The sequence below is a fragment of the Mus caroli genome, unplaced genomic scaffold (assembly GCF_978045245.1).
Source record: "Mus caroli unplaced genomic scaffold, Mus_caroli_1 scaffold_11, whole genome shotgun sequence".
Taxonomy (NCBI): Eukaryota; Metazoa; Chordata; class Mammalia; order Rodentia; family Muridae; genus Mus; species Mus caroli.
In genome coordinates, this window is record NW_028227266.1 from 120,839,916 (window position 1) to 120,984,094 (window position 144,179).

General features: G+C 47.6%; 2 protein-coding genes across 4 annotated transcripts; one reads left to right on the forward strand and one right to left on the reverse strand.

The window, feature by feature from the left end:
- The first annotated feature begins 8,122 nt into the window (after positions 1-8,122).
- On the forward strand, positions 8,123-50,744 carry Gask1a (golgi associated kinase 1A). 3 transcript variants are annotated; one of them, XM_085828207.1, is made up of 6 exons: positions 8,123-8,152; positions 9,433-9,515; positions 37,064-38,311; positions 47,888-48,010; positions 49,073-49,176; positions 49,756-50,744. In XM_085828207.1, exons 2-6 carry the CDS (start codon positions 9,483-9,485, stop codon positions 49,964-49,966), a joined length of 1,719 nt encoding a protein of 572 aa, XP_085684333.1. In that variant the 5' UTR covers positions 8,123-8,152; positions 9,433-9,482; the 3' UTR covers positions 49,967-50,744. The 3 variants fall into 3 exon arrangements, with proteins under 3 accessions (XP_085684333.1, XP_029337906.1, XP_029337907.1); XM_029482046.2 differs by lacking the exons at positions 8,123-8,152; positions 9,433-9,515 and adding exons at positions 21,817-22,031; positions 48,313-48,390; XM_029482047.2 differs by lacking the exons at positions 8,123-8,152; positions 9,433-9,515 and adding exons at positions 21,827-21,931; positions 48,313-48,390.
- Positions 50,745-53,115: 2,371 nt separating this feature from the next.
- On the reverse strand, positions 53,116-68,139 carry Pomgnt2 (protein O-linked mannose N-acetylglucosaminyltransferase 2 (beta 1,4-)). The gene is made up of 2 exons (XM_021172133.2): positions 67,991-68,139; positions 53,116-55,332 (listed from the first exon to the last, which is right to left on the reverse strand). The coding sequence occupies exon 2, from the start codon at positions 55,220-55,222 to the stop codon at positions 53,480-53,482; it is 1,743 nt and encodes a 580-aa protein (XP_021027792.1). The 5' UTR covers positions 55,223-55,332; positions 67,991-68,139; the 3' UTR covers positions 53,116-53,479.
- Between the last annotated feature and the right edge of the window lie 76,040 nt (positions 68,140-144,179).

Genomic DNA, 144,179 nt, shown 5'->3' on the forward strand with positions numbered 1-144,179 from the left:
ATGCCAGGACACTCCTCGGGGGAGCATTTATGGTTCCAGCCAGAACTGGAAAGCAACGAATGAGCACGATTAGAATATCGGCAAAGGAGCAAGCTGTCTGCCTCTACTCGGCTCAGTCGCTCTGCACTTCAGGTGTGCTTTCTCTTTCCATTTTTCAGGTCCCTAAAAATAAATGGATTTAAGAAAAATAGTAGAAATCACACAGCAAAAGAAGGAGTTCAGGAGCCGAAAAGGGACTGTAAGGGGGAGCGTGCCAGAGGGGTCAAAGGGGGTCTTGGGTCAGCAGGTGAGAGGGGTCAAAGTGGGGTAAGCAGGTAAGGAGCCAGACTGAATGACTGACTCGAACAACTGACAAAGACAAGGGGGGAAGCAAGTGGACAGTATGCAGGAGATTCGGTGGTGTCCACACAGAACAACACATGCATAACAAGACTCCCAGAGGAAACAGAGAAGGGCGGACAAGGACTATTTGAAGAAGCACCATCTGAAAAAAGCACAAATTTGAGAAGTAAAAGATAAGTCCAGTCACTCACATCATAACTAAATGTCAAAAGCCAGGTCCAGGGAGGAAGGCTCCGAAAACCACCAAGGTCAATAATTCCAAGTGGGAGGGAGAGATACATAGGAAGAGGCATTCTCAAATGTATGGAAGCTCCCCCGCACCTCCCTCTACTAGACCACTCTGGCAAGAAGTGTTCCAGGGTGTCCTTTAGATCGAAATGAAGTTAGATAGTAACATAAAGCTGTGTGGATGGCTGGCGAGATGCTTGAGGTAAAGGCAATGAATGCCTAAATCTAATCCCCGAGACCCACACGGTAGAAGGTAAGAACTGACTCCCATGGACTCGACTCCCGCACACCTGCTGTGGCACGCGCGCGCACACACCCACCCACCCACCCACACACACACACACACAAATGAATAAATGTTACAAAGATGCACGAAGAAAGGAAGATTTGTGAAAGCTAAGTGTGTGGCCAACAGTGAAAGCTAGTGTTGTGATTTTCATTTCTAGCTACTTTAAATTTCCTATGATTAAAAGGCATGCCTGCCTCCTCACACCCAGCAGGCGGGCTGCTGTTAAAGAGGAACAGAAAGCAGCTGGAGGCCTGAGGGTGCGGAGGTGAAACTGGAACCCTGGTGTCCTGCTGATGAGAACAGAGAGTGGCATTTGCTCAAAAATTTAAATTAGCACAAGAGCTAGATGTTCCTACTCTAAGTAGAGACTGAAAAGAAATGAGTTAGAACACTGAGTGCTCCTGTGCACTGCGGCATTACTCACCATAGCCACTAGGTGGCAGCACCTCAGGCCAGCAACCAACAGAGGGATTAAAATATATATTTAGCATATATATATATATACATATATATATATATATATATATATGCATACACACACACACACAGAATAATGTAATTTGGCTCACTTGAATTGTCATCTTTCCATCCATTGATGCACCTGTCTGTCTACACTGTGTCTTGCCTCAACCCTGAGGGCCAGCTGGACCTGCAGCTTGGCTCTGTATCTATACAGCTGGGTTCATTTGTTTCTAGCAACTTGTAGCTCTACACCGAGGTACAGACCTCTGAACACACACACACACACACACACACACACGGAAGCTAATATGGATAATTAAAACTGGAATGGAGGAACATATATTTGTTAACTGCTAGAAATTGAGACTACTCGGCAGTTTGAAGTAAAGCAACTGGTGTAGCTTATGAGCTTAATGTTAATGCAGGAAGTTATAATGCTTGGGAAGACAAACATGTCCGCCTGTCTCTGACATAGTGCACTCAGAACAACTTAAGATGGCATCTCAGTTACTGTTACTGCTGTGCAGATACCATGACCAAGGCAATTTATAAAAGGAGAGGTATGTTGGGATTTACAGTTTCGAAGTTGAGAGTCCATGACTGTCAGAGCAGGGAATGTGACGTCAGGCAGGCAGGCATGGCACTGCAGCAGATACAGAGAACTTACATTCTGCTTCACAAGCACAAAGCAGAGGGGGAGAGCTGAACTTGGAAAGGCTTGGGCTTTCGAAACCTCAAAGCCTGCCTCTCGTGATACATCTCCTTAAATCAGGCTACACCCTGTAACCCTTCCCAAACAGCTCTACTACCTGGGGACCAAGCATTCAAATATATGAGGATCCTCTTCATTCACATCACCGCAGATGGTCTTATCTGACATTCCCCCAAAGTGCCTCTCGCCTAAATGCAGTGTGTCCTTGTAAGGGGGGGAGTGGACCAAGAAATGGCTATCATCAGAGACCCGGACACACCCTTCCCTCCATGCCTATCCTTCTGAAGCCAGGCTACTGTAATTTGAGAGTAAGAAAGACAGCCAGAGAGTGGGAGACACATTTGTGATGGCCAACTAGATTGGGACACTTGAAAATCACTCCTAATGATCACAAACTGAGGTGGTAACTGAAGGTGCTACAGTGTGGCCCACCTGTCAGAGTAGGAAGACATTCTAGGAAGTAAAAGGGCTACAGGTGTAGCTCACTCAGTGCGGGACCATGTGTTCAATTCCCTCCAACCAACCTCCATACATGCATGCATACAAATACAGGAAGTACTGACCTAATTGGATGTGTATGGTGCGCATAAGACACGCAGAAGCATAGAGAACAGGAGAAGCACCTGGCAGAGAGAAGCACCTGGCAGGAGAGAAGCACCTGGCAGGAGAAGCACCTGGCCACACTGGTTATGGAGCTGTGGAAGGTGAGGAGCAGCCTTAGTTAGCAGGGAAATACCAGGATCAGCAAGAAAGCTCAGTGTGCAAAAGCAACTCCTGGGCCCCACAATAGAAGGAGAATTCTCAGATTGTCCTCTAACCTTCCCATGCACAGACTCACACGTACATACATGTAACATGCTCAAACACACACGTGCACACACATAACAAGTATATCTCTACACACACGCACACACACATGCACAAATATACATCTACACGCATGCACAAATACACACATACACACATAACTGGCACAAACACATGTATACACATGTACAACATAACTGGCACAAACACATGTATACACACATGTACACACTCAGTTTTTAGAAGGAGAGAACATCTTAGGGCTCAAGGAGTCAGGACAGAGATAGAGGCCATTAATTTCTCTTTACCATTCTCTCTGGCTACAAATCATCTCTCACTTCCCAGAATCCTCTAAATAGCTACTAGTTCTGGAGACGACCAGCCTCAGCAAGAAAGAGCATAGCGGGTTCAGCTCTAAACATGGCCATGTCACTGTTGGCCTCATTGATAATACTGGTTTTTCATAGTGTTAGAAATACCGTCTAGGGTCACAAAGAAAGAGACCACCTAACTAGGGCTTTATCGTTGTGATAGAAAAATGACCAGAAGCGACTTGGGGGAAAAGGGCTTCCTTCATTTTACATTTCCATCTTACAGTCTATCATTGAGGGAAGTTAGATCAGGAGCTTAAGCAGGACACGGCCTGAAGCAGAAACCATGGAGTGGCGCTCCTTGCTGGCTTGTTCTTATGGCTTGCTCATCCTACTTTCTTGTACAATCCAGGAGCACCTGCTAAGGGGGGCACAGTCCACAGTGGGCTGGGTTCACCCACACCCATCATTAATCAAGACAAGGCCAGTCTGATGGAATTATTTTCTCCTGAGGTTCCCCTCTCCAGATGAATGTAGTTTGTATCAAGTTGACCAAAACCAAACCAATTAAACAATAGGACAATAGGACATTTCGTGTTTGTGAGTTTTGACTCTAGTTACGGCTCTTTGTGGACCGATGCTACATTTTTTCTTTGAAATTTATTTACTTTTGACTAGATATAAAGCCTTTATCATAGCAAAAATGAGATTATCAACGGGTATTCAGTAAAGAGCAAATTTCCTTATTACTCCTGTCTCTTGGTTCTTCTCAGTCAATCACGATCACCTACTTTGCATCTTTCTGGAAATGCTCTTTATCATTGTCCCTGCTCATTGAAAACTGTATTTTCTGTAGGAGACACTGAAGAAAGACATCACCCAAGAGAGCTATTTTAGAAGTCTCAACAGTGACTGTTTCTTCTAATCTGTCCAGTGTCCCTTACGAAAACCATTTGTGGATAATCCCCACCGTACACTACCCTGCTTCCTCGAGGTCAGCCTATGGTATCTTCAAGGGCAATACCCCCTTCACAACTAGATCTTTAATCTTTCCCCTCTGCTCATCATCTATCCAGCACTCAGCCATTTATAAAAAAACAATGAGAAGATTCCCAGTCCCTAGTCCTTTAAGAACTCTTTCACCCCTGCCTAACAGACCCCACCCACCACCACACTCCCTCAGCCACTCTCTGCCTGCACTGTCCCCTTCCTCCCTCTGGCACCTGCTATGCCATTGCTGGGCAACTCAACCCAACTCATCACCACATCTGTTGGCTCAATGTTGTTCGAGGTTAAACTCCAGGTATACAAGGGCCCCTAATTTGTTCTTATACAACCTTCAACCCAACTTGAGGCTGTCCTATCTGGAGAATATTTCATCTTAAAAAAAATGAGAGCACTGTCCAAGAAAACTGAGATGTATTCTCTCAGACATTTCTCATGTCTCCATACCCTTTTTTGTACTCTTGTCTCAACTATTCAGGAGATTTCTTCTGTAGAACATCAACTTGTGTTTATCCCCCAGGTCTGGCATCTGTACTTCTGTTTTCCAATGTATGGACACTGAATTCCTCCCCAATGATCAAACCGAAATGATCCCCCCTTTTGCCTCAATTCTCTCCTCAACCCCAAACTCCTCCCACTGACTGCTCTTCTCATCTCAGGCATCTCTTCTGTCCTTGGTGCAGACAGCTGGCATTTCCCCAACTCTCTTACTTCCAAAAACTTTCCATGGCTGTTTCTGAAATCCCAGATGGAATAGCTGCCATTATCACAACCATCTGGAACCAAAGAGACTCACTGCATGTGTCATTCTTAGAAATTACAAAACCGTGAATCTTCTTCTAACAGAGAAAGAGGGTACCCATTTCTTCCTCCAGCAAGAGTGCTACTTCTATATAAACCATCCCAGGGTAGTCTGAGACACGGCAAGAAGATGGTACGCAGAACATCCAAACCCTGCCAGCATCCCACCTCCTAAGGACAATGGTTCAATGGGGGTGATGGCAACCCTGGCTGGCTCCCCTTTTATTTATTCTCCTTATTTCCCTATTATTAACCTTTGTATCCTGTCTTTCAAAAGCATATTTATTTTTATTTATGTGTATGTGTGGGTGTATCTGCATGTGTATGCACATATATGTATGGTGCCCCAGGAGGCTAGAAGACAGCACTGGAGACATAGACACTTGTGAGCCACCTGACATGGGTTCTGGAAACTGAACTCTGTTCCCCTGCAAGAGCAGTGAGTGCTCTTAACTATCAAGTCATCTCTCCAGCACCTGAACCTGTGGTTTAAACTAACCCAGGGGTTGGAGCAGCAGTTAACAGAACTCGGTGCTTTTTCAGAGGACTGAGTTTTGGTTTCCAGTACCCACATGGCCTCTAACAACCACCTGTAACTCCATTCCAAAGGACCTAATATTCTTTTCTGGCCTTTGTGGGCACTGCATGCACACGGTGCACAGACATGCAGGTAAAACACCCGTACACATAAAATAATAAATGAGATATGAGCTATCTAAGCCCTTTGTCCTCTTCAGACTGAACCCCTTGATTCAGGACACCACCAAAAGTCATGGCAATAACATCTGGCTCCTCCAAAATCTCTAATTCCAAAATCTGTTCCATGGCAACATCCCAATTCAGCCCAAAGCAGCCCTCTGAAAACTATGCCTGAAGTCTGGCCCCATTGCTCTCCCAACTCATCACAAAACAAACGGCAGAAAATATCAGCTCTAGTGATACCTAGTCACATTTAGTGACATTTTGTTCCCATGTGCCACACCTTAGCTGATGCCCTGATTCTTACCACCTGCCAGCTGAAATACCCTGTTCCGCAAACAGTGGCCTCACTGCAAGCTCAGCTGTTCTAGAAATGGCTAACCTTGTTTTCTCATCCCTAGAGCCTCACATTACCTCTTTCCTGACCTGTAGACACAGGTCTATAAGTGAGGGGTGGGGGGAGGGCAGGGCTCAGGTGCTCTGTGGAGTTGCTTATCCCTTGTCTCTGCATCTCTACTCTAACAAAGAAAAGTTGAGCATGAGTAAGAGATAGAACAGTATAAAGCTCAACCCCTCTCGGAGACATCAGAGTGGCGGCAGGAGCCAGGCAAGCACGCCCATTGCTGGTGCTTGAGTCTGCATCTGGGAAGCCCAGTCTAAATAAGTCTACAAATTTTTTTGCACCACTTTTTTTTTTAATGTTAAATGTCTTTGTGGTACACAATGAGATCACTTAGTTCAAGCCTGGACTTCTGTTCAACTGGCCCTCAAGGTTTCTTGGAAGGCATCCATACTTTCTAAATGAATCCAGCCACATTCAGATCTTCCACACCTCTGACTCCTCCAATAGGTCCTTGTAAGTGGTTCTGCCCAGATGGCAGGGAAACCTGGGACTTGGAAGCCCAGGAACCACACAGTTCTGAGTGGGAAGGGTCAGGTATCTCAATGGAAGGGAATCCTGAGACACGGGAGCCCAGGAGCCATACAACTCCGAGAGGAAGCCTCCTCAGCAGAGGCATTGTAGCTCACAGGTGAAGGTAGCCCTGCTCCACTTTCTCACTCCGTTCCATCTTTTTATTGCTTCTTGGCTTTTCCAGATGAGAGAGTCACAACAGGTGGAAAGTCTCATGAAAGAGATTTATTCAGGGTAAGGAGGGATGAATCCAGACATGGCTGCCCTCTGTTCCCAGAAGCAGACAGCAGAGAATTGGACAAAGGGCAGGGCTTATGTAGAATTTCTTAGGAGGCAAAGCTTTTCAGAACAGAGATTTCCCGGATGAGGATTGGTGAGATTTCAAGTCCTGAGCTTGGGGAGCTCAGGGATTGGTGGGTTCTCCTGCTCAGGGATTGGTGGCTTTTTTCCCACCACCTTTTCCCTGCATTGGACCTATGGGTTAGGATGAGAGGTCCTTCCTGGCTGCAGGTGGCTTTGGCTGAGGTAGCATCTCTGTGGAACTGCTGGGGAGGTGGAGAGGAGGTGCTGCCACTATGGACAGCTCCTGTGGGATAGATAGTTCCTAAGGCTGTAGGCTGAGGCAAGAAAGGTGTTGCCACCATAGACAGTTCTTGAGGGACAGCTCCTGCTAAGGCGGGAAAGAGGATGAGCCTCCTGTGAAGGCTGCAGACTGAGGAAATGTCCTGGTGCTGCCATTCTTTGGCAGTTCCGGAGGGGCATCTTACTGGCTATAGGTTGGAGCAGGAAGGAGGGGCTGGCTGCCACTTGGACGGATTTGCAGAGTGCTTGCTTCTTCCGGATAGCTCCTGCTGAGGTGAGAAATGAAATGTGCCACCTGTGTCAGTTGCAGGCAGAGGAGGTGTTGCGGTGCCGTCATTTTTTTTTTTTTTTTTTTTTTTTTTTGGTTTTTCGAGACAGGGTTTCTCTGTATAGCCCTGGCTGTCCTGGAACTCACTTTGTAGACCAGGCTGGCCTCGAACTCAGAAATCCACCTGCCTCTGCCTCCCGAGTGCTGGGATTAAAGGCGTGCGCCACCACGCCCGGCTCGTCATTTTTGACAGCTCCTGTGGGCATCTTGTAGGCTGGGACAGGAAGGAGGGGCAGACCACCGCTTTGAGGGGTTTGTAGCGCTGCTTAGGAACTTCAGTTCCAAACGGGGAAAAGCAGCCTTGTATGGGTGAGCCATGGAGGGTGGGAAAATGTTTAGCATCTTCAATAGGAAGTCAGCCCTCCTGCTCCTTAGTTCACTTGGGCAGGTCCACTGCCCACTGCCCAGTGGAATAAACAACCTTTCTTCTTTCTTGCTCTTGCCTCCTCTCTGATGAGGTCGCTTTGTTAAGAAGCCTGACTCTCGCTAGACCACGCACCTGCCTTGGCAGAAGCCGAACAACAAACAGCGCGATCAAGGTTATGGGGTCCTCCAAGATTCCTAGAGAGACTCACAGGGGATTGGCTGGTTGGTGTGATGATGTATTTCCGGGCCAGGGCCCTTTAAAACCTGAGGGCGTGGATGGTGAGAGGCCATTTGAATCCCTCCGTAGGTGAGTGTGAGGAGACATGAGGAAGGCTTGGTTGGCATGGACCTGAGGGAGGGAAGGTGGTCCTCGTGGGCCCCAGACTTGTCTACCGGGGTGCTGGAGAGAGGGGCGCGGTCTGAAATGGAAAGAGGGCGCTGTGGGCGCGACGCCTGGGCGGGAAGAGGGCGCTGAGGGTCAAAGGCTTCTACAGCCTAACTACAGGGAGAGACATGGAGGCCTCAATGAGGCTGGGCAGGGAGGGTGACACCTGGGCCTTCGAGGAAGAGGCTTGGAGCAGAACAGCTTGAGATGCAGGCAGGAAGAGCCGGCTGGGGGCCTTGACACCTGTGCAGGAAAATGGCACAGTGGGCCTTAAGCAGGCGGACCTGAAGTGTAGGACAAGGCCAGCGGAGGACATGGCATTTTTGTCAGGGTGTCTTCCATGACTTAAACCTTAGTGCTGCTGATTAGTGTATTAATGTTAATTCCCAAACAAGTATTTGTAAGAAAGCACCTAACGTGTGTTGGGTCTAACAGTTTTCGATGTTTATATGAAAAATGTCTTGACTTAGCTCTTTGTACTGTCCTTTATACTCTTCATATTTTTATCTGTTAGATATCCATGCCACAGGCAGTTGTTCACATCTCAGGTATTATCTTCAAGCACAAATCTCGCCCATCCACTCCTCTGAACGACAGCAGGCTTACTTTCTAGTTATTAAAGGATGAATTTACTCAGAGCAGAAAATATAACTAAGAAATGAGACTGCTTTGCTTCCCTATACTAGAATATTTGAAATCATGTTGTAAAGTTCATAGATTTCTTTAACAGGATAGTGTTTTCCTTCTCACCGCTACTGTTATAAAATTGAACAAATATACCACAATCTCTATCCAGAAAACATAAAAATATTCCTAATAAACCACCTTTAAATTGTTTGACTTGCTTTACAAAAAAAAGATAGTAATTATTATTAAGTAGCAAGGGGCTAGGCTGGTTCTCAGGTCTGCCAGTATTCAATGGATTTTATGTATACACTTATTCCTCTTGTATCTGTACCTTGCTGTTGACTCTGGATTACTGAAATTATACTTTTAGCAGTACAGGCTATCATTACACATTTCCCAGATGACCCTTTTCTCCATTGTGCATTCTCCATTGTGCCTGCCATCTCACTTTTGTTAAGACTAGAATTGCTACTGATAAGAAGTAACTTCACAGGGCCTTCAAAACAGGATGAATCAGGGATTGTATGCTGAAGAAGACAAGTATTATCACTAGTGGTTTCTCTGTTTACCTCCAGGTCCTGAAAAATCTAAGCCTGTATTTGCTACAGAACTGAAAGATTTGATCATGGAAGATAGCGCCATAAAAGCAGAGCCTCAGGTGCGCTGGATTGTCTTTGTTTCTGTACATATCTGTGTGGGCTTACAATGCTATATATGTACATATATACAAATATGCACACATACATGTATATGTAAATATATACATACAAGCATGTACCTATGAGTGCATTTACATTAATCTATTTATTTTAGAAATTTCTCACTGAGGTTTAAGTGACACACATGTTTCAACTGTATCTCTCACTTTTTTGAAATATATACATTCATATGACTATCACTTATGTTAATACTTTAAGCTGTTCTACTTGGTGCCCTTCCCAAAGCTATGGGGATTGCTCGTCTCTCCACACTGGGGGTGCAGATACCTGCTCCCATCCCCAGCTTCTAGGTGGGTGATAGGGATCTAAATTCGCGTGTTCGTGCTTATGAAACAACTATTTTACTCACTAGACTATTTTTTCCAGCCAATGATATCCTCCCAACACCTCCCCCTGACACTGGACTGGGCACTGAATGCAGGACTTTGGGCATACTATGTGTGTTGCATAATTTTATGTCATCTCGACACAAACTCAAGTCATTTGAGAAGAGGGAGCCTCAAGTAAGAAAACGCCTTCAAAGCCTCCAGGCTGTAGGCAAGCCTGTAAGGCATTTTCTTCATTAGTGATTGATAAGGGCAGGTCCAGCCCATTGTGGGTGGTGCCATCCCTGGGCTGGTGGTCTTGGGTTCTATCATCTATCAGAAAGCAGGCTGAGCAAGCCAGGGGAAGCAAGCCAGCCTCTGCATCAGTTTCCACATTCAGGTTCCTGCCCTCTTTGAGTTCCTGTTCTGGCTTCTTTCAATGACGGACTTCAATGTGGAAATGTAAGCCAAATAAACCCTTTCCTCCACAACTTGGTTTTGTTCATGTTTTTTCATCATAGCAATACTAATTCTAAGACACCAGGCAAGCTCTCTACCACTGGCCCACTGGCCCACTGCAGTCTTGCCTTTTGGTGGATGTAGGCACTCATTCTCCTGGGATTGTATGTGTGCATGTGTGTGTGAATGAAGTTGCTAGATCATGAAGACTGCATTTGGTTAGTCTTACTATCTGCCCTACAAACGTTCTCTAGAACGCTCATCCAGTCTGTACTTGTTACACTTTGGTCAGCAGTATACAGTTGTGTCCCGTGATTGTCTGAGGAGAGCCATTATTTGTCATTTTAGGAATCAGTGATATTTGAAGATGTGGCTATGTACTTCACGGAGCAGGAATTGGCCAGCTTGACACTTGAGCAGAAGGCTCTGTACAAGGAAGTGGTGCTTGAGAACTTTGCACGTGTGGCTTTTCTGGGTAAGGTTTCTGTACTGTAGACCTCTGCTTGGGTTTGCAGACTGAAGGACTTGCTTACAGTTATTTGCCAACTCCAGGGAAATGCTTTGTCTCACTCTGTGACTTATTGCTTCATGTAATAGAAAGCAATAATGGAAAGCACCCTTCTTCAGTTTGTTTTTAAAGGCCTTGCACAGATGTATGTTAGGCAAGTGCTGAGCCACTGAATTACAGCCTTAACTGTGCTCCCATTTAAATTATTATTATTTTTTTTACCTTTTAAGGAAAGTTTTAAATATTTTGATCATACATAATGTTTCATTATGACATTTTCATATGTGAGTGAATGTCCCATTACCCCTCACATGGCCCTACTACCTAATCTCCTTCCATTTCACAGCTTGTCCTTGTCACTTTCATGTCTAAACGTTATGTGTGCCTTAATGAATTTGATGTGAGTTACTTATAAGATCTTCAGTGTTGAGCCGGGTGTGGTGGCACACGCCTTTAATCCCAGCACTTGGGAGGCAGAAGCAGGCAGATTTCTGAGTTCCAGGCCAGCCAGGGCTATACAGAGAAACCCTGTCTCAAAAAACAAAACAAAAGATCTTCAGCGTTTTGTATATTAAAATGCTTTTATTTAGGTGAATATTTAGAATAAAATTTAAATATTTCACTGGTTATGTAGGTATAATCACACATTTGCGCTCTCCCAGCTTGGCAGAGTTACATTTACATGTTCTTTTTTTTTTTTGACTTTCAGGCGTTGCTTTATTTTTTATTTTTTTTTTAATTAGGTAATTTCCTCAATTACATTTCCAATGCTATCCAAAAAGTCCCCAATACACTCCCCCCTCTCAGTCCCCCACCCACCCACCCCCACCCCTTGGCCCTGGCATTCCCCTGTACTGGGGCATATAAAGTTGGCAAGTCCAATGGGCCTCTCTTTCCAGTGATGGCCTACTAGGCCATCTTTTGATACAAATGCAGCTAGAGACAAGAGCTCTGGGGTACTGGTTAGTTCATAATAATGATCCACCTATGGGGATGCAGTTCCCTTTAGCTCCTTGGGTACTTTCTCTAGCTCCTCCATTGGGGGCCCTGTGATCCATCCAATAGCTGACTGTGAGTATCCACTTATGTGTTTGCTAGGCCCTGGCATTGACATTTACATGTTCTGTGCAGTGTTATCTTACATAATAACAAGCTAAAACAAGGAAGTTATTTTTGCTTTTAATGATAACATTAAAATTTAAAAATCACGTTTATATTGAAACATGTTAAGGTGGCTTACAGATTCTGTGATTTTCCTCCCCTTTAGGGTATATTGAAAAACTGAGGAAGTATATTCAGCTGGCCAGAGCAGAAACATCCAGGGTGGCGGCTTTTCTCTAGGTCAGGTGTACCAGGAAAGCAGAGCCATGTTACTGCTGTCAAGTGCAGTCTTTTCTGTAGTCATGCATATTTCTTTAGATGTAATGCTTTTTAGTTCATTAAAGTTGTTCATTATCATGTGCAAAGCAAGTACTTATGTCCTTTTTAAACAGCTTTATGAATGTAGAGTTCACAAACCATACAGTTTATAGTGAAATATAAAAACCTCACTCAGCAGATGAAGAAAGGTTATGGGGAGCTAGAAATGGGCTTTCAGATTTAGGTAGTGATCTACAGAATGTAATGTCTAGCTCATTTGAAGTTTGGACTGGAGTCCAGAGAAAAAGAAATTTCTTTGACCAGATGGTGTAAATATTTGTCTTAGTCAGGGTTTCTATTCCTGCACAAACATCATGACCAAGAAGCAAGTTGGGGAGGAAAGGGTTTATTCAGCTTACTTTTCCACATTGCTGTTCATCACCAAAGGCAGTCAGGACTGGAACTCAAACAGGTCAGGAAGCAGGAGCTGATGCAGAGGCCATGGAGGGATGCTCATTACTGGCCTGCTTAGCCTGCTTTCTTATAGAACCAAGACTACCAGCCCAGAGATGGTCCCACCCACATGGGGACTTTCCTGCTTGATCACTAATTGAGAAAATGCCATATCTCATGGAGGCATTTCCTCAACTGAAGCTCCTTTCTCTGTGATAACTCCAGCTGTGTCAAGTTGACACAAAACTAGCCAGTACAATATTGATTGACACAGAATTCCACATATTGATCTTAAGACTTTGGACTTGAGATTTTGCAGAGGAGCACTCATAGAATTTAAGATAACTCTGGGATGCTGTGGCCTCTGAACAGAGTTAGGCTTAACTGATAAATGAAGGACTGTGCAAAAACTTCTGGGCTAGTGTTCTTTGTAAAGTAATGCTCTGCAGAAATCCCTGTTTGAGTAGGTGCTGGCTGGCTGCCATTCAGAGTGTCATAACTTCAGGTCCAGCTCTACTCCTATCCTCTCCAGTTGTAACCCCGTTGGGAGGTAGGAAAGGCACACCTTTTTTTCCCAGTTTACTTGGTAGGTTGAGGCAGAAAGATCATCCAAACCCACTGGTTCAAGACCAGTTTGCACAACATAACCCAGCCCAAAGAAGAAAACAACCAAAAAAAAAACCCCAACAACAACAACAACAACAACAAAAACCCAACCAAACAAAAGCTATTTGAACTAATTTAAAAGTTAAAAAACCAAAGTCAGGATCTGATAACACTTATACATCTTTGCTCTGAATCCCCAACGTGCTATGTATCTTCATACTTGTTTGACATTTAGGTGTCTACAGTGTTGAGAATAATTTTATTTAGCTTAAAGTATATTGTATTGGAGAAACTACTGTGAATGAGCCTTTATAAATACATTTTGAGATATTTCAGTGTTATAAGTTTCTGGACAAATACACTGTTTCATGAAGTACCAAAGTGGCACTGCCGCACTGAGAAGACTGGAACCAACCATTTCAAAAGTGTAATTCATAAATGTGCAAACCTCAAGACTGCTTTAATTTAAGATATTTGGATTATTAAGACTTGCCCGTTGACTTGTAGATGGTTAATCTTGGTTGTCAGTTTGATGGGATCTAGAGTTAGGATGTACACAAACCTGAGCACATCTGTGAGTTTCTTTCATGAGGTTCATTGAGATGGGAAGACCCACTTTCAATTTGCATGCATTTTCTGGACTGAAGAGGAAAAGGCTGGGCAACCAGCATTCATCTGCTTCCTGACCAGGTACTATGTGACCAGCGGCTGCCTCACGCTGCTGTGAGCACTTCCCTGATGCAGTGGACTAGAACCAAAACAAGCCCTTTTGAAACTTGCTTTTGTTAGTATCATGAGAAAAGTAATGCAGTTGGTACCAAAGGTGAGCTGCTGCTGTGATAGACCTGATCATGTGGTCCTTGAGCCTTTGGAACTGGATTGCATGAGGATGTAGAAGACTGGATGCTTGGGGTAGAGAAGCCCTAGATTACTGTAAGCAAAGGCCAGTGGATCATTCTCATGTGATTTAGAAGGCTATTTCTTCTAAAGAAATAGAAGCTAAAGACAATTTCTATGGCAAACTGACAATTTTCTGCTCAGGTCCCAAGAACTTGAGTGAGAGAATATAGGAATAAGGACTAACTTGGTGGCAGAAATTATGAGGGAAGATAGCATCTCATGTGTGACACGGATATTTCTCTCTTCCAGATCTTCAGTCAGCAAAGAATGGATGCTCAAAAGTGCAATTTAGTGAGGAAAGTGGTTGGTTACAGATAAAGTGAGTTTGAAAACAGCTATACTTATTAAAAAGCAGCTGTCATTGTTAAAAGGAAATTGGCACTGTTAAAGAGGAACCTTGTACCCTGAGGACAGGATCCCACTCACTAAAGTCTAGTGGAAATGTTGATTCACTAAAAAGGAGAAAGCACAATGTAAGAATGCCACTGGTTCATCTTTGTCCCTGCACATCTCAGGCAGAACACATTTTGTGTCAAAGGTTTTGTGGGTGAGTTGATGTCCTTATTCCTACAAGGGGAGTCCTGCCTGCTTGCGGGAAGTGGCCATTTCAGGCTCTATATCCTCCACTGCCAGGAGTCTCAGCTAGAGTCACCCCCATAGACTCCTTGGGGCATCTCTGCACTATCCCAGATCTCTGGCATGCCCTAGAGATGCCCCTAACACCCACCACCGATTTCTGTTCTCTTTCTCCATCCCTAAACCTGATTGTTTCCTACCCCATTCCACTCCCCATCCTCCCTCCCTTTCAGTTTCCTCCCTCCATCCACCTCTGATGTCTATTTTATTTCCCCTTCTGAGTAAGAGTCAAGCATCCTCCCTTGGGACCTCCTTGTTATTTGGCTTCTTTAGGTCTGTGGGTTGTACCATAGGTATCCTGTACTTCATGGCTAATATCCACTTAAAGTGAATGCACACCATGCATGTCGTTTTGGGTCTGGGTTACCTCACTCAGGATGATATTTCCTAATTCCATCCATTTGCCTGCAAACTTCATGGTGCCCTTGTTTTTATAGCTGAGTAGTATTCCACTGTGTAAATGAACCACGTTTTATGTATCCATTTTTCAGTTAAGAGACATCTGGTTGTTTCCAGTTTGGGGCTATTATGAATAGAGCTGTTATGGACATAGTGGAGCAAGTGTCCCTGTGATATGGTGGAGAATCTTTCGATTATATTCCCAGGAGTTGTGTAGCCTGATCTTGAGGTAAAAATATTCAAAATTTTCTGAGAAACTCAAATTGTTTTCCAGAGTGGTTGTACAAGTTTGCACCCCCACTAGCAATGGAGGAGTGTTCTTGCCCCACATCCTCTACTGCATGTGTTGCATTGCTGTTCTTTGAGTTTTTGATTTTAGCCATACTGATGGGTGTAAGGTAGAATCTCAGAGTTGTTTTGATTTGCCTTTCCCTAATGAGTAAGAATATTGAACATTTCTTTAAGTGCTTCTTGGCCATTAGAGATTCCTCTGTTGAGAATTCTGTTTAGATCTGTGCCCCATTTTTTTTTCTGTGCCCCATTTTTAAATTGGGTTATTTGGTTGTTGGTATGTAACTTCTTGAGTTCTTTATAAATTTTGGATATTATCCCTCTGTCAGATGCAGGGTCGGCGAAGATCCTTCCCCAATTTGTAGGCTGACATTTTGTCTTACTGACAGCATCCTTTGCCTTACAGAAGCTTTTCGGTTTCATGAGATCCCAATTATTAATTGTTGATCTTAGTACCTGAGCTATAGGTGTTCTGTTCAGGAAGTTGACTTCTGTACCAGTGCGCTCAAGACTATTCCCCACTTTCTCTTCTATTAGATTTACTGTATCTGGTTCTATGTTGAGGTCTTTTATCCACTTGGACTTGAGTTTTATGCAGGATGATCAGTATGAATCTATTTGCATTCTTTTACACACAGACATCCAAGTTAGACCAGCACCATTTGTTGAAGATATTTCCTTTTTCCCATTGTATGGTTTTGTCTTCTTTGTAAAAAATCAAGTGCCCATAGGTGTGTGGATTTAGTTCCCGGTCTTGATCTGATTCCACTGATCAACCTGTCTGTTTTTATGCCAATACAATAAAGGTTTCTTTACTACTTTTGTTCTGTTTTAACTATCTTGGCTTTTTTGTTTTTCCATCTGAAGTTTATTAGTGTTCTTTCAACACCTGTAAAAAAGTGTGTTGGAATTTTGATGGGAATTATGTTGATTCTGTAGATTTTTTTTATAGATCAAAATCTGCTGCATACTTCAAAGGGCTAATTATAATCATTCATTTTTTTCCTTAGGTTGCTATGACATGTTTGAAGAAATTGGCCTTGGAGCTAGAGAGATAACTTAGCAGTTAAGACAGCTGGCTGTTGTCTTAGTTTAATATTGCTACGAAGAGACACCTTTATAAAAGAGAGCATTTAATTGGGATCTTGCTTTCAGAGGGGGAGTCCATGATCAGCATAGTAAGGAGTGTGGCTGCAGGGGGAGGCACGGTGCTAGAACGGTAGCTATGAGCTTGCATCCTTGTGTGAAAGCATGAGGCAGAGGGAAAGAGAGGAAGAGCAGACAGAGAAATGACCTTGAAGCTTCCAACAAGGCCACACCCTTCCAAAACAGTTCCGATAACTCAGGACCAAGTACCACACTGCTCTTGCACAGAACCCAAGTTTTGGTTTCCAGCACCCATATCTCATAGGTAGCTCATAACTGCCTATAATTCCAATTCCTGGGAATCTGACACCCTTTTGGGGATTTATGCAACATATGTATAAAAATAGACCTTAAGAAATGGGCCTTGTAGAAGGCTGTGTCTTCACCTCATAGGCTGAGAATAGAATCTGGTTATTTTACTTCAGGCACTGACCTGGATCTGTTCTTCAGCTGTGTTCTTTCTCTTCCTCCATTGTCTGCAAAATCTCCTGTTGTAGCAGGGACACTTAGGACAGTTAACCAGATGGGAGCCATATTTTGGTGATTTTAAAAGTGTATCATCAAGAAAAAAATTCCCCTTGTCTTCTGGGGCACCACGAAGTAAAAGTAATTCAATAACTGAGGCCTCTTCCCCCTCCCCTCAGGATTTCTCTCAGTCTCTTGTCTCTGTCACTTGTCTCCTAGTCTGTTTTGAAGAAATCTATCAATATGAAACTGGTGAGCTTCCAAATGCTTCTTCATGCATCTTTAGGCTTGGTTAACTAGCCTACTATGCTGGCTGGTTTTGTGTGTCAACTTGACACAAGCTGGAATTATAACAGAGAAAGGAGCCTCCCTTGAGGAAATGCCTCCATGAGATCCAGCTGTAAGGCATTTTTTCAATTAGTGATCAAGGAGGGAGGGCCCATTGTGGGTGGTGCCATCCCTGGGCTGGTAGTCCTGGGTTCTATAAGAGAGCAGGCTGAGCAAGCCAAGGAAGCAAGCCAGTAAAGAACATCCCTCCATGGCCTCTACATCCACTCTTGCTTCCTGCCCTGCTTGAGTTCCAGTCCGGACTTCCTTTGGTGATGAACAGCAATGTGGAAGTGTAAGCTGAATAAACCCTTTCCTCCCCAGCTTGCTTCTTGTCATGATGTTTGTGCAGGAATAGAAACCCTGACTAAGACACCTAATGTCCTTCCTACCCACTCCCTTTGGGAGGCAGGGTTCACTTTGTAGCCTAGGCTGGCCTCAAACTCACTGTGTTATGTAGACTGGCCCAGGACTCACTGTGTTATCTATGCTGGCCTTGAACTTGCTGTGGTCTTTCTGTTTTAGCCTTAAAAGTGCTGGGAATGCAAGCCTTAAGTATGAGCCATTATGCCTGGATAGCAGCTTCTTTCCCCCTTTTTATTCAGCCTGGGATCTCAGCTCATAGGATGGTACTACCTCCATTCAGGATTCATCTTCCCTCCTCAGCAAACCCTTTCCCTTGCTATAAGAGAATGCTAGGGATAATTCGTTTAGAGAGAGAAGGGGTCTGGAGGTTGCAGCCCATGATCAGTGGCTTTGTAGTGAGGCAGCATGACTTGGTAAGAAGTATGGCTCACAAACTCAGGACCACAGAAAAAGAGGAAAGCACGATGCAGTCCTACATCCCCTTGACGAGCATACCCCAGTATATAGGGATTGCCTCCTAAAGGCTCTACTCACCCCTGACAACACTGTCATGGGACCAAGCCTTAACATACAGGCATTGTGGGGCTTTTTTTGCTGCCACGGATAGCAGCCATGTGCAGGAGATGATAGGGACTATGGAGAACAGACTCCCTCTGAACTGCTGCATGGCAGCAAGTAGGCACTTATTCAGGCAGCACTTATTCAGTTAGTGCCTGTTCGATTTGGAATGGTTGTGGGTGTAGTGTGGTTGTGAACATAAGAGCTGCAAGGACTGGACTAGGTCTTGTTGAAGAGTCTAGAATGGGGTAATTTCTGCTTATTGCCTGGAGCTGAGTTCTTTCTCTCCCTCTGTGAGACCAGGGCATTCTGCAGAAGCTGAGAGAGACTCACAGTTAAGCCAAAGCCCAGAATAATGTCTGTGTGAAATGTCGGCCACAAGAGGGTGCCATTCCCTTCCGAATTTCTTATACTTTTGCTTCTGGGAGCAGCCTGGAAGCTCCATGACTATGTCTAGTGAGAGAAATTCAGAGTCTGAAAGGGGGCATTGGATCTGCTGAAGATGGAATTATAGTCAGCAGAGAGCCAGCAGATGTGGGTGCTGGTACTTGGAAACTACTCAGGTCTTCTGTAAGAGCAGAGAATGCCCTCAATTGTGGAGCAGTCCCTTCAGCTTGTCTGTTCCACTTGTTAGCACAGGTTCTTCAGACTTCATTAGTAGATAACCGTGAAGTCAAGTTAGCTTGAGATCACCATTGAGAATATTAGAATAAAACATAAAAATATCACAGTCAGGTTGGTGAGATGGCTTAGCAGGTGAGCGATTGGTGCTGAGCCAGATGACCTGAGTTGCATGCATGGGATCCACACAGTAGAAGGAGAGAGCAGACTCCAGGAGATTGTTGCACCTCCACATCTACACATATTCACACACACACACACACACACACACACACATACACACACAGTAAAGTGTAAAAGTATATAAGAATATCACATAAAGTAATTGTTTTCATTTTCTCTTCTGTTGCTATGGCAAAACACCCTGACAAAAGCTATTTCAAGAAAAATTGGTTTATTTGGCTCACACTTCCAGGTTACATTTTATCACTGAGAGGAAGCCAAGCCAGCCGGAGCTTGTAGCTAGTCACATCCTATCTGCAGAGTCAAGGGAAGAGCCTTGACAGCGTTCGTGTTAGTGCTCAACTGACTCCATTTTATTCAGTCCACAACTCTAGCCAGTGAAACAGTGCTGCCCACTCCGTGTGGGGCTTCCTAACTTGGTACAATTAAGATGATACTTCACAGGCATGCCCACAGGCCAGCCTGATACAGACAACCCCATCACTGAGAATTCTTCCCAGGTGCTTCTAGATTATATCAAGTTGATTAAAATTAATCATGCTGGGCTGCAGAGATGGCTCAGGATCTAAGAACACTGACGTTTCTTGCAGAGGACCTAGGTTTGATTCCCAGAACCCTCGTGACAGCCCACAACCACCTGTAACTCCGATGTCAGAGATCTGACATCTGCCCTCCATAAGCACTGCAGACACACGGTGCATGGCGTACACAAATGCAGACATGCATAACACAACATACATAAATCCAAAAAATTAACCATCAAAGTCATGTTTCCTTAAATATATCCACATATGTTTATGTAGAGGGTCATGACACACTTGTATATCTAATGTGGAGAGACAAAGAGATTCAAAACCAAATCCAACTCTTAAAAACTTGAGCGAACACTGGGTGGCTGCCCTGTCCTGTGCTTCTTTTGGCATTATTCTTCCAGCTCCTGGGTTGCCAGCCCTTCTAGGATTCTATCTACGTTCAGGCTGCAATTAGCAGCACCCCTGCCCAGCCCTGTTTCCCATTAGCTCCACGTTTTCACGTTCTATCAGGTAGGCTGAGACTTTAAGCTGTAGACTGGCTTCCTGGTTTTGATTTCCCAACAGTGTTTCCTTTTCTGTAAATTTGCTCCAAGGCATTGTTTGTGGTGATTCAATGCTACAATGTACAGAAAGCATTCAGGGCTGACTGCTTTTGGCACAGCATTCTGCAGTGCTCCTGTGTCCCCTATCAGCAATAATCTGATAGTTGTTGATCCATCTGGGGAAGGTGACTCTTGGGAAGCCTGAGGGTGACTCATCTTATCTAGTGGTGACCCTAAAAGTTTAAATCCCGGTAGGTTATTTTCAGTTTGGTTCCAAGCTTCTGTCCTACTGTCCACTCTGCCCTAACCTCCAACCATTGTCTATCTCCCTGTAAGAATTCTAAGTTCCATCCTTTTGTCTTAGCTCCAAACTTGACCATCTAGAGACTGCCGCACTCGGGGATCCATCCCATAAACAGCCTCCAAACGTAGACACCATTGCATACACCAGCAAGATTTTGCTGAAAGGACCCTGATATAGCTGTCTCTTGTGAGGCTATGCCAGTGCCTGGCAAACACAGAAGTGGATGCTCACAGTCAGCTATTGGGTGGGACACAGGGCCCCCAATGGAGGAGCTAGAGAAAGTACCCAAGGAGCTAAAGGGGTCTGCAACCCTATAGGTGGAACAACAATATGAACTAACCAGTACCCCCAGAGCTCATGTCTCTAGCTGCATATGTAGCAGAAGATGGCCTAGTCAGCCATCATTGGGAAGAGAGGTCCCTTGGTCTTGCAAACTTTATATGCCCCAGTACAGGGGAACACCAGGGCCAAGAAGTGGGAGTGGGTGGGTAGGAGAGCGGGGGGGGGGGTATGGGGGACTTTCAGGATAGCATTTGAAATGTAAATGAAGAAAATACCTAATAAAAAATTGGGAAAAAAAAAGAATTCTAAGTTCCAAGTATCAGACTTCTTAGGAGCAGTCTTTTCAGAAGTCTAGGTCCTCCTTGGCAACCACCAGCTGTTAGCAGTGAGGCCAGCAGGATCCTGCACCACAGATAGCAAGCCCAGTGCAGACCCTCTAGTCCAGCCCCACTGTAGCTGGTCCCAGGGACACAAAGAAACTATCTACAGTCAGAACAGTATCCAGTATTGATTCCTTACTCTGGCCCCTGAATGAGGTTCTGCTATTGTTAATGGCCTTCAGTGGTTAATGGATATTTGCCTCCCAAACCGCCCTTGGGCACTGTGCCCAAAGAAACTGGAGAGGTGCCAGTGGCAGACTGGTTCTTCCTGAGGTTTTGCAGAGGAGAGGGCCAGTATAGGGAATCATCGTCCGGGCCCGCCCCATGAGTTGCACCCAAACACCTTAGAGGCACGATTGGGCTCCTCTGAGCCCAGCCCAGGCGCTGAACCCACAGGGGTGGGAGGTGGGGGTGGGGAAGATGGTGTGTGTGTGTGGGGGGGGAGTGAGACTCTTTCCTTCCTAGCACCAGAGACCTTGCTCCAGCCAGCTTCTGTTGGCCAGAAGTGGGTAGGGCTTTTATTATGAAAGGGGCCTCCCCCTTCTGTGCTTTCTGGGGACTGGGGAGGCTGGGCTGCCGCTGCTAGGCTGGGGCTGTGCAAACTCTGGAAAGGACCCCAGCGGCTGGAGGAGGCTTGTGGCCGCAGGACTCTGCAGACTCACATGTAGACTCACATGCGGAGCATCCTGTGTTGTGTCCTGCCCTGCAATCTGGTGGCTGGTGGCGGGAAAGGTGTGGATCTAATTCCAGCCCCGCCTGGAAAGTCTGGGCTCCAGGGATGAGTCTGACAGTAGGCTGAGCCCAGGAACCTGCTGCAGTACGTGGGGACATGGTAGGAGCTGCTGAACAGGGCGGTGGGTACAGGTGGGTGCCGGGCAGGCGGCTTTGAAGCCTTGCATGAGTTGCACAGGTGGCATCCCAAGGCACAGTTATACCTCAAGCTTTTTCATGGGGTCACAGTGACTTTCATTTGTGCCCTGAACTGGAGAGTCTTCCTCAAGGACCCCTCACGTGTAGCTGAAGAGTTATCTAGGCAAAATGCCTGCAGGAGCGTAAAGGACTCCTTTGAGCACCCAAGGCAGACGATGGGCGAGGACCCTAGCCCTAACCCTCTCAAGTCACCTCCTTCCTTCTCAAAGATGTGTAAATTTTATGGTGTTCTTATAGCTAAGTGGTGTATTGATGCTTTTTAAAAAATGCCTTGTATCACCTTTGAGTTAAAGTCTTACTGCCCCACCGCCTCTGCCTGCTGGACAGAGTGGTCGTGGGGATGCCTGTAGGGCTGAGGAGTCACTGGTAAAGTCTAGGACCTGTGGACTTGATTCTTTTCCAACCTCACAGGCACTAAGAGAGGAAAGCAAGAATGTGAAAACCTGCCCTTGTGGCGTTAGCTAAGGTACTGATGTAAACCTTAGGGCACATTGATGTGCTCTCGCCGCTGACAGAGTGTGGAATGGGTTGGAGTGCCATTGCCTGCTCTGTGACTCCCTGAGGGGTCCCTTTCTCTCCAGGTTTCAGGGTGGGGGTTGCAGATGGGAACTCCCCAGAGGTGTTTCATGGGAAGTTGATTCATGGGCCAGGAACTCAGCCGAGGGCCCTGACCAGTGAGAGCTGGGGCTCTGTCCTGCAGCCTGGATTTGCTCCTGGCCTCTCTACAACCTTACAAGTTTCCTGCAAACTCCACATGAGTAGGAACTCTTATGTCTGAGAGGAGGCATGGCTGGAGGTGCAGGGTACGAGCTGAGGTGTTGCTGGAATCCTGGTTTAGGAATAAGTCTCCCATTCAAAAATTATGACCCACAGCCATGTACTCTGAGGGGTGTTAGTGGTCTCTGCTCTCAGGCCATTTTTAGGCGTCTTTTCTTTCCACTACGTGGGTTCTGGGGATCGAGCTCAGCAAGGTGGGTAACTGCCTTTACCCACTCAGCCATCTCCGTGGACAAAATTCTGTAAACTACATTATCCTTCAGCACAAGGCTAAATGATATCTCTCCATTAGATTTCTGAATGGGTCTTTTACAGTTACCTTCGTAATCATAAAAGCAGACTGGAAGCAGTTCCAAGAATAAATGAGTATGCTGCTATTCATGTCCCCATTGCTGTCTTGCTTGGGGTTTTTGATGTTGGCGCAGTCACCTAGCTCCCTACCTCCTGACTTCCAGGCCTAGCTAGTCACCCCTGCTGAAGGATGGTACCACCTGCACCTGGTGACACCTTTTGTCCACTTCTCTGCCACTGGCCATGGACTTGGGTTTCTCTTAAGTGGCCTCTGGAAGGAACTATGTCACACGCTGTTTACTTGTGGGCAGTTTTTGTTTGGTTTGAAAGGTGTTTGCTTGCAATGGGCAAACATCCTCTTCCACCATCCAGAGAATTCCCCGAGTCTTGGCTGGGGCAGCAGGTTTGTGGCTTTGTGCTTAGGAGCCAAGTTGGGGAGTGATTTTTCCAGAAATGCCATCAGCCAAGAGCTGGCTAACAGCTAAGGAGGGGCTGGGACTAGGGAGGAGAGAGATGTATTTGTGGATGGCAACTAGAGAGGGAGGCATGAAGATGCATGGGGCTAGCTCTGTGGACAGCCTTTCCTGTGTCCCGGCAGCCTGAGAGTGTGCCATGAGATGGCTTTCCTCGGCAGTGCAGTGTTTCTTCTCACTGGCATGGCAGCTGAAAGGTGTTAATCATGGTCAGGTGCTCGCCACAGGCACAGGTTGAGCTTTGTGTCCTGGCTAGTGAGACTGTATCAACAAGAGAAGTCTGATTCCTTCCAGCTCCGGCCTTGGCTCTGTCCCACCATGCCCTGAGGTGGTTTCTCACACTCTGGGCTGAAGGAGACTTTCATGTTTTCAGCAAGGAATAAAAAGTTGACTTGGTTCTTAAGAATGCTTGAGGACACATCTGAAGTAGGGCGCATAGTAGGACGTGTAGCCTCTGTAAGATGAGTTCAGGGAGTGATGATTTCAAAACATAAAGGACACACAGCTCTCTTCATCCTTTCTCCAAAGGAAAGGAAGGCTCCAACCTGGAGCTCATAGGAAAACCGGCAGCCACAAGGAAGGAGAGGAGAGAGATGGGGAGGGCAGTGGGGGTGTCGCTCAGAGGTGCTGTGCTGTGTGGCACACCTTGTCAGGGAGGTGGCAGTGTCTGTGATGGTCTGTATGGAGCGGGGCCTGGTCTTAGGCCTGCTGTCCTTTGGTCTTAGGCCTGCTGTCCTCTGGTCTTAGGCCTGCTGTCCTCCGGGCTTAGGCCTGCTGTCCTCCGGTCTTAGGCCTGCTGTCCTCCAGGTTTAGGCCTGCTGTCCTCCGGGCTTAGGCCTGCTGTCCTCCGGGCTTAGGCCTGCTGTCCTCCGGGCTTAGGCCTGCTATCCTCCGGGCTTAGGCCTGCTGTCCTCCGGGCTTAGGCCTGCTGTCCTCCGGGCTTAGGCCTGCTGTCCTCCGGGCTTAGGCCTGCTGTCCTCCGGGCTTAGGCCTGCTGTCCTCCGGGCTTAGGCCTGCTGTCCTCCGGGCTTAGGCCTGCTGTCCTCCGGGTTTAGGCCTGCTCTCCTCTGGGCTTAGGCCTGCTGTCCTCCGGTCAGCACAGTTCTGGATTTCTCCTTCCGTCTGCCTGGGTTTTCCTTGTAAGATTAAAAAAATGCTGTTGATTTTTTCTTTTTCTTTTTCTTAAATGAATGTGGAGTTGAGGCACAGTTCTGACAAACTTGCTCTTTTAAATCTGGTTGCTGCTGCTTCTTCAGATTTGATTATTGAACATTTCCCTCTGGACACCTGCAGCAGTTCTTTTTCTCACTGCTGTGACAGAATACCTGATCAAAAGTAAGTTGAAGAAAGCAGCTTTATTTTGGCTCACAGTCCATCAGGGCAGGGACAGCCTGGTGGTGGGAGCTTCAGGCAGCTGGCTTTGAGATGCAGAGGTGCAAGGTGGGCTGCAGGAGCCAGAGTGGGGCTCAAGCTGTGCAATGCTGTGGTTGAAATTCTTCCATTCTGGGACCAGCAGAGCTGAATCTATGAGCAGTTTGAGAGCTGGAGGCTGGGATGGCTGTGCAGGGGCCATGTGGGGCCTATGCTGGGGGAGGGTAGGTGGGATGCAGGATGCACAGGCTTCTTCCAGGACAGAGTTGCTCTGTTCCCCACACAGAGGCTTGGTGTGTGCTTTCTGGGGACCTGGACCCTGCTCAGGCACTGACCACCACAGGGCTTCTTCGTGGGCATCCCAGGAGCTTCCTTTGGCCTCTGCACAGCAGACTTTCTGCAGGCATTGGTCCAGTTGGGCCTGGTGGTCAGCCATTCCCTTTTCTCCCCAGATCCTACTACAACTACAAAGACGCTATTGTATCCTTTCTTTCAGAAACTGTTAAAATCATTCATCTCTGTTGGGAGCAGGTATGGCAGACAAGTGTAGTGATGCCCTGTCTAGTCACTTTCCTGAGAGTCAGGGGAAGTTCGGGGCTCCTCGGTCACATTCACTGACCTTGGTAGCAATGGACTTAGACTCTTACAATACCTTCCTTGGTATAGTTTTAAATCACAAAGGGCTCAGAATGTAGGTTCTGATTGAGACTGTGTAGTGAGAGTTTTGCTTTCTTTAAAAATTCAGTTATGTTATGTGGATGTTTTTATTTTAATACAAGGTATGGGATATAGGGTTGCTTCAGATTGTCACAGCAGCTAACTACGATTTGTTTCGTGCTCTGGCAGGGGAGTGATTCTGCCAGCTGAAGATAGTTTACACAGGGAATTCTGGGGACTCTTCGGAGGGTATGTAATGCCAGAGCCCCGAGAGAGGAGTTAACTGCTGTCCCCTTTCCCCTCTAACCCTCTTTCTCATCTGGTTTTGAGGGGTTGGAAGGGACACAGTGGGGACCCCAATGCAAAGGGACTGGGGTGGAGAAGGGTGGTAGATATAAGAACCTAATAAAGTAGCTAAAAGTACTGCCACAAAGCTGCATTCGAACTCTGCCCACCTGAGGCTGGTCTCTGAACATTTAACCCCTAGCCTCAGTTTTCTTTGCAGATCATAGTGTCTGCTGTAGGGTTGTGTACATCGACCTAGAAGCTGCTCTGCACTGTGCACTGGCACACAGCCACACCCAGAAATGGGAACAGGAATGCTGTTATCCTTAAGACAGCATAGGGGGCCTGAGTTTGCCCTCTGTGACTGCCGTGTAATGGGTCCAGGGCACCAAGTGGGGTAAGCGTCAGGAGTCCTGCTATCCAAGGTCCCAGGAAGAAAGGGATTGGAGTAGAGACAACTGCTTTGATATCAGCCCTGTTGTCTTTCCCCAAAATGGTAAACTAGAGAGGATGGGTCCAAAGCAATGGAGGAGAGGCACTTAGTTCAAGGATTCTTGACCTTTGGCCCAGGCCTAGAATTCAGAGAGCCCTAAGCTTGGTTGAAACATGTTAACACCGTCATTTCGTCAGAATTCTAACCAAATCTTGAGTTTCTTTGATAATGAATGTGGCCACCTGTGGCTTTGTACTTCCCTGTGGACCTCTGTCAGGTGTGGGCATGGCACCCTCATGGTAGGATAGAGGGAGGCCATGGCCACCAGCCAGCCTTAAGCTTGGAATAAGAAGCAAGATGGCTGCATCAGAGGCTTCCTGTGCTCTTTGTAACTTAGCTTTCTCCCTAACTAGACAGTGCATTCCTGGAAGGCAGCAGCCTAATGTGTATGATTCCTCCCACTGTGCCCAGCACAGTGCAGTGTGAGTACAGAGAACTTGTCAAAATCCATTTCCCTCCTCTCCCCTCTCTTCTTTTTCTTTTTGAGACCCAGGCTGGACCTAGACTCTTTCCCTCTGAACTCAACCTCCTGATTTCTGGGACAGCCAGTGTTTTATCTGTCTGGTTAAGACTCTCACATCTTTTTTTTTTTTTTTTAAAGTTTTAAGTTCTTTTTTTTTTTTTTAAGATTTATTTATTTATTATATGTAAGTACACTGTAGCTGTCTTCAGACACTCCAGAAGAGGGCGCCAGATCTCGTTGCGGATGGTTGTGAGCCACCATGTGGTTGCTGGGAATTGAACTCTGGACCTTCGGAAGAGCAGTCGGGTGCTCTTACCCACTGAGCCATCTCACCAGCCCCCGACTCTCACATCTTATATTAAGTCTCCTGGAGTTGCCTGGTGGGACTTTCTGAGATATGAGAATTGTTGTTTCTGTGACTCTAACACAGTAGCTGCCCATGAGTAGCAAATGAGCTCTTAGGATGTGGCCAGTGTCCCCAGGAACAAACATGCTGTTGTTACTGAACTCAAATGCAGATAGTGGTTCTTGTACTCAGGGTAGCCCTGGACTAATAACTGTGCACTGAATGGCTGGTGGACCAGGCTGCTATCATCAGAAAGGGAGTGGGCCTGGAAGAGAGGGCAGGTCGCTATGTCTTTTGTTTTCTCAAGTTTAAATGGCATCTTCTGATGAAAAGAGTGAGGGAAATGAAATGTCAAAGGCAGGTTAGTGCTGGAAGATAATGGCTTTGTGCATGTGTGTGTGTGTGTGTACACATATATTTGTGCTGTGTATGTGTGCTATGTGTGTGCACATATGTGTGCTGTGTGTGTACATGCATGTGCTGTGTGTGCACATACATTGTGCTGTGTATGTGTGCTATGTGTATTCACATGTATGCTATGTGTATGCACACGTGTGTTATGTGTGGATATGCGTGTGCACATGTGTGCTATGTGTGGACATGCCTGTGCACATGTGTGTGTTCACATGTGTGTGTGTGTGATGTGTGTGTATATTTGTATGGGGTGTGTGTGTATGTGCATGTGCACACTGTGGGGGTGCTGAGGCAAGCCACCCAGTTATGGTCAGGAGGAGCTATGTTCCACTCTAGCTGTGAGGATGTATGCACTTGCCCTGGTAAACTGCAAATGTGATTTTTTTTTTTAAAAAAAAAAATAGGATTTTCAACATTGACTCAGATTTATTTAAAATACTTCAGGCCAAACAAAACACATATTCAGGCCAGAACTGACCTGTAGATCTGTGGATTTGTCCAGTCCTGTAAGTTCTTACCTCCTGCTGTTGACTGGAGGCTGTTAGAGGCGGCACGCTGGATTATCTCAAGAGTTCCTTCAGAAACGGGGAGATTTGTGATGGGAGGATGAAGTCAGGCCCCCTCCATCTCTGTGTCTGGGCCTCTGAGCAGCCAGAGAAGTATTTGAAGGGTGGGGAGAAGCAGCCAGAAAGCAAATGTCTCTGCTTTTTCAGTGGCAGTTCCCACTCTGCTCTACCTCAGCCCCAGTTCCAGGCATTTGAGAACAAAATGTGTGGAAGAGGAAATTTCTAACAAATGACGGGTCTCCAACATTCCATTTTGCCTGCGGTGCCCCACACTGGTGCTCTTGTGAGCTGGGACAAATAACACTTCAGTTGAGTCTCGGGAGGAGGCTTCTAGGGCCAGCGGGTCATCGAGTCTCACTGCACACTCAGGTGGAGACAACCTGGCCTCCAGCAGCTTCCTTCCTCTCATGAGCAGGCAGAGGGGTCACACCCCACCAGGGAGGATGCTGCTGCCATGGAGATTCCTGTGACTGCTGTACAATCACCATCATGGTCAGAGTAACAAGACCAACAACAGCTGGGGCTCTGTCTGCTTAATTTAGGTCTCCTATCCAAACAATAGCCAGGCTTGACCCCTTTGAGGCTGGCAATTCAGAGCATTCAGGGTGAGATGATCACAGGTGGATTTGTTTATTTCTGAGATGACTCTCTAGGCTGCTGTAGTCAATGTTGGTGATCCTTAGGATTCTCCCAGGAGATCAGCCTCATCAGACCTGTAGTGGTGCCTCTAGAACACTGGAGGTGAGTAGGTTATATGAAGGCTGGGGAAGGGGTCTTGTGAAGTCATAGGAAGGGGCTTGTGAAGTCACAGGAAGGGACTGTGTGAAGTCATAGGAAGGGGCTTGTGAAATCACAGGAAGGGACTGTGAAGTCACAGGAAGGGACTGTGAAGTCACAGGAAGGGAGTGTGAAGTCACAGGAAGGGACTGTGTGAAGTCACAGGAAGGGAGTGTGAAGTCACAGGAAGGGAGTGTGAAGTCACAGGAAGGGACTGTGTGAAGTCACAGGAAGGGACTGTGTGAAATCACAGGAAGGGACTGTGAAGTCACAGGAAGGGACTGTGTGAAGCCACAGGAAGGGACTGTGAAGTCACAGGAAGGGACTGTGAAGTCACAGGAAGGGACTGTGAAGTCACAGGAAGGGAGTGTGAAGTCACAGGAAGGGAGTGTGAAGTCACAGGAAGGGACTGTGTGAAGTCACAGGAAGGGAGTGTGAAGTCACAGGAAGGAACTGTGTGAAGTCATAGGAAGGGGCTTGTGAAGTCATAGGAAGGGAGTGTGAAATCACAGGAAGGGACTGTGTGAAGTCACAGGAAGGGACTGTGTGAAGTCACAGGAAGGGACTGTGTGAAGCCACAGGAAGGGACTGTGTGAAGTCATAAGAAGGAGCTGTGTGAAGTCACAGGAAGGGACTGTGTGAAGTCACAGGAAGGGAGTGTGAAGTCACAGGAAGGGACTGTGTGAAGTCATAAGAAGGAGCTGTGTGAAGTCACAGGAAGGGACTGTGTGAAGTCATAAGAAGGAGCTGTGTGAAGTCACAGGAAGGGACTGTGTGAAGTCACAGGAAGGGAGTGTGAAGTCACAGGAAGGGACTGTGTGAAGTCACAGGAAGGGACTGTGTGAAGTCACAGGAAGGGACTGTGAAGTCACAGGAAGGGAGTGTGAAGTCACAGGAAGGGAGTGTGAAGTCACAGGAAGGGAGTGTGAAGTCACAGGAAGGGAGTGTGAAGTCACAGGAAGGGACTGTGTGAAGTCACAGGAAAGGACTGTGTGAAGCCACAGGAAGGGACTGTGTGAAGCCACAGGAAGGGACTGTGTGAAGCCACAGGAAGGGGCTGTGTGAAGCCACAGGAAGGGACTGTGTGAAGTCACAGGAAGGGAGTGTGAAGTCACAGGAAGGGACTGTGTGAAGCCACAGGAAGGGACTGTGTGAAGTCACAGGAAGGGACTGTGTGAAGCCACAGGAAGGGACTGTGTGAAGTCACAGGAAGGGACTGTGTGAAGCCACAGGAAGGGACTGTGTGAAGTCACAGGAAGGGACTGTGTGAAGTCACAGGAAGGGACTGTGTGAAGTCACAGGAAGGGACTGTGTGAAGTCACAGGAAGGGACTGTGTGAAGCCACAGGAAGGGACTGTGTGAAGTCACAGGAAGGGGAAGAGAGCTCTGTGAGGTCGGAATGTGGAGCGGCTTCTGGAGCACCCAGGCAATGTAGCCCCTGCTTGGTTCTCCTGTTTTTGTTTGCCTGTTTGTTTGAGTTCATAGATAATTAGAAGTGACTTCCTGTGTGAAGTCACAGGAAGGGACTGTGTGAAGCCACAGGAAGGGACTGTGTGAAGTCACAGGAAGGGACTGTGTGAAGTCACAGGAAGGGAGTGTGAAATCACAGGAAGGGACTGTGTGAAGTCACAGGAAGGGAGTGTGAAGTCACAGGAAGGGACTGTGTGAAGTCACAGGAAGGGACTGTGTGAAGCCACAGGAAGGGACTGTGTGAAGTCACAGGAAGGGACTGTGTGAAGTCACAGGAAGGGACTGTGTGAAGTCACAGGAAGGGACTGTGTGAAGTCACAGGAAGGGACTGTGTAAAGTCACAGGAGAAGGGGCTGAGAGTAGCAGGAAGGGGCAGCTCCAGGGTTGCATGGAGGCCGGGGAAGAGAGCTCTGTGAGGTCGGAATGTGGAGCGGCTTCTGGAGCACCCAGGCAATGTAGCCCCTGCTTGGTTCTCCTGTTTTTGTTTGCCTGTTTGTTTGAGTACATATTAGAAGTGACTTCCTACGTTGCCTCTCGGATGTGCCCAGGTAGGAAGCAGTCAGATCCTCACATTTCTAATCTGATATTGTGAATCTTCTAATTATAGAAATTAAGGAAAAACACAGACAAGAGACACAGCAGTTTTTGTTTTGGGTGAATATGTAGCTCAAACATTTTCATTTCCCTTCAGTGATTTTTGCCTTTATGCCCAGGGGTGGCCACATGCCTTTGCTTTCTTTTGTGTCTCCCATTGCTGATGAACTGGCCAGTCCTAAACAATTAGTTTCCATTCAGAGTCAGGCCATTCCTAAAACCCAACACAATCTCCAGGAGTTCAAGCTGGCGTGCCTTCGCAGGGTCTAACATCAGCTTAGCCAGCTGGCCTGGGTTTGTGCCTGGTGTGTCCTTGAGGAGCCTCCCTCTCCTCTCCTGTGAATGATAACTGCACTAGTCGCTGGCTCCTAACTCCGGCAGGAGGATCAACAACTTGATATAAGTAAGTCCCCCAAACAGTCCCAGGCTCACAGGGCACAGCAAGTGAACATTCAGTTTCCATTTCTTAGCTTTTCTGCCTTCAAATTGGCTGAGGCAGAAATTACAGGGGTGAAAGCCCTTTCCTGCTTTGGAGTTGTTGGTGTGGAAAGAAAATCATGATTCCCCCAAGGGGCTGAGCATTGGAGCCTGGTCAGCTGGTGGCTTTGGAGACAGACAGCCTGGGACTCTGCCCGCAGCAGAAGGGACAGCTCAGCCCCTTGATACTCCACAGCTCTGATCAGGAGATGGTCTCTGTGTGCCTAGTGGCTTTGTGGCTGGGCCCATCACCTTTGTTCCAGAGGCTAGTGCCAAACCATATTCCTTGTTCTGTCTTAGAAAAACAAGGGCATCAGGGTCCCACAGTCACAGAAACATGTGACGATGGTAACATGTGGCTTTAATCTGTCTCTGGACGTCAGCTCATGCGTTCCTTCTCACCCCAGCCAGATTTTCCTCATGACGGTTATTTAACTGAACCTGCGGAAAATGACACAGGATCTCAACATTCCAGACTCTGCCAGCCCCAGTCTTGGTCAGTGGTGATGACTCAGGGGACGGTGATAGGGGCTGGAAGGGTCAGAAAGGGACAAAGGTCAGAGAACAAGGCTTGGCACATCTTTAGAAATGACCCAGAATCAGAGCCAGAGCAGTCATCTACTGAACACACACACACTCAGCACAGGACTCACAACACTGTCATTGCACACACACACACATACACACTCAGCACAGGACTCACAACACTGTCATTGCACACACACATAGCACACACTCACACTCAGCACAGTACTCACAACATTGTCATTGCACACACACACACAGCATAGGACTCACAACACTGTCATTGCACACACACACATAGAGCACAAACACACACTCAGCACAGGACTCACAACACTGTCATTGCACACACACACACAGAGCACAGGACTCACAACACTGTCATTGCACATACACACAGCACACACACACACACTCAGCACAGGACTCAACACTGTCATTGCACACACACATAGCACACACTCACACTCAGCACAGTACTCACAACATTGTCATTGCACACACACACACACACACACACAGCACACACACACACTCAGCATAGGACTCACAACACTGTCATTGCGCACACACAGCACACATACACTCTCAGCACAGGACTCACAACACTGTCATTGCACACACACACACACAGCACAAACACACACAGAGCACAGGACTCACAACACTGTCATTGCACACACACACACAGCACACACACACACACTCAGCATAGGACTCACAACACTGTCATTGCACACACACACACACAGCACACACACACACACTCAGCATAGGACTCACAACACTGTCATTGCACACACACACACACACAGCACAAACACACACTCAGCACAGGACTCACAACACTGTCATTGCGCACACACACACACAGAGCACAGGACTCACAACACTGTCATTGCACATACACATAGCACACACACACACACTCAGCACAGGACTCAACACTGTCATTGCACATACACACAGCATACACACACACACACACACATTCAGCACAGGACTTACAACACTGTCATTGCACACACTCACACACTCTCTCTCTCTCTCACACACACACACACACAGAGTCCCTCACACACACATAGACAGGACTCATAACACTGTCATTGGACACACACACAGCACACCCACACACTCAGCGCAGGGCTTACAACACTGTCATTGCACACACACACATCACACACACACTCACACTCAGCACAGTACTCACAACACTGTCATTGCACACACACAGCACAAACACACACTCAGCACAGTACTCACAACACTGTCATTGTACACACACACAGAGTCTCTCTCTCTCTCACACACACACACACACACACACAGAGTCTCTCTCTCACACACAGACAGGACTCATAACACTGTCATTGGACACACACACACAGAGCGCACGCACACACACACACACACACACACTCAGCACAGAAATTATAGCACTGTCATTGGACACACACAAAGTCACACACACACTCAGCACAGAGCTTATAACAAATTGGACACACACACACAGACACACACACACAGACACACACACACACAGTCTCTCTCTCACACACAGACAGGACTCATAACACTGTCATTGGACACACACACACAGAGCACACACACACACACACACACACTCAGCACAGAAATTATAGCACTGTCATTGGACACACACAAAGTCACACACACACACTCAGCACAGAGCTTATAACAAATTGGACACACACATAGACACACACACTCATCACAGGACTTACAACACTGTCATTGGACACACACACATACACACGCAGCTACACACACTCAGCACAGGACTTCCATAGACCCACTATCACTTGACTTATACACAAATACATGTACACACACATACTTTATCACAGGACGCACATACACATACAAGACTTACACACTTAAGGCACACTATGCACACTCACTGTTACATGACATTCACACACACTCAGGCACATGCACACACATACAAAATAAACAAAACATTAAGAATTAGGAAACTAAACCAAATCATCTAGCTATGAGGGCACCTCCACCCACCTCCGGGGGCTGCATCTCAATTTTGGCCCCTCTGGCTCACTTTCCCACATGCTATTGCCAAGACTCTCCCTCCTGTCTCCCTTCATCTTCAGACAGAAACTCTGCTGACCCTTCATCCAGGTGGCCTCCTTGTTTCTGACACTCGAGGTTTTAGAATAAGCATGCCTTTCGTGCCCCTGCCTTGAGAATCCCCACTTTTTATTCTGATCTTACAATGTGCCCAGACCCGAGGGGGGTGCTTTTTCTCAGAAAGAGAAGAAGGCATCTGGAAAATGGGGGCATGTGCTAGTCACCTTTCTCTTCTCAAGAAGCAACTTGGGGGTAGGGGTGGGGATGTTTGACTCATGGTTTGAGAAGGGAGGCATTCGCCGTGACAGAGAAGCTCTGCAAGCAGGAGCATGAGGCAGCTGGCCATACTGCATCAACAGTGAGGAAGCTGAGAGAGGGCAGGAAGTAAGGGTCAAGCCTTGAGACCCACTGCACCAGTGACCCTCTTCCTCCATCAAGACTTCCTCAAGGGTCCACAGTTGGTCCTGTTTTCTGAAGCAGGGCCAACTGCTGAGGACCAAGTGTTCAAATACAAGTGTGGAGCCCAGCACCACACAGGAGGGACCAGTGGTGACATCAACACTCATGGGAAGGGCACAGTGGGGACCCCAACACTCATGGGAGGGACACAGTGGGGACCCCAACACTCATGGGAGGGACACAGTGGGGACCCCAATGTTCATGGGAGGGACACAGTGGGGACCCCAACACTCATGGAAGGGCACAATGGGGACCCCAGTGCTCATGGAAGGGGCACAGTGGGGACCCCAATGCTCCTGGGAAGGGTGCAGAAGGCCATTACATAATTCAATCCACTTAGTCGTCACATGATCCCTCTGGGTGAACAGTAATCCCCTATTTATCTTTTGAGTCACAGAAACAGAAGTGTGTGGCTTCCATATTGTTCATAGCTTTGGAAGCTCAGAACCTGGCCGGGATGCCCGGACTGTGAGTTTTCTTCAGCTCAGGGAGGATGTAGCTATTGGTCCATGGCGTCTTCCCCAGGAACGGAAAGGAATCCTGGTGACGGGTAGAGAGTAGGGATTAGAGAGGAGAGAGGTTGCAGAGTCCTTCCTGCGACAGCCCTCTCAGGGCAGGTGATGTAGGCATTTGGATATTGAGACTTGTCAGAACGATTCTGGCAGGCAGGGGAGGTCAGGTCAGACTCTGCCCATAGACTCTAGAATATTCTACATTACGATCCTTCCCTTTTCATTCACACTTTGTTATTTAGCCGCATATTTGTCTTTAGAGATTCTTTTCAGATTGACCAAAGCCACTTTTCTTTTCCTAAAGCTTTCATGTGTGTGGCCCTGCAGAGGGCATCTGCTCACGGCCATTCTGAGCTCTCTCTCTCTCTCTCTCTGCACATTTGCCAACCCCCCTACCCCCACCCCCTACCCCCCACTCCCCACCCAGGTTTCCTGAAGTCAAGTAAGGCTGACAGCAGGATCTACCTCCTTCCTGGCTTGTCTTAGAAAGTGATTTATTTTTCCTAGGGCCACCCAGCCCTTTGAGAACACAGATTATGAATTCAACTTCAAAACCCATCTTTGTTTTTTCATTTTAGAAGAAGAAAAATCCTTGTCTTTCCATTTTAGAAGTAGAAAAATCCAGACGAATGTTTCTACGGACACTTTTGATCTCAGTGTTACCTCTGAGCGTTTCTGTCCCTGCCAGCTCATTGGGCCTGATCTTCCTGCTCTTAACTTTAAAATAAAATTTATATAATTCCAATTTGTCTAGTTGTTCTGATAGCTAAAGGAGTTACCAGGCCATGGAAACGGATAGTGAGAAGTGAGAAGTGGGGCCCAAAGTCTCTGGTGTCATTTGTAGAAATTCTCAGGTGTTTCTGCAGAGATGTGCACACAGAGTTCAGCACACCATTGTGTCATATACCTCAGATTAGGGCCATGGCTGCCCGCAGGGAGAGGGGGTGTTTCCCCTCCAATTTTCTTTCTTTCTTTCTTTCTTTCTTTCTTTCTTTCTTTCTTTCTTTCTTTCTTTCTTTCTTTCTTTCTTTCTCTCCCTCTCTCTCTTTTTCTTTCCTTTTTTAAAAGGATTTATTTATTTATTTTATGTATATGAGCACACCATTGCTCTCTTCAGACACACCAGAAGAGGGCATCAGAAATCATTATAGATGGTTGTGAGCCACCATGTGGTTGCTGGGAACTGAACTCAGGACCTATGGAAGAGCAGTCAGTGCTCTTAACCACTGAGCCATCTCTCCAGCCCCCCTCCAATTTTCTTTACTTTTTATTTTTTTAAAGCGCTGTCTGTCTGTCTGTCTGTCTGTCTCTGTGTGTTTCTATGTGAGTATGAGTCCCCCATGGGAGCTGGAAGAGGTGACCTGACCTCATGCTACTGGAGTTATAAGCATCTGTGAGCTGCCCCATGTGGGTGCTGGGAACTGAGTTCAGGTCCCCTGGAAGAGCAGAATGTGCTTCAACGGCTGGGCCCCTTGCCCTGATTTTCTTAGCACGACTTGGACTTCTTTCTATGAATACTTTATTTGTATTTGAAATGGCAATAAAGTCTACAGAATTGAAAGGAATGGGGTCAGCACGAGATGGTAGATGGAGGGGTCTATTGCGAGGCATGGCAGTCACTGTTGTGTGGTGGCTTATCCAGAGATGTCAGGTATGTCTATAAGCATCAGTGAAGGCTGCCTAAGAAGCAAGCTAAGCTCTGAAGTAGGGGTGGGTGCAGCTGGCTGGGCTGTCATGTTCCCCTGTGGGCAGCAGCTAGGTGTCCTTTTGCTGCTGCTTCCTGTCCCCCATACTCTGTCCACTGCCATTGCTGTTCTGTGTTTTGAAGACGATGGCTTTCCTAGGTCTCACACTATCTTTTTACCCCATCCTCAGGTGTCTTGGATCTGGAAAAGGCTTCGTGGCAAGAAGCGGTCAGTGATGGCATTTTGCCTCTTGATGGTCCTGTCTGCAGTGGCTGTCACTCATTTCCCTCCAGAGCATCCAGCCTCCACCCCAGGACTTAGTCCCATGGAGCCTCGGGGGGAAGTTGGTGCATCTGACCCCAGGATTCAGCAGATTTTGAACTCTAGCCTGAGGCAGCCAGCAAGGAACCTGGGCCGCTGGACAGGCCAGGCTTTGCCCAGAAATCCCATCTTGGTCTGTGCCAAGAAGCAAAGCCGCAGAAGGCAAGTGGACAGAAGCCGACACCCACTGAGTGTCAGGAGAGATGAGATACTCAGTGCCCAGGATCGTGAGCTTCTATTAGAGGGGGAGGTGAGAGATGCAGGGGGCACAGCGCTGGGCCAGCCTGGGCATAATGGTTTAGTCCAAGAGACACAGAGCAAGACAGTCACCATGGTTGTCTCACTCACAGAGAGAAGCCACACATCTTTTCAGGCACAGAGAGATACTGCTGCAGCAAGCTTTAGGCCACGGCCATCAGATGGTAGAGATCCCTTGCCAGGAGCCAAGAATGGAGTCTTGACTGGTGGGAAGGCTGGGAGTGCCACCTCAGGGTCAGAGGCTCCATGGTGGCCTAGCTCTGCTGAGGACCTGCAGAAGTCCCCATGGTGTGGCACTGAGACCCCTGGGCTGGCCGGCACTGCAGCATGGGGTCAGGTTCCACCATGGTTCACGGAACATGATATACAGACTCTCCGGCTACTGGTCCATGGGAAAGTGGTGGGCAAAGCCAGGGTCCCTGCCCATGGGCAGGTGCTGCAGGTTGGACTATCTGCTGGAGATGCCCTCCAGGACATATCTCCTCTCAGGCTCAGCCAGCTCTGCTCCCAGGGTCTCTGTGGCCTGATTAAGAGGCCCAGGGACCTGTATGAAGTCCTATCCTTCCACCTGGACCGTGTGCTGGGACTCCAACGGAGCCTACCTGCTGTAGCCCGGAGCTTCCACAGTCCCCTTCTGCCCTACCGTTACACAGATGGCAGTGTAAGGCCCATCATCTGGTGGGCACCGGATGTGCAGCACCTAAGAGACCCAGATGAGGACCAGAACTCTCTGGCCCTGGGCTGGCTACAGTACCAGGCCTTGCTGGCCCAAGGCTGCAAATGGCCAGGCCAGATCCCATGCCTGGGCATCCACCATGCTGAGTGGGCACGTTTGGCTCTCTTTGACTTTCTGCTTCAGGTAGGTGTGGTTGGGCAGTGGGGTGGAATGCAGTGGAGTTAGGGGGTTCCAGGTGAAGACCAGGATGCCCAGTCAGTATGCCTACTCCCCACAGTGCTAGACTTTTGACCAAGCAACTGTTCTTACAATGTTCCTGCCTGTTTATCCTGTGGTACCCTAGAGCAGGGATGGTCTATCCTTTGGTACCCTAGAGCAGGGATGGTCTATCCTTTGGTACCCTAGAGCAGGGATGGTCTATCCTTTGGTACCCTAGAACAGGAATGGTCTATCCTGTGGTACCCTAGAGCAGGGATTTTCTCTCCTGTGATACCCTAGAACAGAGCTGTCTATCCTGTGGTACCTTAGAGCAGGGCTGTCTATCCTGTCATGTCTTAGAACAGGGCTGTCTTTCCTGTGGTACCCTAGAGCAGGGCTGTCTATCCTGTGAGCAGGGCTTCTTAGACATTTTCCACTCAGAGACAGGATATATGGCCCAATGGTTAAGAATGTTGGCTACTCTTGCTGAGCACCAGGACCTGATGCCCAGGACTGTTATGGAGACTCACAACCATCTGTAACTCCAGTTCAGGGGATCTGATGCCATCTTCTGGCCTCTTCAGGCACCAGAGATGCCCATAGTATGCAGACAAACATGCAGGCAAAACATCCAAACAACAGCAAAAAAACCCAACCATTACCAAAAAAACCAAAATAAAACAAAACCCCTCCATTTGTGACCCCATTTTATCCAAGGAATTTATATGTGCTTCTGAGTAAAATATGGGAGTGTAAAATATGTATATAAATAAAACATTTAAGGATGATAAACTATAACGACATATACTTTAAACCATTCTCAGGTACACATAAAATCTTGTCATTAAGGAAGAAAGCAAATATGTCTATTAATGAGAGGCACATGCTTATTTATTTCTAAATGAAGAGCTAAATGTTGGCTTAGATCTTGATTAGGATTAGGGGATCCTCAACACCTCACTTTTTACAGTTGATTGATACTTTGATTCTGAAGTCATCAATGATGAACGGAACTTTGATAAGTAAGTAGCATAAAATGACACAAGTGGGGGCTGGGTAGAGATGGCTCAGTCACCAGAGCACTTGCCATGCAAGTGTGAGGACTGAGCTTGGATTCCCAGCACAAGCACTAAAAGACCCAGCCAAGCAGTGCATGCCTGTTGTCCCCACTGTATGGGACCAGGCCGCCAGGGGAATCGGTGAGCCCAGGTTCAGTGGGAGTCCATGTCTCAAAGTGTAATTGAGGAAGACACTCAAAGTTGGCCCCTGGCCTCCACACATGTGTGTATCCACACATGCATGCCCACCTTCATGACACATGAAAACCTCTCACATCAACATATACACACACACACATGTATGCCACATGCACATGCATGAACACATGCACACATATGCATGCATACATGCACACACATGAACAGACATATACACACACAGATACACACACATGCATGCACATGTGTGCACAAGTGCTCACGCGCACACACACAAATGCACACAATAAATTAAAATTTTATTTTAATCTCAAGTTACAAAATCAGGACCCCTTACCCAAATCCCATTGTTAAAATACTAGTTCACTACTCTTTACAATTTTGGATGTACTTATTTTATGTGTCTGAGTGTTTTGGCTGTGTGAATGTATGTTTACCACATGTCTGCCTGGTGACCATGGAAAGCAGAAAAGGGAGAGCATCAGATCCCTTGGAACTGTAGTCACAGATGATCGTAAGCTACCATGTTGATGCTGGGGATCAAGGCCAGGTCTCTGTAAGATCGACAAGTGACCTTAACCACTAGGCCATCTCTCCAGTCTCATAACTGTTTATGATTTTGTATCTTTGAACCAACATGGAGACAAGAGGACTGCATAATTTAAAATAAGAGACAGAAGAGAGAAGAGAGAGGGGCAAGGTCAGAAAGCACAGAAGGGAATCGTAAAGGCATGATGCCTGTCAGTCAGTCTGAGTGGTGGGGGTGAGGTGGGATCCTAGGTAGAGATGAATAGCAAGGTGAGGCAGCACACATGTGGCTGCTCTGGGCTTGTATGTGTGGTGATGCCGCTGTAGACTGGGAACTTGAAGCAGCTGGTCACTCACACCCACAACCAAGAAGCAGAGAGCCAGGAGTGCTTTGGAGTGGTTGGCTCGCTTTCTCTGTTTTATACATTCTAGAATCCCCTGCCCACAGTGAAAATGGGACTTCCCCATTATGAAGGACAGTCCCCTGGATCATGAGCCAGAATAAAACTTTGGTCCCTTAAGTTGCTTTTGTAGGGTGTCTTATCACAGCCGTGGGAAAGGAAACCAAGTTATGCCCCATGTGCTCGAGGGGCTGAAGTATCTTGGGGTTAGATAAAGAATTAACTACCAGCACTTGGATTCTTATCCTAATGTCTGTCTCTGGGCCCTGCCTCTATGTCAGATAGTATCCCAGTCTGAGTGGCTCTTACACGCTAGGCCATTTGTGGATGAACTCAACACCTGTACATGTGGTATATACTTGATACCATAGTAGGTACCACACTCAACATTATTCAGGAACAGACCCAGCCCTCTCCATGGCAGCCTTACTGGCAGGATGCCATGTTTATTCACATTCTAACCTTGAGCTGGCTGAGGAGACAGCTCAGTTGGTAATGTGCTTTCTGTGCAAGCATTTCATAAGCCAAGTGTGGCTGTGTGTGCCTGGGGTTCCAGGGCTGGAGACAAGTGTGGCTGTGTGTGTCGGGTTCCCGGGCTGGAGAGGAACATCCTTGGGGTCTTGTCAGAGAGACTGTTGAGGTGGGGGAAAGGTGGGTGAGGAACACATCTGAGGTTGGCTTCTGACTTCTATATGTACAAGCATAGATATGTACAAGCACATGCATGAATATGTGTGCACATACATATGCACACACGCAGTAGTTATTAGTGAAAAATAAAATTTAGCCTTTGCGGTCCTGAGAGATTAAGTTTCTAGTTTAAGGTCACAGTCAGGGGACCGAGAGCCTGGCTGGCCTGGCTCCAGAGCTCTCTCTCCCTTCTCACAGAGTCACTATTGAGCTGGTCAGGAATGGGGCAGAAGGGGACATTTTCAGAAAAGCTGTGAAGCCTTGAGGCCCAGGGAACAGCCCTTTGCAAAGCCCAACTGCACCTAGGTGCTCACAATAGCTTTCCACTCTGCACAGAGCCCCTCTGTTCATCTCTGGGGTTGTAGCATGGGACCCCTCCTCAGTTGCCAAATGCTGCTGTGGAGACAGAAATCTCTGCAGCCAAGGTACACACAGGTCAGCTGTGTGGTCAGACACGACTGGGCTGGGATCATACCTACCTTTCCCTAGTTTGCTGGGCAGCAGTCAAGAAAAGCAGCTGTTTGGCTGACAGCACCTTCCTAGAAACCTCTGGGAGGCTGCAGAATGTGCGTTTCTGCACGGGAATCAGAGGTGCTCTGTGACTCACGGCTGACCACAAACCCCAGATGCAGCTCACTTAGGATGGTCTACTATCAGCCTCCCTCACACCCCTGTTAGCAACCCTTACAACCTGGGGGGCCCAGAAGCCAGGAAGGAAGTGCTGGGGTCTGACAGCTTTCCACATCTCCCCATGCAAGGGCTTTCTCTGACACGTTTCCTAGGGAGTCTGTTTCTATTCATTCCATGGGGGATGGGAGACAGTTCCACTGAAGTCCCCCAAACCTGAGTTTATTGGGGTTGCTCACAGGAACATGGGTGAGGGGTTATCAGAACTTGGACAACTCCTCACAACTGCTAACTGCTTACAGATCTGGGGGCTGGGGCTCATACGCCTTGTATTCCCTACTCCATCTCAGGGGACTGTTAGAGACACACCTTGCAGGGACTCCTGTGGGCAATCATAGCTACTCTTATCTCGAGCTGGCAATGACCATGACACCTCGGGGACAGCTCCACACTGCCGTCTGCCTCCCAGGCACACGTCACTGTCTGAATTATGTAGAAGTCAGATGATCCATGAGTTACGTTGGCATTTGAAGGAGGCTCATGGCCCCCAAAGCTAGGACCCAGAAGGCCTCAGCTGTTAAGACTCTGGTCCGAGCACTGTCTCTTCTTGGGGCCAACACAATGGCTTCCATTGTGTCATTTGCCTCTGTCACAGCCTGCCCAACCCTATCTCCTCAGTCCTCAGCAGCAGAGTCTGACACCAGGATCCCAGCAAGACCGATCTGCCTGTGGGAGAGAAGGCAGCCATCCAAGGGTGTGTGGGACCCGATCCCACCGTGACACTTTCAGGAGTGGTGAGAGATGACTGATGGGTTCTAGGCTGGTCTGGAGAGAGTGAGTAGGCTGGGGTGCTTGCTCTAACACCCACCTAGTCGCAATTGTCAGTACTTTGTGTAAACTTTTTGCTGTGTAGAAGTCTCACTTTTCTCTGTGAAAATGATCAAGCTTTGCTTTGGGACTTGTGTGATTTTTTTTTTCCCAAAAGGTCACCCCTTGCTTCAGTTATTAAAAAAGTTCTCTTCTTTTTTCTTATCCATCTTGGGTCCATCTGGAAGTACTTTGAGCTTAAATGTTCTAGTGCCGTTTGTTGGAGATGCATTTCCTCCGTTTGAAATGCTGCCTTTCCCAGATAGCCAACTTCTTTACGCATGTAGCGCTTGTTTCTGGAGTGTTCTGTTCCAGATACCAGACTCACCATGTTTTCATTACAAGGGTGTGTGTGTCTCTTTCTCACTGCTCATTTTCAGAGTTTGCTGGGATAGTGTTTTCATGGGACTTGACAGTTACTGTGTTGCTTTTATTCTTTCGTCCCCAATCCCTCTGGGACTTTATTGGAATTAAATTTTGTGGACTGACAGCAAAGTTGCACCCTAAAGTGTACCACACGCTGGGCATGGTGGTAGCATACACCTTTAATCCCAGTCCTCAGGAGGCAGAGGCAGGAGGATCTCTGTGAGTTCTGGGCCAGCCTGGTCTACATAGTAAGTTCCAAGACAGCCGGCTACACAGAGAGACCGTGACTCAAAACCAAGCCAACCAACTGCAGGAGCCTGCTTCATACTTGCCAGGAACAGGCCCTAGTGCTCCATCTGCCCACGTTTCTGGGAAGCATCTGTGTTATCTTCAGTGGGACTGTCCAGGGTGGTTTTATGTCAACTTGACATAAGCTAGCATCATCTGAAAGGAGGGAACCTCAACAGAGAAAATGTCTCCATGAGATCTTCTTGTCAAGTGTTTTCTTGATTAGTGGTTGATGGGGGAGAGCCCAGGCCACAGTGAGCTGCAGGGGTACTAGATTCTATGAGAAAGAAGGTGGAGCAAGCCATGAGAAGCAAGCCAGGAAGCAGCATCCTCCATGGCCTCTGCATAAGCTGCTCCTTCCAGGTTCCTGCCCTTGCTCCCCTCAGTGATGGACTGTTAGCTACGAGGGTAAGCTAGATAAACCCTTCCCCACAGTGACCCTAAGACTTGGTCTTCTTTCACTTTTGTCATTAGTTGTTCCTGGACATCTCATCTCCCTGTGGCCATCAAAGACAGGACCTTTCCTTCCAGCATCTGTCCATGGTGGCTTCTCATTGGCTGTGGAGGGGCTGTGATTTCTATGTGATCATCTTGTTACTCCCCTCTACTAACTTCATGTTATCCTCCACCCGTATGCGCATGGGCAGTTGGACAGGGCGCGGACATGCTGAGGTCAGGGGTTGCCAACTTTTGAAGCTGCATTCCTCAGGTGCCTGTTGAATGTATCCGCCTGGAGCCGGCCGCCTAGGCTTTCCTGGCAGGCAGGTGATCCTGGAGATCCAGCCCCTTCCCCGGCATTACACAAAGAAGCACGCGCCAGCGCGCCGAGTGCATTTGTTAGCTTATTGTTTTAAATTTTGTTTGTGTGTGTATTCATGTATGTGTGCATATGTATACACATGTGCATGTGTGTATGCATGCATGTGTGCATATGTAAACACATGTGCATTGTGTATGCATGTATGTGTGCATATGTATACATATGTGCATGTGTGTATGCATGCATGTGTGCATATGTATACATATGTGCATGTGTGTGTGCATGCATGTGTGCATATGTATACACATGTGCATGTGTGTGTGCATGCATGTGTGCATATGTATACACATGTGCGTGTATGTGTGCATGCATATGTGCATATGTATACACATGTGCATGTATATGTGCATATGTATATGTGCATATGTATACGCATGTGCATGTATGTATGCATGTATATGTGCATATGCATACACATGTGCATGTATATGTGCATATGTATACACATGTGCATGTGTGTGCCTATGTATATGTGCATGTGCATGTGGGGGGGGGCCCTGATCCATGAGGAATTTACTCTCTGAGAAAGGTAATGTTCCTATGAAAGAAAGAGTGAATCTTACCCCCCAGCAAATGTTGGGACACTTGGGCTGCCAAGTAGAAAAGAAATCAAGGAGGGTCCCAGCTGAAGGGTGTGGGCCAAAATATTACCAGACATTTCTTCTGGAATCTGTCTGGCTTGGCCCAGAAGCCAGCTGAGTCTAGTCAGACGAATAGGGCCACCCACATCCTGTGCTGCACCCCCACCTGGTCTTCCAACTCTGTCAGATGGGCCTGTGGCCTTCTTTGGCCAACTGCAGTGTCTTGTCCCACCCAGATATTCTGCTTGGGATGTAATAGGGCAAGGCCTTTCCTGAAACCAGGCGGTGGGTATGATGGGCCGGCCAGTGACTACAGGCCTCCTTGGGGACTATGTGACCTCAGGCTTTCTTGGAGACTCTGTGACCTCAGGCCTTCTTGGGGACCCCATGATCCTCAGGCCTTCTTGGTGAACCTGGGTCTTCAGGTCTCCTTGGGGACCCTGTGACCTCAGGTCTTCTTGGGGACCCTGGGTCCTCGGGCCTCCTTGGTGACCCTGGGTCCTCAGGCCTCCTTGGGGACACTGTGGTCCTCAGACCTTCTTCGGGACCCTGTGGTCATTCTTCATGCTTCATTCTTTCATTCTTGTGTTCAGAGACCTCACTACGTCTCAACTTGTGTCAAATGCATTCTGGGTCCTGGGGTCAGATTGTTTAAATTACTTACTTGTTTTATTTCAGTCATCTATTTTCCCATCCAAGAAATTATAGCCCTGAATGCCAGAGAATATATGCCTACCACATGGCCTGTCCTTATGGTCAGAGCCAGTCTTCCTGGCTTCAAATCCAGGGATCGCCATTTGTAGCAATGTGGCCTTCAGCACAGTAGCCAGTCCCCCTCCATGGCTAACTCACTGTCCTCTTCATAATTGGAATGGGGGTCCTTCTTGGCTGCCTTGAGGGACCCAGTGGGCTGTACTGGGTAAAGCTCCCAGCGTGGCACCTACACAGCCTGAGCTTTTAGGGCCTTCGCTAACCAAAAGCTCCAGGTTGAATTACAGTTTGCAGCACAGCCGGGCTGGCTCTGTGTGCTGGAACCACATGGAACCATCATTTCATTTTTTCAAAGAGTGGAGGAAGGGCCAAGTCCTGAAGGAATGTGAGCTGCTGCTGGAGCTGATGGGGAAACAAAGCAGACAGCGTGGCAGAATAATCAACCCGGCACCTCAGCGGGCACGCTCTTTCTGCCAGCGGGCACGCTCTTTCTGCCAGGCATCTAGGTGGGCGTACATTTTAGAAGGCCAGTGTTGCCCGTGTTATGCTGGTTGGCAAATAAATGCTGCATAACGGGAAATCTGGATGGAGCAGCCCGAGACATGGTCAGGGAGGGCTTGGCAGGCGCAGAGGCCTCTGCTGGATCCAACTGTGTGTTGAGGGAGGGCAGTGCATGGGCCAGAGCAGGCAGGGTTTCTGCTACCCTGTCCTAATTTGCTTTCTATTGCTGCAACAAACACCATGACAGAAATCAGCTTGGAAAGGAAAGGGTTTGTTCAGTCTTAGAGCTGACAGTCCATCATGCAGGGCAGTCAGGGCAGGAATTCAAAGCTGAAACCTGAAGCAGAGGACATGGCAGAATGTTGTTTACCAGCTTGCTCCCCATGGCTTCCTCAGCCTAGTTCCTTATACAACAGGACCATCTGCCTGGAGGTGGGACCACCCACAGTGGGCGGGGCCCAACTTACATCTATCATTAATCAAGAAGATTTTGCCATAGACTCACCTACAGGCCAGTCTGATAGAGACATTTTCTCAATTGAGGGTCCCTCTTCCAAAATGACCCTAGTTTGTGTCAGGTTGGCAAAACAACCACCACCACCACCACAACACCCTAACCATACACCATTGCTCTGCAAATGCTAGGCCTGCATGTGGTCATATCACCAAAGTCCTTACTCCACACTGCACTCTGGGCTTTGGGCCTACTGCACTGAGGGAGCTGGGGAAAGCTTGTACCTCCTGAGGGGAACCTCTGGTCAGTCTGTCCCTGGAACTCTTGCCCCGCTTTAAATATACCCTCTGCCTAAGTGATTCTCCTCTAGGATCTGAGGAATCAGGGCAGGAGGGAGAGTGTATGGTCAGGGGGCCCTGGGTCCATCTGCACTCTGTGACTGACAGTCTAAGAAACCTGCTGGTAAGGCTAGCAGACATGATTCAGTGGGAAGGGGGCTCCTGGGCAGGAAGTCTGGGTGCATCTGATCAGTGTGCTAGCCCAAATAGCTCACACCCTCTCTGGGATACTGCCCTGCCTCCTGGAAGAGCGGCAAGGGTGAGTCACTCACAGGGATCAAGGGATCCCCATCATGCTCATCAGGGATCGCTTGCTTTGCTCATCATGCTCATCAGGGATCGCTTGCTTTGGTCTTAGTCTTGTTAGGTAAGGCTGATGGAAAGGGTTCCAGAGAATTGAGGCCCATCACCCTGTGACTGTGGAGGCTGCACCAAGCATGGGTGGTGACCACATGGTCTACATCTGTCATCAGCTGCTGCTCAGCCAGAAGGGCCTATAAACCTGATTCAGCTTTTGTGGACACCACCATCCTCTTTCCCTTTTCCACATGCAGCCCACATTGTCCACAAATGGGGACCCAACATTAGGCTTCAACATCTTCATCAACTTCAAATCCAGCATTCTATGTTCTCCTTTATGACCCCGGATGTGTCCGATCTCAGGGTGGCATAGTTCCTGCCTTGTAGGTCTGCAGTGAGGAGGGAAGAAGGTAGAGGTGGCAGGGCAGTGCTGGCCATCAGGGCGACATTCCTTCATACACCAGCAGGTCTGCAGCACCAACCTGCTGTCCGTCAACTCGGCCAGACACCGCCCGGGGTCCTTGTTGGGTCCTGGAGTCCTGGCTCTGGCAGCCTTCATGGGCTAAGCTTGGCCACCATTCCTACCATGCCAACTTAAGAGATGAGTTGTGGTAGTAAGCAGAGAGGAGCAGATACAGGGGTCCTGTGACCCCAAGTTCATCTTCAGGACACTGGCAGAGCGTCAGGCTTAAACAGGTAAGGGATTAGGCAGATGTCTTCCTTTCAGCTGGAAGCCAGCACAGAGCTTACTGGTACTGACAGCCCCTAAAGACTATTCAGGAGTGGCCCTGGGCTGGAGCAGAGCCCAGCAAGCCAAATGGCCTTGACGTTGGGTCTGGAGAAGACAGGTGCCATCCCAGCTTTCTCCATAGGTCCACGACCGCCTGGATCGCTACTGCTGTGGTTTCGAGCCTGAGCCCTCAGACCCCTGTGTGGAAGAGGGTCTCCGAGAAAAATGTCGGAACCCAGAGGAGCTGCGGCTGGTCCACATCCTGGTATGTCTCCCGTGCATGCACAGTCCCTTGTCACATGAACACTGGGTATACCTCTCTCCTGCAGAGGATGCTCTTGATGCCTAGACACAAGGGTTCCCAATCTCCTCCCCGCTGTGTACATGTATGCACACACACGCACCTTCAGGTGAGTGCCTGCGTGTGGAGCCAGCGGCTCTCATCAGGTGTCTTCCTCTATCCTTCTCACCTTATTTTTGGAGACTGGATCTCTCATTGAGCTCAGAGTTTATCAATTCAGCTAGGCCAGCATTAACCCCAGGGACCCTCTTGTCTCTGTTCCTCAGACTGGGGTTGCAGGCACTCACAACTTCACATGGATTTGCTATGAGGCTTCTGAGTTTTCAGGTCTTCATAAATGCATGGTAAGCCCTTTACCCACTGACCATCTCCCCAGCCCTTTATAGATTTTTTTTAAGTACTGGAGAATTCTGTCTTGCTAGTTTTAGCATGAGAAGGATTTAAGAAATGCTAAAGCTGCTTCCCATTAAGTTTGGTTGTTGATCTATATGGATAAAGGACATAGTTGTGTGGTTTTGGTGACACTTAGGCAGAAGTGGCAAGAGATTGTGTGTGTGTGTGTGTGTGTGTGTCTGTAGCAAACATGCTTGTTTGTGTATGATAAGGCATAAAATTCTTGACCCTAAAGAGTGGGCCCCCCCCCGCCAATCCTGACAGTTCATTTCTCACCCATGCTTCTGACCCCACTGGATCCTATACCAGGAATCAGCCCCCCATGCCCTGCAATTTAGCAGGCACAGTTACATCCAGGTTTGAGTTTGCCCTAGCTGGTTATTAGCTACGTGATCTTGTGTAAATTACTTAACAGTTTTATGCTCCTAAGGCTGCTGGGAGGATCCACAGAGATGGTACACAGTCCTGGTGTACAGTAAGCCCTCAGCCATGGGACCATGTGGATAAGTGGGGTGGGGGTGGCGGGGGTATTGTGGCACCGACAGCTGAGGATGCTCATGAAAACGACTGAGTGGTACCAGTTACACTCAGCCCTAACCAAATAGCCACCCCTGTCCATATCCTTCCTCCAAGGTCCGGAGCAGTGATCCGTCTCGCTTGGTGTATATAGACAATGCTGGCTACCTTCAGCATCCAGAGGACAAGCTCAACTTTCGGCTGCTGGAAGGCATAGATGGGTGAGGACCTGGGGTGTTGGGTAGAGGGTTTGAGGGACGAGGCTTGATGGCCCTGCTGTAGACTTGTGGGACTTTTGGCTACATCTCCTGAGGTGGCTAAAGTCTGTTAGACCAAAGCTGGATCTGAGGTTACAGAGGGCTGGAGGAGGCTGAGGGGGGCTACAGTTGGCAGGCCTGTCCCTCATACCCAGAGGGCCTCCAGGTCCTGCAGAATACCAGCTGCCCTGCTTCAGTGTGTGAAGGCTAGCTCATCCTAGATCTGAGTGAAAGAGCGAGGCGAGGACCTGCCCTTCCTTGCTCACTCCCAGTGGGCAACTCAGCCTTCTCAGGCCCCTTGGAGGCCCCAAGTGTGCCTGGCTGAGCCCAGAGTGGTTGAGTTGGCTCTCCAGGCTTCTCTGTAGGATGGGACCCATCTGAGAGAACTACCTGATAAGGAGCTAGTAAGCACAGGCTTGTACTGCCCTGGCTGACTGTGCTGCATTCCCCAGCTGGGCAAGTTCTGGATTCACACTTTGAGGGGACTCTGAGCTGACTTAATGCCTTTCCCTTCTTGCACGGGCTCTGGGGCTCTGGACCCAGGTTTCCAGAGTCCGCTGTGAAGGTTCTTGCATCAGGGTGTCTACAGAACCTGCTGTTCAAGTCGCTGCAGATGGACCAGGTGTTCTGGGAGAGCCAAGGTGGAGCTGCAGGTCTGAAGCATGTCCTTGAGACACTGGAGAGGCGAGGACAGATCCTGCTGAGACACATTAAGAAGCACAACCTCACACTGTTCAGGGACAAGGACCCGTGAGCCCATGGCTGTCTGGGCCGAGCACACCTTGCTGGAGAACTTCACACAATGTAAACCTCAGCTGGTGAGTGTCCCTCTCAATGACAGCATTTCTGTGACAGTAGTTGGTCATCCTGATGACAAATGGGGAAAGCCAAAGCTGGAGGAGCCTACATCACCATGGGACAGGTCACCTGCTGAGGATGATGGAGGGCCTGCAGTCTCCATGCTCTGGCAGTTTACTCTCACGCACCAATAAATATGTTCAAGAATGTTCATGAACTGTTCCCTGCACATGTACATGCAGTGCTGTGTGCATGTGCGCAGAGATATGTAGGTATGTGCCTGAACAACGTCATGCATCCTAGGCAAGCACTCTACCAACTGAACTATATACCAGAGAAGTCTAGTTTTTAAGATTATTTTAATTTCAAAATTTATGTGCATGGGTGTTTTCCCTGACACGCACACACACATACACACACACACGTACCATGTGTGTGTACCTAGTGTCTGCAGAAGCCAGAGGAGGGTGTCAAACCTCAGGGACTTGAGTTACAGATAATTGTGAGCTGCCATGTGGATTCTAAGAATTGAACCTGGATCCTCTGGAAGAGCAGGCAGTGCTCTTAACCACTGAGCCATTTCTCCAGGCACTAATTTTATTTTTATTTATGTTTATGTCTGTGAGTATATACCACGTGTGTGAAGGTGACTATGGAAGCCAGAAGAGGACAGCAGATTCCTTGGAGCTGGAGTTACTGGAGTGGTTGTGTGCCACCTCGTATAGATGCTGAGACGAACTCTTTGTAGACCCTTCCAAGAGCAACAGATGCCTTAAACCATTGAGCCATCCCTCCAGCAGGGAGAAGCCTATTATAAAACCCAAGTCCCCTTTATTACATAGACATTATCTTCACTTTCATGCTAGCCATTGTGTGTGTTTTAGGCTGACTGTTCTGTTTGTCCTTTCCTTGTTTGTGCACAAGAGAGCTTTGAATCTGAGCTGCACCCAGCCCTGGCTGTTAGACTTGCCCATGGTTCCCCTCAATCTCCTACTTGCGACTTGACCTGTTTGTCTTTTGTGAAATAGGAAGCTGTAATTCTGTGCAGCCCAGTTTATTATCATGTTAGCCTGCGAGCCTCTCAGAACGGCTCTGCTCCTCCGATCACTGAAATGTCATTTGTTTACTTCTTTTACGTGACTGCTCATTTGTATGAACTACATCTGAGAGATCACTTAGGTTTCACTGCCCCAGATTCCATTCAATAGTCTATTCTGTTCCCATCTGAAAGTATACTTTTATCAGATAAAAACCAAGCGCACAGAGGCCCTTTTGTGAACTGTGCTGGGCTGCACTCACAGGGTTTTTTACGAGCCTGCTTCAAAACTGGACACTGTTCTAATCCAAGTTACTGTACTCTGCTTGATGGTGTAAGAATCCACTTAAACATCTCTTTTGTGTATATGAGTGTTTTGTCTGCATGCACATTTGTGCACTGTACACGCACAGTGCCCACAGAAGACAGCAGGGTAACCGAGGCCTCTGGAATTGGAGTTACAATGGTCCTGAGCTGCCTCATGAGTGCCAGCAACTGAAGTTTGGTTCTCCGCATCGCTGCTGAGTTCTCTCTTTAAGCCCTCTAGATAAATATTTATATGCCTCTTAATAGTCTTTCAGTAGAAAACCAAATTTTCAGTTTTATGTTTTAATTTCTCCTTATTTATACTGTTTTAGGGCTTTGGTTGGGTCTTGTTTTGTCTTTTGAGATTAAAAAAGGCTCAGCCACATCTCACTCCTGACTTTAATGAGAGCGCATCTATGGTTTCACTATGATCAGGGACGACCCAGGACAAACATGGGTATTGTGGATATCCCCAATGGACGCTCTCCTCTTCACCACCTGCGTGATGCACCTGGCACATTAAAGGAGCTCTACCCAGCATTCTCCCTATCCTACCATGTCATCTCCTTGACAACCAAAATTAAAAGTACTGACTGCCAACTCTGCTTCTTGCTATCCAATAAGATGTGCCCAAAGACACTCTCTGAGCTGTAGCCTAAGTTGGCTCCTTAGACCACTCCCAAATACAGGCAATCGCCTGTTGCCCACCAGAATATGACAATGAAACCCTTTTGCTGAAAACACCAAACACCTGTTGCAGGACACAGAGAAATCAAGATGGAACTGGAGCTCCCTCCCTGCTCACTAGTCCTCATAGTATAAAGTGTTGTGCGGGCTGCTGGGCGGGGGCATATCAGCTACCTTTTGTGGCTGCAGATAGTAGCCAACAGCTAGGCAAGATGGGCCCACTGATGCTACAGGGACAGGTCTGTTATGGGGAAACCAACTGCCTCCTGGTTGGATTTGAGAACCATTCCACGGGAGGGAATTCAGGTTCGATGCTGGAACCTGTTAAAAGCCTGTGGGTGGGGAAGGAATGGGCTCTCTCTCACAGGGAAGCTACTGCCACTGTGCTTCATGGATAGGACACACCTACGAAATTATCTTCTAAAAAATTTCATGCCTACAGACCAGTGCTGCCACCCGCTGTCAGACCTTCCGTTTGCCGTGCCAGCAGTCCCTGGAGACTCATAACTGGTTATGGGGCTGAGAGTGACTACCAAGTGTTCATCCATGGGCAGCTATGTCAGCCTCGCCCAGGCTCGAGGAATATCTGGACGGGGCAAGAAGAATGGGTGGCTGGGGTGTGGAACACAGACTTCTGGGTCTGACTAGGCTGCTGCACTCTTGAACTCACAGCAGCTGTGATGACCAACCATGATCTGGCCCATCTATATCCCGTCATGGAAATGGGAGGAGCTCATGGGGTCGCACGGCTCCCTGAGGATTTATTTGGTCAGTGTCTGAAAGGAGACATGTTTTTTAGTTGTGTAGTCAACGGTGAGTTGCCCTTGCAGACAAAACCTCACCCATGTGCTTGTCAGCGACCCTAAGAAACTTGTTGACTCATAAATAAAGACACGAAGGGACTTGAAAATAAGAGGGGTGGGTTGGAAAGAGGAAAAGCTCGGTGGGAGGGGGCAGGAAAGGTTAATGTGGTGAACAGTATTGAAGTGCATTATAAACATGCCCTAAAACATTGCATGAAACCTATTATGAGGTATAATTCATGCATGCTAACAAGGCATCAGAAAAGACTTGGGCAAGATGTTCATAATCATTTAATGACTGCTCCAAACACACCTGTCACTCAGCTACAGATGAAATTCGCAAAGATTATCTGCCTAGCCCACCAATCACATGACCACTGTTTCTAGAGGCCAGGACCTACACCAAGGCCAAAGCAGGAAACAGCATGGTTATTAGCAAGAGCAGATCCCCAGGGCCTGGCAGGCACCACCTCTTCAGAGCTAGAGGAATCTGCAAACAGCACACTCGGGAAGCAGGCTTAGTGCAAGCCTACTCAATAAATAGATAATTTATCACCACAGTTGCTAGCAGAACTGTGGACCTGGGAAAGCTGAGCTGCGAGAGGTGCCCTCCAGAGGCCTGGCCATGGTCTGCTGGCTACGTGCTGCATACCAGCACATCTGCAAAAGGTCCCAGGAGGCTCCTGTTAAATATACAGCGGACCCACACCAGGTAGGTGGTAAAAGGTTTGATGTTCTCTGTGAAGGTGTGGTTCTGCAGGGTCAGCATGTAAGGCACATACGTGTTCTCCCCTTGCTCCTGCAGCCACACCTCGTACTTCACCTCCCTCACTTTCAGGTACTTGAGGTTCCACGGGATCTGCCAGGACACAGACAGACGGGCCTCGGTGGCACCCTGCACCGACGCCTGACATCGAGCCTCCCGCACCTTGCCCGGGTATAGGCTGATTGCCCACCTCTGCCTCCGTGGCCCCGGCCGGCCCTTCACCACACGCCGAATGGATTGCATAAGGGATGGGATGTCTACCCTGGTGTCCTGGTAGATTCGGAATAGCCACTCTGGGTTCCGGCAACAAAGATGCCGGGGGACCTCTCGGCTCTGCAGGATGCGGGCCTGCTCAGCCCGGTCCAGGTGGGTGATGCCACCTTGGTCCCAGGGTCGCTCAGGGTGTGTGACTGTGTTCTCCCGGATCATGTTTCGCCAGGCTACATACTGCAGATCCATGCCAGGCAGTGTGGCCAGCGTCTTATAGGGGGTGTAGTGGTCAGGATTGACAGCGTAAGGGAAGAGTTCAACCACGGTAGCCCCGCGGGGCAGGAAGAGGGCGGTAACCAGCTGGGCCCCATGCATGCTGACTAACATGGAGGCGTTGCTGACCAGCCGCACGACATCAGCAAAGGTGTGGTCCTCCAGGGACACTGTCACCGTCTTCATCTGGAACTCTTGTGCCAGCTCCAGCAACAGCTCTGCCTCATTCAGGATGAGTCTGTTCTGGGTGCGACTGAAGACCAGAATGTATTCTTCCCCCAGGGGCGCCCCCGCGTGGCTCACGTTCAGCCTTTCAGTCATGAAGCGCGTGAACTGCCGGATCTCATTGCCAGAGACCAGGATGTTGGCCTTTGGGCCCTGGGGCTGCACAAAGCCGTACTGGTACCAGGTGGTGACCTTGGACAGGCCCACAAAAGCATGGGAAAAGCAGAGCAGTCGGCCCAGTGTCTTGAGCTGCGTACGTAGCAGCGGCTGCTTGGGGCTGAGGAGTTTATAGAGGTCAAAGTGGGCACCCTCGCCCCATCCCTCCATGAAGAAGAGCCGGGCCTCTTGGGCCAGGCCGGGAAACTGCCTCAGTGTGTAGAAGAGTGGAAGCAGGTCATCATGAAAGACGTGCATGAGGTTATCAGGGTTGAAGCGGTTGGCGATGAGGGCCACATCAGGCACGAACACTGGCTTTGGCATGAAGCGCAGGGCTGCAGCGGGCAGCTCCACGAAGTTGAAGTACTGGGCATTATGGTCCTCCACAGTGGACAGGTCCAGCAGGGCTGGCTGGAAGCGTCGGGAGCCCAGGTTGGGCAGCATCACAGATGAGTTGCCATGGAAAAAGATGAATTCTTCGGCCTCATTGGAGTAGCAGAGCCACTTGAAGCGGCAGATGCGGTCCGTGTGGGTGCGGCCTGTGCACACCATGTGGGTGCCACCCTCCATGAGGATCTGCAGGGCCTTCGGGTAGTCGATCTTCAGTCCTAGGACTGGATCCAGGGACTGCTGTCCAAGGGCCAGTTCCTCCTCTAGCGTGGCCGCATGCTCCCGCAACCGCACATGCTTCCACAGGACCGCAGCCAGCACTGATACCAGGAGGGCGTTGAATACCGCAGAGAGGTGCATCCTATTGCCACCAGGGGGCCTCAGCGAGACGATGGCCGCTGGGCAGTGCCACAGCCCGGGGGGCTTCACCCATCCATCCCTAAGTGTACTACTGGAGGACCAGAAAATGCCTGCAAAGAGTGAGAGAAGAGTCAACCTAGCCAGGAGTCACAGCACATTCCCACCGTGTGTTTCCTTCCCCCTACCTCTTCAGCAAAGCTCCTGGTAACATAACGTGAGTCAAATTACAGGTTCTAGGCTTTTAAAAGTTTTGTGTGTGTGTGTGTGTTCATGGGCACATGTTACCCTTCTAATCACACCTGCATCACTCAGCTGCCTCTACCTGGATGAACCCTCACCACCCCCTTTCAATAGCAGCTGGCTGAATCTGTTCTGCTTCAAGGTAAAGTACCTTGTGGCTTCAACAGCCTCTGACGACGCCAAGAGGAGTGTGCTACACACACGTGTGCTATGAAGGAAAAACATTACCACCATCAGAGCCCTGCAGAACTTCAGCGAGGCACAGGTTTTGGGCCAACATCTATTTCCAATTAGTAATTAGTGCTAGCACTGAGGCCTCTGGGTGGCCTTTCTTTTGGAATTCAGGCAGCTGTTAGTAAGAGCAAGTGTTCAGGTGCCTTGGCGGTCAGAGGTGATGTACTGGTTGAAATTCTCGCATCCAACCTTTTTCTGATGTACAAAAAGAACCATTTCGTTGTTAGGTTTCCCGAGAGGCGAGGCCTCCAGTGCAAGGAAAAGGGTTGGGACACCTGATGGTCAATAAAGAGCCACATGTGTCCGGAAGCACCCTGGGCACTCTCCTGCCTTCATGATTCAGAGCCAAGGCTGGGCAGTGTTAGACAGTGTCATTGCTCCTTGAAACAGTGTTTCAAATCTAAGTACAGAAATCTCCAAAAGGAGACAGAGAGCAGTCAGTGAGTATGGCCAGGTGTCACTGAGGCACCCTGGACTGGGGCAGTACCCAGCCTTGCTCCCTGGGTCTCCAGGTTAGGCTAACAGTGAGATGGTCATTTCTGTCGATGTCCACTCTTCCTAAGGAGTTCCTCGGTGTGTTCACACATCCTCAGAGCCCCCCGTGCTGAATCTCCTGGGAACCAGAGGAGGCAGAGACGCGGCCCTTGGGGTGCCAGAGAGCTCACTTCTGCATTTCTGACCCAACCCAGAATGGGCAGGAGGAAGGGGGTGTCTCATGGCTGCCAACCACAAGCAAACTGGCTTGAGGGCACAGACAGCAGGAGAGACACAGGAACTCTGATGTCTCCAAGTCTGTTGTGAGAGAACTGTCTTCATCTTTGAAGCTGGGTTGAGTAGGGGCTCTGGCTTATCACAGACAGGCACCTGATAGGAGGGCACGGCTTTTTGGGTAATGTGCACAGCCTCAGCAGAACGATGCTGCATCCATATCCCTGTGACCCCCCAATCTCCGTAGAAACCGCATGACACAGCAAACCAGTTACAGAGAATCAGCAGCTTGACACCAGTGCCATCTGCTGGAGAGAAGCAGGACTGCAGGAGGCAGCAGGAGACTCAGGTCAGACCCTGGGGTAGAAGGGTCACAGGACCTGACCCTGGCTGTTTCTGGACCCTCAGAGGATGGAAGGTGTTTCTAGTTAGATGTGAGTACCGTCCTATGGCCTTCCAATATGGTGCTGGCAGAGGGTAGTATAGACATGGAAGGGGGAAAATGGGAATTTCTGAGAGTAAACATTCTGCCAGAACCTCCTGTGGTCTAAAGCATGGGGTGGACTGACTCTGCTACTTACAGTCAGGCAGCCCAAACCAAGGCCAAGTGACTGGAACTGAGTGACTGGAACCAAATGACTGAGTGTAGCTAAGGGACTGTGCGAAGGCTTCTTCTCCAAGGGCTCTGAGCTCACCCACTGGGGTAAGGCTGTGGCTATGTGGGTTAGCCTTTCTGATTGCGTACACTCACTCAGGTAAACCAAGACTGAGGACAGACAACAGACTTGTTCACCACCCTTGCTTTAGAATATCCTTTCTAATGGGGCCCTGTATTTTGTCACTGTGAAGGAGCTATGGTATGGGGCACTCAGTGGTCATGATAAAATCCATGGTCTTTCCCACATTCTCCTGCATGACCCCACACCTACTCCAATTGCATTGTAGCATTCTACTTAAGTCAGCAAGATCAAAAGTTTTGGCAGAACTAAGATATCAGACAGAGGCAGGAAGAGCTTTAATCAAAGGTAAATGGAGGCTGCTAAGACTACTTGAACAAGAGCTCAGAGCCACCTGAGAAAACGTATTATTTTCTCCACCCACTCACCCTAAAAGCCTATGCTGGCTCTTTAGGGTCTGCAGATGAGCATGCTCTAAAGACCAAAGGAAGACACCCACCCTCTGGGCTCCAAGTGCCCAGAGCTTCCTCACAGATGGGCTCTGGACAGGATGAGGGTCTGTGATGGACACTTCACATGGAGAAAGAGCTTCTCTGCCTGTGTCCAGCCTGGGAGAGGCCACCATGTACATCTTAAAGTAAGAGTCAGGCCCTGCTCAGTGTCTTAGCATATATGGCACCCATGACAGCCACACCTAAAACAAAACCCCTGCCTGTATCACACCAGGAAAAGGAACCCCAATGCAGAACACCCCAGCCCCACCCCATGTAAGTGATCTGTAATTCCTCTGCACAAGTCCCTGACTGCTGGCTGGGGGCTGTGACTGTTCCCTGCTGATTTCCCCAACCAAGCCTGGTTATGGAGACAGTGTAAAGGCAAACCTGGCTGAGGACAGAGAAGTTCAAACATGCCAGCTCCAATCTCAACATTATTCTGAGAATGGCCTCAGAGCTTTTAATAGACTCAGACCACGAGTCTGCCCCTTAACAGAAGCAGCTTCTGTGGCCCCTCCTCTGCTCTGCCAGCAAGGAGGGAGAGGGCTGTAAGTAAACTTTTCGGAAACAAACTTGTGTGTGATAAGTGTGTAAACATGTGAGGGTGTGCATGCACATATATGCACATGTGTGCACATACCTGTGGAGGTCAATGGTCAATGACATCTGTGCACATGCCTGTGGAGGTCAATGACATCTGTGCACATGCCTGTGGAGGCCAATGGTCAATGACATGTGCACACATGCCTGTGGAGACCAATGGTCAATGACATGTGCACACATGTCTGTGGAGGCCAATGGTCAATGATATGTGCACACATGCCTGTGGAGGTCAGTGACATGTGTGCACATGCCTGTGGAGGCCAATGGTCAATGACAAGTACTTTCCCTGATCACTCTGTTCTATTTAATTTTTAATGACCTTTTTATTTATGTGTATGAGTGCTTTGCCTGCATCTACGTCTGTGTAACATATAGGTACGATCGATACCCTTGGAGGACCAAAAGGACAGCCGATGCTCTGGAACTGGAGTCACAGATGGCCGTGAGCTGTCATATGGGAACAGAGAACCAAACTTGAGCTCTGTGCAAGAACAAGTGTTTTTAACCACTGAGGGATGTTCTTGTCTGGCTCCCATGCCCAGCCCCAGGGGTTACAGATGTCACAAGCCTCTGTACACAGCTTTTATCAGGGTGCTGAGAATTCAAACTTGGGCCATTTTACCCAGTGAACCCAGACCCCTAGAAACAAACTTCCTTCATGGAAAAGATGCTTGCTATGGAAAGGACGCACAGAACCATGGCTTGAGTCAGGTCATTTTCAGGACCCCTTCTCCCTGGTGCAGGGGTCCCAGGCAAGCAAAAGCACTGTTCATATTCCCTGCCATGCTGCTGTGTGCAACAGGCTGGCCCGTGCAGTGGGCCTTCCTTCCAGGAGAGGGGAAGAGCAGAGGACAGAGCACAGTGCCCTCTGAGAACAGCAGAGGGACAGCCCCGTGCTCCATCAGCCCCGCGCTCCAGCTCCATTGAGAACTGCAGGGGACAGCCTCGCACTCCAGCTCCATGAGAAGCCAGGCTCTTGGTGAGTCTTTATCGCCAACCTGACAAAATCTAGAATGACCTTGGAGACAAGACTCCCTCAAAAATGTCTTGTTTGCTGAGGCCTGGAGCTGTGACTCAGTGGAGAGCTGTGTTCTCAAGTCTTTCATGACAAAAGACCTTAGCTTACGTCCTTCATTGTCCCTATGGCAGGCAGTGGATAGACAGATGGGAACAGGCCCAACACTGAACATGATCAACCACAGCATGGTGTGCTACCAAGAGCAGAATGGACACCAGCCAACATTGCTGAACCAGTATTTCTGCCTTGCAGGGCAGCACAGGGTGGGTCATGGCTGGCTAACCTGATTTCCCACTGATCATATGTACAAGTCAGTGTGTGGAGGTAACTGGTACAGTATGTGTGTACCTGCATATATAAATATACACATATGCATACCCAGCATATATGCATGTGCAAAATTATGTCTAAAGACATGTAAATTGGGCTGGCGAGATGACTCAGCGGGTAAGAGCACTGACTGAGCGTTTGGTCCTGAGTTCAAATCCCAGCAACCACATGGTGGCTCACAATCATCCATAATGAGATCTGACTCCCTCTTCTGGCGTGTCTGAAGACAGCTACAGTGTATTTATGTATAATAGTAAATAAATCTTTAAAAAAAAAAAAAAAAGACATGTAAATTGTGTGATAATGTGTGAGAGTGTGTGTGTCTCTCTGTGTGTGTTTAGGGAACAGAGTACAGACTCTTAAGCCAACGTGAACAGAACAGGAAGTAAGGTTCCTGCATGTGCTAGGCACAAATCTGGAGAACAACATTGCTGACCTCAGAGTTCACTGTGGCAGGGGAGGCTTGAGGCCTGGTAACTCCTGACCTGACTCAGTGGCAGGGCACATGTGCTGAGGAACAGTGACAGCTGCTGGTGGCCCCCCACCTGATGCTTCCTGTGCCACATGGTCATCTGCAGACTATGCCGAGAACGGGCTTCGTGGCCTGGCCTGGTTCCTTTCCCTCTTCAAACCTCTCTCCTCATCTGGGGACTTGGGCACGGTCTCCCTCCTGTTACAGCTGGAAACCTTAGCAGAGGTGTGGTTAGGATGAATTCAGTTTAGTGGCTCAGCCAGGACAAAGCTCTATAGAATAGGCTTTTTTTTTTTTCTTTTTAAGAAAGGAAATGAATGGACAGGTGATTTAAAAATATGCTCCCAAGGCCCTTAAACATAGGCATAAGGATATAAGCAGACATAAGGATGCTTCCCGCTGACCCCAGGTGACATCATTTAACCCTAATGCTGACACCTGCAGACAGGCAGGCAGTGAGGGCAGCATCTCCTGCTGACAGGTCTCACCTGGGCATCGAGCACAGACACAAGCGCCATTTCCTCAATGCCCTGGCCAGCACCAGATGCAGGAAAAACTCACATGGGCCTTACAAGCTGATAAGAAGGAAGCACCCATTCCAGGATTCCTAGATGAGAATACAGGCTGCAAACTCACAGATCAGGAACCAGTGGGAAAGGAAAAAGCAAGGCAGACCACATGACCTGGGGCCTGGGATGGAGGCAGTCACAGCTCAGCTTGCTGAGAGCCTGGCAGGGCAGCAGACATTTGCTCAGAGCCTGGCGCCCACCTGAGGCTGCAGCAGCTGACCACCTTGGGCCGGGGCCTTAAACAACAGAAACTTCCTCACAGCATTGGAGGTTGGCAGTCCAGCGTTAATGATCACAGTCAGGGATTTGACACAGCTTAGTCTGCCCTGCAGGTGAAATGTGAAAAGCCCTCATCTGTAATTTCTGGCGACTGTACGTGTAGACAAGAGTGGGACGGCTGGCCTCACACCACCTGGTGGAATCAGGTGTGCATCGGCTCCTAAGCTCTGGCCCAAAGAGCTGCAGGAGTGTCAGAAACAGCTGTTCACCTGTCGCTCCCCCAAGAGCAGGGCTCCTGACAACGTTCTACACAAACATTACAGCAATTTAACTTTAAAAAGCTGTCCACATTTATAACTGAAAACGGCAGCATCCTTTCTTTGCAACGGAGAAAAACTTTAGCCTAAACACAGCATGTATTTATTAGTGAACTATGGACATTTTGGGTAGGGCATGGATGTCCCTTTGCTCTGAGCGGGTAAACTCATCGAACACGCTCCACCAGGCCAGGCTGCCCTCAGAACAGTCTCCCCCAACCCTTCCATCCCCCACCGTCCAATTCTCCTGGTAGCACACAGCCTCATATGTATTACATTATGGTTGTACGTGCACCAGAACTACATGTGAACACGTGTAGAGCACATTGGTGTTCCTGGGAGCAGTCGCCCTTCAGTATGACCCCCGCAGCCCCAGCACCCTCGAAGCGTAGCACTTAACTAAGAAGGTGTATTGAGCAGTTCTGAGCTCATGTGCTTGTAGGGTTTGTTTTGTTTTTAGATTTTTGTTTTATTTTCAATTGTTTGTATGCACAAAAGGCCTCCCGTGAAGGCCAAGGTCAGAGGTGTTGGGTTCCCCTGGACCTGGAGTTACAGATATTAGTGAGCCAAGGACAAGGGACCTTAGCCACTGAGCCATCCCTCACCCCCTGCCCCATTCACATTCATATGTTAATATCTTGACCTGGGAGAGGCCCCCTTGAACATTGAGCGGGCATGTGAATGCTGTGTTAGCAGCTATTGTGACCATGAATGAGTTCCAACTCCTAAAGGACAAACTCTCAAGGGACTCAAGTTCCTTTGCTCTGGTGTGATGGGTGATTAGCCCCTGCCTGGCTTGTGCAGAAGGAAGGAGGGCTGGGGTGAGCTGGAGGTGGGCTCAGCCTCCCCTGCTGGCCTGCAACCCTCTCACTAGGGTATTGTTCTCTAGTGATACAGAAGTCTCCTCATAGCCTGGTACCCACCTCTGCTTGACACAAATGGGTCCCTAGAAGCTGACTCGACCTCCTCTCTGGTGACAGAGCAGCATCACTGTGGTCATACATAGGGCTGAAGATGGGAAAGGAAGAGTGTGAGCCCATTAGGCTCACGCAGGGCACAATGAATATGATATTCCAAGTCCTCAAAGTCAAAGCAGGGGGGGGGGAACCCTCAGACAATTCTTACAGGGACTACTCAGTCCCTACACATCCATGTCACATGGGAATTAGACCCCAGGAGACGCCTAGGGATGGAGAGACCACAAAGTGTCGAGCACACACAGGTACAAAAGGAGATCCAGTGAAGCTCTACCTGGAGCTGTGTGAGTTCTGGGCAACAGCTTAGCGGGGTATGGGTTGGTTGTATCCCTCTGTCCAGCTCTCCTGACTGTCCAGCAAACCACAAGACATCTAAGTCTTGGAGCGCCTTCCTGGCCTAAACAGAGCTTAAGGCATGGACAGTTCAGTGAGAACTTCAGGGTGGAGACAGCAGGGAGATGAGGATGCCAGAAAGCCTGGCTTCACCACAGAAACCCTCAGGTTCAGGGGGAACTCAAAAAGCCCTATGCAGGCAAGCCCCATGGTAGCTGTCAGACATCCAGGGAATCTGCAGTCTGCCTTAAGGACAGGAGAGTGGAGACCAGCCTCAGCTTGGGTTTCCCTGGGTCTCATTACTATGGTGTCTCCTCTGTACGCCAACTCTGGTCACTGGGTACAGGGTCCTCTGCTTCACTGCAGTGACGGTCTTCATTTATATTACAGATGATGAAACAGAAGGTGTTCAGGCTCACACAAGACTTCAGGATAAGACCCCCTGCTCCTGGGGTCTGGCTCCAGTGTCCGCAACCTGCAATCACCTTCATCTTCTGGTGGGAAACAACCTCACACTTGCGGAGAGTACAGAAAACCTCTGCTTTATTGTTGTACATATCCGTCCCTAAGTCAGCACATTTATCACACCCTGTCACATATAAACTCTTTCCTGAACTATTTAAAAATAAACTAGATGCCAGGTGGGGTGGCATATACGTGCAACCCTGGCATTTTGGGGCGGAGACAGGAGGTTTAAGACCAGCTTGGATACCTAGCAAGACCTGAGTCAAACAAAACCACCAAGAAAATTCTGCGGATTATCATCCCCTCTAGCCATAACTACTTAAGTCTATATTTCTCTTATATCATGCAAATTAAGAAAATTAATATTGATACTATTTCTGTCAGTGTATGCTGTATCCAAAATCCAACCCAGGATGAAAAGTCACAGCTTACTTCCCAATCTGGGACAGTTTCTTTCTTATGAGCTTGACAGTTTCTTTAGGGTTTGTATTTTAATGTGTATGAAGGTTTCCCTTGCACGTGCATCCTGTACCATGTGCACCGTATCCATGGAAACCAGAGGGGGTGTGGGATACTCTGCAAGTAGTTACAGATACTTATGAACCACATTGTGGGTGCTAAGAATCAAACTCTCGCTGTCTGCAAGAGCAACAAATGCCCTTAACCTCTGAGCCATCTCTCCAGCCCCAACCGTATCAGTTTTTAAGCCAGACAGATATATTTTCTAACACGTGCTTCAATGTGGGTTTACCTAGTGTTCCTTCATATCAGACTCTACATACTTGACCCCTGAGTTCACTCTATGAATCTTTGTAAGACACTCACCTTGAGACAGCCCAAGTGGGAAAGGGTCTAGAAACTGTTCCCTATATAGGACAGGAAAGAGACAGGCCACTTCCCTGGGGAAAGGAAGCCCCAGGACCCCTACAGGGCTAGAACTTGCTCCAGAGGGGGGTGCAGCTCTTTCTATGCACGGGGCCCACACACGAGTGACCCAGATTCCTTCAGTTGGGCCTAAGAACCCATGTTTTAACAAAAACTCCCAGGTGATTCTACCATGTTCTCAGTTTCAATGTGAAATTGTCCTACATCATTGTGAAGCCCCACAGTCCTCTGAATGGATCTCTAGATCCAGCTAAGATCCCTCCCCACTAGCTCTTTAGATCCAGCTAGGATCCCTCCTCTCTAGATCTCTAGATCCAGCTGGGATCCCTCCCACTAGATCTCTAGATCCAGCTAGGATCTCTCCCACTAGATCTCTAGATTCAGCTAGGACCCCTCCCACTACATCTCTAGATCCAGCTAGGACCCCTCCCACTACTCAAGGCTCAACGCCGCTGACTCCAGCTTTTGCTAAGTTCCGGGACAGTGCAGATGGAGACAGCGTGGATGGAGACAGGGTCCACTCTAGAAAAGCTACCCCAGCCTATGTAGACACTGTTGCTTGTGGCATGAATGCAGTGTAAGATAAGGCCAGGTAAGAGGAGGGTGGCCTGAACAGCCTCCAGTGAGGGGCACTGGAGGTGTCATGTCATCCTCTGGTGCTGTCCAGAGGAAAAGGCAGGCCTCTTGAGAAAAGCCTGGACAGCTTCTCTAGGTCCTTAGCATAGTTGCTGCATCACCTCCCACACAGCTGTGAGCAGCTCCTGAAGCCACCTCGGGGTGTGCCCTGGTCCCTGGGTTTGGTTTATCACTAGTGAGCTGACAATCCGCAGAAAGCCCGAGCTACAACGTCAACACCGGTAAACATCCATCGGGCAGGCCAGGGTTGTGACCTCCTTCCTGAGGTGTGACTCAGGCCTAGTGCTCACTGCATGACAAGGAATGCCCGCTGCTCTTCTAAAGAGTGGAGAGAAAGACCAAGTGTTGGCACGAGGCTACACCAACACCTGTCGCCACAGGCAGCATGGAAGACCTGGTTTGCCTAGAGACACACTGGGCCTGAGGGCAACACTGGCAAGAATTCGAGAAGGCAGAGAAAATGAAAGATTCATCCATATCCTGGCCAGATCAGGGAGAGACTGACCCAGTGCAAAGGGGCAAGGCCACTTCGGCCACCACCTCGATTCATCTGCTGAGGCACAGCCTGGGGGTGGAGGAGTTCCTGACTCCCTGCGGTAGTGCTGGGGTTTGAACTTGGGCCTATGACCTAGGCAAACCACCCAACTACAACCCCAGACCTTAATTTTCTCTCAATATGAGAAAACTGCACCTTCAGGTCTTATAGTCCAGCTGTCATCCTATCTGATGGAATCTCAGGCATTGGAGCAGGGCAGAATTCACAGCAGTGAAGTTTTCTGACTCAAGGGCAGAGCAGACATGGAAGGCTCTGGAAACACGGACCCACAGGCCTTTGATGGTAACTTAGCAACTCAAAGCTTCTTGCTGTAATTACTCTCACCCAGCCAGGCAGAGGAAACACCTGGCTGTGGCTGGTGGCTTCAGAAGCTGTGGCTATTCTTTCACTGTAAAGAGTCAGGGTAGCAAGCTGGGGTGACAATTATTCCCACTGCCTCGGTGCTGGGCTGAGAAGGTTAAGCCATCGATGCACAATTACAAAACCACCACCTTTTACAACTGAAAGATCCCTTGAAAATGAATTCTCCCGAGTCTTTATAAGTGAAGTCTCTCAGGCAGCCAGGGATACAGTGGTTGCATGGGAACTCAGCACCGGACTCCCTCACCTTACACCCAAAAAGCTCTGCTCCCTAAACAGGGCTCTGCCTGAGATGCAAGTGGCTTTCTCTCTCTCTCTCTCTCTCTCTCTCTCTCTCTCTCTCTCTCTCTCTCTCTCTCTCTCTCTCTTTTCCCCAGCAGATAAACAAGGTTTTTACCCCCGACCAAGCAAGCCTTCAATGTCCTACCCAAGCTGCAGACTCACCCATCCACAGGGTCCAGAGCTGAGGAGACCTTCCTGCAGGCTGCCTCTTCCAAACACCTCACCCCTGGCCTCACCCAGGGGACTACCTTCTTCAGTATCACCACTCATGGGACAACAGGACACGTGGAGTCAAGCTCTAGCCCAATGTGTTGCTCAGATCCCACTGTAACACAGAAATGTCTGCCATGCATCCTAACTGGGTCCCAGGACAGCAGAGCACAGAAGCAGCAGAGAATGTAACAGCAATAAGAGCTGTCAGGTGAGTTCCAGCCCCACTGCTTAGCAGCTAAACAACACCAATTTATAACTGTTCCAGGCCTCTGTTTACTGGTCTGAGGCAGGACACTTATACTATTCCCAGAGGGAGGTTCCAGGTTTGTGGACCCAGTGACCCAACAGAAGCAAAGCTCTGTGCCTGGCAATTATCCAACTCTGTAAGACAACAGCAATATAAAAACCCATTTACTGACTCTCACTCTATGCAGGCAGCACTCTAAGTTCTGCATATGTGGTCTCATCCCTGCTATAACCTAAGGCAAGTACTATGAAACTCACTAAAGGGCATATGCTTGGGACTGCTATATGTATTGTTCAGTACACTGTAGCTATTATGGGGCGGGGCTGAAGTTCAAACTCAAGCCTGAATTGCAAAGCCCATGGTAGCCTGTCTGGAGTCTTCCTTTCTTGTCGTATCTCTCACCCAACTTGAAAAGCCCTGGGGATCATTTTAGCATCTCCTGAGGGAGAGTGTCCCTCCAGACAACCATGCTGAAGTGACTGACAAGGCCTCTGGGGAACAGAGTGTTGAGTAATTTAATACTCTGGCTCTCTAGAAGCCTTTGCTTATTACTGCTATTTCTGAAAGCAAGAACTTGCCAGCCAGAAGTCCAAGGTTGGTTAGGAACATGTCGTCAGCTTGGGCTGATGTCACAGGCCTGCTGTCCCGGCTACTGGGGAGGATGAAGCAGGAAGATCATAGCTTAGGTGTGTCTGGGAAACTTACTGAGACTGTGAATCAAAGCAAAGAGTAGAGAGTGAACGGGTGTAGCAGAATGTTTGTTCAGCACGCAGGAGGCTTTGGATTCCTCCTTAGCAAACCAACCAACCCTGATGGCCCTGACAGTCCAGCACACCAGGATGATGCTCCACCAGGGTGAATCCACTCACCAGCTCCCTCCCTTTCCAAGGCCCCCAGGGACTCTCAGCTCTCACGTCTGAGGATAAAGTACCCAGTTCTCTTCTAACTCTGTCACCACTTGGAATTCGGATCCTTCATGTGAAAGGGCGGGCTGATCCTAGAAGCCTGAGAGCAGCTAGTCTGTGGAAAAGACAGGACCCCGAACCGGAACTCCAACCTTGTCTATAGAGTTGGTGGTCGTGCATGCTAACATTTGATGTGTTCAGAACCCAGACAGAAAGCTTCGCCAGCATTACCTCATGGAAGCCTCACAGCAATTCAGGTCTTTTCTCACTCTGTCTTACAGAGGATGAACGAAGGGACCAGAGAAAGTGAATGAGTTACTTACGGGGACATGGCCGGTAAAGGAGCCAAGATTTTTCCAGTGCCTGGAACAGTCCACACATGGTAAACGAACTGTGCTAATATTCACCTGTCCCATAAGCCTAAAACCATCTACACCAACAGGCTCGGGGCTGGTGGGCATAAGGTCAGAGGATACTGGCTGCTCACCACCTGCAGCATGATTCTGGTGGAGGGTCCCAAACTTTGACCCCGGATTCCCACTAACGATGAGAAGACCGGTTCCTATAGGCAAGCCCATCAGGGTCGTCCGTCAGTAGCCACCCCCCCCCCCCCCCCCCCCGCCATTGTCAAGCAGACAAACTCCTAACTCCGACGTCCGTCCGGGTGGTTCCCTACGGAGCCCCAACTGCTTAAGGGTCAGCAACAGGCCGACCCAGGCACAGCTTCAAACGCAGCTGGCGCAGCCCAGGCCCCTACTGCTCATCTCTCCTTGCTCCACGCCACCTGTGCCAAATGTGCACCATTCTTTCCCAGACACGAGCATGTGCGTCCCCGCGGTCAGAGGCAGTGAAGGCTCCAGCCGAACGGTCCAGTGCGCCATCGGGGGCCGGGCTGTTCAGGCCCACCCCTCCCACCTCGGCGCCTGCTGCAGGCGGCGTCTACCGCCCTGGGTCCCGCAAGCCCGCCGGCCTCCCCTGCAGTCCAGGGCCGGGCACCAAGCCCGGCTCGGCCCGGCCCAGCGCCTCACCTGAAGCCGGGCTCTGCGCCCTGTCCGCTCCGAGCCCGAGGCCCAGCTGCGCCACAGATGCCCGCGCTGCCCACCTGCCGGCCGGGTGTCGCAGGTGTTCCTAGTGTGCTTGCCCTGCTGGCGAGCTCAAACTCCGGAACCCGGGCGCGTGCGCGGGCCTCGGGACCCGCCTCTCGGACCTGGGCCAGGATCACCTCTTCGGCTCACAGAATCCTGGGAATTGTAGTTTTCAAGAGAGCAGCACGAGCGAGCCTGGGAAGACCAGAAGCTCTACTTGGTGTTCTGTTTACCCAGTTATGAGAGTTCTGATGATAAACTTAAATACAAGATACAGCAATATTCATATGTAATCTGTTAGAGAAAAAATAATCCATACCTTGACATGCTTTTAAGACTCATAAAGAGACTATTGATGGCTCAGCAGTTAAAGTATTCACTGCAGATGAGCACAAAGACTGAACAGAGCTGCTCACGTCATTACTGAAGGCTTCTGTGGCTCAGTTAACTTTGGATCGTCTCCCCTCAAACCTGAGCCAATGGATCGCTCCTCCCTTACCAGGCTTCTTGTCAGGTATCTTATGTCTCTCTTATACTTTTTCTGGGAACTGCCATTTGGCTTTACAACCAAACTGATGGGGTGTTATTATGAGTGGGTGTCAGATGACAGTTTTGGAACTCGGACTTGACATCAGGTGAATCTGACCGAAACGGCTGGATTTCTCACTTGGGAAATGGACATTGTGACACTTCTGACACGATGACCCAAAAGTCACGTGGAACCTTGTCCTTTTGAGAACTGGGCTGGGGCTGGAGAGTGGGGGTATATATTAAGGGACCCTCCTCACTTCTTCCCCCCCACACTGGCCCAGTTGGCCACAAAGCCTTCCCAGAACCTCAGACCCCAGTGAGCTTCACCCTCATGGTTGTTTTTGCAAACTCATCCAAAGTAGTCTCTGTCTCTGTCTCTCTGTCTCTGTCTGTCTCTGTCTCTGTCTCTCTCTGTCACACACACACACACACACACACACACACACACACACACACACACCTGTGAGAAGATCAAACAGAGTGTACTGAAGAACTGACACAGAGAGTCGGAACAATGCCACTGGCCACAAGGCAGATCATGTCTGGATTGGGCACCATTTGCCTGTACCATGAAGAAGGCCCTGTGGCTTCCTGCTTCCCCCAGCCCCTATCTGTGCCGCCTGAATTCTTCCTCTTTTTCCTACCTCCCCCCATTTGGTTCTTGGCATTTTAAAAAGCAACAATCTCTTCTCTTGGTCTCAGGGTTGCACTAGTCTGTGGAAGCTCCATATAACTGGCTCCCTGGCCCTTCAGGCCTCAACCTTTGTCCTGTCTCAGAGGGTTCTTAGTTTCAGGCAATGTGTCTACCCTGGCTGGCTTGAGCAGAACAATGTGTGTGAAGGAATATTTGGTGACATGTGGGCTCACTAAGATGAGGAGGAACAGACTCTGCATCTAGGGTCTGCTCTGATGACGGTGTCCGAGCCATGTCCGAGAACCAGGCCATGCTATCTGGAGATAAGGAGATCAGCTTCCTCTGACACCATTCCCCATGCAGGAGCCATCTCACAGAGTGCTCTTCCTTCATCTGAGTCACAGTGTGCACGTCGTGCTTGGCAGGAGACTCCTGTCTGTAAGGAGCCCTGAAAACTGAGTCCATGGCTCTTCATCTCCAAGGTGGAGGGCATAGCAAGGGGACTCTGGGTGAGAGTAGAGCTAGCCAGCCTGCTGCAGCTACTCACCAAGCATATCACAGTCTGCTGCAGCTACTCACCAAGCACATCACAGTCTGCTGCAGCTACTCACCAAGCATATCACAGTCTGCTGCAGCTACTCACCAAGCACATCACAGTCTGCTGCAGCTACTCACCCAGCATATCACAGTCTGCTGCAGCTACTCACCAAGCATATCACAGTCTGCTGCAGCTACTCACCCAGCATATCACAGTCTGCTGCAGCTACTCACCAAGCATATCACAGTCTGCTGCAGCTACTCACCAAGCACATCACAGTCTGCTGCAGCTACTCACCAAGCATATCACAGTCTGCTGCAGCTACTCACCAAGCATATCACAGTCTGCTGCAGCTACTCACCAAGCATATCACAGTCTGCTGCAGCTACTCACCAAGCATATCACAGTCTGCTGCAGCTACTCACCAAGCACATCACAGTCTGCTGCAGCTACTCACCCAGCATATCACAGTCTGCTGCAGCTACTCACCAAGCATATCACAGTCTGCTGCAGCTACTCACCCAGCATATCACAGTCTGCTGCAGCTACTCACCAAGCATATCACAGTCTGCTGCAGCTACTCACCAAGCATATCACAGTCTGCTGCAGCTACTCACCAAGCATATCACAGTCTGCTGCAGCTACTCACCAAGCATATCACAGTCTGCTGCAGCTACTCACCCAGCATATCATCACACCTCCAAAAGGCTCTTCCCTTCATAAAGGGGATTTTGTTGACAGGTTTGCTACATGGCAGGTAGAATAAGCCTTTGGGGCAGTGTACTTGCTAGCCTGTGGGGAGGACCTGTCAACATTAGGGAGTACTTCCAAATAAAGATGTTTCAGAAGCAAGAGAAAGAAGGGAGGGAATGAGAGAGGGAGGGAGGGAGGCAGTAAGGGAGAACTTCTTTCTCTAGTCTATTGTTTTCAAATGGCTTTGACATTGACTGGCATCTACTTGTTGAAATTATTGAGCAAGCACCTGTACCCACTGAGCCACTCGGTTCTTCCTCCAGGTTCCCCTTTAGTAGGGTCACTTACCATTGTGTATTTTTATCAGATTTGTGAAAAATCACACTGTCAACTTGACTAGATTTAGAATAACCTGGGAGATTAGTGAGGCACACTTCTGAGTGTGTCTGTGAGGGTGTTTCTAGAGAGGACTAACTGAATTGAGAACACTCCGATGTGTGAATGGCACTGTTCTGTTGGCTAGAAGCCTCAAGGTAATAAAAGGAGGGTGATTGAACTGAGTGCTGGCACTCCCTTCTGCTTCCCATCTGTCTGCTAGCCGCATGCTCCCACAACCATGTTGTTTACCCAGGCATAAGGAGCCAAGCAAGTGTGGATCCAACACCCTGAAACTATGAGCTGAGATAATTATTCTCTTACAATGTCTCAGGCACTTTGGCCATAATGATACAAAGTAACTAATATAAGCCTTCACATTTTTTTTTTTAGTCCTTTGTCTGGAGGTCCTGATCGGAATACATTGTATCCAGTCAACTCACCAAGGTCAAGCAAATTCGACTAATACTTGCAAAACCTGGAAGATATACAGACTGCTCAGTTGTTGTGCTTCTCATAGAGACTCCAAGTTTTCTTTATAAACAACCCAAGGTCTTTTGGGAAATTATTTACAGATCTGGGGGACATGTAATCTGTAGAGGCCTCATATGCTCTATGGAGCAGCAGAGCTGGCTGCTGCAATCTCCCACTGAATGAAGAGGAAGTCTTGGGTCTTTAGTTTTATGTGAATAACACTGTATTAGTTAAGTTTTATACGACTGTATTAGTTAATTTTACCTTGGCTGCATCAAAATATTAGGCAGAGTCACTTAAGGGAGAAAGGGTTTCTTTTGGCTCACATTTTGAAGATACAGTTCCTCATGGTGGGAGGGCATGGAGGCAGGAGCATGAGGCAGCTGTAACTGTATCCACAGACAGGGAGCAGAGGGCTGACCTCTGCTGCTCCGCTTGCTTTCTCTGTTCATCAGTCCGGGGGCCCCAGCTCTTAGGATGGTGCTGCCCACACAGAGGGCACATCTTCCCTCCTCAGTTAAATCTTTCTGGAAACATTCTCACAGACACACCCAGAAACATGTTTCCATAGTGATTTTAAATCCAGTGAAGCTGACAATGAAGACAAGCCATTATGGTCTGCCAGTTTCCCTTAATCCATCCATCATTTAGGATGTTTGCCAATGTTCAGGGCATCTGCCATGTGCATTCACAGTCCACACAACCTCAGAGAAGGCATTTGTGCCCCTTGTCAGTCAAGGTGAAGGTGAAAGCTCACTGGCTTTGCTTTGTCCTCATTCTAAGAGGCTCTTCCAGTATGATCGAATCCTGCTGGTTCACAGCCCACCTGCACAGGGCAGTCCCCTGACTGACATTCTGAAGGCCTCTATCCTGATCTTCGGATTGCCCTCTTGGTCCTCAGGAGACATTGCCAGCCCTTGGCTTGATTTTGTCAGCTGGAGACTAGTCTCCTTAATTTACTTTGTCCTGTACTGTGTGCTTCCATCAAATACCTGATCCTGGATTGTGAAAAAGACATTTTGTTAAAGAAAAACTACTAAGAACACTGAAAATGCCAATGTGGCTTAGACAGTAAGTGATCTCACCAATGCGTTAAAATTCACCAGTTCAGAGAGGAAGGTCATGTCCTAAGAGGGAAAGAGAAGTCTCAAAGCAAGCCAAGGGCAGCTTGTTAGAGCAGAGATGTTGCTGCTTCCCTGGGGTGGGAAGGAATCCAACATTAGCTGCCTGTCCCCTGTGCTTTCTCCTCAAAGGCTCGCACAGAGCTCTTTCTATGCTCCAGTCTCAGTTCCAAGTGTTCGCGGCCCAGCTAAATATGTGAGGCTACATGAAACCTCCCTGAACGAATCCTCTATCGCTCCCGTTTGCTGTGTCATTCTTCAAAGTTGGATTTATTGAAAGGTGGCAACAGGGAGCTACACCTAAGGAGTAGGAAGTGAGGCAGAAAGGGAAGGCAGGACAGAGCCTGTTGTCATCTCTGGGGCACACAGTGATTCAGCTCAGAGCTCTGGAGGTGACAGAAGAATGCTCTTCAGCTGTTCACTTAATGGGTGGCAGGGGCTAGGGCTATTTCTGGGAGCATTAGCACTTCCTTCTGCTCCACACGTACTGATTGAAAATCACAGAGATGCTAGGCGTTTGCCTTGGGGAGTCTTCAATATCCTATCCTAGGAGGCCCTGGGGAGGGAGGCGGCTGGGAGCCAACAGCACCTGCTGCACTGGCTGAAGTGTCTTCACTACTGAGTCCCTTTGCAGGGAGCCCTGTGCCACACACTGTAGCTGCTGCAAAGAATAAGGCAGATACTCTGTGACTGAGCTCGGGATGTGGCTGGGAAGACCAGGGTTCACCAGAGAAACACACTACACACAATAATGCCAGTGACTACAGAAGGGACCCCAGAGGGATAGGGGAAGGAACAGCTACAACACAGACTACTGTGAGGAACTGGAGAGTCTCAGAAGCTAACCCTATGGAGGCAGAAGGGGTATGGGGCTGAATTTAAGGAAGAAAACAAGCATGGGAAAGGCCCTGTGGCACCAGGAACTGTGAGATGGAGCTAGAGATGACTGGAAAACAAGGAAGATTGGAACTAAGTGAGACCAGATGGTGAGTCTGAGGCAGAGCATGCAGTCATGGAAACTGCCCTTAAGGTTTGAGAGAGACCACAGAAGCATGTTAGGCTAAGACATCACATGACTGTATTTTATGTTTTCAGTTTTCACTGTAGTAATGTAGACATAACAAAAATTACTGTATCAATTATTAAATGGACAGTTAAATAGTATTAAATACATTGTAATGGACAATCAACACCAAAGTCTGTCTACAGAATCCCTTCATCTTGTAAAATAGACACTTTGAGACCATTAGACAATAACTTCCCATTCAGTGTATGTTGTTGGTCCTCTGAGTCGGTGGCAACACGAATGACACAGACACCAAGTCGGGTTCACGCAGCAACTTTACTTCGGGCTTTTTCTTTTACAGCTCTCTTCCCCAGCAGCTTCTTCTTAGGGCAAGGGCTAAACTACTCCTATTACAACAGCTTCTCTTACTCTACTTCTGGCTCACGGCAAGGGCTAAAACTACTCTCTTCACTACTACTGACTTCTTTTACAACAGCTAGCTTCTACCACTTACAACAGCAGCTTCTACCACTCCATCCTTCTCGCAGCAAGGGCTAAACTCTTGTCTCTACTCACGCCGACTCACCTCCTTCTAGCTCCACGCCATCTCATCCAATCAGAATTCACACACGCTCCAGGCACGAGCTTAGGTCGTTTACAGATAGGCTGACAGGTCTGGATCACGAGGAACTGTCCAGCCTGGCAGGCAGCCCATGCATGCAGCCTCACTGCACATGCTTGGGCAAGGCAGTTAACAAGTGGGTTTCACGGAGCCTGCGGCCGCATCCACTTTCCACATCTCCCCCTTTTAGTTTTATTAGTAGCTCTGAGATCAACATCTGTCTTAGGTTGCCCCCATCCATGCCACATCCTTACCCATCATGGGAATGACGAACTCACTTTCGCCATCCTGTCTTAGGTTGGTATGCGCACGTGAGGGTCTAACCCGTCATTGATTACTGATCCAGCATGTTGAGCCAACATTGGGGGGATGCTCCTGCTTCCAAGGCTGCCATAGCCTGCACTAAGGCTCGTTTATCAGCCCTGTGTTGCCTTTGCATATGTGCCATCCACCAAAGTATTCCTCCACACACAACAGTCAGCAGGAGCGCTCAAAAGGCTATCCCTCCCCAATTTCTTAAGAATCCCACAGTTCCCTGGATGATCTCCAGCCATTGCTTTGTAGTTGCAATCTCCACATGGGCGTTGTTCACGGCAACAATCGATGCTCGCAATTCCTTCATCTTTGTCTCAAGATCATGACTCCAATTTCCTAGCAGCATCGCACCAATTGCACGTGACAGGGTTGCAGCTCTGGAAAATTTCTGATACTGAACAAAGGTTACACACATTTCTGACATATTAGTCAAGCTCTGGCTAAGGGTGTCAATTGGTGAGGAGATTGTAAATCGTAATCTCCTTTTAAAATATGGAATAATGGGTATAACTCTGCATTGGGAAGATTACAATAGGGCTGAATCCAATTGATATCTCCTAACAATTTCTGAAAATCATTCAAGGTATGCATTTTATCCATCCTTAGTTCCAGCTTTAGTGGCTCGACAATAGCATCTCTCAATTTAGTACCTAAATAGTGTTTTACTTCTGTCTTTTGAACCTTTTCTGGGGCTATCACCAAATTTCACTTCTCCAACTGTTTAGTTAGGGTCCCAAATACTTCTTCCACTTCCACATTAGAGGACCCACAAATCACAATATCATCCATACTACACTTTCCCTTTTTGTCTCCCTCATCTTTAAAGGGGGAGGAGATGGCAACGAAGGGACTGACAGTTCGGGCAGCCTACCATGCCTCAACCTCCAGCAGAACATCCCACTACAGACGTCACTGTCACTATTGGTCTCGTTGCTGTCACTAGTAGAGCCTTCAGAGCTAGATTCCTTCTCTTTCTTACCTTTGGTTTGTTGTCTAAGCTGTTTAGGTTTTTGGCGGCTAGCCTGAGAAGCAATCGCAGCATTGTACTTTCCACTGGAGTCCCTCAAGCACGCCCTGACCAAGATCCAAATGACTAACATTTTTACTGTCATTTTAGTCACAGTTGAACCCATATCGTTTAAATTCCCTGTCTCTATATCTGAGATCCTTAGTGCTCCGTCCCCTTTTTTCTGGGGAATCTATCCTTCGTCTCTATACCTGAGAACCTTAATGCTTCATCTCTATTCCTGAGATCCTTAGTGCTTCATCCCTTTTTCTTGGGAACCTTACAGGCCTGTACTTTCTTTAAATACCGTTGCTTACCAAAATTTCCTTACCGCTGTTTACTAACATTTCCTACCGCTGTTTACTAAGGTTTCCTGACCTCTGTTTACTAAAATTTTCTTACTACTGCTTACCAAAAATTTTCCTACCACTGTTTACCAAAAATTTTCCTACCGCTGTTTACCAAAAATTTTTCCTATCGCTATTCTTACCAAAATTTCCTTACCTCTGCTTACTAAAATTTTCTTACTTACCTTTGGACCGATGCTATGAGTTCCCCGATCCCCATACGGGCCACCATTTGTCATTATTCCTCTGAGCCAGTGGCAACAGGAACAATACAGACACCAAGTTGGGTTCACGCAGCAACTTTACTTTGGGCTTTTTCTTTTACAGCTCTCTTCCCCAGCAGCTTATTCTTAGGGCAAGGGCTAAACTATTCCTATTACAACAGCTTCTCTTACTCTACTTCAGGCTCACGGCAAGGGCTAAAACTCCTCTCTTCACTACTCCGGCTTCTACCTAGGGCAAGGGCTAAACAAAACTCACTACTCCCGCCAACTCACCTCCTTTTAGCTCCACCCCACCTCATCCAATCAGATTTCACACACACACCAGGCACAAGCTTAGGTCGTTCACAGATAGGCTGACAGGTCTGGATCACGAGGAACTGTCCAGCCTGGCAAGCAGCCCACACATGCAGCCTCACTGCGAATACTCGGGCAAGGCATTAAACAAGTGGGTTTCATGGGGCCTGCGGCTGCACCTGCTTCCTGCAGGTGTACATCTTCCAGCACCAGACACCACCCTATACTTTCTGGAGCTTGCCTACTCTCTGTGACTCAGGCAGAATAAGGCAATATGTGCCTTTAAAAACTACTTAACAGGTAGCTGTGGCTCACTCCTTTAATCCCAGCACTTAGGAGACAAAGCTGGTGGATTTTTGTGAGTTGGAGACCAGCTTGGTCTACACAGCAAGTTCTAGGACAATCAAAGCCACACAGAGAAACCCTGTGTTGAAAACAAAACACAAACAAACAAGGAAACAAGCAAAGAACTACTTTACTATATAAATTTATTTATTTATTGTGTGTGTGTGTGATGTGCCTATGTGAGTGGGTGTGTGTGGTGTGAGCCTGTGTGTGTGTGTGTATGCACGCAAGCGCACACGTGCCTGTGTATAAGATGTGTGTGGTTTGGTGTGCAGAAGTCATTTCTTTCTTTCTACTATGTACGTCCCAGGGAGTTTGTGTCTTTACCCACTGAGTCATCTTTCAGGCCCAGTACTTGGCTTCTTTTGATTGCCTTCTTCCTCCTGGCATAATGTTTTCAAGTTCAATATCAATAAATTTTGATGGGTTTTATTCTTGTTTGTTTCTGTTTCTTGAGATGGGTTAGATTTGTTTTTGTTTTTGTTTTTTATACAGCCTTAGCTGTCCTGGAATTCACTATGTAGTTCAGGCTGGCCTCGAACTCACAGAGATTTACCTGTCTTTGCCTCCTGAGTGCTGGGATTAAAAGTCTCAGACACCATGCCAGGCAGAGTTTGATTTTTAAAAGATAAATGTTTAAGAAAACAGGAATCATCTAGGCAAAGAATGAGGAGGTAGAGAATAATAGTCTCAGGCTGGTTACCTACCTATACTACACCCCTCTCCATCTGTCTGTCTACACTACACCCCTCCCCATTGCTCTATCTACACTACACCCTCCAGACCCCTCTGTCTACACTACCCCCTCCCCATCCCACTACCTATATCACACTTCTCATTACAGATGCTTCAGCAGAAGTACTTTAGTGAACGAATTTGTAATGAGAGACACCTGGTTTCTAATTAGACTCTCCACTCAGAGGCTGTTTGATCTGAGCAAGTTGCTTGTTTCCTCGTCTGTAAAGTGCTGATGATGACTACCATGATGCTCTGCAGCAACATCACGTTTTCCCTGTTGGGCTGAAATGGACCACAGTGTTGCCCTCACATCTTACAACTTTCTCACAAGACAGAGCATTAGGAAAACATACAAAAACACTGTGCTCTACATGGCGGGATTAGGGCTTATAAAATTACCCCAGTGTCTGCTTTGCAGTGCCTTTTACTTTTGTTCATGCACATCTCTGGCAGCCTCAGTAACTGTGCCCTTATTTCTCCCTTTTAAAGAAGATATTCTTCATTAGTATGTATTCTGTACAGAATGATGGTTGTGTTGTAGGGTCCTCATAGATATGTGCTGTGGATTCAGTTACCATCTCTCGTTCCACTCTCCCCCTGCTCCCTCTCTTCCACAATAGTCACGGATCTATATTCTTAGGATCATAAAGGGAGCATCATTTGTTGTTTAACTCATACATCTGTGTGTTTACACAGACTGGCTCTGTGGATACCTGCAGGACTTGTTCCTGTGTGCACAGGTTGGCTGAAGCAGGTTGGCAAGGGGCAGGGTGGATTGTTTCACATTTCCTGTTGCCTGGGGACTTGAGAAGTGTTCTTTTCACAGACATGACAAGACTGTGAGAGCATGGGCAGTGTCATATCAGTATTGTCACATGTTCTGCACATATTGATCATGGAAGCTTACAATTCCAGTGGTCAAGAAAGCCATGCTTCTGAGCTGAGATTGAGGCATGTGCTACTCCAACAACAGTCAGACACCGTCTTCCACATCCAATCAAGGTGTGGTGTGTGCACAGCACAGAAATCTGAAGACAGTAAGTGACCCTCTGCTCTCCCTGGGGATGTTGAGGACATATGTAGCACTTAGCTGATGATGGCAGCCAGCATACAGGTGCGGGTGGCTGGGTCTCTGCTGATAAAATGATACCTGGATTGAAGTCTTTCTAAAAGGCTTGAAACTACTCGGGGTGTGCAAGTTGGAAATAAAGAGTTCCCAGAGAAAGTGTGTCTTTTTTTTTTTCCTCACTGAAGCACAACATACACCTGTTACAGGCATAGGCAAAGTCATTAAAGGCTAAAACAATATGATCTAAAGTCACCCTTACTACCACCTACCAGGCAGCCCTTCGTTAGATTTTTAGCAATACCCTTCCTGAAGGTAGGAACTGCACATGAAAATGAGGGCACGATGTGCACTCTGCTTTATAGCCCTGGGCCCTTCTCAATATACAGTGTTTGGCAAGATGCTGGGATATGACCATAGACCTTAGGGAATTACAAACATTGTAATGAGGGACCTGATTATCAGCTTCAGCCAAAACTACTTTTCTTTACACACTATGGAAATGGGCCCAGACATTTAAATAGTATCTTTTTCCATATTTAATATGCTCATAATTTTTTGCTGCTATGGGTACATGTTTTCATTTTCTCCAACAGGGATATATTTTACTCCTCCAAGATGAGGGGAACTTAGCAATGTTGTAGCCCAATCCCTTTACTGAATGAGTCAGAGAACTGAGTTCCAAGGAAGGAGACAAAGCTAGACTCTAATCATAAAGCCAGAAAACAATGTGCTGAGTTAGATGCTCTCTGCTGTGTGTCCAGGAATAGTACACACAGCTGGGTCATACAGTAGTTCTAATTTTTGTTTTATGAGGAGCTTCCATATTGATCTCTATCCCGGCTGTACTAGTTTATAACTCCCACCAGCATATCGTATGCGTTTTTACTCCCACTTCCTTGCCTGCACTTGTTTTTAAATCTGTGGCTATACTGGAGTTCACTCTATAGACCATGCTAGATTTCCGTGCCTTGAGTTCTCCAGGTCTCAGCTACACTTCCGGTCTTCTTTCCTTCATGCTAGAATCTCTTCAGGAGGCACAGTGTTGTCTGGGTATGGCAGAAGCTACTGAAGTCTCGGAGGCCCTCGTTCAGTACAATGGACAGCGACCACGTGCCCTTCCCACCTGCCTTAGCTCTGCTGAGGGCTCTATTAAAATAAACAACCGCCTTTCTACTCAAACCTCTTAAATGTAATAAAGAAGGTTCAGGAATTTGCAGGGACGGAGAAATCAGGCTTGTGGTGGGGTTGTGGGAGCCAGGAGAGGCAGAGCAGCTGCCAGAGGTTCTGGGTGTCACTCCCCTGGGGAGCTGCCAACTTGTGTTCTCAGTACGGGAGCAGTACAGTCCGGGTATACGCTGTGCTCTCTGTGCAGAAGCAGTGCTCCTGGTCAGGAGATGATGAGGCAGCCGAGGCTGAGTCAAGCTAGTGATCCTTACAAACAACTGACATGTAAGAGCTGCGGGCCAGCGTTTTCATGTCCGTGGAAAAGTGTAAATGTTGGACCCTGGACCTTTGTCTACCTTGGTCTTGAGGCTATTTCACCATAGGGCCAACATCAGAATGAAATGAAATGAAATGAGCTTGTTTTGTGCCCTGAATGCCCAAGAGTTTTATGTTCTAATGCCCGAAGATAGCTGCATGTTTGGGATCACCCTGATGTGTGGAGACCAGGTTGTGATAGAGGGTGAGAAAGCCTCCCAGGTACTGCCTGGGCAACACTCACAATGTCTATGCCTCAGGGTGAGGATCACTAGCTTGACTCAGCCTCGGCTGCCTCATCATCTCCTGACCAGGTGCACTGACCAGGTTCACCAGCCACACCAGGGCCTCGTGCAGGAAGGGTCTTCACACTGGGCTGAGGACACCACTTTGAGAATTAGAACCTGAGATCTGTACTGTGCAACACAGGTGTCACCCACAGTCTCTGCAGCAGTTGGTGAGATGGGAGAGGCACATGTGACTTTTCTAAACTTAAGGTTTAAAGCAATACTCATTTTGTAGCTAAAACGTTTAATATTTGGATTCATTTGAGTACAAAACTCAGTGTTTTAAACCATAAGTTTTATACATTCACAACATTGACAACACATCACAAATTATATGATTGAGAAATAAGTCAGACTAAGTGACTCATGCTTGTAATCTTAGTGCTTGAGAAGCTGAGGCAGGAGGATTGCCATGAGTGGGACTCCAGCCTGGACAGTATACTAATTTCCAGACCAGGTTGGGGCTACAGAGTAAGAGTTTCTTAAAACCAAACCAAACTTGAGATGTGTAAACAACACAATGCAAAGATGTAGCATAAAAACAATGTAAAAAAAAAAATCTTGTTTCTGTTACATTGTAACAATGTAAAATCTTGCTATTGTATTACATTGTAACAGGTCCCAGACTTTAGCAGGACTGACACCATGATAGAAGTACCTACCACTCAGGCCATAAAACTCAGCACATAAACAGTACCACCTGCCCAAAACTAAAACAGAGGCCTCATCCATCAAAATCTACAGTTCTGGGAAAGTCTCTAAATGTACTAAAGACTGCTTTTGGTCTTTGTAGTTCCTGCTTCTGGATAACTTGTTCTTGCTAACTGAAGAATGTCAACCTAGGATATGGTTTTTTAATGCTTAAAAGCTCACACTGAGAAAGGCTCAGGGCTACATTGGGATCCCCAACACCCAGTACAGTTGCCAGTGACCAATACTTTCTATTGGTTTAAACCTGTATCTTAAACACAGTTTTCTCTGGTAAAAACCCCACAACAACATGCTGATATAGTATTTTATATATACTGAGTTAAATATGCATTGCTAAAATTACTTTTGGATATGGGAGTGTTTGCACAGATTTGTAATCCTGGCATTCAGGAGGCTGAGGCTGGAGGACTGAGAGTGCAAGACAAGACTAGACTAAAAACATGCACATACATACATACAGACAGACAGATATGGAATTTTAGTAGTTTCTTTTAACCTTTTGAAGTGTGACTCCCAGGAGCTGTAAAATTGCACGCAGGCTCATACTGGGCTTCTGTGAGAGAGCAGCAGCTTGGCAGGCAATGGTGTGTGTGTGTGTGTGTGTGTGTGTGTGTGTGTGTGTGTGTGTATGAGGGGAGGTCATTGCTTTTTGTTTCTTGCCAAGAAGCTCTTCTTGGGTCTGAGCAGTTTCTTCGCTCAGAGTTAGTGGCACAGGGTTCGTGTCCTCTGCAACCCAAGCATGAACAGATGAAGGATGGGCACGTTGCCTTGGCTTCTGAGAGGCCTGAAGCTCCACTTTCCACATCTGCTGTGTGTCTGTCCACAGGCTGCACCCATCTGGGAAGTGCTGTTCACCTTCAGCTTATTTCCAGCCATGGCATGAAGACAATGGGTGTGTCTTTAACATGTTCAGCTCCATGAGTTCAGAGTCTAGCCAGTAAGAACTCAGTCTCTGGTTCACCTGTAACCATGACAACCCCATGGATGCTAGTTGCCAAGGAACACGTTTTAACCTGTATCAGATGTCTTAAAAAGAAAGAATGGAAAATCACTCGGCTTGGTCTTCTCAGGAGACTGTCAGAGACAGGCTCTCTGGTGCTGTGCTTGAAGCCAGGCTGCTCATGTAATTACTTTTGCCGTGATTTCCCTGAGGAGCCATTTCTGTCAGGAGTGAGTTTCCAGGAAGGTGGTAGGGTATGTGCACAGAATGGTGTTAGGAGACTCAGAGGCTCACACACATGTGGGATGTTCCAGGACTTGAACTTCCATGATATCTGCTCAACCCCATCTTGCTTCCTTTGCATTAGTCCTCCGACAGGAACTACCGGGATTCTGGTAGGAACTTCCAGAGCTGGAAGGGATGCTGGTGGCAAAGTAGAAATGGAGTGAGCTGCAAAGCTGAACCCACTGTGGGTTTAGGGTTTGGGCCTGTCTGCCAGACTCATGAAGGCAGAGCAAGCTGGGATAACAAAAGAAGGAGAGGGTACAGTGAGGAAACCATGCTAAATCCCATCTCTTGAGCTTCTTGGAGCATCCTTACCTGCTTGTTATTTTTGCTTCTAAAAAGAAAGACAATCTGTATTCCTTAATCTGTGTGTGCTAGACAGAGCTTCTCACCAAATCCAGAGCTCGCTGTCTCAGCTGGAATGGCTAGCCAGTGACCTCCAGGGATCCTGTTGTCCATCTACCCAGCACTGGGGTTATAGGTGCATGCTGCCACAGAGGAGGTAAGCACTTCACAACTGTACTATAACTGTCTTCAGAAACACAAGAGGGCATCAGATCCCATTACAGATGGTTGTCAGCCACCATGTGGTTTCTGAGAATTGAACTCAGGACCTCTGGAAGAGCAGTCAGCGCTCTTAACCGCTGAGCCATCTCTCCAGCCCCACCTTGGTTCTTTTAATGTGCTATGTTTATCCATTTATTAAAATTTTTATTTAGAATAGGTTCTGGCTACTACCCTAAACAAGGACAGTAAGAAGTGTCACTGGGCCTTTCCCGAAGAAGACAGGAGGGTCCAGGATCTTCTTGAGCTCACGAGGAGTTTCTGACACTTGGGTAGTGGCAATGGGATTCTGTGTCTGTGTCAGTGTCCCACTCCTGGTTCTTTACAGCCGATGTTGCTTTACTTCAAGGCTTCTGAGACTTTTGCCCATGTCTCCTTTCACCTGATTTTTTTTTTCTTTTACACAACCCTGGATATATAGGTATATAAAGTGGGTTTACAAATCAGACGTTTATTGATAATAAACCATAAAGAACTATATTTAAAGCAGTCCTTTTTGGGGACCACTGACATGACTCTGCATTAAGGAGCCTGACACCAAGCCTGAGGACCTGAGTTGGATCCCTGCAGACCACGTGGTGGAAGGAGAGAACTGGCTTCTCCATTGCCTTGACATGCACCAAAGCCCCAAACAGCACAGAGTACTCCTTTGATATACATATAATTTTATCACTTCATACATATAATTTTACCATTTACCAAAGAGAAAAGCGAATTTGCATACCAATGAGATGGATATCTTGCATCTCTTACACGGCACCTCCCAAGACTCACTGATTTGACACTTACATGCTGACGGCTGGAAAACATTACCAGTTTTTTTTTCCCATAATACGAAAGCATAAACATTCATGTGTATAGTGAAAACGCCTCGGTTCAGGGTGTTGATTCTGAGCAGCCTGTTTTGGACAGGAGCTCCTGGTGAATGGCATGATGTCGTGTACAGTGAAATGTGCACACACTGCGTGTTCAGAATCGAGGCTGCTGTGACTCACAGCAATGTTTTCAGAGACACCTCATATGCACTGTTCATTGGACTTTGAGTTAATTTTTGGCCACTGGATGTAAGACACCCTTTACTGTTGCCAAATTTCTCCTGACCCCACATTTAGTTATGTGACCTCATATGGACTCAAGACTGTTTAAGAAGCTTTGGGGGTGGACTGTACCAATGCTGGAGAACTTACCTAGCATGTTTGAGTTCTTGGGTTCAATTCCCAGTACTAATAAATAAATAAATAAATAAATAAGCAAGCAAGCTTTGCTCTGGTGGCGCATGCCACCACAACCACCCACTTTTCTTCTTTCTTTTTTAATGTCTGTAATATGGGTTGTGGGAACTGAACTCAGATCTTTGTATTTGCAAGGCTAGTGTTTTCTCAACTCAGCTAACTTCCCAGCTCCTGGTACACTCAATCAAATTTCCTGCAGAGACCCAAGAAAACCTTTGCAACCACAGCCAGCAAAGCACAGTTCCTTCCTTGTGTGCCTGTTAGTGTGTGTTCAGGGCATGCCTCAGACACAGCAAAGTTGGCTGAATTCTAACCAACTAACCAGGCAATTTCATAGGCAGGACCAGAATGGTCTCTGGCTTCAGCCTGCTGTGATTCAGCCTGCCCGAGGCTTGCACTCAGCTCTGGAGTCCTCTTGGAAAGGGACGGATGGGAAATGAGGACAAAGAGGGCATGGAAGGTGGAGTTGTCTTCCACTTGTTAATGCATTAGAAATACAGGGACTCTACACTGAGGTTAGCAGTCCCCTCCAATCTCTCTGAGGTTATTTTTGCATATCCCCACCCCTACCCTCACACAGTGTGGAGAGGTGTAGACTCAGAGAAAAGCAACTCGCTTGCTCTCCGTGGTCCCTCAGCCTGCCCCTTCCCAGGTGTCAGCTGTCATATTTACTGCAGCCCCGAGCAGCTGCAGGGTAACACTGGGTGACTTTCAAAAATACATGACACAGAAAGCCACACACAAAAGGACGATACTGAAATAATGCACTGGGCTCCCTGAACTTTGTGGTTATTTAAAGCTGCTGTTTTTTTTTTTTTTTTCTAGCACTGTCTTTCCTGATGCGGCCCAAACATCCCTGCAGCACCGCTCCTGTTACAGCCTCTTCTCAGATAAGAGAGGGAAGGAAGAGTGAATGATGAAGTAAGTGGCCTGTGAGTCATCAGTGTCCTTGAGGACAGGCCAATGAGTGAGGAGCATTCTGCTACCTAGGCCAACTGTACAAGTGATGCCACCCAGGCCAACTGTACAAGTGATGTCTCCCAGGCCAACTGTACAAGCGATGTCACTGTCACCCAGGCCAACTGTGCAAGCGATGTCAGGGACAGGGAAGCTTCAAGGGATGTGTCTCTTCTGAAGCAACAGTTTGATTTCTGTCTTCTACTCTATGAAGGCTTGACAAGGTTGCTCTACAAAAATTACTGGATTCTGAGCTGATGGTTCAGGCCCAAGGATGTCAGCAGAGACTTTTGCAATGGGGCAGGACAGGTTTCACTTCAGGCTTTCAAGCTAAGAACAGGCAGCCATCTCCTAAAGAGCTGCCTCGGTTGTTCAGTGAGGATTACATTGTGTTTGAGAACTCACCCCTCTTCTCTCTGTTGGGGGAGGATCATTGCTCACAGACATCCCATCCCCCAGCAGCTGCCAGCTCACCATCCTAATGGAGGACACAGGTGGGTGTACACACACTGTAAGAGAAGCTTGCCAGCTAACACAAACTAATTTTGACTCTGAAATAAGCAGCAGGATCCTTCCCTGAATGGAGTTTATGTCAGCAATCATCAAATATATTTGGCACCCCTAGTTGCATATCAATAAACACATGGGGCGGTAGCCCTGAACACTGATGGGGCACATTACTTCAGCCAGCCAGAGCTGTGGCATCCTCTAGCAGCAGTTCTGACAGGAAACACCGCATCTCTAGAAAACAACCCCAACTCCGAGCAGTGGCAATGTGGCATCTCTCCCACAGCTCAACGCAAGCTTTCCTTCCATCATTTCCTGTTTGTGTGCTCACCTTCCCATGGGTCTTGGTCCTGAGAGCCCTTCCTGCTAAGGTTTGGGTGTGGGTTGAGTATGTCCCAGAACCTGTGTGGTAGAAGCCTGGTTCTCAACATGACAGTGTTGGAAGGTGGAACCTGCCACACCAACCAAAGCAGCCATTTTTTTTTTCTTGGTGAGTGGCTTGGGAGGCTTGGTCACTCCAGGGACAACCTACAGTAGACAACTAGGTCATTCTGTCCAGTTCCCACTTCTGATGCTACAATTTCTGATCCACACTGGAAGATGCCTGGAAGAATCTCTAACACCATTGCCCCCTTTGCCTAAGTCCTGTAAGTGGATGCTATTCTTTTAATAGGTTTAGTTAAGTGCAGACTGCAGAGGGATGGACAGGGAGGTCGCTAAAGAGAAGAAGCCTGCAGAGCTGAGCTCTAAAGTGAGACTTATTAAGGGGCAACAGGCTGGAGCGCCCCCCGGTGGAAACAAGACATGAAGAGCCAGAGGATGGGAGGAGGTGGGGCAGGTAAGCAGAGGCTTGTGGAGAAAGCCCTGCCTGTGTCTAGAACTGAAACATTGCATGCAGATGTCCGAGGACAAGCTCACCCTCCATGGAAGCCATGATGGCAGCCATATACTTTGTGCTAGTGGGGCATGGTCATTTCTTCCCTAAGGGAGAGTAAACTGGAGGAGTACAGCAAGGGTGAAGGAGACAAGGTTGAACAGATTATGAATTGATGGGTCAGAAAACACAGGGATGAGAATAAATGCAGAGAAGGCACTGGGGGAGTATTGAGAGGGGTTGAGGTCCTTAGCTGCAAGAAGCAAGAGATGAAATCCAGATATCATTGCAGAAAACAAAGGGGCAGTTGCCAAAAGAATGCGGGACCACTAGGTATCAGTAGTCTCAGAGATGTGGGATGTCCCAGCCCACTCTATGGCTAGAAGAACTATGGATGCTGATGGCACCTGCTGGTTACTGCCTGCTTCCCTCTGCTGGCACATCGCGGAACTGCACCTTGGCACCAGGTTCTTTCCTCCAAACTGGCTGAGTCCAACCTAACCCCGAGTTTGCAAGCACACTGCATCTTCCAACTCAAGAACCCGAGGCCCAGGAAGGAGAGGGAATCGCTATGTGTCTTAAATCACGTTAGTGGATTTGAGAGTCCTGTTCCACCCACAGTCATAGGTGGCCTAGTGTGCCCGGGAAGCCTCTGAGAGCGCACCCTTGTGTTCAACTGCGGCATTGCAGAAACTTGATTGCTAGTTGGGGTGAGAGGGTCCAGCACAGTGGGCAGTGCCATCCCTATGCAGTTAGGTCTGGGCTGTGTAAAAAGCAGCCGAGAAATCCACAGAGAGCAAGCCAGTAAGCAAGCATTTCTCCATGGGCCCTGCTTCAATTTCTTCCCTGGTCTGGTGGACTAGATATAACCTGTAAGGCAAACAAATCCTTTTCCCTCCTGTTTACTTTTTATCCATATTTTATCCCAGCAACAAAAAGCAAACTGGGACAGAAATTGGTATCAGAGAGTGGGGTATCGTCGTGATAGGCCATTTCAGAGCCTTGGGCCAAGGGAGGCCACTGAGAGTTCAAAGCTTCATGGAGCTTATGGAGGAAGTCAGTACACAGCATCCCCTGTGGTCTCCGCTTCAGGTCCTGCCCTGAGCGCCTGGCTTCCTGATGATACGTTAGCTGGGATTGTAAGATGGAATAAACAATTTTCTCTCCTTTTCAAGTTTCTTTCCAAAATCAAGTTGATTTTGGTCAGTGTTTTATAACAGCCACAGAAAGCCAACTAGGACACAAGCTTTCTGATTCTTTTACATGCTATGCTCTTCCATCACAAATCACAACGTATTAAGATTCACTAAGGTAAGTCGCGAAAGGACCAATACCAGGCAAGAGCTGTGGGATGCTGGGTGCTTGACAAGAGGAGCTTAAGATGACCTCAGCAAAGTCAGCTGGATCCCTTCCCTGCCCAGAGCCCTTCTGTTGCTGTGCCCTCTGACCTTTGGGTGACATTACCAGCCTCCTCTGCCCTCTAACCTCTGTTCTGAGTTTCACTCTCTGGGCTGCTTCTCAGCAAAGCATACACTGGAAACTCCTGTTGTGGGGTTTTTATGGAGGGAGCCTACGCTGCTTCCAGAATTCCTCCAAGGACTCAGCCCCAGTTGCTCACAGTGGCTGTTCTTTTAATATCATGTCTCCCCTCTTCTCCTTCCTTTTCTTCCCTCCTGTTCCCTTCTTCTTTTCCTTCTCTCCTCTCCCCTCCCCTCCCTTCCCTTCCCTTTTCTTCTTTTTCTCTCCCTCTCCTCCCCTTCCCTTCTCTCCCTTCCTTCCCCCTTTCTCTTCCCTCCCCTCCCCTTCCCTTTCTCTTCTCTTCCCTTTCCCCTTCTCCTCCCTTTCCCTCCCCTCCCTCCCCCTCCTCTCTCTTCCCTTCTCCTCCCCTCCTCTTTCCCTCCAGTCCCCTCCCTCCCTTCCTTTCCCTTCCCTTCTTCACTTTTCCCAGGGAAAAACCTTGCAGGATTTTCTTTCCTGGGTCCATGATTGTCTAAGCCTGGCTGTGCACTATTGTAGTGAGAGGACATTTCCCTCTGGCTCCTGACAGGGGGCAGCATTTAGTTTTCTATCAGAACAAGTTGCATTCCTGGGCTTGTATGTGATTCCAGCTCAAAATAAAGAACAACATTGAAATGAGGGGTTTAATTCCTGAGAGGGACTGGAAGGCTGTGTCAGCGTTTCCATGGTGAGGGCTGTCTTCTGGGGATTTACCTTCCAGCTGTGAGAATCTGCTTTATGCTAGACTTTAAGCCTTTGGCTGCTTAAAGGCTCTATATTATTAAAGAGTCCACGTTTGACTAAGTTGAAACTGTGGCTCTGTAAAGCCGACTCGGGATGTTCTCCCCTCTGCCCCTTGCCCCGTCGGCTGCTGGCCATGCTCCCTGCCAAGCAGCGCAGAGACTTGGCAGAGGTGCGGCATCTGGCTCTCCTGCTGTGTGTGGTCTGAGAAGGGCTGCACTGAGGAAGAGAACCTTGGCTCTTTTGTACTGTTAAAATGACACCTCCGTGGGTCCCACCCCAGTCTATCTGTAGGTGTTCCTCCATGCACGGTCACTCACTGACCCCAGGTCTTAGAATCATGGAGGAGAAGGGCAAGTGTCAGCCTGTGATGCCTCTGTGAGTATCAGAAGAAAGCCAGGTTGAGATGTTTTGTGTGAATTCCTTCTTGCAGCAAGAGCCGGTATAGTGCGAGGAAGAGAAAGGGGATCTGTCTCATCAACCAAAAGAGAGAGCAAAGCAGGCTCACTTTGAGCCTTCAGCGTCAAACACATCAAAGTCATCGCTGCTTGGTTTTAAATAAGAACACATTTGCAGACACTTTGGCATATCCTTTATTTTAAACAGAGTTACAGAGGTGGATGGAAGCCCCTTATGGACGAAGGAAGATGCTGAGAGCAGAGAGCCAACATCTGAGTTGGTGCAGAACCTGACTGGTTTCTGAGTGTCAGAAAGCACCATGGGGATTCATAACCATCTCAACTCAAGGTCTGGGAACCCATTGTCCTCTCCTGACCTGTGCGTCGACCAGGCATGACAGCAGCGCACATACATACACATGGGCAAAACACATACAAATTAAAATTTAATATAAAAATTTAAGCCGGGCGTGGTGGCGCACGCCTTTAATCCCAGCACTCGGGAGGCAGAGGCAGGCGGATTTCTGAGTTCGAGGCCAGCCTGGTCTACAAAGTGAGTTCCAGGACAGCCAGGGCTATACAGAGAAACCCTGTCTCGAAAACACCAAAAAAAAATATAATAATAAAAATTTAATAACATTCTTATAAATAATATTTATAAAGTTACATGGGAAAACATTGATACAAATAAGGCTGGCCAAAAATTTATGATGAAGAAAAAGCTTTGACATCATCTGGGGAATCTAGAAAGTCATGATTTGCAGAAAGGTGCCATGCCTCTGTATGTGAGTGTGTGTGTATGTGTAAGAAAGAGAGAGGGAGAAAGAGAGAGAGAGTGTGTGAATGAATGTGTGTATGTGTATGTGAGTGTGTATAAGAGTGTGAATGTAAGTGAGTGTGTGTATTTGTGTGTGAGTATGAGTGTGTCTGTGAGTGAGTATGTGTGTATGTGTGTGTGTAAGCCATATGTTTCTATGAAACTTTTCACAAGCAAAAGGCACACCTCAGGCCACACAGAGCCTCTGGACAACTATAAAGGACCTGCAGGCTCACCACACTCAAAGCAATCACTGTCTCATAGCTGGGTGGAGCCAGCAGACTCTCCTGTGGCCTTCACTACAGGAAGTACAGACTACCTCAGTAATCTACTGGGGCCACAAGACACAGACAGCAACAGCAGCAGCCACGAAATCAGCAGTAGCAATCAGAAGCCCTAGAAAGATGGCTCAGTGGTTAAGGGCACTGGCTGCTCATACAGAGGACTTGAGTTCAGTTCCCGACTCTAACTACACTTCCATGGATGTAATGCCCTTTCCTGGCCTCTGTAGGTGCACATGTACATGTACACATATATGCATGCAGGCAAAACACCCAACACATGTAATAAAAATAAATGTTTTAAAAGGAGCTCTGAAAGCGGAAGGATCTGTGTAGGATCTGTTGCTCTCCATTGTACTACCTACTCCAGTGTTTGTTTTTTAGTCATGAGACAAGCAAAGAAACATTAAAATATGGTAAATTCGGGAGGGGGCACAATTCAAGGAAATAATGTCTAAAGAATGAAAAGAAAGGATCAGAATAGTGCCTCACCAAGTCAGTAATTTAAATAAAGACAGAGAAGTTGCTTTTAGGCACCAAATAGAAATTTTGTAGTTGAAACATACAATAGCTAAATGTAAATCTCACTAGAGGGCCTCAGAAGCCATTTGAGGTCATAGAACAAAGACTTAAATTTGGGCTGGGTGGGGGGATGGTTCAATCAGCGAGGACATGAGGACTGGCTGGTTTTGTGTCAACTTGACACAAGCTAGAGTCATCAGAGAGAAAGGAGCCTCAGTTGAGGAAATACCTCCATGAGATCCAGCTGAAAGACATTTTCTCAATTAGTGATCAATGGGGGAGGGCACAGCCCATTGTGGGTGATATCATCCCTGGGCTGGTGATCTGGGTTCTATAAGAAAGCAGGCTGAGCAGGTCATGAGGAGCAAGCACCCTTCATGGCCTCTGCATCAGCTCCTGCCTCCAGGTTCCAGTCCTGTTTGAGTTCCTGTCCTGACTTCCTCCAATGATGGATTATGATCTGGATGTATAAACCAAATCAACCCTTTCCTCCCCAACCTGGTTTTTGGCTGTAATGATTTAACACAGCAGTAGAGACCCTAACTAAGACCAGTTAGTGCCAGGGTAGTGGGGTCTTGCTGGAACAGCTCCGAGAGCACAGAGAATCTGTGTTCCAGAGACAGCCAAGGTTGTACCTTGTGCTTCAGCTGGACTTGGTAACGCGTAAGAGTCACGCCGGTGGTGCTGGTTTTGAAGGCATGAAGAGGTTATGGAGAGCAGCTGAGGCTTGGCCCTGGGAGAGGTCAGGAGAGGCCATTGGTGAAGGTGCAGCCACAGTGGCAGTTGATGGCACAGGACTAAGGGCGTCATGCAAGAAAGCTGAGGCTTGGCACCATGAAGAGAGCCTATGAGAGGCTACTGGTGAAAATGCAGGCCAGTTGGAGCAGAAGATCCAAGCAGTGTTAAGATGCCAGTACCACGGGACGACCACCAAGAACAACAGCAGTAGGGGAGTGGAGCCAGCCAGAGCCTTGGAGCCAGGCTGTGTGTTACAGAGGGCAGAGCTGGAGACGTGACTCAAGCCCTTTGGAGGAGACCAGAGAATCATGAGTGGATCCCAGACATTTTATGGTTAGAGTTTGATTTTACTTTCATTTGATTGAGACTGTGACCTGATGTTTCCCTCCTGAAGTAAGGTATTTTACTGGATCCCACAGTTGAGAGACTTTGAATTTTAAGAGACTTTGATTTAGAAAGAGATTGGATATTTTAAAGGGACGAAAATTTTAATGTGTTTGAATTTGTAAAGACGGTGGGACTTTTAAAGTTATTATGTTTTTAATGTCAGGTCTTGGGGATAAATAAGGAAAGGTTTCGACTTAATAGTGATGTGTCTGTATGTCAATGTGACAAGGGATCAGTTGTAACTGGCTGATTTTGTGTGTCAACTTGATACGGGCTGGAGTCATCAGAGAGGAAGGAGCCTCAGTTGAGGAAATGCCTCGATGAGATCCAGCTGAAAGGCATTTTCTCAATTAGTGATCAATTCGGGGGGGGGGCACAGCCCAAGGTGGGTGGTGCCACCCCTGGGCTGGTGGTTCTATAAGAAAGCAGGCTGAGCAAGCCATGTAGAAGCAAGCCAGTAACGAGCATTCCCCCATAGCCTCTGTATCAGCTCCTGCCTCCAGGTTCCAGCCCTGCTTGAGTTCCTGTCCTGACTTCCTTCAATGATGGATTATGATCTGGAAAGCCAAATCAACCCTTTCCTCCCCAACTTGCCTTTTGGTCATGACTAAGACACTCCTCACTCACACCTGACTTAGTCTTGTTTCTCTCTGAACCTTGACTCAGTGACCTTTGACGGTGCTGGCGCCTGGCCGACCATCTTGCTTGGCTTGCCTTTATTCTGGAAGTGCGCACGTTTGAATCTACCCCTATGCCATTGAACTGGCTTTAAAAAAAAACAATCTTATCTCGAATGTTTCCTGACACCACCAGGCCCCTGCATTCCGCGCCAATGGCTTTGGAGCCTGCGAGTGAACACCATCGCTGGGCTTCCTCTCAGCTGGAAGCACAGGAAACATTTGTTCTCTGGCATCTTGGGTTCAGACCAGCATGAGACTGAGGCCAGGGTACAGCCTGCCTCCCTGGAGCGGCTTTGCTGGGGATTTCTGATGAATGAGTCAAACAGGAAAATAAAAGAAGCCATTAGAACCTTTGTCCCAGCTGAGGGAGAAATTAAATTTCTGGGCTCTGGCCTAGAACAAGAACCAGGCATCTCTCTGTGTTGGTGGGGCTAAGAAATGAACCCTGGGCATTATGTACTTGCTCTGCCACTGAGCCACCCCAACCCTAGTGTGCAAGCTGGTTTTCTATCTTTTGCATGACTGCTTGCATCTGCTGGGGCCCAGAAGGAGGAACACATCTTGTCTCTGCTCAGTCTGGGCTTCAGGTAGGGACTCAGGACTGATTGTTCCAATCAAAGCAGCCCCATGTCTGTGCAGGGATTTCCACTCAAGAGAATCATCACAGGGCTGCATCAGGAAGGGTTCTGTCTTTGGAGCAGGAGATGCCGAGGCAGGCAGTGGTTTACCCAGGAGTGTGAAATGACAGTGACAAAGGAGAGGAATGCTGTCCAAGCACTTGGTTGAGTCCATGGTTCTTTGGTGCAGAAAAGCCACCTACATGGCATGCTGCTGACAGTTAGGAAGCCCTTTTTACAGGCTGGACTTGGGAAGGTTTTCCTCTATGCACACCGTCATCCATTCATATTGATTCCACCTTGAAACACCATTCCGGGCTCACTAATGAGATTAAGGTTCAGAACAACCTCCTTAGGAATTTAAATGTCCCTGTGCACACGTACATGCATGCATGCACATGGAGGCCAGGGGGGAACCATTCATGCCAGCCGTGAATGCCGCCATGGCGTCTTTCTGTGGAGTCTGAAGGTCAGGCTAGTGTCCTCATGCTTACCCTCTACTGACAGAGCCACATCTCCAGCCCCAGGAAGGCCTCTTCAGCAGGCCTTACAGCTGAAGTAAAGGACCCTGCAGCAGCTCATTCCTCATAGTTTCCCTTTCATCCACTTCTTAGTCTGGTGACCAGCTGACAAATATATCAACAGTTCCAGAAACTTTCCTCATGCTTGATCCAACAACCCCACACTTGGCAGCTTATTCTCGTGAAGTAATTGTAATTGCAGAATACACATGTCATAGCTGAGTGTGGCTAAGGACACAGTCCTCTCCTCCCCAAATGCCACTCAAGCAATAAAATGGACACAGAAATAACAGCAGCAACAACAACAGCAACAACCCCCCTCCCCCCAAAAAACAGTGTTGTGATTATAGACAGTTAGGTGTAAGGTCAATGTGTTTATTAAGGAATTCCTAGGGAATAGAAGGCCAGGACAGAGCAGAACGGACTGACAAGATACAACAGAAGTGGCATGCTGCGGGGCCGAGCTTTCGAGTACCACAGAGGGAATCCCACCAAGGAAACTGCTGATCAGAGGCAATGGAAAGAGAGGCCAGGGTGGACACGGTGCAGGCGTGAGCTAGCACCTGCACTCTGCTCAGTCATCTGAGAGGTCTGCTGGCAAGTCTTCAGCTGGGTTATCCTGTACGCTGAGGTATCCCTCAGCTGTCTCCATACCCACAGACAGATCATTTCACCCACTGAGACAGGCAGAGGCATGGTGTGAGGCTGAGGAAACACATCTATGGTGATCAAGGCAGAGCCTGGGGAGGAAGATGGCAGCGCACAAGGCCACGGCTCAGGATCCAGGCAGGATGAGGGGGAGAGAGAAACAAGAGTACAGAGTAAGAGTCAGGCAATCAAATGTGAAGCTCCTAGCAGTCAGGGTCTGAAGGGCCCCTGAGTGCTGGCAAGATGTACAAAGGGTTTGAGATGTACACATAGATTCTGAAGGGAAGCTGGTTGGGGATGTATTATAGACCAGGCTGGGGATGTATTATAGACCAGGCTGGGGATGTATTATAGACCAGGCTGGGAATGTACTATACACCAGGCTGGGGATGTACTATACACCAGGCTGGGGATGTATTATATACCATGCTGGGGACGTATTATACACCAGGCTGGGGACATATTATACACCAGGCTAGGGATGTATTATACACCAGGCTAGGGATGTATTATAGACCAGGCTGAGGATGTATTATATTCCAGGCTGGGGATGTATTATATACCAGACTGGGGATGTATTATACACCAGGCTGGGGATGTATTATACACCAGGCTGAGGATGTATTATATACCAGGCTGGGGATGTATTATATACCAGACTGGGGATGCATTATAGACCAGGCTGGAGACATATTACACAGCAGGGCCAAGCCATGACTTGAGTTTAGCAGTGGTGCTGGGGGAAGGCAGGGGGAATCTGGAAGAACACGAACAGTGACAAACCCCACAGTGTCAGTGACATAAAAAATGTCCAGCATGGGACATTTTCACCTGTGTGTGAAGGATGAACCTCTGCGTGTAGCATGGGGTCCCTCCCACCCTGCCAGCCACCCGCATCTCCCTCTACTTTATTACTTTATGTCTTAAGTTTTAAGTCAGCAAAGGGATGGGTTTTGATATGATTATTTCATGCGTTCACGTCAGTAGACTTTGCCTTTGTTAACCTTCCCCTCAGCCCTCTCTCTCCATGCCCCTCTCAGCAGCTCTCCTTCTGGTGCCAGCATCCCAGCAAGCCATATGCTTGTTACCCCCCCCTCTCCCCCCATCCATGTTCATGGTCCTTTTTCTAGTTTCACGACCTACACATACATGCACACGTGAGGATGGATGGACAGACAGACGGATGTAAGTCTGTGTGAGAAGCACATGGTATTTGTCTTCCTGTGTCTGGCTTATATTACTTAGCATGATCATGTGTGGCTCTATCCATCTTCAACTTTTATAGCTGAGTATGATGGTGCCTATGTGCCGTGCCTGCTTTATTAGTCCATCTGTTGATGGCCATCCAGGCTGACCAACATGCAGCCACTCTGCTGGGTGCTGACTTGAATCCCTGTGGGTCTGCACCTGGGGTGGTTTGGCTGGGTCACATGATTGGCTGGGTCAAATAGTTGTTCTCGTTTTCATCTTGGGAGGCATATCTGCACTGGTCTCCACAGTGGTTGTAAAATGCTCTAGGTCCGGTCAGCTGACTTGTAGGGTCCACAGGCCTCCTTATCCCGGGACTTCTGGCAAGTCATTGCCAGAAGGGCCTGTGCTTCAGAACCTGAAGTCTAGAAGGGAGGCAGGGCTGGTGGGCTCCCTGGGCCCTCCTCCTCGCTGCTCCCTGGCTCCATGTGGTCCTCATTCAGTGATTGCTCATCCCCTCTTCCTACCCTGGCTAACAATCCCTTCATGCCCTGGGCTGTCCTGCTTCAGCTGCTTGTAGGGTCTTCCCAGACCCCTGAGGACACATGAGGAACACCATGCTCAACCTTTGTGTATCTGAGGGAGGGAGCAAAACAGAACACATGTTTGAATTTACATAAAGAAATACCACAAGGGGATATGGAAATTAAATCACTACTCATTGTAGGAGGAACATGAGAGAAAGTGTGTCTTTGTATGTCAGTGTGTATGTCTGTGAGTATGTGTGTCTGTGAGTGTGTCTGTGTATGTGTGTGTTTCTCTATATGTATCTCTGTGTGTGTGTGTGTGTATGTGTCTGTGGTGTGCATGTCTATGTGTGTCTGTGAGTGTGTCTGTGGTGTATCTGTGTATGACTGTGTGTATGTGTGCATATTTGTGTGTATGTCTGTCTGTGTGTCTCTGTCTCTCTGTCTCTCTCTGTCTCTGTGTGTGTGTGTGTGTGTGAAGAACCAACCAGAAGGGTGCAAGGAATGACCGCTTTTTTGACCATATGAATTATTATCTAGCAAGCAGAATTAAACAAAGAGAGAGCCTGCTCTGTCCTCATTATTAGAGACCAGACTGACATTTTCCAGACTTGACTGAGGAAGCTCTCAATTTTCAGCCAGAAAAAGCCAGAGTGGTGCAGGAAATGGGCTGCTCCAAGTTGGCTCCTGGAGGGAAGGCCACAGCCAGTGGCCATCTGCTCCTCCCCCACCCCCTGCACTCCCAGTGTGGTAGACCAGGTGCCAGGGAAGATGCAGGACTAGGTTACATAATAAAACAAGCCCAACCATCTTAGAGCAGGGAGACACAGAGATGCCCCAGTCATGCTCAGGGGCTGTCTGACATTTGCTATTGGAAGCTTTCAAAAGGTCCAGCAAGATCTGTGCCCCTGACTTGCCCTGCCATTAGCTCTAGGCATACAGCCGGCTTCTAGAGCATACTGCCCCTCCCCACCTGCATACACTGTTACTGTGTCCCATGGGTGTGGAGGAAGGGCATTGAGCAGGACTAGGACTCAGTCCTACAATAGGAGAGGTGTCTCCAGCCATGTGGGTCCTAATCCTCTCTCTCTCTCTCTCTCTCTCTCTCTCTCTCTCTCTCTTTCTCTCTCTCTCTCTCTCACACACACACACACACAACCTTGACCTTTTCCTTTCTCATGGGCTTTGTGAAACAGTCAGCGGAACTGTCCAGGCACAAAACTGGCAGTTCACCAACTGCATGCTCACCCCTGTTTACTCTGGAGAGTTATCCTTGGGGCCTGGAGAAGCCAGACACCATTATTGCCTTCCAGCCAGCATGCAGCTTGGGGAATGACTTACACAGGGCTAAATGTGAATCGTGAGTGGAGTGGAATCCAGATCTCTGGACCCTGGTGCAGCCCTGCACCCTCTCCAGGGACAGGAGAGAAGGAGGGAGACTGCATGTTCTGCACGTAGCCTAGCCCCAGGATGCCCTCTTCCTTTGGCTTATGCTTGCTGAGGACAGGAAAAGCAGGAGACACACAGATTGTCTAACCAGTCACTTGGGCAATAATGTGACTTAAGTTCAAGGCAGAAGTCTCCTTTCATGGACCTGACTGGTGTTGCCCAGGTGGCTACTGTTAGTTCACGTTGGGGGCTAAGTATAGCTCATGGCACCCTAAGCCAGCTCATGGTTTGAATGTACACTTGGGTGTTTCTGGCCTAGGGACAGATGTTGGGCTCGAGCTGTCTCAAAATATCTCTGAGCTACTGTTTCTGGACAAATGTCACCAGCTGAGACCATGGTCCAGCCAGCAAATCTTAGGTATGCAGACACAAACACTCTGGAGAGACGGGGCTTGTCCGACTCACAAGGAGATCTCTAAGCTGTGGGGATGATGCCTGAGGTAAAGGCTGTGGAAAGACAAGGGGACTCACGTCCTCCAGATGTTGGCTTTGGGGAGAGCTCACCTGCATCTCTGTTTATTGCCCAGTCACCTTGCCAGGGCCTTTCATCACGTCCTGATGCTGGGGTAATGGCCTGCTATCTGCCCAGAAAGTTTATGGCTGAGCTGGAATGTGAACTTGTGTCTAGCTGGATCCCAAGGGTGGCTACTTTCCAGAACATTCCCACAGATGCGAATGGGGGTGGGGTGAGAGACAAGCTCAGAAGCATAGAGGAAAAGGAGAGGCGGAGGCTCAGGAAATCCTGACCATGTACACGTACTATCTGCACGGACTCAAAGTTATTTTAAGGCCAAGGCCAGGATGTAGCCCAGAACGGGTCTGACGTTTGCTTTTGTTGTTGGCTTTTAAAACACTTTTCATTCCTCTCTCTCTCTCTCTCTCTCTCTCTGTGTGTGTGTGTGTGTAGTGTGTGTGTGTAGTGTGTGTATACATGAATGCACCCAAATGTAGAGGCCAGAGATCAGCCTTACAGATCTTCAATCATGCTCCACCTTATTTTTTGAGACAGGGTGTCTCATTGCACTTGGAGTTTGCTGGTTCCATGGACAGGTGGCATCTAAGTCCTCTGGATCCTCCTGTTTCCACCTTTCTGTGGCACTATGATGATATAGTACTGATTCAGCACCCAGCTTTCTACGTGGATGTTGGCAATCCAAACTCAAGGCCTTATGCTGACGCAGCAGGTCCTCTTCCGATGAGCCATCCCCACGGCCCATAAAATACACTTTTCCTCATTCATCAGAGTCCTGGTGAAAATGGTATCCTCCTAAATAAAGGCCTTGACAAAACAAACAAGTGAACAAACAAACAACACCTCAGGTACAGGAACAAACACATTTCAGGCCTGGTGGCCAGAAGCCTCCTGTCCTGAGAGTCACAAAGTTCTTGTTCACCTGCTTCTTCCTTTTAATGTGCAGGCTGGAGAAAGTTCCATACAGAGGGGATGGCCAAGCAGGTGAAGAAGGAAGGTAGGCACAGAAGAAGTCAGTATAATAAGGCCCTGCAGAGTTGGTAGATCTGATATGGCTCCTCTATAAATCCTGTAGGCCCCTTCTGCAAGGTCAAATTCATGGAAGGTTCTGGAACCCTGTGTGTACTTTGGAACATGAGACTCCCAACTCCAAATCTCTGTAAGGAAGTCCCACCCTCAGAAGCAGATCTGAAAATGCCCATAGACTACAATGTCACTCTTGGCTCTGCCATGTTGGAAGACCTGAGACAAATGGTTTAATATTTCTCTGTGTTTGTTTTCTAATCAAAAAAGAATGTGATAATATAAGCTACCCTGTAGGGCTGTGGAGGGTGTAAAGAGACATGTGTTAGTGACTGATGGCAGTCCTGAGGCATGTAGACAACCAAGGGCTCCTCACTGAAGTTTTCAGACAAAACACCGAGGCTGAGAGGGGTCTTTGCCCAAGATGGCCGACTTGGGAACGAGGAATTTGAATTCTTCCTGGGCCTGACTCTGAAGTACATCACCAGAGCCGTTCATTCTGCACTTTGTCCCTGAGGCGCATCAGACCCAAATCCTTATCCTCATACATTCTGGGCAGTTTGGTGATAAAAGCACAATCTTGGCAGGGCCTGGGGCACTGGCCCATGCTCATTCAGGACACCAGAGAATGGGAGTTTCATGTTACTCACAAGCCCAGCTGATGGCCTGTGGGAGTAGCCGGAGCACTGAAAAGCAGAGAAAGACAGAAGAGAGGACTTGGGGTCCAGGGCCTGGCAGGAAGGGACTCATTCCAGCAGAGACATGTCTGTAGCTTTGTCGTGGCCTTTGAGTTATTTTCCAGGAAAGCATGCCCTCAATATGGTGGTGGGTGGAGGGAACGCACAGGAGAAGAACACCTGCTCAGGTGCCTGGGATCCCATTTTTATCTCCAACGTAACCCTAAGAGAGGATAATGAATATGCATTTCCAAGTCTTCCCTATAACTCATTCCGTGTCCTCCTCTCTGTGACCCACAGCTAGGAGCTAGCATGCACCCCATAGGGGGTTCCTGTTTCCTTCTGGCTCTCGAGTCTGTCCACACAGATATTAGTCTGTCCAACTCTCTCATTATCTTCAGAAAGACAACAGGAGCCAGGAACCTTCTTTTGGTCCTTAGCAAGCTTGCTTTTGCTTCTGACAGGACCTCAGTGTCACCTCTGCCTCAGATGGGGACTGGGGATCGCTGCACAGTGGGTCAACTCTGGAGTAAGGTCAGCAGGTGCTCCTGAAGGGTGGTGGGCACCAGCCATGCACATGACCTAAATGCAGAGCAGGTCTGCTTTGAGCTAGGCATGAGTTAGACTTCTCCACATGTTCTCATATCTTCTAGGTGTATCTTTCCAAGGTCTCCTTGGAACAGACTCCTGCCCTCAACTGAGACCAAGATGGAGACTCCAGGGAGGTGGCCAGAGCCCATCAGTATTGATGGGCTGAACAAGCCCATTCTTAAGGAATTTCCCATCACTTCCACCCAGAGCAGAAGGAAAACCAACTCTGGCCATCAGAGGAGTGAAGGCTGGTAATAGTAAACAGGAGGGGAAAGAAGCTGCTGCTTCTGTTGCCATGGGAACACTGGAGCAAGGGAGAGGGGGGTCGAAGGAAGGTGCAAACAGAGCTTGCCATTGGCTCCTCTAGGCCAGTGTTGCCGAACCCAGACTGCCTGTTAGAGACACTGGGGAGCTTTTTGAAAACAAACTCCCAGGCCCCATCCTCCACCTTTGCTTCGGCAGCTTTGTGAAATCTCTAAAGTCGGGCATAGAGGGAGAGAGCTCTGTTTGTAAGGTGCGTGCTCACTCGTCATGCAAGTATGAGGGCCTGAATCCCATCCCGAGGAGACGCGTGAAAAGCTGAGCACTTTGAAACCCCAGCACTGGGGAAGCAGAGACAAGCAAGGGCTTGAGGCTTACTGGCTGGCCAGCCTAGGCTGCTTGTTGAGTTCCAGGCCAGTGAGAGATCCTGTCTCAAAGAAGAGGTGGCCGGTGTCTGAGGAAAGACACTTGAAGCTGTCCTTTGGCTTCCATATGCATAAACATACATGCACACATGCATCCACATACATGTACACACACACACATACACAAAATCCATTCAAAGGCTCATTTCAACATGTACATCAATTTACCAGAGAACCTTCGAAAATGCAGTTTCTAATTCAACAGTCCCAGGACCACGTGCAGGAATATGCATTGCTAACTGATTTCCCACGATGCCTCTGGCTCCAGAGACATATTTTGAGAAGCTAGATGTTAAGCTGTACAATTCAACATCTGAGATATAATCAAGAGAGCTGAGGCATAGAGCTAGGAAAACCTAGGGTGGCCATGGCATTTGAGAAACAGCCAGACAGAGCTCCTCCACATTGTCTCCTCAACCCTGGTGTGCAAGTGGGTACAGTCACTTCTTATACACAATGGTCTATGTCTGGCCAATGAGGTGCTCAGGTTCATGACCACTGTCACAGTTAAAGAAGACCTGCACTTTCTGAATAATCAGCCACAGGTTCTGATGGAGCCCTGGAAAATTATTTGGACTCTATAGCACTCACAGGATGAAACAGCCCCTTACCTCTGAGGCCTCCCACCTGTACCAGCCAGGATCAGAGTAGACCTAAGGAAGGAAGGAAGCAGACATTTATCCCAGAATGGCAGAGGAAGACACCAGACCCCAGTGGCATGTAGCCTCCCTGTGACCTAAGCTCAGTTCCAGAGTCATGAGCCACCAAAAGCTCACAGCTCTCATCTCAGACAAGATAATTCCCTAGGAGCCACAGCTACACTCAGTTCTGGGCCTGTAGGTGCTACTGTTCCTAGAGCATGAGTCCCCTCTCTCCTGAGGCGAGGTCATGTGGAGTCAAGGTGATTGTTCAAATGACCTTTCATCATATGGATCAGGTGCCAACCATGGGCAAGACTTCTTTGGGTGACCTTTCACCCACCTAGCTGGTGTCCTCCCAGTGCACAGCCAGGCCAGGCAGGCAGCACAGTGACAGGTCTGGTCACACCCCAGGAGCTGGCTCTGGTAAAGCCTTGGCAGTCACAGCAATATTCCAGGCAAACTGAGGAGCAGGTGGCTTCGTTCACCTGGTGTGGGGCTCAGTGGTCCCTGCCAAGTCCCACTGGTTCCTCACCACCTACCCTGGGCTGTATTAAGGAGACTGCTGGCCCTTTGTCAGGTCCTTAGGAATCACCCTATCGACAAAGACTTGAGACATGGAGGAAGAGGCTATGGGGTGGGATTTTTCAGACCTGTCAAACTTGTGGCATTTGTTTGCCACAGACCCTGGAGGAAGTCCCTGCAAACAGCCAAGCTAATCACCTAGATGCTGAAAACAAACTGAAACATGACTGTAGAGCCTTTCACGTGTATTTTAACTCCACATATTTGGGGTCTCCAGCCCCAGGGAGAAGAGTATGCCAAGCTACAGTACTCTGACCCACGAGAGGTCATGGAGGACCCAGCTGTGGTGCTAGCAGGCAGGGAGCCAGTCCCCAGAGAGTCACCACACTGTATTCTGTCCTTGTTCAGAAAGAGCTGTCCCCATTTATGTCATAAACTCCCAGAAATCTGTCCTAGGACAAATCCCCAGGGGATGCTTATGCTTGGAGACTATCCTGTCACCAAGCAGGTAAGCAGAACCGATTTGGGGGAATGACTTAAAGGTAAGACTGTGGCTTTGGAGCCACACTGGGCACACATCTTGACCACACCCTTGTCAAGGTGAAGTGACCTTCATCTTGGTAACGCTTAACTTCACTGTGCTTCAGTTTCCCTGTGGGAAGAACAAGAGTAGCAGGTCCTAGGATGGTTGTGAGGATCAATGGATTGATGCAATGGAAATCCTTAAAACGGGCCCTTCCCGCCGGGCGTGGTGGCACACGCCTTTAATCCCAACACTTGGAAGGCAGAGGCAGGCAGATTTCTGAGTTCGAGGCCAGCCTGGTCTACAAAGTGAGTTCCAGGACAGCCAGGGCTATACAGAGAAACCCTGTCTCAAAAAACAAAACAGACAAACAAAGCAAAACAACAAAAAACAAGCCCTTCCCACTGTCACCCTACCTCACGTCAAAGGAGACCCCACTTCCCCAAGACACCACTCCACCCTTCCTGGCTGTTGGCACTGGGGAGCTGTATGGTTCTCCTGTGAGTCTGTCTGGGACCCACTTCCTGGCCACATGTCTACCCTTGGTGACCTTGCAGTTCCACATACCAATGCTTTGTTTTATAACAAATTTATATCTCAATCCAGCTTCTCTCCAAACCCCAGATGGGCCTTCTCAACAACCTCTTTGGTTATATACCACCTTTAACTTGGTATTTTAGAGCTGGTTTCTGCTCTGTTTCCCCAAGTTCATTCTATCTCACTGAAAACTGTTTCTCCAGCCTCAGGATGCTGGAGATAAAGTTCTGAGTGGTAAAGTTCTGAGTGGTTCCTGGTCTTTCTCTCTTGGCTCTCACTTTCTCCAGGAGAGCCTGGTGGGTTTGCCTGTAACTGTGGCTGATGGTCTGTGACCAACAACACGCTATTCTGCTGATTTGTTGAGTTCAAGATGATGCAAAAACAGTACATGTCCAGAAGAAACCATACTTTACATTTTGAATTTAAACTTTTTTCCTGGACTAGCTGTAACATGGCATCAAGTGTTCTCTCACGATGCTGGTCAGCAATCAGAAGCTCCCTGGAAGCCACACGATCATGAGGAGGGGAATCAATGTTGCCCAATACACTGTATCCCTGAGTTAGAACACTCCAGAGATCAGGTGTATGACTTGCATTTTGGACACAAGATATTTCCAGTGTACAGCAACTTTGTTGCAAGTGAAGACTCTACCTTCTCTCCCTCCTATGATATCTTCTTGCTCAGGCAGCCATCACCCAGGTTATAACAGTGGCCTCCAATCAGATCCCCTGCTCCCATCTTTTCTTGCCTGTGATTGATTCAAGTCAAGATATTGCAGCTTAGCTAGAACTGCCCAGTACTTGCATTCTCAGTTAGAGAAAAACTGAATTCTGTCACTAGCACTCAGGCCCTGCAGCCCTTGTCTTATCTCTGACCCCACCTCCATCCTGCTCCCAGGATACTCCAGGGATTTCACACATAATGCCCCCCCTTTCTGGAGCCCCCCCCCCAATCTTTAGGTGTCTCCATTTTTTCTGCTGTTTGGTGGTCCCTGGCCTCAACACAACCTATGGCCAGACCAATGCCTGGAAGTTCTTGTCTGTATTGTCTCTTTGGGGTTTATCTCTAACTCCCCTGCTACTGTTCTAAGTCTCCAGCCCACAGAATGGTAGCTGGACAGAGGCAAGCATGGGAGTCTTGACCCAGGTATACACTGCTCCATCCTCAGCCCCCAGAAAGGTACATTAAAGACACATTTAACAGCAGATGTTGAAGGAGCAAGTGGGTCTGAAGACTGAGCGAACTGATGGAGTGCCTGTGAGTCTGCACAAGACACAAGACACATCCAGAGACTGGTTGTCCTGATCGTCACTCAATACCTTACCTGTTTCATGTGCTGACAGTCAGAGCTCCTTTCAATGGGTCTGAAAACATTCTTGCTGTGTTGTAGCTACAGATTGAGTGTGCTTTAACAGGAAGGCTCTAGGTATATACACACCACCCACTACACACTCATACCACACACTCATATCACACACATACACACTCACACCATATCACACACCCACATACTCACATCCACACACTCACACCCACATACTCACACCACATCACATATCCACATACACCACACACACTCACACCACATACTCACACCCACAACTCACATCACACCACACCTCCACACCCCACACCCCACTCCACACTCACCACACACTCACACCCACATACTCATACCACACACAAACACACATACTCACACCACAGACACAAACACACACGTACCACACACAAATACAACGCTCCACCTTATACATATTCACACCACACACATTCACACACCACACACACACACACACACACACACTCACACACATACACACACAGAGGAAGGCTCTAGGTATGTATGCACACCACACCCACATACCACATATACTCACCACACCACACTACATCACACCACACATACACACATGCATGCACACACAAGCATCTGCACATACTGCTGAATATACTGCTGAATATATATAAGTCAGAGGAACCAAGGAGTGCCCCAAAGCAGACGCCACTTTCTTTAGTCAGGAAGGAAGCTACTTTTCTTCGGTCAGAAAGGAGCCTGAACATTTTGAGCTGGGGCAGCTAAGGAAGCTGGGCACTGTCCTCCTGAGGACACTGGCTTTGCCCTGCTCTACTGGCTCACCTGGGAGGGGGGAGGGCTGTGCAGGAGAGGAACATCGCCTGAACTGAAGGAACATCCCCCCAGAAGAGGGCCTCTGGCAGCCAGTATGTGCCCAGAACGTCTCTACAAAGCTGCTCTTCTTGGAGCAGATCTACAGACTGACATGTGAGTTCTACCATCTGTCTCCAGTAATTCTGAGTCCTGTCAATCAGTCCCTCCCACTGCTGCTCAATAATAACTCCTTCAAAAGTGCTTGAATGCCTAGTGCGTGTGTTTGTTAGGCAATGAATGGCTTACTACACGTGGGAGAGCATCCACAGGAGGGAGGGAGATGGGGAGCGCAGAGGCTGGTCTTGCTCTCAGAAGTCTGGAACACTTCCCAGGCCATCAAACAAGCCTGGATCAGGGAGGTGTCCAGAGGGACCCTGTGTTCAAACAAGGTGCATCCCGAGGCACCCACTCCCTCACCCAGGCTACTTCTTTTCTGTTTCCCAGCGACTGTCCATCCCTATGCCCAACTTCGCCCTCTAACATATTTATTTTGTCTTCTACTCAAACCTATCTTCCCCCTAAACCAGGACTTCCATGGAAATCATAAGTTCACCTCATCTGAGGATGGGGCTCAGTGGGTAGGAATGCTTGCAAACATAAGGACCCCGGTTCAGATCCCTACCATCCACGGGGAAAGAGAGAGGAGGGGGAGGGAGAGGGAGAGGGAGAGGGAGAGGGAGAGGGAGAGGGAGAGGGAGAGGGAGAGGGAGAGGGAGAGGGAGAGGGAGAGGGAGAGAGAGAACAGGGCTTCAGGAAGGAAGTTAAGGCAGTGACAGGTGAGTTACTGGAGCTCCCTGGCTAACCAGACAGACAACCAACAAACAAACACTGAGCTCCAGGTTCAGAGAGAGTCTGTTTCAAGAGAATAAGGAAAGTAATAGGGCAGGACCCCTGAATCCTCCTCTGTCCTCCACAGATGCACACATGGGCACATGTGACACCCCACCCCCATGCACACAGCATACACCACACAAATGCAAATCAAATGAAATAGAGAAACCCACCCGAAAAGACAAAGAACAGAACCAGAGGGAAAGATGAGAATCACGTCAGACATCTCCCCATGAAGGGGAAAGGCCACACATGATAATGAAATGATGCTTGCTGCCATGACAACCACAATCATCCAGCTGCAGACCCAGGGTGTGGAGCCAATGATATCAATGCGATGCTTATTTCTCTGGCAAGACTAGCGTCCCTGAAAAGGAAGAAGCCACAGAGCACGAAGTCTTGGGGGCTCCTCTTGTTACCAGGCAGACAAGTGAAGTGCTAGGCAGGCACTTTCATGACCCCTGTCTGTCATCAACTGTGATATCCCTTCTAGCTCTGTCTTGTGTCTAACTCTATGTCTAGTAACAAGTTTGGATAGGACCATTGGGACTAACTGGGACCCAGGTAAGAAGGCTCAGTGGAGGTCAAGGAGCCTGACCTCTGCCACTAGGGAGGGACAGAATCAAGGTCAACACCAGGTGCCCAGGCCTGGCAGGGCTCTTGGTAAATACATTAGCCAGGTTATACGTGAGGATAAGAGGGGTCTGGTGCTGAACCCCCAAATCACAAAACTGTGATCAGACAGGGCAGATAGGGGAGCCTTCCAATGTGTTCAGCCTTTTGACTTTGCAAAACAGTATTTTCGGGCTGACAAAACACTGGCTGCACAAGCTCTGTGACCTGAGTTAAATCCTTGGAACCTACATTAAAGTGAAAGGAAAAAGTCAACTCCATAAAGTTTTGCTCTGATCTCCACATGTGCACTGTGGCACGCATGTGAGTGCACACATCCACATAACAATGATCATCAACATTTTAAAAATAAGAAAAGTCAAACAGAATCCATGGTGTTATCATCTTATAAACTTCATACTTGAGAGTCGTTAAGTTACGAAAACGTTGTAAAAGCCTAAAGACACATGCCTGAGTGTTAGGGAGATCCCACGTGCTGTACATGGTTTGAGCCACTTATGAGGGAGGCTGGCCACCAAGAAACTGTCACTTGCTCCAAAGTGCCATGGGCAGGAGCTGGTAGCAAGTTGCCTTCAGATAGGGATAGCTGATGCCCTCGTAGAAGCCCCATCTCCATTTTTCTCTGGGTGTTGGGATGACAGAGAAGGATGAGATGTTAATGGGCACTGTCGTCCACACTGTCTGCCCCACTCTCACCATGCAGTGCCTGAGACTCTCTGCACTTCATTTGCAACATTACCAGTTATGTGTGGTGTTATCCTATGAAGATGATGCCAACAGACATGGCTGTCACAAGGAAACTCCTTTCAAAGAACCTATCTTCAGAGGCTCAGCGGTTAAGAGCACCAAGTGTTCTTATAGAAGATGAGTTAGGATGCTAGCACCTACATTGGGTGGCACAATTGCCTGGTACTCCAGCTCCAGGGGACCTGAGGCCCACATCATGTATATGCATACATATAAATAAAAATCAAAATAAGTCTTAAAAAGAGACTCTGCCATGTCACTGGTTGCACTGGCAAACACAGAGCCTGGTCAGAAGTAGGGTGGGCATTAGTGAGTCTGGCCTGTGGTCACTCAATGAAGCCTCAGACCAGATTTGCATGGAATGAAAGAAAAGAGATTTATCCTCCAGGACTGCTCATCCTAGCCCACTGGCATTGTTCAGAGGGAAAAGGTGAGACAAAGACCGAACTTATTCACAGACAGAGCTTCAAAGTCCACACATCAAGGGTATGGATCAAAACTGGAAGACACAGTTCTGACCTAACATTTTATATTTAAAAAAAATCATAAGAAAAGATGAACTATCCAAAAGGAATGAATTCACTTTTATTTCCATTTAAATGCCTCAAAGCATGAAGCCTATGGATCTGGCTTCTTCTCTTGCTGCTGTTAGGCAGGCTGGGCCTCCCTTCTCCCTTCTGATTCTTTCATCTCTTGCAAAGAGTCACTTTCCACGGCGATGGGGTTGGCACCACACTTATCAAGAGACAGTTGTCATGGAGCATTTATTGCATTAAGATAAAAGTTGAACATTTACACCCAAGCAGCTCACAGATCGACTGTACCATTTACACAGATCTAAAAACAAACAAAAAACTGGCCTTAAAACAAACGCTTTTGGGAAAGTTTGGCAGGTTCCTTGAAACTGCATGGATGTACCTACCAGATGGCCTTCCACTCCATCCCTAGGTATTTATCTAAGAAAACAGAAAACATATGCCCATGTGAAAACTTTTCCATGAATGTATATGGTCACTTATTTGTAATTGCCCTAAACTGGAAACCGTCTTCCTGGAATCCTCCTGCCTCAGCCTCTTAAGTGCTCAGATTATAGGTGTGTGTTATCATACCTGGCTCATTTTAACACCATCATTTCCAATACACACATTCACACAGACAAGTGCACACACATAGACATACACACACATGCACACATGCATGTGAACACATGTATACATATGCACAGACACACACATGCACACATACTGACATACACCTACACATGTGCACACACAGACATGCACACACACAGATATGTGCATGCACACATGTACACACACAAATGTGCACACACACACACCATCTTTTGTTTTTTTTTTTTAAGAGGAGCTAGTTATGCAGTCATACATTAACTCTACATTCTGATCTTCCAGTCTCAGACTTTTCTTTTAAAACAAGATTTTTTTAATGTGTGTGTGTGTGTCTGTTTTTCTGTGTGTCTATGTGTTTGTGTTTGTGTGAGTAATTGCCACTATGGGTTCCCTGAGGAAGCCTGAAGAAGGCATCGGATCCCCTGGAGCTGAAGTTACAGGCAGTTGTGAGCTGCCCAACATGGATGCTGAGAACAGAATTCAGTTCCTCTGAAGGAGCAGAACATGCTCTTAATAACTGAACTGTTCCTCCAGTCTTATCTGGCTACTGTTTTTAAACACGGGGAGCAAACTCAGGGCCTCATGTTTGCAAAGTAAGCACTTACTGACTGAAGGAAGATCCATGTCTTGGTAAAGAAATAGACATGTAGGTCTACAGTGCATTTAGAACCCCAGACAGACATGACCAGCCCAAAGCCTCCCCATACTAAAGTGCTGAGAGTGCAAGAATGCAGGAGAGAAGTGTGTGTCGCTCACTGAGGCCCAAACTTGTAATCACAGCACTGAGAAGTCTTGAGGCAGGAGGATCAACATGAGTTTAAAGACTACCTGGATTACAGGGTGAAACCTTGTTTCCAAGAACAAGCCTCAGACCAAAAATTCTAGAGGGGTTGAGGGTGGTGCCAACTCTCCTGTGAATATCATCAGAATGCCAGCATGGCTCTCAACAGAAGCTTCAAAGGTCAGGAGATGGGGAAATGATGGATTTCCAACCCTGAAAGAAAATAGCTGCCAAACTCCATTACTATATATAGCGAAGTTGTTCTTCCAAGTTGAAGGAGAAATAAAGACCTTCCAAGATAAGCATGAAAGCCTGCAGAAGATGCTCAGAGGAATCTTACACACAGAAGTGAAGATAAACACCAAGCACAGCACAGAGAAATCCACCAGAAGAGTGGATAAACAAAATGAAACTCTGGAAGAGTTGAACTGCTACAAAATATCCAAACGGCAAGAACTGGCACCTGCTTTTCAGTTGTAACTAAATGTTTATTGTCTTCTCAAATTAAAAGGCATAGATTGGATGATTGTATTTAAAAGAAAAAGATGGTGATGGAAGGATGGTTCAGTGGTCAGAGCACTTGCTACTCTTCTAGAAGAGCTGGGTTCAATTTCCAACATCCACATGGGAACTCACAACCATCTGTCACGTCAGCCCCAAGGGAGCCAATGTCCTCTTCTGGCCTCTGTGGGCACAGGCACACATGTGGTGCACTGAGATGCACACAGGCAAAGCATCCATACACATAGAATAAAGAATTTTTAAAAACAGATACCTCCAAGAAACACATCTTACTTAGCAGCAAAACACAGAGACCGAAAGTGGGGCAGGGTAAGGAAGGAAAGAATGGTCTGAGAGGCCAGACCCAAGAGACAAGCAGAGTATATTAGTTACCTTTCTGCTGTTTGATAAAACACCACATTCAGACACAGTTTGTAGAAAGAATTTATTTCGGCTCACAGTTATAGAGAGTAGAGTCCATTATAGTGGGGAGATATATAACAATTGTTAACAAATAAACAAGAAATGTCAATACACTCAGTTCTATAAATCAAATACATAAAGGGATGGATAAGTCTTGATACAATAATAAGAGGTGACTTCAATACCCCATTCTCTTTACTAAGTGAGCTATCCGGCCCCAAATATTTAAAATTCAACCTCAGTAAAATCACACTATAGGTTCAACTGGCAAGATATGTCTAGAGAACATTCCATCCAAAAACTATAGAATATTCTTTAACAGTTTATAGAATTTAGCCAAAATAGATTCATAATTTAGGTGCAAGTCCTAAAAAGTAAGAAAAAAGTTAAAGTATTTTTTGCATTTTATAGAGTGTAATGGAATGGAACCACACATGGAGAGCAAGAGAGGTCACCCAAGAATCTAGAGATTGAACGATACACTTTTGATTAAGTGTGCATTATTAGGGAGGAATTTTTAAAAATTCCTGGAATCACATGAAAATTAAAGCACAGTGTAACAGAATCCATGGGGCACTGCAAATGTAATTCTATGAGAAAAGTTTATAGTTACAAGAGGCTACATTTAAAAAAACCAAAACCAAAAAGAGGCCTCAGGTAAATGACCTAATGATGAATCTCAAGGTCTTGGGGAAAGAGGAACAAGAAAAACATTAAGCCAGTCACAGAAATAAAAAGACCAGAGCTGAGATAGAATCTACGCAAGTAACACAAAGGAACATTAAAGTGAAGATTGGCTCTTTGAAATGATTAACAAGTCTATGGCCGTACCACCCTGAACTCGCCTGATCTCATCTACAATGGCTAACAAGATGGACAAACGATTAACCAACCTAGCCAAACAAAAGAAAAGGCTCAAATCAATAGATTTAGAGAATTTTTTTAAAAAGACAGAGATATCAGAACAAATGCACCAAAATCTAGAGAATCAGTAGAATCTATTTTTGAAACTTATATATCACTGAATTGAAAAATGCAGAAAAATAAAAATACTTCTAGACATGTATGAGTTACCAAAAACCAAACCGAGGAAATACAAAAATACAGAGTAGTGAAATTAGTAATAAAAAGGGTCCTATAATGATTAATGTTGTCCACCTGATGGGATGTAGACTCGCCTAGGAGACAAGCCTCCAAACACTACAATGAAGTACTAAGTTAGATTAGCCTTGGGGCATGCCTGTGTGAGGTTGTCTTGATCAAGTTAATTGAGCCGGAAGACCTGCCCACTGTGGGTGGCACCATACCCTGGGCTGAGATCTTGGAGTATGAAATGGATAGAGCGAGCTGAATACAGCATCCAATCACCACGCATTTCCTGATTGTGGACCTGTTGCAGCCAGCTGCTAAAAGCTCCTCTTGCTGACTTTCACTTCATGGTGGACTGTAAACTTTAACCCAAAATAAACCCTTCCTCCTTTAAGTTGCTTTATCAGGGAATTTTATCACAGGAACAGATAAAGAAACAAAGGAAAAGTCTGGCCTGACAAAGGAAAGTCTGAGGTCAGAGGGGCTTACTATTCAATCTTACCAGACCCTTAAAGTCAAGCTAACAATGTCCCTCAAAATACTCCATAGAACTGAAACTGAAGGGAGATGTTCCTTGGTGTGCACAGATGTAGCCAACGTGTGTAAAACAAGGTTCTGTGTTTAGAAGGGTATTGCTTTACTAACGGGATAAATTAGTGTAGATTAAAGATGATCTGGGCTTACAGGAACAAAGTTGAGAAATAAATGTTGAAATTACCAAGGTCAAGGTAACTGTGTACAGAGGCAAAGCTCAGCGATCTTGGGAGATGGATGGATGGATGGTGTGTGTGTGTGTGTGTGTGTGTGTGTGTGTGTGTGTGAAAGAGAGAGAGAGAGAGAGAGAGAGAGAGAGAGAGAGAGAGAGACTGTGTGTAGCATATGTGTATCTATAGTATGTGAGTGTACTATGTATGCCCAGTATATTTGTGTGTGAAAGAGAGAAAAAGAGTTAAAGGCCAGACTGTGTGTGTAGTATATGTGTGTCTGTAGCATGTGAGGGTACTATGTGTGTCTAGTATATGTGTGTGTGTGTGTGTGTGTGTGTGTGTGTGTGTGTGAGTGAGAGAAAGAGACAGGCAGACAGACAGAGAGTGCATTAAAGACCATGTGTGTAGTATATGTGTATCAGTAATATGTGAGTGTACTATGTGTGTCTAATATATGTGTGTGTATGTGTGTGAGAAAGAGACAGACAGAGAGTGCATTAAAGACCATGTGTGTAGTATATGTGTATCAGTAATATGTGAGTGTACTGTATCTAGTATATATATATATATATATATATATATATATATGTGTGTGTGTGTGTGTTTAATATATATGTATGTATAGTATTTATGTGTGAATGTATGAATAGTATCTATAGTATATTTGTATGTATATGTAGTATGTATAGTATATTTGTATGTGTGTATAGTATATATGTGTAGTATATATATATATGGATAGTATCTATATATGTATAGTAAGTATGTGTAGTATGTATGTATAGTATATATGTGTAGTATGTATGTATGAATAGTATGTATTATACATGTACATGGAAGCTGGGAGTTGATGTCAGGTGTGTTCCTCTATCATGATCCACTTTATTTTTTAAACAGTCTCTCACTGTCTTTGGGTTTCTATTGCTATGATAAAATACCATGGCCAAAAGCACTCTGGGGAGGAAAGGATTTTTTTCAGCCTACAACTCTCAGGACACACTCCATTACTGAGGGCAGCCAGAGCAAGAACTCAAGGCAGGAGGCTAACATGGAGGCTGCAACTGAAGCGAAAGCCATAGAGGAACCTTGATGACTGGCTTGCTCCTATGGCTTGCTCAGCCTGTTCTTTACACCATCCAGGACCACCTGCCCAGGAATGGCACTGCCCCCATCAGGTGGGCCCTCCACTGTCAAACATAAATGAAGAAGATGCTGTACAGATATGTCTGCTGCTATCTGAACTTGAGGCTCACCCATTTGGCTGGACTGATTGACCAGTGAGCTCCAGGGCCCACCTGTCTCTGAGCTCCTCTCTCAATGCTGGGGTCACAAACATTTCCCTTTGTGTCTGTTTTTTGTCAAGGTACTGGGGATGTGAACTCAGGTTCTCCAATGTGTGCATCAGACACTGGGGATGTGAATCCTGATTCTCCCATTTGTGCATCAGACACTGGGATCTGAACCCAGTTTTCCCCCATTTATGCATCAGACACTGGGGTCTGAACTCAGGTCCTTCCAATTGTGCACCAGACACTGGAATCTGAATCCAGATCCTCACATTTGTGCACCCAACACAGAGCCATCTCACCAGTCCTGAAGTTCAATGCTCTTTAAAGGAATAGAACAAACTTCAAATCCAACACTATACACTCCCTATTATCTGGCATCCAACAGGAAACCATCAAACATACAAACACAGCAGGAACATATGACTCACAACCTGAAAAATTCAAAAAAGAAAGAAAAGAAAAAGTCAAGGAATGGCCAAGGCCAGGAAACTAGCATAAAAGGACATTGAAATAGCTTTTCAAAATCTCATAAATACATTCAAGGATGTTCCAACAAACACAAAGTCAATTATGAAAGAAATGGAAGATATAAAAGAAACTCAAATAGAAGTGATGGAGGTAGAAAATACAGTATCTGCAAAAAAACAAATCTGAATAGAAATCATCATTTCATGGATACTAGAACATAATTCTAGGCTGTCAGGTAATAAATGAACCTTCATTTCCGTGGAGGAATTAGTCAGGCTGGAACAAACCCAGTGTCACTCAGTCATGGGCCTTCATCTCTTCAAAGCACTTGCCATGGCTACATTGTTTCCATCACGGGGAGGGTGACTTCTATCTCCTCTTCAAAGAACTTGTCATGGTTACATTGTTTCCATCATGGGGAGGATGACTACACAACTCACATCAGTCTCCTTCTCTACTGTGAGGATCACATGAGCAGAACATGTTTTCAATAATCTCTGTCCTGGGCCCAGCATAGTGTCAGGTATGAAATCAGTGCTTATAAGTGTGATAGATACATGGATTGATGGATGGATGGATACACAGATGGATACACAGATGGATAGATTGATAAATGAATAGGTGAATAAATGAATGGATGGATGGATGGATGGATGGACATATAGGTAGACAGACAAACAGATAAATGAATAGATGAATAAATGGATGGACAGATGGATAGATGATGGATGTTGGGTAGATGGATGGATGGATTCCCACAATTACTTCATTCAGGAACCACCCCCAAACCCCACCTTTCTTCCTTCTTCATCAGTATAGTGATGCCTGTTTATGGACCTTGTGACTGCCTAAGATGTGCTAACTAACTGCAGGCCTCACTGAATCCTGAATGATGAAGATTTACCAAGACTGACTGAAAGACCTGGAGCAAGATGCATACGTTCTCGGGGTTTTCTGTTTTTCAACTACTGCAGAAGGATACTGAAATAGATTATGTCTATAACCCTCCTAGCTGCTTGAGGGCCAGTCTTTAAAACTGCCCCTCTTTTTCTGAGGGTCCTCATGTTCTAGTGGCTATGTCCTTATGCCTACAGTGAGTAGTGCTTTATGGGTAACTGAGAGTAGGGTAGAGAGCTAAGCCAAGTTATAAGGATACTGGGGTTCCTGTATCTGGCCTTTATATTACAAAGTGAGTCCTTTGCCAACTGGACTTTTTTATGAGATAAGGTTTTTTTTTTTTATGTAGCACAGGCTGCCCTTGAACTCACAATGCTCCCACCTTAGGATGTTCCATGTCCATCTTCTGTTTCTATCATAGCATAAATAACTAAGGAGAAGGGAGAGAGTCTTTACCCCGTATGTTAGCCGTAGCCCCACAACAGATGCTCACCAAGTTTAGTGACTTAAAAAACAGCAATCCATTCTACCCTCTCATAGAGTCTGTGGGTCCGGCACTCTGGAGAAGTAGCCACAGCTTGGGACTCCTCATGAGGTTAAGGTCAGGATAGTGCCTGTGCTGCAGTTCACTGAAGGCTTGATGGGAATGGAATGACCCAGTTTCAAGACTGGAGTCTTAACAGACCCTATTGTCTTCCTGTGAGGTCTTTTCCTAAGGAAGCTTAAATTTCTCATGAATCTCCAGGCAGTGAGAGACCTCATCTCAGAAAGCAAGGTGATTGTCAGCTAAGGAATGACAGTGGAGGTTGACTCCTGACCTAAACACACACACACACACAAGCACATGCATGTGCACACTCATACACACATACATGCATGCACATGCACACACACATGCACACAAGCATACACACATGCATGCACATGCACACACACATGCACACAAGCACACACACATGCATGCACACACATATGCATACATTCACACACACACAAGCATACATACCCACACTTGCAGGTTGTCACAGTTTCCTTTCTATTGCTGTAGTGATAAATACAATGACCTGAAGCAGGTTGGGGAAGGGTCCATCTTTGAGAGAAGTCTGCAGGAGCTCAGACAGGAGCTGGAGGCTGGAACTGACGTAGAAACTACAGGGGAGTGCTGCTTACTGGTTTGCTCCCCCAACCCTCTCCCTGTATAACCCTCTCCCTCTCCATCAGCAGAGGGCTGGACCCTTCCACCTCAATCTTTAATAAAGAAGATGTCCCACAGATTTGCCCACAGGCCAATCTGATTAATGCATTTTCTCGATTGAATTTCTTTCTCCCTGGATTAGTTTGTGTCAAGTTGACAAGAAGTAAGCAGAACACAGCTGCACACACACACACACACACAGAGAGAGAGAGAGAGAGAGAGAGAGAGAGAGAGAGAGAGAGAGAGAACAGGCCTCAGACCTAGGCCAACTGAAGGGCCTCTCTTCTTTGCTTGGGTCCAGGAGACCCTCCAACACTCATCTCTGCATCCTCTCTTCCTCCCTTTTTCTCAGCATGGCTTTCAAACATCCCACATCCCTTTCACCACCGCCATCCAGGTGCTCTTGGGACTCAGCTCCTGCTCTTGTGAGTGAGCTCCCCCAGCTTCACAGTTGGTTTGAATACACGGCCTGTGTCTGTCTGCGAGTACAGGTCAGACATTACAGTCTGCTTGGTCTATGTCTTTCAGAAAGCAAGATCGGGCAAAGAAGATGAACAAAGAGAAGTTATTCCAGACAACAAACTGGGTTCCCAGGATGTGCCACACTGGGAGACCAAGCTTGTACAGGCGGCATGGGAACTCTCTAGAAAGCTTGCAGGAAGGGCGGATACCTAGGCTATCCAGTCTCAAGAAAGGAAGGTGGGGAATCTGTCTGTTCCCACCAGTCTTGTATCATCCAGGTCAAAAATACCCGCCCCCCTGGGAGGCCAGCATCCAGGGAGGACAGGGACCAGGGAGGGCAGCGTCTACCTCTCTTGGATTCTACAGGACCTGCTGGCTACCCAGGAAGCCAGATTCCGTTGCTGGTGAGTGTCTTCATTCAAGTCAAAGTGGAGGATGTCTGGGGTGGGTGGGGCCTTGGGATGGGTGGGACCTCATCCACAAGAGAGCAAGGCTACTGATAAACTAAGAAGATAGACAGAAGGGTCCCTGTAGTGTTATTCCCTGAACAACAGCAGCTGTGGAAAGTTCTGGATCTGTTCTCTTCATTGCAGCAGTTTCTCAAATGTGTGGTGAGGGTGGAAGATAAAATGAAACTGTATTGTTTGTGAGCTGACCCCTGGCTGGCTTGGAGGCAGATGAATATACACAGATCCAGGCAAATCCATGAAAGTGTGAGATGGCTGGAGGTGGGTCCAATCTTTCAGCAAAGGGGCCTCCAGAGACATTCCTCATTTACCCACCCGTTCAGAAATGACAGTTTACTAAAGTTGGTTCTACTCTGGGCTGTTGCCTCTGTGTGTGTGTTGGGTGGATGGTGGGGGCTGGGGGTAGAGAGGGCGGATGGGGGGATGTGCACCTGAGGCATGGAAGCCAGAGATCAACCTCACTCTCCATTTTGTTTGAGGCAGGGTCTTTCCCTGAACCTGGTCGTCTCTGGTTCTGCTAGACTAGCTAGCCAACGATCCCCTGGTGCCCACTTGTCTTTGCCTTCCCAGTTCTGGGATTTATAAGTAGGCCACTATGTCCGGCAGGCAGGCATTTATCTATTCATCTGTCTATCTATCTATCTATCTATCTATCTATCTATCTATCTATCTATCTAACTTTAGCATAGGTTCTTAGAATGTAGCTCAGGTTCTCTTGCTTGCATGGACACCTCAGCACCTCTGGGATGTTTCCAACAGACCTAAAAGGCTGCCAAAGTTCTTGCTATCCCAAGAAGGGCTGGAGGTTTCCTCTCAAGAGTTCTTCAAGCTTCAGCTAAGGAGCAGTCCTGAGGAATTAACCAGGAGCCTAACATACATGCAGGGCCTGCAGATCCCCCAGAACTCCAGTATACCCAGAGGACCAGTCCAGTATTACCATAGAGGGGTGAGTAGCTAGATAGACAGTGTGGTGCTCAGCTCTGTGGAGAGCCAGGAGGCTGCCCACCTCCCTTAAACAGGCAGGGATGGAAGAGCATCTTTGTGGGGGTTTGGTGTCTGGGAGCCGAAGCCGCCTCCCCCACCCTTCTGGCCTGTTATCAGCCCAGCGCTGTCTCTTTGCATTAAAGTGATGAGAGGCAGCACCAAGCTGACGACAGGAGTCTGGAGCTGTAATTTGCACTGACAGTCACTGGTGTTATCCGCTTATTGCCTGGTAAGCCAAATAGGAGATTTGTCTGATTCTGATCCTGGGGAGAAAAATGACAGCCCCGCTCTGCTCAATGCAAGGCACCAGGCAGGCTGTCGGCTGAGCTCCGGCCAGCAGTAGCAGCTGCACAATGCTCTCCCGAGCCTTCCCTCCAGCCTGGACTTTTCTGTAACCTCCAGACAGCAGCTTTGGTAGCTGGCAGGTGCTCTTTGTCCATGACATCTTTGTTCACAGCTTACTGAGGGGCCCAGAGAACTCTTTGAGGGGAATGAAGCCCCACATCAAGGAAGTCAGTAGCTGAAATACACTGTCTTCTGCCTCTCCAACCTTCTCTTTAAATACCCCCAGCTACAGGGTCTAAATAACCCAGTGCAAAATGACATGGACTCTTTGTTCAAAAGAAGTGAGAGGTTCGGTGTAAGGTACTAGCTTATAAAGCTTTGCCATTCTCTGCTCTCCCCCAGCTTGATGTGTTTTTTTTTTTTTTTTAAGATTTATTTATTTATTATATGTAAGTACGCTGTCCTCAGACACTCCAGAAGAGGGCACCAGATCTCGTTACGGATGGTTGTGAGCCACCATGTGGTTGCTGGGATTTGAACTCTGGACCTTCGGAAGAGCAGTCGGGTGCTCTTACCCACTGAGCCATCTCACCAGCCCCTTGATGTGTTTTTAAATATATTTATTTTATTATTTTAAGTGTGTTGTATGTATGTAGGTGTATGTGTGTGTGTAGGTATGATGTGTGTATTTGTGTGCCCGTGAAGGTGCCCGTACAGGCCAGAGGAGTCAGATTCCCTGGAGCTGGAATTACAGGTGGTTGTGAGCCACCTAATGTGCAGCCTGAAAATTGACCTCTGGGCCCGTGGAAGACCCATATGTGCTCTTAACCCTGAGCCATTCTGCAGTGCCCCCCACCCCACCCAACACACACCCAAAACTGTTTTTGCCCAACTTCCTGACCATTAATTAGCCACTGTGTTCCTCTTTCTGCTGAGCAGGAAAGAAAGGAAAAGAAACTATGGAATCGCCACGTCATCACACCAGGAAGTTGCACAAGAGAAATGTGTGAGGCTCCTCAGCCACACTCAGAACATGGCCATCTCTTGTTTCCACTCCAGACAAATCCTGGCTGAATGGGAGCACGGCCCCTCCGGGCCACCAGCGGCTGTCACTGACATCCCTGGAGTTCGTGCTATGGTCACAGAGATCATTGACCATACATTCTGTTCATACCTTTCTGCTCTTGTGTGGATACCGTGGACTTCACTGATGAAACACAAGATGGAAGATTAAATTATTAAGGATTCCACAGTGGTGACAGCAGAACGTTACAAGAGCATTCACAGGTCTCACATGAAGCTGCCTCTACCTGCAACTGACACATTTATCTGAGTCTTTACAATGGCTGGAAGGTGGGTAAAGTTCCATTTGTCCCTGAGACCCGACAGCCCAGCATGTTAATTAAGCTTCCACCCATATTCAGATATAACACTTGAGGCTCTAGCAGGACAAACATCCCACTCAGAAGCACAGCACATGTCACTCAAGCACATGTCCCACCCAAGTGCAGACGCCAACAGCCTAGCCAGAGACCAGGGCCTAACCTCTAACTACCTTCAGCTGCACAGCGTAGGTCATGGGGAGACTCTGGGGAGCTGCACCCTTCCTTCTCATTGTACCACAGTCAGGTTGATATGTCAGGGTTCGGGGTCTCTTTCCCTTCCAGTGGGAATCAATGGTTTCATGTCTTTTACAATGTGACCTTCGCCTGGAGAGTTAGCTCAATGGGCAAAAGAGCTGGCATCGTGAGCCTAGAAATCTGAGTGTGATCCCCTGGGGTCGCATCCATCATCCCAGCACTGCTATGGTGATGGGGTAGTGAGCTAGCCTGGAGTACACCGTGCAGCAACAGGAACAGCAAGAGAGACCCTGCTTCAATCAAGTGGAAGCGTGTGCCCCACCCCATCCCACCACACCCACACGTGAAATCAATCAATCAATCAATCAAATGTTATGTTCACTGCAGCTCAGGTCAAGGGGATTAGAGACTTCTAAAGGGACAACAGTGAAGGGTGGGTCTTATACTGAGAGGTCTTGATGGTGAATGAGTCCATCAAGTAAGAAGCCCCCAGGGACCTTCCTCCCCACTGCTGTTGTTATACCAGAGAGGGTGAGAATGAGTGTGGAGCCCTTCTCACCTAAGTGTGGCTTGATTTTTCTTGTCTTTTGATAAACAGAATACACTCATACACATGTACACACATACATACATACACACAGGCACACACATGCATGCACACACAGAGACACATAATACACACATGCACCACACATATGTGTGTACGTACTCATGCACACACATGTACACAGACACACACATGCATGCAGGCTTGTGCATACACACACACACACACACACCCTACAGCTTAGTTTCCAGGTTACAAATACAGAGATAAATGCTCTCAGCCCAACCATTGGAATGAGCTCAAGATCCCCAGTGGAGAAGCTAGAGAAAGGACCAAAGGAGCTGTAGGGATTTGCAGCCCCATAGGAGGAACAACAATATGAACCAACCAGTACTCCCAGGGACTAAACCACCAACCAAAAAGTATACATGGAGGGACCCATAGCTTCAGCTGTGTATGTAGCAGAGGATGGCCTTATCAGATATCAATGGGAGGAGAGGCCCTTAGTCCTGAGAAGGCTCGATGTTCCAGTGTATGGGAATGCTAGGACAGGGAAGCAGGAGTGGGTAGGGTGGTGAACAGGGGGAGAGGAGGATGGGATAGGGGGTTTTTGGAGGGGAAACCAGGAAAGGGGATAACATTTGAAATGCAAATAAAGAAAATATCTAATAAAAGAAGAAGAAGAAGAAGAAGAAGAAGAAGAAGAAGAAGAAGAAGAAGAAGAAGAAAAGAATGTCCCTTTACCAACTCCTAATCTTTCCTTTTCTCTGTGTGATTCAGAGCCCTCCTTGCCCTCTGGCGCCTGGAGAGATATCACTCACCTGGTTCATCCGGTCAAAGGAGAAGCCCTTTTATTCCTGAGCACCACCCAGCCCCTGCCCATGTCAGCAATGAGGAAGGACAGCCGGACAGAGGAAGGGGCAGCTCCACATTGGTGTTTGTGTATGCAGAGAAGGAAGTGTGTGCAGGGGAGGCAGAAGAATGTGGAAAGCTGCAACTTGGAGAGGGAAGAATAGGTAAATAACACTGTCTCAAGGTTCCCAGAGAATCCTGAATGGCCATGCTGCCCAGTGGCTTTTCATAGCCTGGGAAGGGAGGCTAATTCTCAGTCCCCTCACCCACTCCTATGGTTCCACTTTATGCACAACAAAGCTAGATATTCTGCTGGTTCCCTGTTAACCATTGGAAGAGGGGTATGTCAAATGAGGGCAGTCTATCTCCCCAGCATGAGAGTCCTGAGACACCCCAGTCACCAGCCCCTGTGAGGATGATCTATTCAGTAGTGGGTGAAGACAACAGTTCGGGGTGCGGTGATGAATTTTACCACAAACACTCCTGTTTACAGAAAAATTCCGGTGGCCATCACTTAGGGTTAAGTGAAGAGTACCACTCCAGATGGCCTCCTGGCTGGAAGGAGGAAGGAAGGCAGTGGCTTAAGGCAGTGGGTTCACAGTTCTAATCTCCTCAGTGATTCACATCCTCGGGATCTCACGCTTCTCTGGCTCAGTGTCCTCTGCCTCACAGTGCCTGTGGGGAGCTCCTGTTGGCCCCACAGCTAAGGGCATGGCGCCTGTGCCTTTCCAGCCTCCCCTGTGGGTTCTGTTGCTGTTTTTCTCTGGACATATTGTTTGGGAGCAGCAGGACATACTGAATGCACTGTGAGGATATGCCAATGCGCTGTTAATGTCCTGCTGCTGACAAAAGAAGACAAGGAGGGAACTCTGCAGGTAGATAGATAGGCATCACATTTCACATGACACACGTCGACTCTTGAGAACCCAGCAGCCACTCTTAGATACAGAAGCATGCTAACTTATGTCAGGATAAGCAAGAACTCTCCCCAAGTGGCTATTTGTCCTCTTCTCTATGATTGGTCCTCCTTTCTAGCCTCAGCAGTAGCTGCTGGCCCTTGGGGAACAATAAAAGTATCATTCCCTCTTAACATGGGGATGCTTTGTTACAAAGTGGGTTTGTGCTTCAGGTCACGTCTATCTGACCAGATCTGAGGCAAAGCACAGGAAAAGCAGGCACTTTGGGCTGGCATGCAGAGCATAAAAAACGGGGGCTGAGCATGTAGCTCAGCTGGTAGAGCCCTTGCCCTTGCCTGACAGCTATGAGGCCCTGGGTTTGATCCGTAGCACTGTATAAACCCAGTGTGGTGGTGTATGCCTAAAACCACAGTACCCCAGAGGAATAGACAAGAGGATGAAAGTTCAAGGTCATACACAGTTTTATAAGGGATTTGAAGCAATCCTGGGCTACATGAGACCCTTTCTCAAAACAACAAAAAAGAGTATTAAAACCAAATGATTATATCTCTTGCTTGTCCTTGTGTGTGGATGGATGGATGTGAATGTGTATATGTACTGTCCATTTGTGTTCTTCTGTCTGTGTGTTATGTATGTGTCTGTGTCCCATTCCCCCTTCTCTATGTGTATGCTCCTCTCTCTGCCTCTGTTTCTCTCTCTCTCTCTCTCTCTCTCTCTCTCTCTCTCTCTCTCTTTCTGTATGTTCCTCTCTCTGCATCTGTCTGTCTGACTGTCTCTGTGTTTCTCTCTCTCTGCCTCTGTCTCTCTCTGTGTGTGTGTGTGTGTGTGTGTGTGTGTGTGCGTACGTGGGTACTTGTGTATGTTAGAAGAAGCCTTGCTAGGGGGTCTAGGCTGGCCCTGGACTCTCTGAATCTCCCTGCCTCAGCCTCCTGAGTGGCGCACGGATTACCAACATACACCACTGTGCTGCCTGTCTTTTATAGTCAGGTAACAGAGGTTCTGTCAGCTTGTACTGGACCACGATAGGCATAGCTTTAAGAGATTGAATGTTTTTCTTTCCTTGATTATAGTTTTTATTAGTATGATATTTTTAAAGGCTTTGGTGATACCATGATGAGACCACGTATGTTGGAAAAGAGCGATGCTGGCCAGGGGTGGCTGCTTTCAAGTTTCCCCAGTCTCACAGCAGAGCTGAGGTGTGGCATACCAAGCAGCTAGAAGTTGACTTCTGTCTAGCTGACAGTCCCCACTCTGAGATAATCTTCACCAGCCACCAATGAGGCAGGCAGTGCCACTTTGCTGTATGGCCACTGAAGACCTGTTCTTTTCAAAGTTGTTGTGGGTTGCTATAGAGACAGGAGTATCTTAATGTTAAGAATAATTTGCTCTGAAATGAAAATGGCCTTTCTCTAAGGAAAAAATCAACTCGGAAACCATTTGAGTTATTCCCAGGTCTCCCCTCCCCAACTCCTGTGCCCTACACCACCCCAGTCTCTTCGCTTGCCTAGAGGTCTTAATTTTGATGATCTATGAGGTGTCAGCCAGAAGGTCTTGTGCTCTGCCACAAAGTACTATAAAAAGGCAGATGTATGACTCTGTCATCCACAAATACCCTAGAAAGTTAAGTGTTAAGCTCGTGTTAATAATAATTTTTTTTTCTTCCAAAGTAGGTTAGGGCAGTATTACCCTCACTCCTGAAAAATTACAAACCAATAAAATGTCAGGGCACTGAGGACACACCTGACTTGTCATGGTCATTTAAGTCCAACCAGAAAAGTTTTTAAATGCCATTCCCCCTTGTCTGTCTGGTGAAGAGTACTAGCCACCCTCTTCCCCAATGCCTGGGTTTGTTTCTATAATGAGAGCTCTCGGGGCCAGGATGAACGCAGACTCATCTATGCCAAAGTCTTAGGAAACATGACTGTTACCACTAAGTCGGTCCCTAAAGCCTTCTACCAGCTCCCCAATTTGAAGAAGGGAAGGCCAACACTCCTTTGCATGGTATCTCCAGGCTCCCTGACTCCATCTTTTAGCCACATGGATCTGGGCTTCTGGAGGATGCAGACTTTCTCTTTCTGAAGGTCACTCACAAATAGGTCACCTCTAGGAAGAGCCACTCACCTTTGTGCAAAAGACTTAGAAACTTTCATGGCGCTAAGTCCTGGCTATACTATCTCTGCTGAAGAAAATTCCAAGTGTGTGTGTGTGTGTGTGTATTCAGGTTTGTGCAGGTGCATGTACATACATGTGGAAACCAAAGGACAACTTTTGAGTGTTGTTCCTTAAGAACATGTTTTTAAGAGTGCATCTCTCGCCTGCCTGAACTTGCTAAGTAGGCTAGGAGGCTGGTCAGTGAGCCCCAGCCTAGCCAGTGAGCCCCAGCATCCCCTTAGTTCCCCCTTCCCTTGCTGGGGTTACCAGCAGGTGTTACTGACCTGCTTTTTTGATGTGAGTTCTGGGGACACAACTCTAGTCCTCATGTTTGTACAGCACGGAGCCATCTCCCTAGCTCGGGTTGTTTTTCATCAGAAGGACCTTCCTGATGTTGAAGGAAAGAATCCACGTAGCTGAGAAATGAGCTGCAGTCAAAATATTCGAGCACTCCCCATCTCTAGCTAGATTCTCCAAAAGCATGCCCCGAAAGAAGATTCTAGAGCAAACGGTTCACTAGGAGGCAATCTTAAGGAAACAACACAGGTGCACTGGGAAATGAGACTGGGAAGAGTTCTAGTGTACTGTGATCAAAACATTTGGCCCAAACAATTTAGGGCAGGAAAAGATTTATTTGGTTTCTACCTCCAGGTCACAGTTCATCATTGAGGGAATCAGAGCAGGAACTCAAACAGGAGCTTGAAGCAGGGACCATAGAGGAATGCTACTCACTGGCTTATGCTCAGCAGGCTTTCTTCAACAGTTCAGGACCACCTGTGTAGGGAATGGTGCTACCCACAGTGGACTGGTCCTTCCTACATAAATTGGGAAGACAAGCATGCCCACAGGCCAGTCTTCAATTGAAATTCCCCTTTCCTAGATGACTCTGCTACATCAGTGGTTCTCAATCTCCCTGATGCTGTGACCCTTTAATAGCGTTCTTCATGTTGTGGTGACACCCTCCCCAACCATAAAATTATTTTTGTTGCTACTTCATAGCTGTAATTTTGCTACTGTTATGAATCATAATGTAAATATCTGTGTTTTCTGGTGGTCTTTGGTGCCCCCTAAGGGGCTGAGACCCACAGGTGGAGAACCACTGCTCTAGCTTATGTAAAGCTAACAACCACCACCATAACAACAACAAAAAACCTAACCAGGACAGGAGGGAGATGCGTGAGGGGTTTGATGTCAGCCAAGTCCCCTTCAATGAGCACAGGTCATGACACAAGCAGGCAGCCCACAGTGATGAGTTTGCTGGGTGCTTTGTATCTGTGCTTCATGGAAGGCCTGCAGAGTCCACAGGCACAATGGCTCCAGCAGCCTATGGTTGTCTTGTGTCAAGGACAGGTACTTTCAGCTCAAAGGGCTGATATGTTCAAGGATGGGAAAAGGCCTAAAGACTTGTGGACATGAGAACCTCAATATCTGCCACCCACTCCACCCACAGGAAGCCGAATCCAAAAGCAGCCCCCAGAGTTGTCATAACAGTTCCCCACCTCTCATCTCTCATTAAACAAGTATCTTTTGAGCACTTACTGTGTCCCAGCTAAGTTGCTCAATGTTGGGATTTACAGACTGCAGAAGGCAGTCCTGACATCGTACACGAGAGGCCAGCAGTCCAGCAGGGTGGATGGGGAGTGTGTGCCAAATGCCTGCTACCCAGGTCAAGTTCATCTGTTCCTCTCTTATGTCTCTTTTGAAAACCTGCCTGAATAGTTACATAACCAGTGGATAGAAAGCTGCCTCATGCTAATACGGTACCTAGATATCCCCAGATGAAAAGCCCAGCAGGATTGCAAGGTATTATTAGTATAAAGTGGTGTTTAGTAATGGCAGAATAAATAAGCCTGGCATCAGAGTCACACTCTGCATTTAGGGAAGTGTTCCGGGTATCCTGGGCCCTTTATTTAGCCAATGCTCCCAACAGCTATAAAACATTCCTGCCCTGGTTTGTTTTATGACCTGAGTATTTTTCTGGCATCAAGCTTTGGTAAGTGCCCTGCTGGTTCCAAGGAGTGTGGCTGTGTGGGCAGCATCCCAGCAGCAGCGAGGCACATGGGTTACTGAAGGTCATGCCCAGTGATTGTCTGTGACCCAGGAGCCAAGACCCAGGAGGTGGGCAAGAAGCCTGAATGCTGAGCATTTTCACTTCTGGGCTAAGAAGTGAAAAACTCCAGCATCTTTATGTCTGTCCTTTCCCAGGGTCGAATTGGTAGAAACAACAACTGCCAGACAAAATATGGGCCACAGTTAAATTTGAACTTCAAATAATCAAGTATAAACATGACCTGAATATCTCATGAGATGTAGTTATGTTGACATTACTTATGCCTTATCTGAAAGTCACAAGTAACTAGACATCTTGCATGCTTAGTGGCTCGTTCTGCAACCTTGCACCCAGGGGTGCCAAGGCGAAGAACAGGAGACCACGTCACCATGTCAGGTTTTTCCAGTTGAGCAATTAGTCTGATGTCAACTGAAATGACTTTTTAAATTCCTCTCCCAAGTGTTGTGGAGTGAAGACTGTGGCTGTCAAATTATGCTTTGCTAAGTCATAACTAAATTCCTCAATGCCAAGCAAAAAGCCAACCCACTGTGACAGGACAACTGCTGGCGGTAAAACAGAGGTTAAGAATGACAGGGTCAAGTCCCAGAATTCCTGTTTCAAAGGGAAGTCCTTAGGTTTGTTTTTGTCTTTATTGATACTGGAGTTTAAATGTGAGATGGGGCCCAGGAGATGGCTCAATGGGAAAATGCTTGCTGGGTGAGGATAAGGGTGTGAGTTCAGACTCCCCTGCACTCACATAAAAGCCAGATGTTCTCTGTAACCCTGTGCTCAGAACCTCATGGCCAGCTAGCTTGGCATCCACACAGTGACAATGAAATCTGTCTCAAACGTAGAAAGTGAGGCCCATCACCTGAGGCTGGTCTCTGACCACCACACATGAGCAACAAAGTGTGCTCACCCCCTCCCCCCAACAGACACACACACACACACACACACATTCTCAAAGATTAAAAAGAAAGTATGAAATGCCCTTTGTTGTCTCATGAGTTTAAACACATGGTCTCAGTTAGTAGGGTGTTTGGGAAAGTTGGAGAACTTTTAAGAGATGGAAGAAGCAGGTCACTATAGAGCAGGGTCAGGGAGCCCCAGATCTCTGCTTCCTGACTGGATACAATGTGTCCCTGCCATGATTTCTCTGCCCTACCCCTGGAACAGTGTGAGCCTAAACATACTCTGTATCCCTTAGGTTGCGTCTGGTCAGGTATTTGGTATCAACAACGATACAGTGACCAGTACAATTGCTTAGCACGTGAACAGTGGTTAATTATTTTTAACTATGGAAAAGCTCACCTAAAATTAAAAGACACGTGCAAGTTATAAAGCCAAAGAAAAGCAAAACATCTCAAATCTCTTGTTTGCGCCTAACATTTTTCCTAGCATGGAAGTTTCCCAGGAGTCTTGACTCAGTCTGGGGATAGGCTATACCAAATTAATTAATTAATTAATTAATTAAAAATAAAATCCAGCTTTGACAGGGCCTATAAGATGAGGGATCTGTCCAGGCCGGTGAGGGTAGTGACTGAGATTTAGTCACAACCCAGCTCTTGCTACTTGACAAGCAGAGAGGAAGTGAACTTGGAACTTTATTCTGGACTTTAGAGTCAAAGTCTAGGCTAGGTGGCTTGAAGACTTCAAACCTTGTCATCTGTGGGGTATCTGGTAGAGTCCACAGACTTATCCACAAATCTTTATGGGTCTTGTAAAATGTGTCAGACATGCTCAGGGTGCTGGGTATGCACTTGGGGATGACAGATGAGGCCTTTGTGGGGCTAAGGCTGGGGTGGAGCAGACAGATGATAAATAACCTATGTGTTAGATGAGACACCAGGCTACTGCCTGGGCACAAAGCTAGTCTGGGGGCAGTCCCAGGACATAAAACCCAACTTCCTTAGAGTTTGGCAGATTTTACAAGGAAGGGACTAGATACCTTGATCTGGTGTCAGACCCTGCAGCAGTAACACTGAGGCCCTGACATCTCCCCAATGCGGGCGATTCTACGTATGACTCCATGTGAAGAAAAGACAGCCAAGCTTGACAGAAGGGTGACCAGAGCTCAGCCCTGGTACAGTCACCTCCACAGACTTGGAAGGTCAGTCCTGAGTTCTTGGGGACAGATGGAAGCATTAGACAGACATTCTCAAACTGTGGCTCCAGACGATGGCAACAGTGACAGCACCAACAGAGATCTTGGAATGCTAAGGCAGAGACCCTTGGTACTCTCACATTCACGCTACGGGCTGAAGAAGCTCTTCAGATAATTTTGGGTCTCAGGGAAGTTAGAGAACACCACTTCAGAGGGCTGTGGAGATGGCTCAGCCATAGAGGCCACCCCGTGTGTGTGAGGCCTTGGGTTCCTTCTCTAGGACCATAGAGAGAACCTCAGCTTCAGAAAAAGAATTATGTCGCCTGAGACTTGTCTCTCAGTTCGGTCATATCAGAGTCCATCCGGGTACTGGAGTGTATGGCCTCCTCTCTGCTCAAACCCCAGCCACCCACAGAACAAAACTTGGCAATGAACACTCTTGGCTCTTCTCCCTCAGGGCTTTCCAAGACCCTTGTTTGTGGTCTGCTCTAAACTCTTCTGGGCCACTCATTCATTCACTCATTCATTCACTCATTCATGGACCCATTTTCACACGATGAGCTACTAAAGACACAAAGATAGTAAAACTCTACCTGCACTGTCAGGGAGCTTGTATTAAGGACAGGAGTGCGACTTATCCTAGAAGATGAAATGCAGACTAATTAGTCCTATAGGAGCTGTGGGGTGGACTGGAGAGGCTGGAGGGAGTAGCCTCAGCCAGGCAGAGAGAAGATGCATAAACTCCACCAATCTCATTGCTGACACGGTCAGACAAAACAAGTGTTCAGGTTCCTCTCGATGCTGGAGAGATGTGTCCGCGGATTCTGCCTACAGAGTGGATCTGGAGGGCCCAGGACAGCAGAGCTGACCGCAGAGAATGACCTGGCTGACTTTAAAGTGCTTTTGATTTTCCTGTTAATTGATGGCTCTCCTAAAGCTCAGCATCCCCACCTCAAAAGGAGCCTCCAGCCCCACCGGCCCTCAGAACTGTACCCATGCTAACCCAGCCCTTTCCTAACACGTACAAATCCCTGGTATAATTTCTAGCATTCAAAAAAAATTTTTTTTAATTGCGCCAGACAGGACCAGAAATAAATTCCTTAAAAAATCAACACTTAACCACTCCAAGACTGAGAACCTGTGACTGTCAATTTGACAGAATCTAGAATTACCATGGAAACCTCTGGGCGTGTCTAGGAGGGAGTTCCTAGGCTGGGTTAACTGAGGTGGAGAAGCTGATCCACGATACAGGAAGCACCATTCCCTGAGCCTAGGACTCCACTGTGTCCACAGCATGGACACTAACCAATCTGCTCCTCTGTGACTGTTATATGAGGCCCTGGCCCAATGGCCCCTTGTCATCCTGTCACAGACAGTAAGCAAGCAGGTTTGAACCTCACTAGCAATCAAGAAGGCACGGTGAATGGTTCTATTTCACTGAGCAAATGAGAGACACTCTGTCTTAAGGAGACCTCTTACTGCCAGTGAGAAAGGCACAGGAAAAGAACCATGATCATTGTCTGTAGGGGCACAAAGGGGGACACCCTGCGAAGCAACCCAACGTGCGACAAACAAAGCAAAACATACCACCGCCACCGCCACCGCCACGGCCAAAGCCTGACTTAAACGTTCAAACCCTTAGCCCAGAAATCTCATCTGGAGTCTTCCTGTAAGGAATCATGAACTTAGCCCCTGGCTTTTATGTTACATGTCACACACTGAGTAGAGGAATGATCTCAGATATCAACAAAATGTTCACCAAAACATTGTTTTAATAGTAAAATGTTATAAATACACTATGTGTCCAGTGGTAGGTTGCAGAAGAGTTTTGGAGTTAGTATATAGAATATGATACCATGTGTTGAAAACCCCTTTTAAAAAGATTTGTTTATCTTACTTTACGTGTATGAACGAGTGTTTTTCGGTCATGTATGACTTGTACACTGCATGCATGCATGTATGCCCACCAAGGCCAGTGGAGGGTACTAGGGCCTCTGGAACTGGAGCTCAAGGTGGTTGTAAGTTGCCATATTAGTTCATGGAATCAAGCCTTGGTCCTCTGTGAAGCCTTTTAAGACCTCTTAACAACAAATGCTTTTAACCTTCAAGCCATCTCTCCAGCTTCAAATTGGAAATTCTTTTATAAACTGTTAAGAACAATGGGAAAAACCCTTACACATGTACCATGTTTCTAATTGGATATATATAAGAAATATACATATATTAAAATAAAGAGAAAGAGGGCTGGGGATGTAGCCCAGTGGGCAGAGTGCCTTTCTACAATGCAGGACAGCATAAATTGAGCATAGCAGTGCCTGCCTGTAATCCCAGCACTGGGAGGTGGAAGCAGAAGAGGCAGAGGTTCAAGGTCATCTTTATATAATGAAGCAAATCTGAAGCTATCCTGGGCTTCATGAGGCCCTGTTTGTAAGAATAAAAATACCACTGAGAAGCCAGGTATAATGCATGCCTGTCACCCCAGCACCTGGAAGCCTGATGCCATGAATTCAAAACCATGTAGCTTGGGCTACAGGGAGACACTACTCAAAACAAACAAACAAACAAAAAAATCTGCTAGATAGATTATGAGACCCTTTTATGCTTTCTGTAATTTTTAAAATCTCAACTTTAGACAATTATTATGTACTCGACTGACAATAAAGACATTCTAAAAATTCAAACACATCCTCCAAGGGCATCAGGAATTATCTTAAACTTCCTTCAGATAGCTGCCTCCTGGTCTAATCCCAGTGAGTCACCACCCTTGACTGAATTTATTATTTTCTCTTTGCCAAATGAAACTCATCCTGGCCCCTCCACCCCCTAAACCGGTCACATGTTGCAGCTACCTGCTGTTCATAAAGCCCAGGTGAGTACTAATCACTATTATTTTTAATACTCTGATGCTTTGGGGAAGAAGTGAGTCATGGCGATTGTGATATCACCGGCGAGGCTCCCGAGGGAGAAAGAGGACCTCACTTGAGGAATCCTCTTCCCAGAACCTTGTCTGCATAGGTTTCCAGATGCTGAAGTGAGCATCATTAGCTCTTGCTGCCTACTGGGCAGCTCTAAGCCTCAGCAGAACATGCCTGAGACTCATCACACATTGCAGGTCAGCAAGGGTTTACCTGGATCATCTGGCCTGGGCCCTGAAGTCCACACATGTGGCTTCTCTTAGAACCAGTTCAGCAGCTGGGGGTTCCTTTTGTTGGGGTAATGGCATAGGTATGAGAAGCGTGTGTGGTCGGTCACACAAGCACAACCCAAAGCCTTCTGTACACTGCCTGTAGCATCCATGGCTAAATGCAAAGTTAAAGGGCAGGAACAAATTCCACATCTGTGATTGTGATGCAGTATATAAAGCTTGTGGCAAGTAGAAGGTGAAGAATTGAGTCTGGCCATTCATGGAGGGCTGGGCCGGTGGCATGAGCCACATGCTGTTATCTGACATCAGAGATCAAGAGGAAGAGGGGAAAGGTGGCCAGAAGTTCAGGCTATGACCTGTTGGAGACAGCTAGAAAACACCTTCTGAACTTGCAACCCCCTAGCACAATCAACAGTGTTATTAAGGACTGGGTGTTGGGCTATTGAGATAGGTCAGCAGGAAGACACTTGATTCCCAGCCCTTGATGGAGAGAATGGACTCCTGTGAGTTGTCCTCTGACTTCTGCCCTTTGACCTCTGCACGTGTGCATTGCTTTCATTATATTTTATCTACTTCATTTATTTAAACTTTTTAGACTGGCCTCTGAGCTGAGCAGGACTCTGAACCAGGCTGAGACACAGGTGAGAGTCAAAGCAAGATTCTATTTTCTCTTGGTTGACTTTGAAATGTCATTTTTCAAACCCCAAGTCCATATCCATCCTTTAGATGCACTTTAATTTGCAGGCTCTCGCCTCTTGTGTTGCTATGGTTTTAGAAGATTGGGCATATTTTTATAATCTCGAGCGTTTCTCCCATGTGTAAATATCTTGGTGATCTGAGCTCTCCCTGGAGAGAAGAAAGGGTTGTGTTGGGGCTGAGAATGTGGCTCAGTTTGTAGAGTGCCTGTCTAACAGGCAGAAAGCTTTGGGTTCAATCCCCAGGCACAGTGGCACATATCTGAAATCCTAGCACTCAGGAAGTGGAGGCAGGAGGATCAGATCAGAAACTCAAAGTTATCCTAGGCTGCTACATCATGAGTTTGAAGCCAGCACAGAATATTGTCTACTGCATCTCATAAAATAAATAATAAACAGAGGAAGAAATAAAATGGGGATGTCTCTTTTCTGCACCATAAGGATGCCTCCTCTTATGGTGTCAGCTGAATATGAGCCAACTGTGTGAGGAAGGCAGGGGTCAAGGTTGCCACAGGGCTAACAGGAGTACTCCCACAGAGACTATGGACTTGGAAGACTGCAGAGTTTAGAGCTGTGAGGTAACTGTGTTGCTCTAGGTTAGATGGAGTGAGTGAGGCTAAGGCTGGGGGAAGGCTGGGCTACAAGGAAGGAAAGCAAGCAGAACCAGAGTGGATGTACAGGGCAGGCTGCCCCCAACCCCAATGTTCCTTTTATACTCTTGTGTGATACATACATCCCAGTTAGGCAGGGATGAATAGAGCTAGGCCATAGGCTTGCAGAGCCCACACACCCTGAGATCCTGCAACAGGGTGGCGTGGACCCAGGGCTTGTCCCTCACCCTGTGTGGGGCCTGTGTTAAGATCATTCCTTTTCCATAGAACTTGATGGTGCAGATCCTGGTTGAAGTGGGAGCCTTTCCATCCCACATGACTCAAACATGGAAACAAACCCCTGGTGTGGGATTCTGCCAAGTGATGGCAGAGCCAGCACAGATGCCTAATCCTGAGAGAAAAAACTCTCTGTATATGTCCCCAAACATCTGAATGTTACACCTCAAAACCACGAAGGCTGTTAAAACAGTGAACACTGAGGAAACCGTCCCATCTGGTGGAGACCTAACAGCTAAACAAACAGCAGCAGCAACAGCAAAAAGGCTAAAAGCCAAGTGGATCCTAAATCCCAGTTAGTATCAATAATGTCCACGGAATGCAACAAGCTCACTACAGTATCATGTGTTTATAATGGGGAACTGGGTATAGAGTGTGTTAGAACTTTAGTTCCTTCTTGTGCCTTCCCTGTAAATCTACTTTAAAGAAGAAAGTCTCTTTGTTTGTTTGTTTCTTTCTTTCTTTCCTTCTTTCTTTGTTTCTTTCTTCTTTTCTTCTTCCTTCCTTTCTCTCTCTCTTTCCTTTCTTTTTCTTCCTTTCTTTCTTTCTTTCTTTCTTTCTTTCTTTCTTTCTTTCTTTCTTTCTTTCTTTCTTCCTTCCTTCCTTCCTTCCTTCCTTCCTTCCTTCCCTCCCTCCCTCCCTCCCTCCCTCCCTCCTTCCTTCCTTCCTTTCTTTCTTTCTCTCTGTGTGGTCTTTGTATATGTGCAGCTGTGAAGGCTGTAGGCAACCTCTAATGCCATTCCTGAGGCAGTCTACCATGTTGGTTTGAGTCAGAGTCTCTTACTCTCGTGGGACCTGCTGATTAAACTGGAAAATTCTCAGAGCTTCCTGTCTCTGTCTCCACAGTGCTGGGAGCACGAGTGTGTGCAGCCTCACTTGGATTTCTCATGTGTATCTGGGGACCAAACTCAGGTCCTCATCATACCTTTGACACAAGCATTTTATTATGGCCTGAACCATCTCTCCAGCCTGAAAGCTTAATTTCAAAACAAAGGTTATGCACTTGAAAGTCAGAGTCTAGAGTCCAGTTCTGGTCTCTCTTTATTGCCTATGACCCTGGAGACAAGTCATATGGTCCCTTTGTGTCTGGTTTTCCAAACACAGTGAGAATCAAAGATTCCTGCACCTTGTTTGTCAGTCACAGGAACTCTATAGGCACAGTTTCCAAGCCCTGCAAGAGTCCTCAGGACCAGACACAGTGCACACACTTATGTGACACAAAATCAAACTAAATGTTGGCTCATTTTAAATTCTCCATAAGCCAGGAGGACTGGACTGTTAGATGAATTTTTCTCTCTTAAAAAAACATATGAATAGGGCTTGGGAGATAGTTCAGCCCATAGTATGCTTGCTGTCCAACCATACAGAATAGGACTCTAGTCTAACATCTTTGTAAAATGTATAAGTGTGTCAGAGCACACCTACAATCCCAGAGGCTGAGACAGGTGGATCCCTGGGGCTTGGCATCCGGTCAACCTAACTTAATCAGCAAGTACCAAACATCCCCTTCCCCAACACACACACACACACACACACACACACACACACACACACACACACACACGAAAGAGAGAGACACAGAGAGAGACAGAGACAGAGACAGAGAGACAGGCAGACAGACAGAATATTTATGAACACCCACATACACTACACTACACAAATAACAATAGTAATACTGGAAGAAGCTTGCTTTGTTCTCACAGTTCTGCGAATTCCTGACCCTGACTCCCTTCCTTCAGCTCAGCCTGAGTTAATCTCTCCTTCATCTTCCTAAGATTTACTATCCTCTGCTTGGGTCAGAGGGGCCAGCTCAGCCTGGAAGCCTTTCCCCAGGGAGGGTAGGTAGGTCCTCGGACTTTCTTCCTTTTCCTTCTTCCAAGGCCCCAGGCTGTATGGCTGACGCGCGTCTATCCTTGGCCTGTTGGTAAGGAAGAGGCTGTCACAGGATCCCCAGGAGGCATATCAACCCCTGATGGTTCAGGAAGTCCTCTCTAAAGCACAATTCTGAACCTAGTCCAAGAGACAGGAAGCTTGTCACGGGTCACCTTCCTGGACATCTACGGGAGAGGCTCCATAGCAGAGTCAGAACAACACATCCTGTCTGAGAGGCCAAGCAAAACAAAAACCAAGGCTGTCAGAATGAGGTGAAGCTAAGACTCCCATGCTTTATCCAGGGGACCTCCTCCTAGAGAGCTGTTTTTATTTGTTAAAAATCCTGAAACACTGATAAGATATGCCTTTCATGAGTGGGAAACCAAGTCCTGGGCGTCACGGAGTAAGACCCCGTTTCCTGCTGAGAAAAGGTCTGCAGTCCTTCATATTCTGTCTGGATTTAGTACGTATGCCCTCGGCACACCAGCACTGGGCAATGACCTACATGGGCCGCAGGATTTGGGTACATGAATTTTTTCTACAGCAAAATCCCGAAACGTCAGGATTTTGGAGGTAGCAGTGCAATGATTTAAAACCATTTTCAAAGCTGGCTTCTGAGGCTAGTAGTGACCAGGGTCTCTCCAAACATGTAACTCTTCGACTCTTCTGAGCAACCATAGTCTTCCCATTTTGGGCGAGAGCTAAGCCCTTCTCATGGTGGCTTATGAAGAGAGTCACTAAGGGTGAGTTTGGAATGTTTACCTAAGGTGGTGTGTGACTTGAGTACTTGAATTTGGTGTTCCACCCTGAAATCCTGATGTGTATATGATGTGTGGTGGCTAAGTTCCCAGTGGGTGTGAACACCTGTAGATGGCTGGATTGCCCCTTGCCTGGGCAGAATTGGGTTTTGTGACCTTGCTCGCCAGGTCTTGCTGTATAAACTGTGTAGTCAATGACCAGTTATCTATCTTCCTGTCCATGCTCACTTAGTTTCCAGTACTAACCTTATTAGTACTGGGGTCCTGTAAATATTTTGTTTGTTTGATTTCTGAGACAAAGTATCGTTATGTAGCCCTGGGAGTCCTGGAACTTGATATGTGGACTGAGCTGGCCTTGAACTCAGATATGGGCCTGCCCTGCCTCCCAAGTGCTGAGATTAAAGGTATGTGTTACTTTACCTGGTGGGTCCTGTAATTAAATTCTCCTTCCTTCCTTCCTTCCTTCCTTCCTTCCTTCCTTCCTTCCTTCCTTCCTTCCTTCCTTCCTCCCTCCCTCCCTCCCTCCCTCCCTCCCTCCCTCCCTCCCTCCCTTCCTTCCTTCCTTCCTTCCTTCCTTCCTTCCTTCCTTCCTTCTTTTCATCACTCCCTCCCTTCCTCCTCCTTCTCCTTTTTCTCCACCTCTTTGTTTCTGAATCAGGGTTTCACATAGTCTAGGTAGCCTCAGAATATGTATCCAAGCCTGGCCTTGAGTCCCTGATTCTCATGCCTACATCTCCTGTGTCCTGGGATTACAGGCAGGCACCCCCATGCCCAGCTGATCACAGGAGCAAACACTTCTGCAGTATCCCTATCTGACAAAAGCTCCACTCATACGATGACACTATTAGAGAGACTTAGACAAGTCTCACCTTCCCACATTCGAGAGCAAGAAAGGGTAGAATAAACAGACCCAAGCCCTTTCCCCCACTTAAGTATTTTTTTAAAGTTGAGGGCGATTGCTTTCCTTTAGAAATGTAAATATTTTAAATATGCAATCTCATTTCTGAGTAGGTTATGAACCCTTAGGATTTTTGAAGTGACGCCAATATCCACAGAGTGACTGAGAGGGGTCGTCCCCATTGCTGTCCAGTCTGTGAGGTCTTGCATCCTCTTTCCCATAGGTCACTACTTTATTAGTTCCCTATAAATTCTCCCAGTGACATTTTGATGGAAATAGAAAGATAGGCATTTCCCTCTAGAAAGGAATTTTAAATTTTTTCATGAATACATTAAGCTCCCTTAGTCCCTCACTAGAAGGTAAAGTTAAATAAAAGTCGATAAATTCAGAAATGACCCCAGATGACTGAAGCAGAACCTGAAGGCTTCCTACAATATGTCGGTGAACTGGCATTTTTCTTTCCACATGTGGTTCCTGAAGTGGTAAAATAGTTCTCTTCCATCTCCTTGGCTGTGCTCCAATACTCCTCTGTGCCCTTGTGGGCCAACAACTCCATAAACTAGGGTCTCTGACAAGATTCTCTTTCTCTTCTGTGCTCCATCCTCACTTTCCAACACGCATACCTGCCTGAGGCCCACAAGTCAAGACCTGTGCGGACCGGGAAGCTTGAAGATGTTAGCAGTAGTCAAGGGAAATACTCTGTCAGAAGGGATCTCACAGGGAAGGCAGGCCAGAGGAGGTCTCAGAGGTGTGACCTTGGGCAGTTGATCCTGTAGTTATGAGCTTCCAACAGGACATTGTCATGAGCTTCCAGGCTGGGGGAGAGTGACAATATGTTGTTGTAAGAGTCATAACATGGCTCAGAAGGATCCCTTGACCAGGGTACACAGCTCAGTGAAAGCATGAAAATGTCTCATGGAAGCTGAGACCAGAGAGTTAGGTGGGGTCTGAAGTTTCGTACCATGCACAAAGATCTTGGGTTGGGCAAGCCTTGGCTTATTTCTACTCTCCACCTTTCTTTCCAATCGGGTCCTCTCTAGATGCAATCCTGGTAGCAAAGGAATGACCTTCGTGGAAAACTGGAATTAGTCAGAGCTGGCATTTCTTAGAATGTGGGCCTGGTGGAGGTAGCCGGAGGGAGAATCAGGAAATTAGAAAATTAAATGCCTTCTTTCCCTTGGGCTTCCAAGTTCATTTTAGTTACCACTTTGTGCATGGCTTTGGAAATCTCAGAGAGACTCTTGGCAGTGGGCACTCCAAAGGAAAGGCCTTGAAAAGTGCCACTTGGAAAAATACATTTGTTTCACAACAGAAAGCAGAAGCCATGCTCAAAATAAGACCTGAGGCTGGCAAATTACAAAGCATAGACAACTCAAAGCATAGAGCACAGCGAGTAGGAATTTAGGCTTTATCACCTGTGTGCCTAGGATAAGGCGTGACCTAAAGAGACAGTGACCCCAGCCAAGCAGGACAAATTGGTTTGTTAGGCCCCCCAAAGCCCTTCTCCAGGGACATAGCACTCAGCTTTGCTTACCTCCTTCAGTCAGGTCTTAAAGTGGCCAAAGCAGCCCCAAAAGGGGAGCAAGCTGCTGGGGCTGCAACAGAGTGGTGTGTGTGTGTGTGTGTGCGTGTGTGAAGGGGGTCATGGATCTACAAGGGATGGAAGGAAGGAAGAAGACAGAAGGAAACCCAAGTCACCCAAGTCCTTGCTTGTCATAACAGGAGACAGGAGATGGTCCTCCTCTTCCTCCTCCTTTTCCTCCTCCTTCCCCTCTCCTCCTTTTCCTTTTTCCTCTTTTTCCTCTCCCTCCTCCTCCTTTTTTCCATCCTCCTCCCCTCTGCTTTCCTCTCCCTCCTCCTCTCTCCACTTCCTCCCTCTCTTCCTCCTTTTTCTCTCACTTTCTTCTATTTCTATAATATTCTCATAAAATTATATGACATCAGACAAACTACCATTTTTCATTTGTGATGTGGAAAACTCTAAGCTGTAAGAAGCAAAGCATCTTAAGGAGAAGGTTTTGTAAGCAGTCAGGAAAGGTTTGCCTCACAAAAACCCTGGTCTGCTTTCAACATCACCTTAACCTCTCCCTGATCAACAATAACTACATGCATCTTCCCGGCTGTTCTTGGTTCCTTTGGCATTCTGCACTGTGGAGCCTGGGTACTTGAAGAAAAGCCTGAGGGTCTCATGGCTGAAGATAAATGCAGTTGCCATGGAAGGCACACCTTGAGAGGCCTTTCCAGCACCCTCACTGCCTCTCACCTCTCTCACCACCACCTGCAGGAGAGGAAGGAGAGTGTAGCTAAGCCATAGGCCCCTGTTGTTGGCTTTGAAAGTACTGTGCCATCTTTCTCCCCAGTGTGTCCTTTGTGGCCTGGCTTGAGACTAAAGGCGTTCATACTGGAAAGGGGTGAGTGGGTAGGGTGGTGGGTTCAGGGACTGCAAATATAGAAAAAATCCCAGACCCTCATCCTTCCTGTGGCATAGGATAATGGCTAAGACTAATTGGCTGGCTAGGTTCAAATCCTCTTTCTGTTTCTTATCTGTATGGCCAGCAGTCATCTGGACGGTGACTTCCTTGACCTCCCAGCAGTTGAGTTCCACTGTGAGTAAAGAGGTGTTGGGGTCCCGGTATGATATGACCACTGAGCACCATGTAGAGCAGGTTGCTGTGTTGATCTACAGAGTGCTTGACCTAGTAGTCATGGCAACATAATAAGCAGGGTGAAGAGCGGCAGCTGGGTTTACAGCCGTGGCAATGGGGATGTTGATACTTAACATCAAGGAGAGGCAGGGCATAAGAGGACAGTCACCTGCATTCCAGCCATTACTCCTCCTGCTCTGACCCCCAGTTGTGCGTGATCTCGTAAGGTGCGTACAGGAGGTACACAGAGTATAGAGGAGGTAAAAGGTTAATTGCGGGCGGGGCTCTCTGATGCAGCTTCCAAAAGGTCATCGCCTGTGATGGGGTGATGACACAGTGTTCTTGAATCATCATGCCCTGTGAATGACCCCTCCCCCATTCTCCCATGAGCCCAATAAATCAATTGGTTCAACTTGAGTAGAACCATTGCTTTGGTCTGTTGCTGGTGCCCTATCTAGAGTGACTAGGCGTGTGTTCACTTCTGTCCAGAAAAATCATACAACAAAATCTCGCTGACATAACTCAATCTCTCAGAGTGCTTGCCATGCAAGTATGGGGACCTGAGGTCCAGCCCCAGAACCCATCATCCCAGGTTGGGGAGGTGGAGGCAGGCAGATCCCCGAAGCTTATGGCCAGCTAGTCTATCCAAATCCTAATGAGAGACCCTGTCACAAACAAGGTAGGTATAGCTCCTGAGGTTGACACTGACCTCCACAAGCACGTACACTTGTGAACATACTCTCAGACACACATGTGTGTCTGCACAAGCACTCCTCACTTCCACCCACCCACACAAATAAAAACAACAACACCAGAGTCACTTTAGCGTGGTGTCTGGAGTTGCTTCATTGCTGTCTCCCATTCACTGGGAATCCCCAAGGGAAAGAGAAGAAGCCACCTCTGAACTCCCAGGCTGGGGAAACTGAAAGTATCTCTGGCTTCTGTGCTTCTGGGAGGTGAAGATCCTGAAGGAGAAAAATGAAGGAGAGGCTAGGGTAGAGTGCACACAGAGTGAGCCTTGTAGGCGGTTGGAGGCTAAAGGCTTTACTAACCTTGACTTTTCCTTGCCCTCTGGCATTGGTACTCCATGATGCCCCCTTGAATGATGTATGCGGCGTAACGAACCACCCATCTCTCAGTAGCTACCAACAGTGTTGATTCTGTGGGTCAACAGATGATTGCCTCTGACAAGCTGGGTCCAGCTGAAGGCTGGGATCACGTCTAGGCTGTAGGACAGGCACAAGTTGGCTGCACTCATTGTTTTCAGGCACCAGGCAGAAAAGATGGTGTCACCCAGGCTTCATGAGCAGAGGCACAAACCCCAGGACAAACGTCAGCAGCTGTGAAGCCCTCAGGTCACCCCCTTGTCCTTTCACATTCCACTGACTGCATAGCTCAAATGGGCAAGTCCTCTGCTCACAGGGTGAGGCAGTGCACTCTGCCTGTGATGACGCCTGTGGTGACAGGCACTTTACGGTTAATTGGCAAAGATGTGCAATCCTATTACTCAGAAGAGTGGAGCACTGAAGTTGACAATACTATTTACCAGAACCCTCTAGTCCATAGCCACCCAAAGTTCTGGATAGCCACAGAGAGATCTAGATTGTTACTTGGTGAGTTGACTAGGTCAAAGGAGACTGAAGTTTGGGGCCAGAAGCTTCACACATTCTAACATCCTTGCAGCAAGTTATGATGCTCTTGGAATTGTGCTGAGAGGAAGAGAAGCAGGAACCCAGGGTCTGAGGGAGTCAGGCACTGACATCACTCGGAACCCACAGTCTTCGAGAGACAGGCACCCGCATCATCCAGAATCCACAGAAGACAGGCACTGGCATCTCTCAGAACCCAGGGTCTGGGGGAGACAGGCACTGGCCTATAACGGGGTGCCTGGGTAAATTACAGTGTAGTAAGAGTAAATTAACGCCCTGTAATCTGGACTGGGGATATGGCTCCATTAGTGTGTGCAAGCATGAGAACCCAACCTTGACAGCCAGCACTATGTGAAAAAGCTTGGCCCCATCTCAGACATGGGGAGTGGAAGCAGAAGGGTTCCTGGTGCTCACTGGCTAGCTAGCCTAGCCAGATCAGTGAGCTCTAGGTCCCAGTGAAAGGCCCTGTCTCAAAAACCACAGCAGACATTTCTGAGGAATGACACTTAAGGCTGGCCTCTGTCCTGTTTCACACAGGTGTGCACCAGCACACATGGACACTTACACGTACACACTAAATTTTACAAACACATATTTTAACATCTTCCCTTTAAGGATAATTATTTGTAGCTCTTATTCATTGCAAAATCCCAAATGGTAACAGGCACCCCGAGTCTCAGACTGTGGTCTCTAAACACCATTTCCCAGTATAAAAGGTAGGGTGTGGGTGTAGGATAAGAAATGTACAAGGCAAATTGGAAAATCTTAAGCCAGGAAGAAGGTGTGAAAGTCTGATGAGGCCTCACACACCCAATGGCCACCACTAGACATCTCTATTCAACAGGGTGAGAACATTTTAGTAATGACAAATAATGGGATAGGGCTGAGCAGATGGCTCTGTCATGCAAGTTCAAGGACCTGAGATAGAGAGCCCTTAGACCATACATAAAAATGTCAAGCATGATGGTGTGTGTTTGTGATCCCAGTGCTGGACAGGTGGAGACATGTGGATCCTTGGGGGCCCACTGGGCAGCCAGCCTTGTGATTGATGACCTCCAGGTAAAAGTGAGAAGTAAACAAGGTGGATGATGAGTGAGGAAGACACAAAGGTGACATCTGACCTCCACACACATGTGCATGAGCACCCACACACACACATGCACATGTGCATCTTCACACATGTGTGCACCTTCATGCCATATACACATGTGCATGTGTTCCCCCCACACATGTGCATGTGCACCATCACATACATGTGTCTCCCCCACAAATGTGCTTGTGCACCCCTCATACACATGTGCATGTGCCCCCGACATGTGCATGAGCACCCACACACACATGTGCATGTGCACCTCCACACATGTGTGCACCTTCATGCCATATACACATGTGCATGTGTCCCACACACACATATGTGTGTGCAACCCCACATTCATGTGCATGTGTACCCCACATGAATGTGCTTGGGTACCCCTCATACACATGTGCATGTGCTCCCCCATATGTGCATATGTACTCCCACATACATGTGCATGGGTACCCCACACATGAGCACACACATGTGCATATGCACCCCCACATATGTGCATATATGCACATGTGTGTACCCAAACACATGTGCACATACACCTCCTCCCAACATTCAGAATGTGGTAGATCGGTAGGTAAAGAAGAACCAACTGTATAAAAATCCATATATTCACACGGACACTTTTAAAGAGTAAAGAATATGGTTCTCCGCTGGAAGTTGCTAGGACTTTAAAGCATTGTTCCAAAGCCAAAGACAAACGCTAATCTTCCCTTCCTGTGCCACAGTTGTGTCTCTGTGCAGCCATATTGTTTCATCATGAAAAAGAAATCCCCCTATTAAATATAATACGATAGAATAGTGGGATCTCATGTGTCACCTTCAATGAGACAATGAGTTTGGGAACCTATTGCTATTGGATGTTCAAAATATGGATGCTATTGTTCCCCAGTACAGACAGAAATAAATAGCAAAAGCTCAGACAGACCTTAATCAAAAGTTAATGCTGTCCTCAGCTGTTCTGACCCTACCACCCCCTGATGCCCTGTCTCAGAAGTATTGATGTGGAATGAATCTCCCAAACCCACCATCTGTCAGTGTGAGGTCAGATGTACCCACTCGTGGAGGAATATTGCATGTGCAGTATTGACTGGGACGCATTCTTACCTGAAAGAGTTAGATCCAGAGTCTCATCAAGAGTCTAGACCAGTGCTTCTCAACCTTCCTAATGCTGTGACCCTTTAATACAGTTCCTCGTGTTGCCATGGCCCACAACCATCAAATTATTTTCATTGCTACTTCATAGCTGTAAATTTTGCTACTTTTATGAATCACGATGTAAATATCTGTGTTTCCCGATCTGATGGTCTCAGGCAACCTCTGTGGAAAAGTCATTCAACCCCAAAGGGTCATGACCCACAGGTTGAGAACCTTAATCCTCCAGTTAAGAGAAGATCTAGGGAGCTGAAGAACACAGTACATAACACTCTAATGTCTCACTCCAGAATGCAGGACATCCTGCAAAGCCAAGGACCTAGCTTGTTTAACAAATCAGTGGTATGGAAAAAGAAAAAAAAGACCAAGGGGCTGGAACTGTTTCTACTTTCCAGTAAAACTTCATTTGCTGTGAATGTGGGTAAAATAACAGGAATCCTGGGATGAGGTCAGAATCCTGTGATTGCATTATCGGTTGAGTAAGGGGCGCCTGGGTTTTCACAAAGTCTCTGTCTGTAATCAAGTGCCTCTTAAGGTTTTGATGGAAAAACATTCAACAAAAACAAAAAAGTTCATGACTACAACTTTTGGTAGGTGAGCTCTCTCCCCTGTGGTAATTCTCTCTGCTGGTGTCCACAGCTGGTGTGGACAGAGCCATTACAGGCCTTGGTCAGAATGACTTCCGGAGCAATCCAGGAGTCTCTATGACCTGGCATGAGATAGCAACTAGACTGCTCGAGATGCCTTAAGACATCATCACAATTCATGCTTCTACCCAGTTCAGCAGACAAGATAATCCACACAGCCTATGGACAGTAAGGAAAGACTCAGAATTTATATAGCTAGCAAGGAACTAATATACAAAAGATAAGCAAGTCTTGTAACTCAGTGATGGGGAGAGAGAGGCAGGGAGTGCACAAATATCCTCACAGAAAAAAAAGGGATGTCAGCTGGAGAGGTGTCTCAGTGTGTGCGTAAAGACCTTGCTGGGCAAGCATGATGAGAGCCACAGAAAAGGCTGGGTGTGATGGTGCACACCTACAATGCTAGTGCTCCAAGTCCAGAGAGAGACCCTACCTCTAAAAATGTAGTACACCAGGCAGGAATTGAGAAAGACACCAGTGTCAGCCTCTGGAACACACACACACACACACACACACACACACACACACACACACACCACATTAATAAATATTATAATAATATAAATATATTAAGTAAACAAATAC

Coding starts and splice junctions, on each gene's coding strand:
- Gask1a (XM_029482046.2), top strand. Junction 38,312..47,887: donor TCTTTGACTTTCTGCTTCAG/GTAGGTGTGGTT, acceptor CTTTCTCCATAG/GTCCACGACCGCCTGGATCG. Junction 48,011..48,312: donor TGCGGCTGGTCCACATCCTG/GTATGTCTCCCG, acceptor TCTGTTCCTCAG/ACTGGGGTTGCAGGCACTCA.
- Pomgnt2 (XM_021172133.2), bottom strand. CDS start 55,222: ATGCACCTCTCTGCGGTATTCAACGCCCTCCTGGTATCAGTGCTGGCT.